This window comes from Micromys minutus, assembly GCF_963924665.1.
Source record: "Micromys minutus genome assembly, chromosome: X".
NCBI classification, from domain to species: Eukaryota; Metazoa; Chordata; class Mammalia; order Rodentia; family Muridae; genus Micromys; species Micromys minutus.
In genome coordinates, this window is record NC_137970.1 from 82,759,158 (window position 1) to 82,882,498 (window position 123,341).

The 123,341-nt window shown below is 36.7% G+C and overlaps 1 protein-coding gene across 4 annotated transcripts; it reads left to right on the top strand.

The window, feature by feature from the left end:
• Nucleotides 1-23,936: 23,936 nt before the first annotated feature.
• Nucleotides 23,937-109,425, top strand: PAK3 (p21 (RAC1) activated kinase 3; the record flags this gene model as incomplete). Of its 4 annotated transcripts, XM_080910839.1 has the most annotated exons (16): nucleotides 23,937-24,111; nucleotides 38,468-38,568; nucleotides 41,083-41,145; nucleotides 42,681-42,725; nucleotides 43,895-44,048; nucleotides 44,867-44,904; nucleotides 60,977-61,108; nucleotides 63,095-63,260; nucleotides 71,874-71,937; nucleotides 91,503-91,551; nucleotides 91,809-91,921; nucleotides 93,280-93,397; nucleotides 94,961-95,060; nucleotides 95,499-95,695; nucleotides 107,597-107,734; nucleotides 109,336-109,425. In XM_080910839.1, the coding sequence occupies 16 exons, from the start codon at nucleotides 23,937-23,939 to the stop codon at nucleotides 109,423-109,425; spliced, it is 1,743 nt and encodes a 580-aa protein (XP_080766965.1). The 4 variants fall into 4 exon arrangements, with proteins under 4 accessions (XP_080766965.1, XP_080766966.1, XP_080766967.1 ...); XM_080910840.1 differs by lacking the exon at nucleotides 42,681-42,725; XM_080910841.1 differs by lacking the exon at nucleotides 41,083-41,145.
• Nucleotides 109,426-123,341: the final 13,916 nt, after the last annotated feature.

Sequence of the window (123,341 nt, forward strand, 5' to 3'; positions counted from 1 at the left end):
CAGCTTAAGCTTTAGCCAAGCTCCCCCAATCCCCACCCCACACCCAGACCTACACCTGTCAGGAGCTAGGTGGTTCCATTGGCAGGGCCAGGGGAAGAGTTCCAGGCCAAATCCGCACTAAATAGCTTTGCCAGCAGGGGGCGGTAAAGTAACCATCGCAAAGTAGAGGACCCAAGTCCTCCATTTCAGGTGTGAAGCCAGAGCCTGAGATCAACTAATAGCCATACATTTACAGTCTGATTTAGCCGTGCCAGTGAACTAAATGAACCTCCAGGTCAGTGTGTTCTCATTTCTTCCCAGAAATGTGGCGCTTCCTGCCGCGCTCTGCACTGAAGGAAGGCACATGCTTTTACTTGTGATTACTTGAGTCACTAATACACAGGCTAACCGGGAGTTTAATTGGAAATGTTAATCAATGCAATAGATCCGTGTCTGTTTTGCACATTCGGTCAATTATCTGCATGTTGGGACAATCTGTGCTGCACCCAGGGGATGCACCCAGGGGGTAAAACGGTACAGCTACAGCTGGGACTGAGGTTGGGAAGCCAAATAGGGGAAGTGGACCTTGAAGATTGAGACGAAATGAACAATTTACTGATGGAGAATGGCCCAGAAGCTCACAGAGCTGAGGGGAAGACAAAGTTTTCTGTGGGGTAGAAGAGGGGTGGGTACAGAGAAATGATTTATTTATTTATTGGTGGGGTGAGCAGGGCAGAAGCTAGGATACCCTGAAACTTGGAAATACAGAAATGAGGTGTTCTTGGTCCTTCTTCCTTGACCTTCAAATGATGGAAGTTAGATGAGAAACATCCTGGCAGGAACATTTAGGAAGTGGACCCTTTTATATTTAGTAGTTAAGATAAGATAGCAGCTAAAGCACAGACTTCCTGCAACAAAACAAAATAGCCCTTAGAATCACTTTGCATTTTGTATACTCTCCAGTTTAGGGAAAGCCAATACAAAACAGGTAACCACACATTTCATCTTTTAGCTGCAAGACATCACTTTTATTTCAGGTGAATGCGGAACATGTGGAAAAGGCAAAGCCCCGTTCTGTATTTGCTGGGCAATCTCTAACTAAGCCCCAGAAAAGCTGTTTGTTACTTTTTATAGACAGATCATAGAGATCATCTGCACTACTGTTTTAACTCCCTAATGCAGTCTCAAAACAGAAGTTCATAATGAAGATAAAGATAAATAAAAAATTGGTCTTCCTAGGGGAATCCTTTTCTCTTATCTCTACCTGAGTCTCGTGAATTCTTTGGAATTATGTACCCTAAATGGACCACTATCTCCGACAGTTAACACAATATCGCCCCCTAGTGACCATACTGGAGACATTGTCTTAGTTCATGATTGCTTGCCCATGATCTCTATCCAGGATGCCAGTATACAGCTCTTACTACTGGCAGCAAAAAAAAAAAAAAAAAAGAAAAAGCATATTCCTTCTATCAAGACTGAAGGAGTAAGTCAGGGATATCCATGCAGCCTCCTTTAGAGTGTTGTTCTCCAGTATGAGCAAGTTTAAAGAGAAGGGTCCTACTCTCTTCTCCCTTGTGGTTTCTTCTTCTCCTTCTCCTCCTCCTCCCCCTCCTCCCCCTCTTCCCCCTCCTCTGTCTTCTGGCCTGAAAAAAGAACCAGGAGCTCTCGCCAGAAATATTTAGTGATATGACACTTTCCAATGGTTCTGGGGAAGAGAGTATAACTGTCATAACTTCCTTTGATTTGTGTCCCGTGGTGATAGTTTTAGTACTCAGACAGAAATTCTGACCAAAAGAAAGAAGAAAAGAAACGTAAAATGCAGCAATGGAAGGGAAGTTAGATATGTATAAGATGTGTGCATCCATACCTCCCAGCTTCCAAGAAGAGGTCTGAGCTACAGGTAGAAAGCAAGGCAGCAGAATTGAATAGCATAATGCAGCTACACAATACTAACCACTCTGCAGAGACATACAGAATGACTATATGTGCTGCACACTACAAATTAAACACATGACATATACACATGCATATACCATGCATGGTAAAAATCCAAACACATTTATCACATTACAGAAATATGGTGCATACCGACAGATAAACATACACGATATAAACATGATATAAATGCAGCATTGTATATATAATGCAATTCAGGTTCAGGATAAACACAACAGAGTGTAGGAATGACACAGCATATACACAGATACATTTAACAGTGCAAAGAATAGCACAAATATATATGACCCAGCTTTTGCTAATATACAAAATACGCTATACTCAAAATATACTCTCAGTAAGCAAGGAGTATAGAAACCTGGTGACCTGCCAATTGCTTCTGCACTGGTTCAAGCTATAAAACTGGTGGGTTCAAAGCAAACTACCCTGAAGTTACTGTTTGGTTCTCCAAATGGGGATATGTGGGAAAAGTGAGGTCTACTCAAGGAAAACTTTGGTTAGTGCACACTGTTGTACTCACCCTCTTCCCAGTGTCTCTAGCATTTCTTTCTCTTCCTCCACAATTAGTTGTTGCTTCCCCAGTAATTGGCTTCAATATCAGGAATAGGCCACATATGACTGTCCTCATGTCCTCTCACTTGTGGCAGTTCTGACAGTACTTACCTCCCCACCTCACCTCACCTTCTTGCAAAGTGAACTCCTGCACAGAAGGGAGGAGGTGGCTCATTGCTGTAATGAGGTGGGAGGGATTTGGAAAGCTACCAGGGAAGCCTATGCTAAATACACAGGGGTGCCACAGATGCTAGGGACAGTTGTGATCTAGGTTGTGTAGCAGAGAAAGAAATAGACCCAGGGTCTGACATTATCCTTGTATCTTAAGAGGTGAAATTGGAGGTCATGGGACTTTTCTTGGCTCTCCAAAAGTTCAATTTTACGTTCCCTTTAGATATACATCAATCTATTTCTTTGGGTTAGAACTCTGTATTTTGTTGTCCTCTAATAACTGGGTGTTAGCCTGGGACACGTTCTGTTTGAATTAGCATGTATTTGCTGCTTTCCTTGCAGGGTAAATATGGTTGTGTGTATATGGTCAGGAATGTTGTAGAGAAGTAGGTAGGGGTTGTAGAGTTTAGAGTTCTACAAAGGGGAAGATTTTCCCCTCTGGGGGAAAATCAAGTGATTGTGGGAAAAGCAGAAACTAGAGGGGTTAAAAAAAGACCCTGTCTTTAGCAGAAGGCTTAGCTGCATGGTAAGAATGACAGCGTAGTATACAAGACACCATGGTTCTAGATTCCAGCTCCAGCATGAAATGGGGATGAGGAAAGGGAAGGGGAAAGAGAGAGAGCCTATTTCCATCACAATTACACATAAACCTCTGTGAGGCAAACGAGGTAAATTATCACCAAAATAACTACAAATATTGTGTATTAGGCAAAATTGTGGCACAAGTTGTGGAAAGCATTTCTTTTTTTTTCTTTTTTTTAAAACTTTTTTTAATTGAAAAACTTTATTTTAAAAACAGATAAATATACAGATTTTAAAAGCATTAAAGTATATGATTTTTTGCATAAAAGTATATGAATACATTTTTGTCAGTACTTGAGTTTTTTAAAGGTGTGATAGTGTGCCTTAAAATTTTACTAGTTACAATGAGCATAAAGTACGTGTAAAACAAGATGTAACTTGGAAATAGTCAAAGTTTTCTTGGTGTGTAAAGGTTAAACATAATGATTTTTCATTTTTTTGGCCTTTGTTTTCCTTGAACTTCATATAGTCTGTGACTTTTTTCTGGGGTGTTCAGAGCTTTCTGGGGTTAGTATCCAATTATCAGTGACTGCATATTATGTCTGTTCTTTTGTGACTGAGTTACCTCACTCAGGATTATATTCTCTAGATGCATCTATTTTCTTAAGAATTTTATAAAGTCATTGTTTCTGGTAGCTGAGTAGTACTCCATTGTGTAAATGTACCACAATTTTTGTATCCATTCATCTACTTAAGGATATCTGGGTTCTTTCCAGCTTCTGGCTATTATAAATAGAACTGCTATGAACATTGTGGTGCATGTATCTTTGTTGTATGTTGGAGTGTCTCTGGGGTATATGCCCAGAAGTGGAATAACTGGATCTTCAGGTAGTACTATGTTCAATTTTCTGAGGAACTGCCAGACTGATTTCCAGAGTGGTTGTACCAGTTTACAACCCCACCAACAGTGGATAAGTGTTCCTCTTTTTCCACATGCCCGCAGCATCTGTTGTCATCTGAGTTTTGGATCTTAGCCATTCTGACTGGTGTGAGGTAGAATCTCAGGGTTGTTTTGATTTGCATTGCCTGGAAAGCATTTCTTTGAAGATAGAAGAGAAGTTGCAACTATGGTCAGAGGTTTAGAACTTTCACAGCAGTGAGGCAAGGGGAAACTTGAGGTATTGTTGCCTGAGAGACTCTTTTCTCCAAATACCTACCCAAAGAAAGAAGTTGGTGGATGAAGGAGTTGAAATGAAGGTGGGGACTCAGAATTTAGGGATGAAATATCTGTATAGTAGGGGTAGGTTGCTAGATGGATGAGTCATTCTCAGTGAGCTTTACCTCTATTGACAACTTCTAAACTGGACTGTGCCATCTCTGGGAAGTACAAGTTTACCCTTGGTTTTGAAAGCTGTGTACATTTTCACATGCATCTAATTTGATTTAGCCCTCTTAATATGTAACCTAAAAGTGACCAGGGAAGCAGGTCTTTCATAGATGATAAGAAGTATGCCCTGAGTGGTAAGGTGCCATGCATCGATTATTAATCTGTGCTCTTATCTCCTAATTTCTAGTCCAGGACTCTTTCCAAAATCCTACATAGCAATGTGGTTTTACATTTTACACTAACTTCCTGCTTCACTTGTCTTTTTAAAAATGATTTTTCTGAAATACCCCACTCCTCCCTCCCTTCCCCTCCTCTGTATGTATGTGTGTGTGTGTGTGTGTGTGTGTGTGTGTGTCTGTGTGTGTGTGTGTAACATATATGTGGGTAGGATGAGGGAGTAGTGGCAGTTGTAGAAAGGATCCCGTGTCCCCCACAATGCTTTTCTCAGCAAACTCCTCCAAGAAAGAGCAGCCGAGTCCTTGGATCTTGTGGTAGCTGGTGTGCAAAGCACTGAGTCAGTCAGAGCTGAAGGCAGCCCAGCCCCCTCTCACTGTCAGCATTCACCTCTGCTGAGGTCCTTCAGTGGTGGCTGTGTGAGGTGTTCAATGGATTTCAGGGTATGGAGATAGGGATATTTAAAATCCAAATAAATCTTGCCTACTTATCTGAGCTCAGGCACCATGTTAGGCCTCAGTATGGCCCGACTTTCTGGGGTATTCAGTCTGATATAACTATCCTTCCTTTGTCTCTTGGCTCCTCCATCTCTAATATCTGAATGACAGCCTTGACCTACATTTTTAGGTGAGGAGGAGAAACAATATAACAGTCATTGCCAAGTCCTTTGCAAATGTCAAGCATCATCTAAGAGCATCATTGTAACACAGAAAATGCTACCTATCAAACTGTCATTTCTTTTTTTCTTGATACCTAAGTGGCATTTCAGCCACATGTCCAAAATCCTCCAATCAGATCCTGCAGTTTCCACTGCCCCATAATCTTAATTTGGTTGCCATAGTCAAATGTATTCCCAGCCCACTCTTCCTTGCTTCTGGGTCGAAAATTTGGCGGAACCCCCCCCCACCCACACACACACACAAACCTTCCTACCTAAGCAGGCAGCAAAGACAGACACCCTCCCCCAGCTCTCCAGCATGGATCTGTAGCATGTATTGCTTTCCTCTCACCATAAATCATCCCTTAAAAAGTTCCTGCCGCATTTCTCTGAGCATGGAAACTAGGGCAGGTCTTTAGTCTTACAGGTCTCTACTGTCCCTTACAAGCAGATTTTCACATGGGGCCTGTCTTTCCTCCTCTGTGCATGTCTGTCACCTGTCCTTCTCTCTCTCTCTCTCTGCCCCTAAGCAGTCACAGTAGCTTCCTCTGTTACCTTCATCACCTCCCCTTCTATACCATACCCCACAGCCTAGATGTCTATTTGGGATTTGATGTTCCTGAGTCTCTCTGTCTGTTCCAATGTGTGTCTCTTTGTCAGCTGCGTAGGCGTCTATCCTGTTGCCCAAGTCAACATTCCCACCCCCAAAGAATTTCAAGTAGACAAACAAGCAAAGAATATGCAAGCCATTTCTCTTTGACTCTGAGCACACCTTGGGCCAAGAAGGTGGTGGAGCTGCATCTCAGCAGCAGGTGTTTGTGTGATGTGCTCTCATGAAAGGGAAGCACCTGACTTTCAGCCATTGGAATTGAAGGTATGAAATTACAGCCTTGCTGATACTGATGCATTCAACTTTCTAGAAATGGTCTGGCCCAGGAACCTCCATGGACTTTGACTGACAGAAGGTAACTAGAACTGGTGATAATAAGCTGTGTGCCTGGGGCTCTCTTGTGGCTTTTCTATGATAGCTACAGTAAGAATTTTTATTTATTATCTACAGTTACCAACACTGAGCTAGAAGGGTTTGAAAATGAGGGTTTTTTTTTTCTCTTCTCAAACTGGTTTATACTTCCCTTTCTGAATCTATGAGCATTTTTTTTTGTCATTTCCATTATAGAGGTTGAGAGGGGTTCAGTAACTCTAGAACTAGAACACTTCTGTCCAGAGAGGAAAAACATTTTCTGGAGAGGTTCCTAACCCTCAGTGTTATTCAGTACTCACCCAGTCACATCCCTTCCCAGATTCACCCTCACTTACCATTTTTAACCCCCACACATATAATCATATTTACAAACCCATTACATACACTGGAGAGATATATCCACAAATTTACATTTTCATTATCATACACATTACCCCCACTGGAAGGTAGGTTCTCACCTACTCATATCTTTCTATTCTTCCTTAATATATTCACACTTTTATATTTACTCACATTATACAGGTAAATAATACAATAATACATACCCTTACTTACTAACCTATATAAATCAAATATATGCCCAGACATAACTGACCTTTCTCCTTGTGCAACTCAAACTTCTTTTCAAAGTCACAGCTATATACGACCCATCAGTTTGATATACTCTGGCATGTTTGTACTGATGTGATTATTTTTCTCCTAGTCACACACAACTGAGGGACACACAGGTGCACACACATCCTTACCCTATTTGTATATAAAGATGATAACAATAGAGACAGTATCTCACCCACTCATTTTTGTGTACTTTTGAACTATTACACTCTCCTGCTCTATCCTGCTGACAGGTCTATCTTCACTCACATGCACAGCACTGAGAGCACCTTCCTTCCCTCATCATATTCCCAGAAACTCACACTCAGACACGGAGGCAGATATTTTGACCCATATTCACACTCAAGAACTTTCTTTTCACACTGACATCTAATCATCACGTTCAATACTTTGCCTTCAGACACACAACCTGAAATACAGTTACACATATATTTATCTTCCTTAATACAGCCATTTTTGCCTGCCATCATCATTTCTCCATTTACACGATCAGTACAGATATGTACACAGACATGCTCATTGGCATGTACATATTCTCATTCATTACTCATATAAAATTTACAAATACAGCCACCCTTAATGCATAGCCATGTATTTACACTCATGCATTTTCAAAAATGTAGTCTCACTTTTAGAACTACATATTACAAATCACACATTTCCACTCATTCTTATGAACACATAACAACTCTCCCGTACACTCTTAAATGAACACCCTCTTACATAACAATCCCTATTCACACACTTTCACACAACCACCGTTAAACTTACCACATGCTAGTACTTGTACACATTTCCACTCTCCTAATCTCATATGGATACACCCTTACACTGTTGCATATATCATACAAGGGTGCATATGTGTGTGACATGTGCAGTGTTCATAGTCACTAATATGCATTTTACTGGTGTGTTCCACAATGCATGGACAATAGTTCACATAGATGCATACATGTACTCATACAGGTGGTCTCTAACATACATGTCAGTTATTAATATTTACTCTCATTAATGTTACTCACCACCACATTCTCACTAACACTGATGGATACATACACTTACTCATTTTGATCTATATGCCTGAGCAGTCACATACTCTCCTATAACCATCTCCACACTTTCAGCTTCTTCCATGGGTACATTGACAATATGCGTCTTCACATTAGTGCTGATCTACACTCCCTTTCCACTAGAAGCACAGTAACCCCCATCTATCTACATTTGATTCACAAGTACTAATAGCAACCCACCCTCACATTCCCCTTCAGACATAGTGTTCTGAAAGTCTTATATATGTTCACAGACTGACATTTTTGTCATTACACACTTTCTCAATGGTGTATATTCTAAGAGAACATTAACCAATCCCACATAACAGTAGTGAGCTTTGCATGGTGGGATTATTTGTAGAAAGTCATGCCTTAACTTGTTGTCTCTTTTTCTCAGAAGAGAGTAAGGGAAAAATCTATTTCCTTAATGCTGTGCCATGAATAAGAGCACATTTATGGTTTCATGTTTATGATATAAAATTGCTGTTATACACATGAAAAGGGCAGGCCTGCTCCACTCAGGCACCTCACATCCACCCACATATATTAACACTTTGTTAGCCTGGAGCACATCATTATACAGAAGGTGATTCTCCCTTTGAGAAACCTGTACCACACTCAAGTGTATGGGTCCCCTGTTCCCCCCTCTTCCAATTAACCCCTATGCTTAGAGTGCATGCTAAAAATACATTTTAATAACGTCAACCTCTGCTTTATTAAAGAGAGGAAGAAAGGGAAAGAAAAGGTTAATGTGACAGTTGGATGATAAATACATTTCCACTGTGAATGTGCCCACACATATGTAGACCCCACTGAAATTTCAACAGCTGTTACTAACGAGTCCCCAGAGGAGGTTTCTCTGTAGGCGTAGGTAAGAATAAGCTGATGGAAGTTCCTTACACTCCAGACAGATTGAAGATCTTCCTATTAAGAGAGTCAAAAGAAACACAGGCCCAGAAATGAGCCAGGGAAACATGAACTTGGATCTAGAGATTTACAAATATGAAAGCACTTCATGGTAATCTTGTTTGTGCATGGCTTTCCCCACTGGAGTCTTTCTGGCACACAATGAACACAATAATGTTCGTGTGGCATGTCTTCATTCAAGAGCATCATTCAACCCCCCCGCCCCGACTCCATCATTAAGTTGAAAATGTCTGGGACAGCAATAAGCCCATCACATTACCTTTAAAAAGATTCCTACTGGCAGAAGGCAAGAAGAACTACTTCTGTGATCCAATTAAAGAACTAAGAGGAAAATGTGGGCAGTGGCATGTTGTCAGTACAGATCCAGTCTCTCCCTCTTCCTCATGGCAAAATTCTAATGGCTTTCCAGATCAGAGGGTCCTTCTATAGGCTCTACATAGTGTCAGAGCCAGAGAACAATTCAAATGGGTGAAAGACACATATCTGTGCCTTTGAGTTACATTTTTTTTATTTGCACCTGAAACAGTCATAAAAGGCAACAATCTTGAAGCTTGACATCAGAAGTCTATTTATTTATTGTGTTATCTAGTGGTCTTCAAGTTGTAAAGGACTTAAAGGCCCAGAAATGGTTTAAGGAAGCCACTTGCCAAAGTAAACTTTCTCATAGACATCTTTCTCAACACTGGGCTATGCCATCTTTCCAGACGATTGTGTAATATAGTTCTCTGTCACTGGGCATAAGGTAGAGAAAGAGCTACAAACCTTAATGAGATCATTGTACTTAATCAAGATTAAGTTGCCACCTCCTTTTCAGAGACAGCATTTGAGAAGCAGCCTGGAAATTTTACATTTGATAGTTCATTGTTGATACCTGAAACTCACCATAGGCAATTTGTACAGTGTATGGAAAGAACTGAAGTTTTAAACTTGGGATTTGCATCACTTTAACAATTGCTTAGTGACAATATCAACTCTCCAGAAAGTATGTGTTATTTTATACCTTTGGAAATCCTCATAATCTTTTCTTATAATGAAAAAGCCATTAGGAGGATAAACACAGGAGTCAGTAAGACCAGCATTTGAATCCTTCTTGTTCAGCCACTTTGTAGCTGTGTATCCTAGTTTGAGTACTAAGCCCTCCTAATGGTCAGTGTCTTTATCTGTAAAATGGATTTCTCATGAGGGTGAAGTGAGATACTTTAAGAAAACAGTTCAGTGTCTGCCAATAGTAAACATACAAGTGATAGATCCTATCATTATCTTTCCATGGCCTTTGAAAGGTGCCATCAAACAGGGAGAGCGCCCAGACACCAGAGCAATGGTGTGGAGCCAAAGCCTTTGTAGCCAAAGCCTGAGGTTCACTGGACTTACTTGACTCAAGTTAAATCTTTTATTTTAGCTTAGCCAAAAGCCAGCTGTCAGTGTTATGCCTCCTCAAGGAGACAATTGAAAAACATGACTACCCTTTAGTTTCCTCAATCCCTGCTTCACCAGGGCATGTGGAGCTTGTCATCTTGTTCAGTGCTTTTTGTTTATGTGCATGGGATATAATGATCTATGTGCTTCCTGGAAATCTGTCAATCCCTCAATGTTGATACCTCCATTTGCTGTGAAAGTAAGGGAGGAGGGAACTCCTAATACTAACTCCTAATGCCAACAGTCAGCACACTCCTGCCCCCTCTAATATTGAATGTCTCCTTTGTGGATAGGGCATTTGTTTTTTTCAAAGGTTTGTTCTCAAAGACCACAGTGGAAGCACAGTTCACTTACTTTGAAACTGTAAGAACATTGATGAGCAAGCAAAAGGAGTGATTAGCTGAGACTAACCTTTGAACCTTTGTGTGGCTGAAGAGGTATATAAAGAACATATGAACTTGAGACATAGATCAGTGGTAGGGTGCTTGCCTAGTATCTATGAATCCCTGGGCTGATTCCCAAGTCTGTTTAAGAGAGAACACAAACCAAAAACCAGAACATAGGCTTCAGAGGTTACTAGCTCTATGGCTTTGGACAAGTGACTTAATGTTTCTGAATGTCAATGGTTTCTTCATTTTTCAGATAGAAACAATGCTAAAACCTCATAGATACAAGTTATATAAACTTATATATGAGGATTTTTTAAGCAGACTACCTAGGTTATGATAGGATCTGCATGAATAATGGCAATTGTATTTATAACTTGTGAGTTATACAGCAGTAATGATAAACATCTTATTAGTAGGGCATCTGATTATTTTGAAGCACATTCCACATGTAGAATATTGTGTTCTCACATTTTTTTCCGATGAGGTAGTTCCATTTTCCATATAAAGATGTGACTACAGAGGAACCAAGCAATGTACAAGCAGTTCCAATGGTGTAAGATAAGGGGTTCTAGGTCAGAGGGAATATTTGCATTTTCACATGAAAAAGTTTTATGATGCTACAGTTACCAAATGGGAACAACTTGTACAGAAAATATTCCTTCCTATGGAAAATAATAACTAATGGTGAGCAATGGTTTATCTATTATCTGAAACAGACTGTGTATATTACACAATGGCCAGTATAATAAAGATTGCAACAATGTTGCATGATTTTAGTATGATTCAGAACAGGACAGAGTATTAATAGCTACAATGGTAGCAGCCACAACCAAGAAGAATGCTATTTGATCAGTAACAATGGACTGTAGGGTGTTAGAATTCTCGAAATATATCTAAGTGTATCCAAAGACTTATAGTAGCAGTTTGACATTTTGTTTCTCATGGGAAAATAGCAAGAAAGCAAGCTAGGTTGACTTTGCAGGCTAGGGGATAGAAAGGAATGTTTTCTGAACTATCTATAACTTTGCATCATGATCAATACATACAGCTTGAAGCATTCTCATCTTAATTTCTTCAACCTCATACCGTTCCCCTCTCTGAACTTTCTCTGTGATCCCCAGCTTCTCTCCTTGTTCCAGATCTGAAGCATTAATGTTCCCTAGAGGTCTTCTATTCTCTATGACTCTATGCTCTTTCTGGGTGGTTTCTTCATACTGATGCCCTCTAAGTTAAAATCTTGAGCTCATATGATTATCTGTTCTTGTAATAATTTACACGCCAAATCAATATGTCATAAATATGCTTCTATTGTGGTTATTGTTCAAATGTTATCTCTACTGAGAAGATATGCAACCAAAGATATATATTTTCTACCACATATATACTGCAGTCCTTACAATTTTTGCTTCCATTTTTTTTGTGATTTCAAGAGCAAGATGCTTAAACATTTAAACATTTGTCTTGCTTCCCCAGATATTTCTAGATTCACTTTTACTGAGATTTCCAATGTGTCACTGTTTTTAGTCTCCTATCATTATGCACTTGAGATGTTTGTGTTTTGTCTTTCTAGAATTATTGTCTTTCTCAGAAGAGTCTGCATGCCATTTTAGATGCATTAAAAAAACTCAGTAAAAGAGATGTTCTACTGGTCAAAAATGTGAGGATAATTTCTTATTCTCAAGAGTACACTTATTTCTGATAGCCCAGTGGCTGCTATGCAGAGGAACACTTGTGTAATCGCCCTGTGTTAGCTCATACCAAATTCAGTTCAACTTCTGAAACAGATGCTCCTGAAATCGCTTGCCTCCTGACTTCCTTTTTCTATATTACCTTTGATTCCTATCCCTTGACTTGTGATCACAATGTCATATAATATCATTAATGTGCTTCATTATTCTGTTTTTACTACCTGAAAAAAAAATTTCAAAGTCTTATCTTCAATTGGAAATTGCCATATTGCAAGTATGTATTAGTTCTAAGATACCACCTAACTGTGCCATTCCATTGCTTGAAATGTTTTTGTGTGGGCAGAAAGAGGCCAAACCAAATAGAAGGGCACTTAAGACCTTTCTTAATTTGTTTCTACATACTTTGTTTCCCCTTCTTTCTCTGATCAGCTCTGGACATTAACACATAGTTCTTTGTGCCGGAAACTTGTCTTTCCTATGATCTGGTTATTCTCTGTAATTTAATTCATATATACTTCGTCTGTGAAGCTTCTTTCTTCAGTCCCCTCCCTTAAGATCAACCCGTTTTCATCTTTGAACTCAACTGTCATGATTGTCCTTCCAAGCATCTTCAAGGGGACAGTGCTATTCCTTGTGTATCTAGACAGTATTAGCTAGCCATTTTCTTCTGTCCTTCCCGAGTATCCTCTGTGTAGCTTGGCATAGAACAGATATGGTGGAAATGCCCAATGAATTAATACATTTGTGAATATTTAATGATTTCCTAAGCATTATATAATAATCCAGAACTAGAGATGCAATCAATCTGTTTTCTCTCCTTAGAGAGAATTCGTTCAGGGTTATAAAAATATCTACTAACTGAACAGCTCTCTCCCAATAAAAGCCACATAACAAGACACCATTTGGTTTTCAAAGGTAGCACAAAAGAACAGTTTATTTTTCCAAGTATTATTTTACTAACATTTTCCCAGATGTCCTCTGTTCATATATATGTATCCATTATTGAACTGTTTTGCGGAAGACCCTATTGTTTAATTTTTGTAGCTGAATTGGAAGCAGAGCCCTAACTTTTAGGTTTTCAAATATTGCTCTCTACACAGTTTTGACATCTCTTCTTTTTCATGCAACTCCAGTATCATTCAGTTCAGTAGCAACAAGTACCCAAAGCAGAGAAAAAAGATAAGCTAACATGCTAAGACGACTCATTTGTTAGAATACATTATTAATAATATCTTTTGACAACATGTTGATTTCTAGTTTTCAAAATTTGCTCAGTGCTTACACACTAGTCATACCCTATGCATTATCTTGACTCCTTTGGTGGCATTAACATTTCTAGTTTTTTCTTCCTCCTGAAGAATCTTTGCCTACCTGAATTCCATTATATTGTATACCTACTGTCTATCTTACATGAAGACAGTAACTGGTTTTGATCCATCTCTGCATTCTCCCTATATCCAATGCCATACTATAGACATGGGAAGGTCGATAGTATGACTGGAGATGTAAATGTGAGCTGTGATTTTAAGAATAACAGCTAATATTTATATGCCATTATATGCTTGGTAGTTATACTATTGTCTATACATTCGGTATAGATTTAAGGATAATATGTTGCCACTGATTGAGCCTTCCAACCTTACTCAGAGGTATGTACTTATTTATTTTTGCATATCACCTAGCATGATACCTGTAGAATACAAAACTGATAAAGGTTTGTTAAATAAATGAGAGTGTACATCTATGTGGCACTTAAGGGTTTTTAGAAGTAAAGTCATAATATCATTTCTTCAAAGGGTAGTCAGTCTGGTTTTGTCTCAAGTCTTTTTGAAATGAAGTCAACCTCAGATTAGCAAAGATAAAGCACCAACTGCTGTGCTTTCCTCTCAAAGGCAATGGTTTAAGATTCTTTTCTTTCCCTGTTTACACCCTTATAACTTAAAGACCCTTATTAAGCTATAAAAGGTATGGGATATTCCTAGGTGTTCTACTCAAGGCCATCAGCTTAGCTAATGGTTGTCTGATAAAATTTTGAGTGATATGCCAGTGAGAAGTTGCTAGGCTCACTTTCAATAGAAGTAGAATATTTGAAAGTGAACATAATTTCCTATATCTGTGCATATTTATTATGATGAACCAGATTCCCTCTCTTTATCCCCAGTACATATGTCATGATATATTCTAAGCCATGGTTGATGTTCCACGGGACTAATTTGGAAACTGCTCACTGGTTTATCTTTAGGCCTTACTTTCTTTCTTTATATCAAACTCTGCTTTTGTTTCATCTGCAGTTTCCTCACCACATCCCCCCTTTCTTCCTTTTGAGATGAGTGCTAGAGCATGTTGACCTCAGTTTGGGGGTTTGCCAGGACCATAAAAAAGTACACAGCAGTCTCCTCTTCATATGTATGCGAACACTAGAGTAGCAAAGTTAACTGTGAGTCACAGTAAGGATCTGCTCTTACAGGAACCAATAATAAGTCATGCTTTCTATAAGTGGACAGTGGCTTCTGTAATCAAGTAACAGAATGACGGAGATCAAGGAGATTAAGGAGTTCATTTGATCTGACAATTTGACATTGAAGAGCCTATGTAAGTCACGAGAAGGCTATAGAGAGCCCAGTGTAACTCATTATGAAGTTATTGTTCAGATTAGGCTTTTTGTTTCTAAACAATTACTTCATGTGGTTTATGGTCCTTTTTGAAACCCATAGTTTTTTTTCTTTTACTTGCATTCCTTTTCTATTTTTAACAAGGGTCTCATATAATGTTTGTTGACTGGTCTTGGACTCTTATTACTCCTGGTCTTCAAGTGCTGGGATTACAAGAGTGCACCACTATGCCAAGCTTGGCCAGTTTAGTTTCTTTTTTTTTTCTTCAAAATAAAACACTTGACATTGGTATTGGTAGGTGGAGGGAGCAGTAAGCAGGGAAGGCAACAATGATGGGGAATTTTTAACCAGGACAGTGACCAAGTAGATGTTTATATTTGACTATTTTTGAAGTGGGACAGACAAAAATTAGATCTTGTCACCTCCCATTCTTCCTTCAGGATTAGGAAAACTACTTTTTTATGTCTCAGTTTAGATTTATTTTATTTGTATCCATGTTTTTTCTGCTGGATCCCATTGAACTGGACTTGTGGCTAGTTGTGAAATACCATGTATGTACTGGGCAGTGAACCACAGTCCTCTACAAGAACAGCAAATGTGCTTAACGACTGAGCCATCTCTCCAGCCACAGCTCTTTTTTTAATAGATATTATTTCATATTTCCAAATTTCTCTCAAATAAGATTCTGAAACACATGCTCATCCTTTTAAAATGTGGATATTTAAACTTTGATTAAAGAGTAAAGCCAGAGGCGTGGGGGAGTTGCTATATTTTATGCTAGCTCAAACAGCTTAACTGCCAGATCTGATAGGAAATCACTTTTTGCTGAAATACAAATTGTGCCAAGTTGATCTAAGTTCTTGGTTTAGAAAGAAGACCAGGTCTCAACTGCCTTCTTCAGATATGCATGGACATCTACCATACAGAGAGTCATTGTGGGTGCAGGGAAAGCAGGGCCACAACAAGGAGCTAAGATAATAAGCTATTAGTCACAGGTTGAAAAGCAGCATTCAGGCATCTCAATGCTAATGCAAAAAGCCCTAGGAAATTCAGCAATTGAAATTCTGAGCTTAAATTCATGAAAATGTGTTGATGTTTCACTGTGGTGGATAATTATAATCTATGTATAGTAAGAGGGAGCAGCTAGAACTCTAGAGACCCAAGACATTGGCTCACCACACCCTGCTCCCTAGGGCTATTAGTCTGCATCTAATTTGTTCCATTTGAATGTTTCCAAGGATATTACATTTTCTATTTCAGAACCTGGAAATGTTTTATTACTGGATTCTGCTTTCCTTTTTTATTTTCCCCACCTATTCCTTGGAGGTATCTTTTAATGTTAATTATTTCTGTTCTTTCATGCTTAAAAATATCTCTGCCTTTGTACTTTATGCCTCTTACTTTATCTTAGGTATGCTGGTACTGGCAACAAAAAGCTGAAGCCTGTAATGATCCACTAGTCTTTAAATATAAATACACTTCAGACAATCATTAGCAATTTCTTGGCATAGCTCATGCAGCATATACAATAAATAATAAAGTATCGTGCCACATATACTTAGAGCCTTAAGAAGTCATTTGAAAGAGAACTACAATATGTATTTATCCCTTGTAATACTTGCAGAATATGAGGTCCAGATGCTGGGCTTATATCTATTGACTTCCTCTTTTTTTAGAGCCTGACACTGAAATCTGTAACTATAATCTGCTGATTTCTTGGACTCAATGCCAGGTTCATGCTGGAAACAATGGAAGCCTCTCAAGAACGTTAGCAGAGGACAGGACTACTGTACAACTGACCTCATTTGTGTGTGTGAATGACAGAGAACATGACTGTTTTCTGTGTGAGTGTGGTTGTATGTGTGTCATCAGTGAGTTATCTCTTGCATAATCTAAGATTGAAACTAGACGGCTGTAGAAAGGCTAGCGCCTCCCTTGCTTGTCTGGCTGCTTTTGCAAACCTCCTGCCTAACAAGTAGGTCAGCTCCTCCTGATCAAATGATATTACAAATGGCTTCCCTCCATTATCCACTGTAATGGTATCTCCCTGGCGAGGCTCTCTGAAACAGCACACCCCTGTCTCCGATAGCAGAGTTCTCTTGGTGAGTGCTCCCAGAAGAGGCAAGCTCCAAAACAAGGCCGTCTAAGAACTGGTACAATTGGTCAACAAAAACTTTTGGAGTCCTATCAATCAACCGAATAGCCTTGGGTCTTTGGATGGGAAAAGCAAATGAGTTCAGTAAGTACCAGCCTGGAGTGAGTTGATACGAAAAGGCTACCCTTATTCTGTTACTATTTCAAGAGGTGAAAATTGTGTATATGAAAAGCATGTGCATCTTTCTGTTTACTTGGATATATATTGTGCTGTGGTGTATTGCTGAAAGGGAGTTGGCAAGAGTTGAGAAATTTAAAGTATCCTAGACTTGGTGACTTTGTCATTTAACCTATACACTTCATGGAGGACAAAGAGATGGTACTGACTTTTTTACTGTGTTGATGTGAGAGCCGAACCAGAGTAGAGCATTGAAGTTATTTTTAGAAATTAGAATCATATATGTGCATATATATATATATATAATGAGAAATTGTTAACCAGATACTATCTACCTTTGAAATGATGCACATCTGCTTTGCAGTCAAACTACTGCTAGTATTTGCCAGCATGCCTTTCTTGGCTCAGACTTGCTCCAAGTAGCAATGTAGGCTTATGTAACATTCAGAACTGAAACTAATGCCTAGAATATATAGTGCTCCATTCAATTTTCTCAATGCATGTTGGGAACAATGCACTGTACTAGCTAATATGAAAGTATGCACTTATAATGTTAACTCCATGGAGCTTATGATCTACTGGGAGGGAATGGCATCCGTAATGGCTCCATGCAGTTTGAGACAAGACAGAACTCCTAAATGGGGCCCACACAGCTGCCTGTGGTTAATGGATGGCTTCTCCCTTGCTCACCCAGTCTGAGAGTAGCAGTGTGGATCTAGAATATCTTAGATTTCAGATCTAGCTCATTATCTTTTTTCATAAAATACCTCCATTGACGTAACATATTATAGGAGTTAATGTCTGGAACATGTCTAGAAACATTCAGATAAAAGTTTTTAGAGAAATGGAAAGTAATATGTAATGTTTTTCATACTATATTGTAGCCTTATGAAAGATGGCATAACTTTTTCTTTCCCTTTCTTTCTGTGTCTCTGTCTTTCTGTCTCTCTGGCTCCCTCCCCCACCCCGTGTCTTTCTTTCTTTCTTTGATGGTTGGGAGGAAGGAAATATTTACAAATTATCAACTATGTTTTCTCATGTTATCAGTCATGAATTTTTGAGTTGAGCAAGTTTATCTGCTGATAATACATGCAAACCAGAATGAAATTGATGATGGCCGAGACTAATTTTCAAAACACGGCTTGTTCCCCACTGCGGTCTATGCCTGATACTTATATAGGTATTTTGAAATTGTGTGTTTAGGGTATCAGAGAATGGAGGAAAAGGCAAACAGGTATTATCCTTGAATCCTCTTTCCTACCACAAACGTTTAATTCAGTGTATACATCATTCCATTAAGATAGCAATCTCATCTTTATACACAAAAAAACATTGATTTCATATTGATGTAATTCTCTAAGGAGACATATAATGACTTTAAATCTATACTTATTCAATATTTTGAAGTCTTAAGGCTGTCATTAAGCTTTAATTCTTCATCTATAGCACTAATTCTATTTATGCAGAACCTTCTTCAAAGAATTTCTAGAAAACACACTCAAACATTAACAGAATTTTGTTACAAGCCCACTATGCTTCTGCAATCCTAAAATCCATCTTTTTTCACATGTCCTTGTGTTAAATGATTATTATGTCACTACAGATTCTTGAACATTCTATTCCATTCCAGTCCATTCCAGTCCAGCCTAGTGTATTCTATATCTATATACCAGAAACATTACAGTTTACCCTGGACATTTCCTTTAGGTTCTATGACATTTCTATCCTAGCCTTACATATCATCTAATTTCATATCCAAAGGATATTAAACAATGTTGGTGGGATCACCAATGTCCAGTAATAGGCTTATGTTGTTGCTTTATTGTTGTTGTTCTTGGTGGTGGTGGTTTTTTTGGAAAGGGATTTCATTTGATTATGGCTGTGTATTTGCCAGGTTCAGATTTTGGTAGAAAGTCAGACAACATATTTGTCGTACTGCAAAATGTATGCAAGTAAATAATTGCATAAAATTTGAAAGTACACAGATGTTTACTTCTATGTGTGCCTCTTGGGGTATTTGTTTAAAATACTTATTTCATTTGCTTATGCCTTAGCAAATTGTCCAGTATGTGGTGGTAAAACAAGAATTTCTGGCTTCTTATCCATCCTTCATGTACCTGGTGTATAGTACCTGTAATAAATGGGCATAGTTGGCATTTTGGCTGCATCCAATCCGATATATACATATATATATATATATATATATATATATATATATATATATATATATATATATATATATATATCATAGTGTGGCCTTTGATCATATTAGCTAGTCTATAGTTGATTACTTATTGTTCCCCTGGACTTTTAGATTCATGTAGATTGGTGAATTTCTTTTTTAACCTCCTGAGAGTTTTGTCTGGTACTGTGAAGCAGGAGAGTGTATATTGGAAAAGTGAGAGAATAGTAATAGTAGTTGAACATTTCTAATAATTGCATCTATAGATGCCCAGCATCATAACAGCTGTTTTTCTCTACAGATGTTTTTCAGCACCATTCTATGTCAAGAGGTGAATCAGGGGGCTTTATGCATTCATACAGTCACCACGTACACATGTTCTCATACACATGTATGAGACTGAGAAGAGAGAGAGAAAGACATAATGTATCTTAGTAGTTTAAAAAAAATAGACTGTTTAGGATCATTGGTCATAGTGAAATTAAAATCCCTTAAAAAACAGTAGATTCATTTTTATTGCAATTACAGAGAATATATCAACACTAACTTCCCAAGGATGGTTCAACAATACATACCATCCACAAATATCGTAGTTTTGCAATCAGGTTACAAAAATATATAACTTGTGGTTGCTTGTACCCTAGTGTCAAATGTTTTTTCCACAATGCTAAGGGCCAGTATCTGAAAGGGAAACACATGTCCTGTGGCTAGATCTAAAGTGCCACTTGAAAGTTTCTGTTGTATAAGTGAAAACAACAGTTGTTTTAATTGGGCTCCTAGAGAATAATAGTGCTTTTGTATAATACTTGAAATGGAGCCTACAGCCATCCCAAACAAAATAGTCTCTTTTAAGATCTTGGAAATAGTGACATCATAGACAGATTGAAGCAGTGATCCATTAATAGTGTCCTTTGTAAAAAGCTGTCTGAGAAGAGGATGTGACATAGTAAATTGGTATTCTTTACAAACATAATGTAATAGGATTCTCTCCTTCTATGTTTATAGAAGAGTACAAGACACCTCCCACTTGGGAAAAAGTACATTAACACCAAGGCTTCCTTGTGAGTACATTCCCTTTCTCCACTGTTTTCAAAAGCATGCTTTGAACCACTTGCTTTAAAGGTGGGTTAACCACGTCAAAAAGATAATTTTTGTTTGTACTTTAAAGAACCTTGGCAAGGAACTGAAGGAGTATCAAGATAATTTGAACAAAGTCAAATCTGTAATATGAATGCCAATGGAGAGTATGTAGGTCATGCTTCACATTCCCACTTTGGAAGTGGATATACATTCTTCAGTCTAATATTCATCTCTGTAAATGTTGATTTCAAGTCTTCTAATGACCCCTAATGAGACAAATGACGCTAAAACAATTGAACTTGTTGAGATGTAGAAAGTCTTCCATATAAGTTCGGTTCTCTGCAAAGTTCGTGGGATGTCAGACAATAAATGTGGTTCTATCTATCTATCTATCTATCTATCTATCTATCTATCTATCTATCTATCTATCTACTTATCCATCCATCCATCCATCCATCCATCCATCCATCCGTCTGTCTGTCTGTCTGTCTATCTATCTATCATCTATTCATTGTATATGTGTTTTTGAAATTTGAGGAGTAGGGTGTTAGTACAGCCTAGAAGACTTTAGTTTCAGTTTTCTATTCCAAGTAATCCTTAAATCATCAAACTAAAACATACATGGTCAGATAGCATCAGGGTCATCAGGTAGCCAGAAAAGAAGCTACACATAAGCATGCTACCTTTTTATAGAGTATAATTAGGAATGTGTAACTAGGTGTGGAAGCCACACCTATTGATGAAGAACAAAGGAGTATACTATGTTAAATTACGTAGTTTCCCTAGAACCCTTGTTGTTTTGCCTTGTTATGCAAGATCAGATCTGTTCTAAAGAGGGCATGATTGTCTCTTTGGCTTCTGTCATATCAAGTTGAGTAATACATCATCAGAAAATATGGATCATCGGCAACATGGTAGCTTTTCATCTATGTAGGACACAACCTTCCAGAAATTCATCTCTTGGTATCTCTACTTAAATGCTCAGGTCCTGACCAGTAACTTTCACACTTAGTTTTTATAAAGCTAGATATTGCATAGCTGAGATTTTAGTAATAATAATATTTGGGCAGTATTATCAAGCCCAAAACCATCAGTCTCAAACCAAATTATTCCTAGTGGCTAATTAAAAACTGTGAGCTGGGCCAGTAAAATATAGTGACACAGATGAAGTCAGTCTGCAGAATAGGAGATTTATAAAAATCAAAAGTCATAATGAGGAAGACTGTAGTTCATTAGCACTGCTTTCTTATGTGTATTATAATAATTACTAGTACCATTAGCATGTGGTACTTGCTGTATTAGTGCATAATTCACCTTGTCATTTTCCATTATACCTTATGCTCTAATGCTACTTTCCTTTCCATTTTCTACCCCCAGCCCCACCCACACTTTCCCTCTCACCTTCCCACATCCATTCTTCCTCCCATTCTCTTCAGAAAAGGGCAGGCCTTCCAGGGTTATCAAACTGCCACACCCAACAACCTTTAATTGCCAGTAGTTCCTTCAGAAGGGAGTGAGGCATCATGAACTATATATATTGTTTAAATTTAGAACATAGGGAAGTAATTTAAAGTTTTATTGCCATATATTAATTATACAAGATAATGAGATTCATCATGTTATATGATATATGCACATAATATATTTGAATCATATTTACCTCTTTCTTATCTTCCTTCATCCGCTTTTCTGGTCCTCTTTCATGTCTTAAAATCTTCTTTCTACTTTAATATCTTTTATATACTTTAGTATTTTTTATATAACCTGTATTCTGTATGTGAGAGTAAACATAATACTTGCCTTTTAGAGTTTGGCTAATGTAATTTATTTTGTTACTTTCCAGTTTTATTCATTTTTCTATAAACATGATTTCATAAAATATAGTAATAATTTAAATTCTCTTCATATGGTAGAACTTATATGTAATTATTAAATATAATAAAAATACTGTAACCACTAAAGCTAAAAGGAATTGTGGCAGACTCTCTCTCCCTCTCTCTCTCTCTCTCTTTCTTTCTTTCTTTCTTTCTTTCTTTCTTTCTTTCTTTCTTTCTCTCTCTCTTTTCTTTCTTTGTGACAGAGTTCCTCTGAATACCATTGGCCCTCCTGGAACTCACTTTGGAGGCCAGGCTGGCCTTGAACTCACTTGCCTCTGCCTCTTCAGTTCTGGGATTAAAGTCATGCACTACCACCACCTAGCAGCAGACCATCTGTTATTCCATCAGTTATTAATGCTGTCCTTATGTTCACTTAAGTCAATGTCCTTTTAATAAAGTGACATGGCAACTTGTATTTGGATAGTTAACACACTCCTGAGTTGGCACTAACTACCACTTGATAAATCTACTGAGGTTTGGTTTTGCTTTTATTTAAACCAGGAATTCATTCAAAAGATACTTTTGGAACCTTCCTTGTGCCCGTGAAGGTCAACTCTCATAAAGGGAGGGCTGGAACTAGAGTACAGAGGACACTTGGACATAAATGTTTCCTTTTGGATAACATACTTTTTCAGGTCACCCTATGAGTTGGATGAAACAGGAATATCCCAAGAGTATGACACGAGAGCCTGAAGAACAGTGACATTCAGAATAAATGATACATTCCTAAAACGTAGGATCAACTGTGCAATCAATGTACCTTTTTGGAACATGAAATATGACAGAGAGTAAAATTATGACATTCAACCCACGTTTTAGTTGCTTGCTTATAAAAAGACAGACGTTGTCTGCCAAGACAGTATACCCCAACAATCCTAAAACTGGCATGTATGTAAAAAGTTTTCTTGATTTTTGTAATGTAACAACAGCAGAATCACTTTGCAAATCAGGTACACGGAAGTAAGAAGCAGACTTCAAGGCATGCGGATATTAAAGCATTTAAGAAATTGTGGCTTAGGGCCACTGACAGTCAACATCTAAGCTTGTATCAAGGTAAAAGTGTAAAAAGTTGATGCCACTTGAACATTATGAGCATCAGCATAGGATTTTAAGGGACTGCAAATTGCTCATTCTGAGATTGTATATGGACAGCAGAAAGTAGTGTTTCACTGTGAAGACCAAGGGAGCTTACACATTCGCACATGTATATTGAAAGTTGTTAATGTCTGTATTTACTTGAACTTTGCTAAATTGTCTTGTTAGCCTTTGGAGAGGCAAATGTCTTCTTTTTGCTTGGTAAATTTGGGGGAAGACATGAAAGAGCAGGCTGTGTCTGAAATGATAGACTTCCCGTGTATACCAGACTTTCATTAGACACGTCTTTTTTTACCTCCTGTTTGCCACTGCTTTTTCCTTAGGAGCTGTGAAATCAGCTGCAACTGAAAATGTCTGACAGCTTGGATAATGAAGAAAAACCTCCAGCTCCACCACTGAGGATGAACAGTAACAACCGAGATTCTTCAGCACTCAACCACAGCTCCAAACCACTGCCCATGGCCCCGGAAGAGAAGAATAAGAAAGCCAGGCTTCGCTCTATCTTCCCAGGCGGAGGGGATAAAAGTAAAGTATCAGTGGCCGGGTGTTCAAAAGGGGCCAGTTTATTCTTTAATTGGCACTTTCTTGCTTGGGTAGTCTGTTCTGGAGCGCTGGATGCTCCAGGCCTCCTTGACCTTTCATCTTGAGATGTTGCCTTTTGTCAGAGAATCATGTGTGACTGACTTCCTATGTGGTAACAGAAAATACATGTGCTGGTTTTGCCTCTCATATAAATTGAGCTCGTAGATTTACATTAAGCAAACACAGGAGGACTATGTTGAGTGTATAGACAACACCTTATTCCGAACTCTAAGTTGTCTATCTGTGATAGTTGAGTGTTTAAGTATATTGACTTCTGCATATCTTCTTGGTAACTGAAGATTCTGAGTTAAGTATATGGGAGTAAGTACAAGTTACCCACAATGTTGTCTGTATGAACCACAAGGTAGGAAGGAAAACTTTGTTTCCTCCTTTCCTCTACATCAGTGGTCACCTAGATAATCAGTTCCATGTCCATGAAAGACAATATATTATCATTTACCCATGTGGTACCCATAATACACTTGTTACTTAACTAGTGAATGCTACCACTTTATGAAACTTGATTCTGTGAATTTTTTAGTAAGTAACTTATAAGGTTACATTAGCTGTCATAAAGCTGAAACATGGCTTCTGTAGATCTAACCATTGAATGGGATGTGAGTACAGTAAGGTTGCTTTCATCACTGAAATTGGCCAAAAGAGAAAGAAAGGTAATGTCTTTGGGGGGGGGGAGTCATTATTGATTGGTGTCTGCAAGGTAAAATAAGTATTTGGTAGTGTTTATACAGTGTTAATGAATTTATAATTTGTATCATAGGAAGACATGAAATTCTTGTTAGTAACTTGCTACTTGTATGTTTATGTTTTCCCGTCATGGCCTAATGATTGAAGAGAAGTAAGAAAATAACTTACCTCCCACACAAGGGATCTGGGACCTTATATGGGGGCCACATTTGCCAATACTTAAGTAGACCTTAAAAACTATTTTCTGGATGAAATGGGTGATTTGAAAATTGAAGGTCACTATATAGAGACCAAGTTATTTATAATAATTATGTCAAAGAAAAGGTCACTATAATACATCTGATATATGTTGAAGACAATGGATGAAAAATGAAAGACTCTACATAAATCTTTAATGTGATTGAAAGTACATACTTTTGGTGTCTTTGAAAAATCTCACTTGTGGTTTTGAAGAACAGTTTAGGGAAGGGAAAGAAGTTGACATTTCTGTTTTGTGTCAATAGTTCAAGTGACCCCATAGTGAAATTATTGCTGTTCTCCAGAATAGTATCCCCAAATCTTCTTGGGAAAAAATATCTGAGCCAGTATTTTTTTGAACTCTTATGCCTGGATGACTTCACCTCTCATTCTGAAATGGCTTAAATAGTGCTTTCTTAGAAGAATTCAAGACTACTTCAAGAAAAAGAACCTTGAATTCAAAAGTCTTGTTGATTCCTACTGTCGATTTGGTACTACATGCATTTGCCAATATGTTCATGTTCTAGTAAAAACTCCATATTTAATACCAGCCAAACTTTGACTTTTAGTTCCTATAGCAATGTATAATCAAGCCATTCAGGAAGACATAGTGATCATATGTTGTTTAGTAGTTGAAAAGCTCGCAAAGGGAACCCCACATTATTACTAATGTTGTATCCTTAATATAAAAAGAGGCTTTAGCTAGTTTAGCAAAGCTTAGTATTAGTGCAACCCAGAAGATTTGGCAAGAGATAGTGAAACATCTTTCAAGATCTCTGCCTCAAGGCAGTGGAATTTTGCATCAAGTGGAACCTATAAATGATGAAATTGTTGTGTAACGAAATTGACTATGAACTTGTTCACACTAATACAGGATAGGGTATTTTATAGGATAATCTTCAGAGAGGTTCTTCTATGCAGAGGTGATTGTCCTAAGAGACAATAAAGATTATTAGGAGGTTTTGAGACTGGAAGACAAAGTTTGAAGAAAGGGGAGCTATTTATGATGATGATGATGATGATGATGATGATGATGATGATGATGATGATGATGATGGTGGTGGTGGTGGTGGTGGTGGTGGTGGTGGTGGTGGTGGTGGTGGTGATGATGATGGAAATAGGAAAATATTCTAAAAAAACTAATGAACGTTGTGATCTTTTCAAATCATATGTTACCTGTTCAATACAATGATTTTGAAGACTTCTATAAAGAGGTACTATGAAGAATCACAGCATCTTAAGTAAAACCTTTAAGTCATCAAATACTTTTTACTGTATTACTGGGCAGCTGATAGCTACCTTCAGTGAAAGCTTGCATGATTTAACTGCACTTGCAAAGAAGTGCTATGGTAGTGTTTTTTAAAAACTGTAATGAGAAGAAGTTAAAGTTAGAAAGATCACTAAAGTAGTGGACTTTAAAGGCCTTTACTGGATAGCTGCTAAGTTGCCTTCACAACATGAATAAGTTCACTGAACTTAATATAAAAGTGGTTACATTTCTTCCAAAAAGACATAAGTCACGTGTCTTCTTCACAAAGGGGTAAAGTCATTAAATAATGCTGCTTATATTCAGCTTCTTGACACAGCTTCATGATGGGATGTTCATGACTTTGAGTACATTTCTGTACCTGTTTTAAATCAACAGTTCACCACTGTACATTACTTCGCAGTCACCTTCATTCTCAGTCCCATAAAGAGTAATCTCTAGGTTCTTATCATCCCTGGAAATCATCTTAGGATCTAAACAAAATAACAGTGAGCCTTTCATTATTACTATTTTAGATGATGAAAACCCTTCCTGTTCTTTTTTATTTAATGTTGTATTGTTGTAATTATTATAGCATATAAAATATTGATAAGGTATTTGAACAGTTCACTTGTGACCTCATTTCTAATGTCCATGCTGTTCTCTCCTATCTCCAAAATTTCTTCAGTTAAACTTTAATAGCTTCGAGTATTTTGAGAAACCTGATGACCTCATGGGCAAAGACAAAGCATTGTTTCTCTGTCCGTGCTTTTGGATGGCAGTTTCAATAACATCACAATCAGTTTTGAATTAATAATAATTTTAGAAAGCATTAAACCTGGGTTCTGGAAGCACGGCTATGGCAAGAACGATTGTGACCATGGCTCAGTCACGTAGCTTCTCTGAGCCTGAATGTTTTAGCACCTGTTAAATGAGGATGGTAGGGTTTACCACATCTTTCCAAATCTTTGTGATGATCTAAGGTAGCTGTAATTACCTGAGTAAAACAAAATTAACCACTGCTAGGCACTTGTGAGGCATTATTATTATGTTTGTGGTACTTTAACAGCTTCCACAACCAATAAACTAGGTTATTGAACTTAGACCCATTTAAAGTGCCCTTTGCCATGACTGGAATCTATATGTCAATTACAGAATGCTTTAAAAGAAAAAGAAAATTTTCTTACACTTGTATAAGCCAATAGTAACTGAAATCAATTTTTCCCTCATAGACCCCCGTTTGCTCATCATATCATCAAAATTATTCATCACTGTCAACTTGAAAAATAAAGAAGCATTCAGAAATTAAAAAAAAATCACTCATAATCATAAATTGCAGAAATTGTACTAACATGTTGGTGGATTTCTTCCTAGATTCTTCGTGTGTTATGTTATGGATTTATTCCTATGCATATTAATATAATGTATATATTACAGCTTTGAATTCTGCTCTTCTGTTCACTGTGTTCTCAAGAATATTTGCCTCCATTTGAAAGTCCATAAGTGTAGTTTTAATGGTGCATAATATGTAAACATATGGTGGCATCATGCTTATTTTAGCCATTTTCCTTTTTTCTTTTTAGATAACTAGGGACTTTTCCTAATATTTTCCCATTATGTATAGTACATACTTTATCACTTAATTGAGAATAGTTCATTTGATCGCCTCACAGGGAAATCTGAAAATTTTCTGTATGTATTAGAGAATATCTATAGGTTGGTTGATTTCTGAGATCTCTTTAATAGCTTTATTTCATTGGCCAAATGGAACAATAGAAAGGTAAAAGAAAAAAATGTGGAGTAGATTTCATTTCAAGATTGAGGATCTGTCATTGTTGAAGACTGTTCTACTAGCTGGGTCTTAAAACAATGAAGGAGGCAGAGTTTGGCACTGTTTTATTGATACTGTACTATGCACAAATTGGAGGATTTAAACTAAGAAATGAATATTGTAAATAAGCGGTTTGCTTTTACTCTCTAGACAGTATGAACTGTGGGGAAGTTTATATTTCTCTTTTGTGGATTACTACAAAGCTTGGAGACAAATATGTGGGTCATGCAAAGCAGTTCCAATGACACTTTTTGATTTGTATGCACTTTGTCCCACCTGTGTTCCAGCTTCCTTTTATGTTCTTAACTTCATTTTTGCTTTTTTTCCCCTTTATATCCTTATCTATTTTGACTATATGGCTTCCTGTTGCATTTTGTGTATTCTTGTGTCAGCTGCCATCTAGTTTGGAGTCGGGTGGTGAATAAGTACATAGATGAATAAATAGGCTCATTAATAAATATATGGCTATAAATCAACCAGTAAGGCAAAAGCAATGAGGAAAATAAATGCAGCAAGGACCCTGAAAATGAAATGGTGCACCCAAGGTAATCAATGTTAGGGGGTTAAAACTGGAAAAACACACAATAAAGAGGTTATACTCTGAAGTGGCCTCTTCGTGACATCTGTTTCTCAGGTACTTGTTTTTTTATATCTCCTACTGCTCTTGAGTCTCAGGTGTGTTTTGGAGGAGGCACAATGTGTGGAGGGCTGCATCTTTAGAGAAGCCATTTAATATGTTTGTGGGGATGGGATCTGGGGAGATCTGTGCCTTAGTGACTTGGGGAGTGATATGATAGCCCCTTTGCTTAGAGGAGTAGGAGGAAAAAAGGTCAAGTTATAGTGTATAGAAAATGATCATTCATTGCTGACTACTACCTAGGTGCTACTGTGTGCTTCAGAGACCAGGCATGAACAGGCTCTAGTCCCCTATTTTGCAGGCCAGAGAGAATAATCTTAAAAAATTTAAATATATAGTCCAAGACCACATAGGAAGGAAGCATTTATGAACGTCTACATGTGTCAAAGGGGCCTCAACATGGGCCTGTCATTATCTTGTGCTCATCTGATCATGTCCATGAAACATCCAGCTCATAAATTAATCGTGTTACTACTCCTACAGAATCAGGTACTACTTTGAGGTTTCATCTGGACATACTATCTTTATAGTCATTGAAGACCAGGCAGAAGGAAATTAGCTAAATATTTTCCCCGAGGAAATACGTAAAGAAAATTCAAAGAGGCTAATTAGACCCTATGGATTTCTTCAGCAACTTCCCGAAGCGAGGAGAATAGGCTTTACATACAGTACTTTCCCAACTGCATACTGACATTTAAAGTCAGGTTCCTCCATCCTCCTATGAGGTAAGGATTTCCTTGAAGCCACTTTATACAAGAAGGATTTCAGAAACATTAAATGACTCCCTCAAAGCTGACCCACTATTTAAAACTTGACAGACCTAGTAAAGTCTGTTTAGTGATATCTTGTCCAAACAAACAAAAGTAAGCGAACTTTCTTTAAAAATATGTCTTCACCAGTGAAATATGCAAATGTGAAAATTTTCAATGGAAGAAAAGGAGAAACGGGCTTATTAGCAACAATGACCTTGGTCATTTTTTTTTTCTTACAGGCCTTTCTTGCTCTGAGACCACCTTACTAGCAGCACACAACTAGATTTTTTAATTCACAGGTTTTTTTTCCATTACTGGGTTCTTTTGAAGACTTTTAAATGGCTTCCTATAACAATTGTAATGTTTGATGCTTATAAAATTAAAACATTGGATAAGCACATTAAGACAGAAGGAAATGCCCATTGTTTCTTCTCTTATACTCTTTCCTAAGCCAGCCGTGTTCCTTGCTTGACAAGGAGAGTCTTGCTTTTCTATTCATATTCGGTGTGCCTTTTGTCCAAGATGCTAGGTTTAAGCAAGAAATAGTTATATAAAAACATTTTAATTAAAAAAAATTTTTTTTACCTGAACTTCACTGTCAATTTTTCTAAGCATTTGGAGCCAACAGTAAAAAGTGGCATTTTGGGGCTGGGCTTAAGCCTCCCTGCTCCTATGTAGCAGATGTGCAGTTTGACCTTCATATGGTCCTGAACAACTGGAATGGGGGCTGTCCCCAGAGCTATTGCTTGTATGTAGGATAGGTTCTGCTACCTGGCCTGCCTTGACTAGCCTCAGTGGGAGAGGAAGCACCTAGCCCTAGAGAGACTTGACGAACCAGGGTGGAGAGGATACCCAAGGGGACCCCACCCTCTCCAAAGGGAAGAATTATGAGAGGGGGTGACCGGGAGGGGGCTGTGAGTGACGTGTAAAGTGAATAAGTTAAAAAAATTAAATTAAAACAAAGAACTTAATGGATGAGATGTATAAACAAGTAAAAGGCACTTGCTCCCAAGCCCAGTGACCTGAAGTCCATTTGAAGAGATCCTGAGGTCCGGTAAAAGGAAAGACCCTGTTCTTGCAGGTTGTCCTCTTATCACTACATGCCAATTAAGATATATATCTACCAAACCCATAGTGACACACATCACACAGAGATACACAGACACACAGAGACATAGATGAATGTGCTTGCACACACACATGTGAGCACATGCACACACAAATTTAGAAACATCGAAAATGTCATTTGTTAAAAAAAAAAAACCAGCAGATTTCAAACGTTTGCTATTTGTAATATTTTGTGTTTTGACTCATCACCACAACTAACCTCTGTGGTTAAAACCATTTCTTCTTCCCACCTGAAACAAAGTCGGCTGGCCCATTAGTAAGATCCTGTGTAATTTTGCAATTATCTATTGGATTTATATCTGAGGAAAAGTGCAGACTAAAATGTATATATTGCAGTAAATGCTGCTTTTTTCAAAATAATATTTTTGCTTTAATTAGTTTGTGAAATCAATGCCGATGAAATGAAAAAAAAAATCAATGATTAAATGTTACCTCAGAAGAAAAAAGTGGTGTTTTATGCCTGATTTTCCACTGCCATTACCACATAGTATTTCAAATAGTCTCAACTGTAAAATAATAAATTTCAAAGCTCCCAAATGTAAAACTAGACATTGCTTTTCCTGCTGTGTAAGTAAAGATTTACATGTCAGCAGGAAAGATTTTCATGTCATAAATTCAAGACGTAAGAAATTCCTGTGGGTCTCCACCAAACAAAGTATTTGTATGTACAGCAGAGCATTAGGGACTAGAAACTTGGCAGAAATCAGTCCCCCTGGGATCATTGCTGTCACAAAGAGCACCTGCGTCTTTGACATCACCTGTAGGCTTCTTGTTGCCCTAGGAAGAACTATTCCGAGATACTTAGACTTAATCAAGTGGAAAAAGAGCCTCAGAAGAGTGACAACATAGGGCACACCGTGCCCCGTGACTGTGAATCAGAGGATGAAACAAAATGGTAGCAGCAATTCCAGATTTAATGCACTGTCCTAGTACCTAATTATATAGTAAAGTACTTTAAAAGTTACAAACCACAAAGGCAATATTTTATAGACAGTCTGTGAATCACAGAAAGCATCTCTCACCTAGATAAAGAAGGAGCAACTGTAAGGAAAAAATGAATGTTATCATCCAGAGACCATGGATAACACTTTAAAAACTGCTCTTCCGGAGGATCCAGGTTTGATTCCCAACATCCACATGACAGCTCAAAACTCTCTGGAACTTCAAGATCTAACACTCTCACATAGACATACATGCAGGCAAAACATCAATGTACATAAAATAAAAATAGATAACATTTTAAAGTAGTTTTTATGTTTTCCATCATAGCTTTCCCAGAAAAAAAAGTATGTCTATTGAGTTATAAACTAGGCTTGTGAGTGTGGAGGATCTCTAACCCAGTCATGGCCACTTCCCTTGCCAAAGGCGACTTCTCCTGCTTGCACAGGGCATTAGTGGTTCAGTTCTATACACCAGAATTGAAAGGGGGAATTCTTTTGTGCCAGGCCAGTGGTTCTTGTATAAAGCCATTTCCCAGGGAAGTTGAAATCTGCAGGAACTCCCACTGAAGTGGCCTATTAAATTGCTTTATTAGATTTCCATCATCTTAAAGGACTTCGTGGAATACCATGAGATAGAGACATGGGAGCGAGTGGCCAATCCATAGATCTGTGTTATATTCTGACTTTAAACACATATGTAATTTATTGATGTGTCGATTCAGAAGTAAGACAATCTGGAGCCTGTCTAAACGGATTGGATATTTCACCCAGACAGTAGTTGTGGTGGCTTTTTATGTACCTAGTGCAGTGATGAACATTGTAAGAAAGCAAGCTCCTTATCCTCAAAAAAATTTTCAACTGCAAAAATAATACATGCATGTGTGCACATACATGCCCAAGCAAACATGTGTACACAAAGGATGAGAGGGACAGAGGAGAGCAGAGAATCAGAGACATTACAGGAAATATCCAGTAATTGATGCTAGAAGTGAAAGATATAGTAATAGGTAGGCCCTTTCTTTTCTCCCTTGCATACTCACCTTTCATTCCCAGCCTGAGTGAAGCCTGATACTAGCAGGTACCTTAACAACACAGCACTAACTTGTTTTCAGAAAAGCTCCATTATCTCATCCACCTGCTCACAAACCTTTCCCACACATTCTTTACCATTATCTCTAGTTTTATCTTTCTGTCTTTGATTTTAAAGACCATTCTCCATGTTCTTACTGCTATCTTCTCATTTGTTATGTTTGCTATATGCATTCTTCTGACCTTTTGCTTCTAACCATCTTTCCTACTTCCTTGTAGACTGTTTATGTCTCTGGTACTCGTGGCTCATTTCTTGGTCCTACCTCTAGGTCATTCAGACTGTCCACTAAAGATACATTTATTCTAGAAAATCTATTCTCAATTTACTCCCTAGGTTTCTCTAGTCTGGTATTATTGTTCCCCTTTATTAAGCTCATTCTCCCATTTAATTTGCAATTTTCAAGTATTGCCTAAGTTCCTAATGAATCACCTAGAATAATATGTCACTACAGTGAACCTTAATTAAATACTTAACTTCCTAACTGAGCCATTGACTGATTCAAAGAAAATGAAATACAGCCATATAGCCAGGGTAAAAGAATGTTCACATCAGAGAACTATCAAATCTGTGTGTTTACTATTCTCTGGAAAAATATTTTTGTATTTTAAAATATGTTTAATATTATCTTTTGGTTTTTCTGCATTAATGCAGCTTTAAGTGTTGTCTTTTAAATTTTTGCTACATATACTGGAACATACTGCATTGTTTTAAAAATTACTTGTGTGTTTGTGCTTTTAGGGAAAATTTCTGTAGACATGGTTTTCCATGTCTCTCTTCCGCCATTCCTATTGCTTACCTGCACACCCAATTTTCAAGGAGCTAGAAAGTACTCTGAAAAGTAATTCTGGAAATAACTTTATGACAGATAATGAAAAGGTAAAGCACAAACAAAACTCTAGAATTTTAGGGGAAGATAGAAATTAGACTTCCTAGGACAAGTAAGACTTGCCTGGCAGTTTTCTAAAACAAATTACAGAATGTAAACAGCATTAGTGACAAATTTCACCTGGGGGAAACTGGTTGTTTCTCTGTCCCTTGAATTATACCCAACTGTGTTGCCAATATATATTTTGGCACAAGTGACATCTCACAAGAAATGTGACTAGATGAATATAGAGTCATTCCCTCCAATTGGTTTATATCAATGACACTATCAACAAATTTCTTTACAAAAATAATATAATGTAACCTTCACTTTCTCAGCCTTCTTGGTGGACCTGGGTCATTATTTCCTCATTAATCATACGTATCAAATAATCATGGACTGCCTCATAGGGTCATTTCATGCAACCAAGGCCATCTGTCCATTCAATCATTTGTTCATTCATTTGAGCTGTTATGAAACATTGAGTTGTGTACTGTGCAGGGGAAAAGAAGGTTTAAAATATAATACTTACTTTTAGAAACTGATGGCTTGTTCAGAGGCATGTTGGTTAATGATTAAAATTTACTATGTGGTGGATAGAAGTAGAAGAGTAGGTGAAAGGGAAATTGGTTGAAGATTGAAGGTTAAAGCAGTTAGAGAAGGCTTCCTGAATGAGATGACCACTAAACTGAGGTTAACCTTAAGACAAAACATATTTAAAAGTATACAAAAAGTAAAGCTATCCATCCATATAAGGAGTAAGTGAATTTTCTAGTACAAAGAGCAGCATTGCAACGGCAGTAGGCATGAAACACTACTTTTTGACATTTCATGGATATAACTACCAGAAGTTCAGACTAACTAGTATGAGGGATGGGAGGGGGAGGTGGCATGATGAAGCTTTGGAGGAACAATGCAGATCAGAAATGACTAGCTTAGGGACCAGTGACACTTAGAAATAGCCTAGGAAATAAGGATGCAGTATTTACAAAGGGGGATTGATAAAGGTTGGTAATGGATCAGGGAACAGGAAGAGGAGCTGGAAAAGGGTGAGGTAGGAAAGCAAGGAAATGTAGTCTCACATTGTTTCAGAAATATTTGCCATAAAGAGCCAGAATGGCAGCTAAGTATAGATGGCTCAGGGCATGTTAGCTACAGTGGGGTTGGGATTGTGCTGAGGCCAAGCCGAAAATACCTTTAGCATGTTGATAGTGTAGATTCCAAAATAAAGGAGGCATGTTGAAGACATGACTCAAGGGAGGGTGGATTGATGGGGAGAGGTGATCTGAGGCAGCTTGTAGTGGATGCAATCTAAACAACCAACAGGAAAAACCTTTTATAATAAGTCCTAAAAGTAGAAACCTGAAATACAGAACTGGATTCTAAGAAAGAACTGTGTTGAAGAGTTTCAAGACATTTATGATCAATGATATTGGTTCTTATTGAGAAGACAGTGGTTATAAGGCAAAAAGCGACACTTGGGAAAGGAAGAGATTAATGTGTATCTTAGGGGAGATATTACAGTTATTGGAGAAGTGAGAGAGAACGTATAAATTGATTTCTGTAGACCATAAAAAAGTGCTGAGTGATTACAAGAGAAAACCACAGGAATGAGGAGGTTGAAGGATTTATTTATTTTTGGAATGGAGAAATCTCAACATGTCTTTTAAGCCTAAAGGAAAGTTTCAGAGGAAAGGGGAAGACTGAAGAAGAAATAATCTTCCAAGAATCAGTGGCCTAACTAGGGTTATTTTTATCTTAATAAGAATATAATTTACATTGCCATGAAATTCCTCCAGCTCGAAATCCTCAGAAACTTTAGCACAGAAATGAAGGGTGTTTCAGGTTGCATTATGTCAGGGTAGAACTTTACCAGACAATTGCTAGAACTCATGGTGTGAGACTTCCTAAGACTGTAGCATAGAAACCAGCTTTTCTCTCTGTTCTGACAGAATATGGAAGATACACATAGAAATTGATGTTCACTTGTATTTCTGTTCCCTACAAATCCCAACTTTGAGCTAATCAGGTTGAATCTTAACTCACCAACTAAGTTAGCATGAGTTTTAGTATATACTTGACCATGGTTCCAAGAATTCTTAGGGGAGAGAAACTCATTGTTGAATTCCCAAGAAATGGAGTAAAATAAAAATCATATATCTAAACTCCATTAAATCTCTACATATTTGCTGAGAGTTAAAGCGAAAGTTGCTTTTTTTTTTCTCTTTGAAAACAATGAAGTCATTAGTTATGTGGATTACAAGCTTAGGTTCTTGGACTATAGTAAGAATTAGGTTCAAATACTAGTTATGACTTGTCATCTGCGTAAAACTGGGTATATAATTTAAATGAGATGACCCTGGAATTTGTTTCTACTGAGTCTTCCATAAAAGATGGTCATTGTATATTCAGGCACAATACAGGTGCTAGAGAATGTAAGAGTTAAGGTGAAGCTTGTTGCCAGGTGTTTTGAATTTTAGCTAGAGAGACAGATCATATAATAATCCAGTACTGGTAAGTACTAAGCTTACTAATAAGCTTAGAATATAGACTGGGTGGTACTGTGCAACCATAAAACAAGGAACATTTAAATTTCTCTGCACAGGGAGAATAGAATAGAATTTGCCATGATGGAAGAAGTCCAAGAGTGAGTCTTCAAGAAGAAAGGGACTGGTAAAGTGCTCTGTCCATTTTTTTTGAAGCCTTGATATGATCTCCAAAACTATAAACAAAAATAAAATAAAAAGTAACAATCAAATTGGAGTAATCTATACAGAGCTGACAGGAGATGGAGACGGTAAGAAATTCAGTATTCAAAGGCATAGCCCAGAACAAATAAAAGCTTGGAGGTAAGAGAAAACCGAGCTACCCAGGAAGCATAAAGTGAATGTGGATAGTGGGTTCCATAGCAACAGTAAAGGGCTGGATATGTAAACTGTGATCAGGTCAGGAAATCTCTTAGATACCAAATGAACTTTAACACATGAGGAGTTGAACACATAATGAATATAGGGATGTTAAATGTAAGAATAGAATCTTGTCACAGAATAAATAAATGAGCCAGAGGGGGCAAAATTGGAGGAAGTGGGCCTGGAGGGAAATACCAATGCCTTGGACAAAAAGAGTGACTTCTAAAACTATTTCAGGAGATAGAATAAAAAGAAATATCGTGATCATAGTAAAACCTTAAGATGGCTCTCAAAGTAATGATTTTGTTGTCTTGGTTGATGTAAGATTACTTAGTGGTTATGTGGAAACATTATGATTTGGATATCCAACTCTTCATTTTAATTTTTTTCTTTTATTGAAAATAGTTTTTTTTCCTACAATATATCATGATTAAGGTTTCTTCTAGTACTGTTCTTTACAGTTCCTCCCTACCCCTCCCCTTCTGGATCCACCAGTTTTCTGTCTCTTAGAAAAAAAAACAGGTTATCTAAGGAATAATAAAAAAATAAAATAAGACTAAAACAAATTATAGTATGACAATACAAACAAAGTGGCCAAAGGAAAAATACACTTTTAAAGACTCAAACATACCATCCTATGAATGTCAGAATGCTTTGTATTTCATCATTTTTGTATACTTTAACAATTTCTTCTAATCATCTATTGGGAAGGGATAATCTCTTCTTTGCTTCATTCCTCTCCAAAGAGGAGTCTAAGACTATTCTAATCCTCCAGTATGATTGGATAGCAGCACTATTTTCCTGAGTTAAAAAAAAGTTTGGCCTTATTGGTTTTTGCACTTGGCCTCAAAAGAAGGCAAAAACTCCTACCTATCAAGCAACTTTCTAGGAAAACAGTTTGAGTCAAATCTATATAGAGATTTGCTCATGTGGAGTATGCATATCTAAGACAGTATGCCATAAATGTTCAGCCAGTAGAAAAGAGGGGAGAGCTTATTTACTCGCAAAGACAAGGATGAAGGTTGATATAAAGACATGTTCATATAACAAGGACTCTCCAACTGGAATCCAGATGAATTATGAATTTCTGAAAGAAAATGCAAAAATCATGTATATATCTTTACTACTCTTTGATGGGCATAGGTTTTATAAATTTCTTGAAATTCCTCCAGGAGAATTTGTCTCCACAGATGATATCCAGATCTGGCTTATCTGACATGAATAAAGTGACTTCAACAGGCTTCTGCATCCAACTGGATTACTTCCAAAGCTCCGAGGAACCTAGTTCTTTACTTAAATAATAAAAGTCTTTTTCTTAAATTTCTTGAAGTATTTTACACTATTTTGATCTATCTCTGTCAGCCAGATTAGCAAGTTTGTGTCTAAGAGAAAAGAATATGTGTAGAGAAAAACTGCAGAAGAACAAAATCATCATCGCTAGCAAAGGTAAAACAAGCAGAGTGATACTCAAAGAAATACTGGTTACTCACGAGGAAGAAAAGCAGAGCATACTGACAAGGAAATAGAGAGGCGTGTGGTTAGCCATGTCTGGTAAGGATGGGAGATCAGAAATAAGGGAAACTAAGGTAAAGTGCACAGGAGTTACTTCAGTGGAACAAGAACAGGGGAAGGGTGCTCCATTTGCCCCTCTCAACAGCTGAAATGGTCACTTAGGTATATAAACCTATAGAACAATTTAGACTACCAAGAAGTCTCCACTCACTGTTCAGTAAGGATAATATCAATTATTAAAGTTGAATTACTATAAACAATGGAGTCTTCGCTGAGATTAAAATATACAGTACATATATACCTGAAATAAAGAGTCTTGAATTTTAAACTTAAGATTTAAATCAGTCAGTTGTCTCTCTTATAATCATTTTGATGAGCCTTCTTATGCAGTTTGTGGAAGCCAAAACTATACCTCAAATAAATACATGTTAACATTTTGTCTTTAGCCAATAAGAAGAAAGAGAAAGAACGCCCTGAGATCTCTCTTCCTTCAGACTTTGAGCATACGATTCATGTGGGTTTTGATGCAGTCACCGGGGAATTCACTGTAAGTAAGCTCCTTATTTTGTTTTGTAAGCCATGAAAAAAAACCCATTTTCTTTATGAAATGGGTTTCAAGTAAGGATTGCTGTATTCCAAAATGTCAGTCTGAAGATGGACTTTTCCTGAAAAATCATACATAGAAATAGGAAGCAGGCAACAACACTAACACAATTTCTCTGTCTATCCTAACACAAGTATCTTATTACCATATAATTTTCAGTTTACTTCAACACATTTATTTGCCAAGACACAGGAAATGTAGCTATGGTAAAGAGACCCTGCCTCAACCTGTTTATTAATCATGTGAAGTGAATCAAAGAATGATTTATTTAACTTGGCTAGTGAAGGCAGTTCATCTGAATAATTCAAGCTTTCCAGTGGGTCCTGCATTATACAGATTGGGTGACTACAGTACCAAAACTCTCTGTAAAATGTGCCTAGTCCCTCCTTTGATTGTAAAAACATAGATTATTTTTTAAGATTCTTGGTAGGTATATTTTATAAGCATTCAAAGCCACAATCTCCATGTTTCAGGAAAAACGATGTTGTTAATTGTACATCACATATGTATTAGTAGTTATGTGATTATTTTACATATATTATGTATATATCATCTATAATAATTACATGAATTACATGAGTTTTCTGAATATGACAGGTCTAGATCTGTTTCTTCTTTAAATAATTTCAGTGCTCAAATAGCAAAATGCCTCAGATAGTTGCCATTTTATTCCTTTATATGAGTGAGGAGAGAGATTTTGCTAGAAATATGACCCCATATTTCAGCTAATTGTTTTATACTAGTAAGCAACTCATTCAACATGTACATTCTGAAACAATAAAGAGCTTCAAATGAATTTAGAAAACCAAAACTTTGATAAAATCACCACAATAATTCCTAGTTTTGCTAAGCTGGAAAAAGGATTATAGATATTGCAGAATTTCTTGTCTGGTTAGCATAATGGTTAGTAACTGGACTGTGTCATGTGTTTAAGGGCAAAAGAAGCAAGGCAATTTGATCTGAAGAACTATGCCACATTGCTGAGTTGACAGCTGAATTATTTTATTTGTTCAATTCTGGAATTAAGCAGTGCAAGAATGAAATAGAAACAGTAAATGTCTTGGCCTCATAAATTAGTGTAGGCTGATTGTTTCTATGTTCTCAGTAGCAAGCGAAAATCCAAAATGCTCAAAAATAATGAGACTGATGAAATTGAGATAGATACAATTTAATGGATGTTGTTATTTGAGTCAAAAGCATTATTTAAATGCCATTTAGTTTGAGCCCATCCTTTATTTTACTGCTAGAACATTGTTTTGGCCACATTTAGAAACCACAAACTGACTATCAACCCTACCTCCCCCTCACTGTCTTTCTCACTGGATTTTTTAAAAATTATTTTGATGATATAACTATTGTACATTTAAAAATATCCAAATAAAAATCTAGCTAATTTTCTGATATTTGAAACAGGAAAAGCCCTCAAACTTTATAGTTTTGTCTAATACCTTGTCTCTTTTATTTTAAGAGCTTCATTTTATGTTTCAGTCCCTCTATGCTTTTCTTCTGTTTAAACCTCTCATGGTTTTGTTTGCTGTTTTTCCTGATTTTTTTTCTTGTTCTTTTCTCTTGGAGGTTTTGCTGTGAATGTTCTCTCATTTAGTATTATGGTTAACTTACACTTTATTTCTTCTGCCTTATTTGACATCTTTTGCCATGTTTCCCCCATCTTTAGCCCTTTCTTTATTCTTTCTGGGTTCTGAATGGAAATAAAGGGAAACTAAATCACCACCATTTTGCTGACTTCAGCACTAAGCCTTGTCCACTGTGGTCTGAATTAGAACCCAATGGACCAATCCGAGAGGAGTGAGGTAGAAGAGGTGGTAGATGGCCATTCTAATCCTGATGCAACCAAACCAAACATAATCCTCTTCTAAAGTTCATTTGAAATGAAATAACATCTTACAGTCCACTAATAGGAACTTATTGACTTTGCAGAGAGACAGACAACAGATTCAGAAATTTGAACTACTTTGTTTTTATCTTGATTCTCTTTAGCAGTTACTTCTACATACGTTTTTAAATGACCACAAATTCTTTCTTCTTTATTATCTTAACCTACAATTGACAATTAATATTCTAGTATGTTTAACTTTTAAACTAGGAAAAGTAATCAGCTTTTAACACTTCTATTGGGAGAATTGAAAATTGTGTCTTAATTGTAATAGGTACCATTAGGTTATTGTCTGCTTGGAGAAATCATGTTGTGAAATTTGATTATTGTTGAAATTTGCTAAACTGTAGACAAGTTGTTTTACAAAAGCCTGCTCTTTTGAATAATTGAACACTAGTTTGCTATGTTGCTTGGTGATTACCCTAATGGCTAATTGGCTTATATAACCTTGGGCATACACTTGGACCCTAAAGCTAAAATTAGGATGGGAGGTGAGATTTGGAGTATTACATTATTACAAGTCCTTACCCATTATATTGCCATTTTTGTCCCAAATACTTCAGAACTCCCCTTTCCAGACCTCTAGACCTGTGACGGTCGCTTCAAGTCAATCAGAGGGAAAAATGGTATGAGTGATATAAATTATCATTTCTTATGATAAGATAAATGCTTGGCCTGTTATATCATGCTGCCATTCTCCTGGGCTACACTGGACACTCCCCAGCTCGATATATACCCACTTGTGATTGTATATTATACACAGGCATCTATATGTGCTCCTGCTTCTGATGCTCAGATTCTTAGGTCTTCATTAGCTGTCTAACATTTTAGATTATTTCCTCAATTTGGAGTAATGAGATGACTCTCCAATTATGTGCCATTGTGGCATATGCTCAAATTACAGTAATCAGGTCTCATTGAGAAACTAGTTTGTCTCACCTTAGAAAAGAGAAATTATGTCAGCATTGTAGTCATGTGGTAAGTAGCATTATCTAGAGGAACTTCAACTGACAGCAGTTTTTGCTGTCTAGTGATTATCACACAACTTTCCCAAAAGTTTTGAAGTGCCATGGGAATGTATGATACCTATAAATATTCTAATGATTATGGAAATGATCATGCCAGTGAAGTCTGCTTTAGTGGTTATGTGCAATGCATACCTGGATTTGTAACATTCAATAACTCCTTTGGCCATTACAGTATTAACCAAATGCTATTAATTGCACTTAGAATCAGAACTGGGATCATGCATGGGCTCCTGAGTTCCAATTTTTGGCTTAAGGCTTTAGCATCAAATTGTGTGATGAATGCATGTAAAAGTGTTGTTTCACTGTGCTTGGAATAATCATAAATGCCAGGAATCAAGGACATGTATCCCAAATCAAAGCAGTTGGGTCAAAGCATGTTTCTTTAGCATTTGAGATATCTTAAATTAGACAAATATGTTAATTTATATCTGATCTTATTTGTGGGAAGTGGGGTTTGGAATTATATCATTAAATGGAAATTATTCATGCAAGATTTGAAATGAAATGTTTTCCCTTTCCCTGATTTAAGTGCATACTAAACCTAAGCATAGCATCTGCCTTTGTACGGATGGCTTTAGTATAATTTCCTCTAAGCCACCCATAACTTCAGCTACAAAATATAGAAAAATAAACTCTCAATATTGTTACATAGGCATCCTTTGAATTTTAGCCAAATAGATAAGTCCAATATGAAATGGAAAATTAGATAACCAGAATTGGGAACAGAAATTTGTAAGTTTATTCCATTGGCTATTCATAATGACCGAGTTATAAAGACAATTTACAAGTGATTACTGAAGCTTTACATAATGCCATCCTTTATCCCTCCAAATTCTTGTTGCTGCATTTTAGTAATTTCCTCAATCAATTAATGGTAACTCTTACTATTGCCTATTTATTGAGGAACCATCTGGTCCAGAGTAGAATTATATATGCAAACTTTGGAACACCATTCTCTTAAATCTGTATCCTGTCCTGTCCCTGGTCTAGTAAATACCCCCAATTTCCATAACTGCCCCCACTTTAAAAGGGAACCCCCATTCAGACCCATTGGTTTCATCTTTTCCCACCTTCTAAGTTGTCCCACATTCTGTTTTAACTTTCTTTTCTTTCTTTATTTACGTCCATTACAGCCAGATCTCTATGGCTCACAGATGTGCCCAGGGAAGCTCCCAGAGGTGCGTCACAGGCCCAAAAGAAGCTTGCATCAAAGTGCTTCTTTGAGATGTCATAGCACTGCAGTAGCAGGTTCATGTGTGTGCAGTAGAGTCGTTGCTTGGCTTATCTCACTTTTTTTGTTGTCATTCCCAAACTCTGGAGGCCCACGTCACACATTGTTTTGCCGAGACTTCATGGGACAAAGCCATCTAAATTGTGTCTCAATGCACTTCAGCAATAGTGTATCTGTTTTTCTCTCCAAGATGTTCTTGGAGGTTGGATAATTACAACTGGGGACATCTGCAGATTGAAAGTGCAGGAAAGACTACTGGATGCTTGGTGTAAAGCTAATCTCTCTAGAATTTTGAATAATTTTCCTTGGTTATTTTTCTCAATATTCCCCCCTCTCTGCTCTAAGTGCTCCATATTATTCACTACAAATTCTCACAAGGCTTTGATATGGTTTTATAGTCCCCAACTTCTATGTGGCCAATTGAAGTAGGGAGGGAGAGGGGGGGGAAAGGAGGAAGGCATGCCCTGGAGAAAGCTGCAAGAAAAATACCCAAAGCAGCATAAATGTTATTGTTGAATGATTCAGTGGTCGTTGCTCCTCCACAATTCTAGCTTTTCTCCCCCCAATTTGACCTCATTATAAAGCCCTAGAGCCCCCAAATTAAATTTTGTAAACAAAACGTTGAAACAGACCAAGGGTGTAAGGCTTTCCTTTTATTTGAATGTTCTGTTTAAAAGATACCTAAAAAGAGCTTATGATACTCCAGTCATGAAAGAAAACCATTGATCTGCACTATACTATACCGTGCGCAAATTTAGAGAAGTCTTGCTATGTCTGCCCTGAGTCGCCAGAAAAGTATAAGCTAAGCCGTAAACATCATTTCATGGATGAGCAGAGTCAATATGGAGGTGATTTTCATGCGCTTTTTGTTTTTATCACAATCATATTATCACCCACCCTTTTTAAGTTGGATCCTAGTTTTACCTATGTGTTTTGATTAGAGAAGAGAATGATTGCATTATTAAGTTACTAACGTTAAATCTAGAATGTAACTTCAGTTTCCCAAGTGTAATCCAACAGGTAGCATGGGCTTCTTGGTGAAGAACTTTACTGGAACATGCACATGCTCCTGATGAATGTTCTGAGCAGCCATTCTTTCTCTTTGGTTGTCTACAGGGAATTCCTGAGCAATGGGCACGGTTACTCCAAACCTCCAACATAACAAAACTGGAACAGAAGAAGAACCCACAAGCTGTTCTTGATGTTCTCAAATTCTATGACTCCAAAGAAACAGTCAACAACCAGAAATACATGAGCTTTACATCAGGAGGTAAGGGAGGTTCTATGGTATCAAAGGAGCAGGTGCCAGTTCTCAGAGCCTCATGATGAGGCCAAACTATCTAGAGCATATTAAGTCAGCTTCAGTAGTTTCTGCAAATGGCTTCAGTGTAAGTAAACTTACGGATAGAGTGGGAATCTGACATCAGTGATTGAAGCTTTGCTTTTAGCTGGGAATTGTTCATTGAAACAGTGATCAGCAATCACATTTCTATGTATTCATGAGTATGAGTCTAGTCAGTCGTTTACCATTAGGTCATGTAGTAAGAATATAAGGAATGATCTCTAGAAATATATTAATTCATCTGTGTCATGACAATGTAGGACAACTTTTGTGCTTATCAGGTTATTTTCACCAGGGGGAAAAAAAGAAACCATCAATGTCTCACTATTAGTAAAGACTATACTGGTATTGTGAATCCCAAATTGCTACTGTATTTGATGGTGTGTCTGTATCTAAGTTGATCTCAAATTGTGTCTTCATTCACTTTTATGTACATAGTTCATTTAGTTGATCAGTTTTATTTTTCGAGAAAAGTCATCTGGGTTGGCTCTATAGAGCAAATCATTTAGCATATAGAGAAAGGAGGAAATATAACGTCTTTATTCCAGATGAAAGTGAGGACTTCATTAAGATTTGTAAAGGGACTTGTTGAAATATGGTTAGAACCTAATATAAGGTATTTAAAAGAACACAAACATGCCATTTGTCATAGATTTACTGCTGACATTCCCTTCTAATTGATGATGAGCATTTTCTTAGGTAGGATTTATGAAACAAAGGTGACTTCCTTTCTTCTGACTTTTCAGATAAAAGTGCCCATGGATATATAGCAGCACATCAGTCGGTAAGTCAAAAATTAAAAATTGTTTCTCACAATCATTGTAACCTAAGATCTAACTATATAATTGCTTTTATTTGGTTTCATATGTCCAGTTTTCAAACAGGAATTTTTAAAAGCAGATTTAAAAAGTATAACTGAGAAACATAAATGTCAATTCTATATATTTTAATATATATCTAGTTAATATATACCTACAAATATCTTTTATCCATTATGAAAAGTGCTTATAGTTTTATAAATTTATACACTGCAGTTACTATCTCTACAATCAGTTTTAAAGTCTAAAAATATAACATTTGTGCTGGGTGTGGTAGTACATGCCTTTAATCCTAGCACTCTGGAGGCAGAAGCAGGCAGATTTCTGTGAGTTCAAGGCCAGCCTGGTCTTCAAAGTGAGTTCCAGCACTGTCAGGACTGATATAAAATCCCTGTCTCAAAAACAATATGTGTGTACATATATATGCATACATACACACATGCACATATGTATATAACATGTAGTGACATTTATATTATAACAAGTTGCATGAATTTATAGATTTAACAAAATTTTTATGGGACAATATTTGACTATATTGTGATATTTGTAGAAATACTACACTATTGTACTTCCAGCTAAAAATTCAAAGGCACTATAATTTTCGTATTCAAAGTATCCACTATTGACCACAAGTCATTTTTTAAAAAAATAGCCTAAGCATATATTATTCTCAGGATTTTCCCGTATTGGGTAGCTGTGTAAACACATCATAATAATGACAGGATTCTGGTGTTAGGAGGGACCTTGCCAACCCCTTAGTTTAACACTCCCCTGTTTCAGAAAGAGAAATAAAGATGAGCAGTATTCTCTGGAGCTCCTTCAGCAGTGCCTTAGGAAAATCATCACCAATGTCTACATGAGATTTGTCCGTAATGAAAACATTGTTTCTGGTTTACTCAAATTGACAACAAAATAGTAAATAAATGCTCCTGAAATGGTATGAAAACTTACAACCATTAATGGGTCAGACATTAGGAAATCAAGGTTTATAAGACATCTAATACTGCTGGAGCATGCTTCCCACCATAATCAATTCTCAACAGAGCCCCTATTAGTCACTAATCTGATGTTTATGTTTGTTTTGATTTTTACTTTTCATTAATTTATTTATTTACTGTAATCCTGATCTAAACCTTGCTTCCCCCTGTCCTCCAGCCCCACCCTCACAAACCCTTTTCCCCATTATGCCCTTGCCTTCTCCTCAGAGGGGAAGTAGATCCAAGGACAGGAAACAGAGTCAGAGACAGCCCCCACTCCAATAGTTAGGGGACCCACATGAAGTCCAAGCTGCACATGTGCTACAAATGTGTAGGGTGCCTAGGTCCAATCTCTGAATGCTTTTTGGTTGGTGGCTTGTTCTCTGTGACCCTTCTTGGGCCCAGGTTAGTTGACTCTATAGGTCTTCTTGTGGTATCCTGCACCCTTCTAACCCCCTCAGTTCTTTCCCCAACCTTTTCACAAGATGCAACAAACTCCTCTTGATGTTTGGTCATAGGTCTCTGCATCTGTTTCCATCAGCTGCTGAGTGAAGCCTCTCAGGAGGCAGTTATACTAGGCTCCTGTTTGCAAGCATGGCAGAGTATCATTAATAGTGTCAGGAGTTTGCTCTCTTCTATGGGGTGAGTCTCAAGTTGGGCCAGTGATTGGTTTACAATCCTAAATCCTGTTAATCTTGTAGGCAGGACAAATTTTGGGTTTGAAGGTTTTGTGGGTAGTTTTGTATCCCCTTTCTTCCACTGAAGTATTACATGGCTACAAAGGGTGGCCACTTCAGTCTCTGTATCCTCAGCTGCTAGGAGTCTCAGCTTGGGTCACCCCAATAGTTTCCTGGGAGCCTCTCTTGTCCTAGGTGTCAATCATTTGCAACTAAGACAGGAATGTACCAGTGTTTGACCATTAACTCATTCAAGGCTTTCCAGACTATGTCTAGTTCTTACATATTACAAATAGTGTTCCTATTAAAACCCATGATGAGATATCACAGTAGTTAAGAGCACTAGGTGCTCTTTCTGAGGACTTTGGTTTGATTCCCAGTACCATGGCAGCTCACAACCATCTGTAACTCCAATGCCAAATAGTCTGATACCTTCTTCTGGCCTCTGCAGGTATGACTTTGGAATTAACTTGACTGTGTTAATTGAAGAAATGAGTAAATTTCTTTTACATTGTAATTTCAGTTACAATGAAGAATGAAGAAATGAGAACCATATTGACAAAAGCTTGGTTTGCTTTATTGAATACTTACAAAATATATTTTCATTGTGAGCTTGCAATATTTGTATATTCATGGCAAGACTTACCATTGTTCCCAGTTTGCAGATAAGCACATTGAAGTTCAGTGACATGAACGTATTTGATTAGGGCTACAATGCTATACTTATTTGTATTTTTTATTTTTCAAAACTGAGCCACATGAGGAGAGATGATTTTCCTTAAAAAAATCACAGAGTTTTGTAGAAGACAAACTAGAAAATGTCACCTAGTCCTTGGAGAAACTGTAGCATGTACAACAATAATCATAAACATCAAAAAGAAAATGGTCACAACTTATTTTGATGGTCTGATAGAAATTATTCTCTGCCTTACTTGATTCCATGAATGTGGAAGTCATCTAACCATTTACTCAGAGCTGTAGATAGCCACAGTTATTATTTTAATAAAGATTAAATGCTAGCTTGGTGTCACCTTAGGCAGCCAGTGTAACATCAACAAATAATTCATGGTAAAGGGTAAAGCTTTGATAGAGTGTGACAACTTCTCAAAGACGCAAATTAAAATTGCCATATAATTAAGCTATTTTTCCTTCTGTGTATAAATTTAAGGGTAGAAGGCTAGGTATTTGGGAGACTCTGTTTGCCTTTGTTTGTAGCAGCCATTTCCATGGTAGCCAAAAGAGAGAAACCACACAAATATCCATAAACAGATGAAGGGAAAATGTATGAAAAACAAGTGTATGATTGCTGTTCAGCATTATTATGGAAGAAAACTTTGAACAAGATATATTGTGGGGACTCGGGAGGACCTAAAAGCAGTAACAAGAAGACAAATATTCAATGATTCCAATAACAGGAATTACATAGAGGGGTTACATTTGTATTGAAAGAAAGGTGATTGCCAGGATCTAAATCCAAAGAGAATGTAAAGTTGTTTAATGTGCACAGAGTTTTAATTTTGGAAGATGAAAGAGTGCTGATGAGTATACAATTATGTGGCTCTTCTTACCACTACTCAAATATACACCAGGAACTGCTTGAGACAGTAATTTTATATTATATACCTCATGATAATTAAAACTAAAATGGAGGGGGTAGAGATGTAGATCAGTAGGTGAATGTGTGCTTAGCATGTATAGGTGCTTGGCTCAATCTCCAGCATACACATGCACGCACACAAACCAAACAAACAAGGAACAGAGAATAAAAAGAAAGAAATAAAATAATAGGTAAAAATTTGAGCATACTCTTTAATCTTATTCCTATACTTATTAACTGTAGTTGTGAAAGTGGTTTAGCTATTCTGCAACTCTTTCCTCTGAGCTCTTTATTCAAGATTAAGTGGGAATGATAACAGTATCTACTTCTATGACTTATATGAATATTAAATATGAGAAGAAATATAATATACTGCATTATCTACCATATGCTCTACATTAAATAAAAGTTGTTACTATTGCAGATGGCAGCAATAATAAACAATCAAGTCTTTCTCACATAAGAGACTTGTGTGTGACCATATTTGTGCCTTGCTCATACTCCCTTAAACAGAACAAAATGTGGCTTTAAAATTCGATCAGTCATTTCCATCGTTGACATGATAACTGCAATTAAAATAACAGAAGCAGAAAGGAAACAAGCAGCTAGGAAATAATGGCAACAACCTACAACCAATAGCCACTTTACCTCAACTAATTTAATTGTATGTTTGTGCTATCATGAATACCCTGGTACAGATATAGATCTCTTAACATATTTATATTACTTCCTTAAGAATTTCATGTAATACATTTTGATCATATTCACCTGCAATTCCTCTGTATAACTCTTCCCAGATCTACTCCCAAACTTCATACACCGTGAGTTTCATGTCCTCTTCTTTTTTTAACTTAATAACCCTTTCATTGACTAATCTGTATAACCCATATACTTCTAGTTATGGGGCAATCTACTGAAGCATAGCAGTTCCTACTAGGAGCTACACCCTTAAAGAAAACTGACTTTCCCCCTCAACAAAGCCATAAATTCTATCTCTTCAGTTGAAGGTGGGATTTAATAAATTCCTTCCCATCCATGATAGAATATTTTGATTGGCTTGATCTTGTACAGGTCTTAAGCCAACAAACCTGAGTTGAGTTCAGTGAGTGAGTTCATAAGTACCCTGGTACTGTCATATACAGATGATACTGTTGTGATCTGGTCCACCCTGACCTCTGGCTCTTACAGCCTTTCTACCATCTCTTCTATATAGGTATTTTCTGCAACAGAAAGGCCCCTGAGCCTTGACAGAGGGTGTTAATAAGATGCCTTAATTGGAACTGAGCATACACTGATACTTATTCCCAGCACTTTTGGCCAGTTATGAGTGAAAATAGTTTTATGTTTTAGGCATGCCTGTTATTTTAATTGACAACTCGCTAGGATGGTGTATATATTGCATTTTATTTTCTCTTGAGATGTAAACATTTTTGAGATTCTTTATATTTGTTTTTGTAAAATGGTAAATTAAGTCTGTGCAAATGTAAAATTCTGTTAAATAAGAAAAATATGATCTTGGTCTATGGAAATGAAAATAACTACATATTCACTTATTTAGCATGTAGTTTTCAAATGCCTCCTTACATAAGCCTTAAAAGGTTTAAAGTTCACTCTTGTAGGGAAAGATGAGTAAAACAAAAAAAAAAAAATATTTATACTACCATGTAGATGGTATTTTGTACTATTAAGTGTATCCTTTTGCTATGTAAATTCATAGAAAAGACAGTGCACTGATGTGTCAAGGGTAAATGAAGCAAGTCTTTGTCTTCAAATGTTTAAATGTAGTGCTTGGCACAAGATAGATATGTGACACACATTTGATGGATGTTGAGTTAGAAAATACATCATATAAAAAGTGACATCTAGGCAAGATCTTGAAGAACAAATGAGAATTGGGACTATGGAAATGGTGATGGGTATTCTAAACAAAAAGAAAGGCAGTAGAAAGATCATATTGATGAAGAGAGCAAGGTAGCAAGAAATATCTGTTTGAATAATGACTATGCAAGGGAATGAATCACAGAGTTTAACCTCGAAAGTAAAATTGGGGCCAACATTCAATGGTTCTAATATGGAATTCCAAGTATTCTAGCCCTTTCTATATGCAGTGGAAAGTCCATGTTTTGGGGTGGGACAGTGCAGTTAGATGATTAGTGCTCATGCTTTAGTGAGGGGTACTTAAACAGAAAGTGTCCAAACTTAATTAAGAATAGAAGGTAAGGGTAGATAAAGGCTGGCTAGTTAGAAAAGCAATGTGTGCTTCCAGACTAGCAACAATGAGGGCCAAAGTGAGTTATGGCACTGGGAATGAAGACTGGTTTTGAATTCTAGACATCGGTATTATTTGAACATAGAAGGAAATGATGAGGAACAAAAAGCAAGCATCACATACTCTTCTCATATGCAAAATCTATAGTTAAAAGATATAAATGTAGACAGTAGATTATTTGGGAAGAAAAAGAAGCCTGGAGGAAGAAGAAGAAGACAATAAGGTATTGATGTGAATATGTATAGTTACATGACATGCATTGTGAAAATGTCAAAATGAAACCTATTTTCTTGTATAATTGATATATGCTAATATAAGATTTAAGGTTAATTATATGCTTAATGATATATGGGTACTTACAGAGACAAAGTAGGATGCTATTTTGAGAGAGAAGCAGATTTCCTTTGAAAGCTGTTGGGTTTCCTATTGGACAATTTGACTTTGAAAGACTGATAAGTCAAGTAGCAGTAATTGATTTAAAAAGCTCTGTGCTTAAGACAAGGTTTCTGTTGATTAAATGAACTGAATTGGGTCTTCAAGTTCAGTAAGAGTCACTTCAGTGACAGTCTCTTAATATAAAAAGTATACTTCACTGTGTATGTGCATTCTCTAAGCACTTGCATGTAAAATGAATTTAAGTTATTAAACTGGAACTGAACACTCTATATAAAGACTCAATTGATCAAAAGGTTTGGCATCTTTTAGTATTCTCTATGCTTTAAATCGCTAACTGAGTATTGAGTATAGAATCCAGTAACATATCCTATATTCTCATACTCTTTACTACTCTCCTTTGTTTATGTGAGTGTATGTGGTATATGGTTGTAAGTATGTTCACTATACATGGTGATATAGGGTAAGAAGTCCACGCCAGGCAAATATAATGACCCAAAGTCCACCTCACTTTTTGAGGCAGAGTATTTAACTAAATATATAGCTGTTCATTTCATCTAGACTGGCTGCATAGTGACTTTTAGAGACCTACATTTTTCTGATTCCCTAGTTCTGGATTTAGAGGCTTGTACTATCATGTCAGACATTTTTATGGTGCCAGGAATCAGGCCTCGGATCTTCATGCTTTCATAGCAAGCATTTTGCCAAAGGAAGGTATCTCTCTAACACTAAATAGCACCCTTTTATACATAGATGTATTTCAAATATTGCTCAGGAACATCACCTATAATTTCTAGCCAATTTTTGACATTAATATTTTGTTTCGATCATGCTGTTCATCACAAAATTACATATTTATAATTTGAAGCTTTTATTCCAAATAGAAGGTAAAAAGCAACACTAACAATATGCCACACTCAAGAGCCTGGGTATGCAATTTACAGATGTCTCCATTTGTATTTGTAATAATGGTTCCTTTTGTTTGTCTAAATCAGCAGCTCTTGTGCTTGAGTGTGCATCAGAGTTGCCCAAAAATTCTGATACCTTGGAATTAATGAGGCTGTACTTCCAATAGGAGTCTAGAATAGAACTCTCAAATCTGTAACATTTTTAGTCTTTTTTGCTTTTGTTGAAAATAATTTTTCATACAAAATATTCTGATTATCATTTCTTCTCTCCCAGGTCCTCCTTACCTCCCCTCCCATCCAAAATCTACATCCTTTTCTCTTTCTCTCACTAGAAAGCAAAAATGCATCTAACAATAGAAATAAGACAAAAAGCAAACAAAGAAGAATAGAAAAGAAAAAACAATCAAGCAAACAAAAACAGAAGAGAAAAAGGAAAAGCACTAGAAATATATGTGCAGATACATACATGATTGCACACAAAGAAAATTCTTACAAACACAAAATGAAACTATAATATATATGACAAAGACCTATCAGGTTAAAAAAAAAATCCATGGAAAGCTGCCTTATACAAGGAACCTCCAAAAATACCATTTGAGTTTGTTTTGTGTTTGCCATATGCTACTGGACATGGGACCTGCCTTCCAGAGTGCTGTCTATACCCAGTGAGACTCTGATGAGAAAAATAATTTTTCCTTCACAAGTGGTTGTCAATTGGAGATAGCGTCTGGGTTAAGGATGGGAGTTCATCTATACTTCCTCTCGGCACTGGAACACATCCGAGTTGAATCTGCAGACTCTGTACATGTTGCCATGAACTCTTGTGTCCTGCTGTTTTTAGAAGGCCTTCTTTTCATGGTGTCTACCATCCACATCGGCTCTTACAATCTTTCTGCCTCCTCTTTGGCAGAGTTCTTTGAGCCCTAGGAGGTGGGGGTTGAATTTAACTGAGGCATCTCATTTAGGACAGAGTGTTCCAGGCCTCTCACTCTGTGTATTGTCTAACTGTGAGTCTCTGTATTTGTTCCCATCTACTTCCGGAGGTATCTTCTGATGATGGCCAAGCAAGATACTGATCAATGAGTGTAGCAGAATGTGATTAGGAGTCATTCCATCACTCCATTCCTTTAGCAGAATACTCAAATTTTGTTTTCATTTAAGTGTGTGGAATATTCAGTCCCATGTTACTGGTACTCAAGCAGTATCGTGATGCGTTCCATTTCATGGAGTAGACATTAAATACAATCAGAGATTGGTTGATTGCTCCTATGGGGTTTGTGCTACTATTGCACCAGCACACCTTGCATCCAGGTCACCATTATATAGTGAATGGTTTGTAGCCGGATTAGTGTTTACCGATCTCCTTTGGTAGTTTATAGAGTACTTCCGAGTAACATAAACACATGTCAGTATGGATAAAGGTTCTGGGTAGGCAGCAGCATGGCTTCTCTGTGTTCAATGAATTGTGCAGGTGTTATTTTTAGCCATCAATTTGTGGAGAGCAACCAACAACCTTGTCATTACCCTGTGTTATTTGGGGGTTTCCATGTGACTCTTTTGGACAACAACTTGGTTAGATGTAATCCATTTCTAGAACCGGAGGTGTCATTAGGTGACTAAAGTTAAATTAGAGCTCATCTTTTCCCTTATTTAGTAAATACATTTAGATACCCTTTATATATGGATATATTTTAGGAAGCATCTACTATACTAGGTTTCCATACAATTCCTCAAATGACTTTTAGTTTGATCTGCCCCTCAAATATTGTCTTCTTTACTTTCTCACCCCCCTACCCTCTTTGACAATATCACTACACACACACACACATACACACACAGTCCACCTATGTCTATATATTCTATTGGCCCTTCCTAGGGAGATCCTACCTCATAGTCCCTTACCTTCTGTCTACCGAATCTCATAGTTTTAGAGATTGTACCTTGCTCATCAATGGCCAAAAAACTACATATACATCCAAATATAAGCAAAATCATACCATTGTAATTTTTCTGAATCTAAATTACCCCTCTTAGGATGATTTTCCTTCTAGTTTCATCAATTTCCCTGTGAATTTCGTGTCTTTATTTTTTAAACAGCACGAGAGAGAGAGAGAGAGAGAGAGAGAGAGAGAGAGAGAGAGTAATTGTGTGTGAAGATCATAATACAGTTTCAGATGTGTTCATTGGAGCATACTTCACTTTTTGAGACAGTGTCTCTATTTGGGACCTAGAAGCTATAGATTAGACTAGGCTGGCTAGCTACTGAGCTGAACAACAGGTCTATAAGACTCTTTATCCCTAGTGTTGGAATTACAAATGTATGCTGTCATGTCTAGCATTTGATATGGTTACGGGGGGGGGTGTTAAAATTATGTCCCTGTGCTAATATGGCAAGAACTTTACCAACTGAATGGTCACTCCAACTTCAAGATTTGGTGTGTTATTTATAAGCAGGCATGAAACAGGAGAACTTTCTGTACCGTAATATCAAACAAATGACAATAATCCAACAGCAATTTCTCTCTGTACAGATCAGTTCCCTGAAAAGTTAGTGTTTCAGTAGGATTCTATTGAGCTACAAAGAAAATGATACTATGAAACTTTCATGACAGTGGAAATAGAAAATGTTCTGTTAAGAGAGGTAACCCAGGTGCAGAAAGACAAGACTATGTTCTTTCTCATATGTGGATCCTAGCTTCTAATTATTAAATGTGTGTATTTAAGAGGAGTTAATTTTGAGCTTAGCCCAAGAAACTTGAAAGGGGTACATAAAATAGAAAAGGGGAATTATGTAAGGAACCTGGAGAGAGAAATAGAACACATATGTTATGAAAATGAAAGGAAGCAATACAGACATTGGGGGTACAGTGAAAACAAGGGTATCAGACTAATGGAGAGCCAACCAAAGTGAAGTATGGATAAAAATGCCATAGGGAACCCCACTGATTTGTAAGCTAGTTTGTATACAATTAAATTTTATTTTGAAAGGAATAAATATGTATACATAAATAAGAAACTAAACAACAAGTAAACTCATATTTCATGTTTTTTTAAACTGTAGATATATGTTTGTATCAGGACAGTCAAATATTCTTTCAAATACATAAAAATTTTACAGTATTTTCCTTGTAATAGATCATTTGTGTTGGCTCATATCCAATACATAATGTCACCATATTACTATACTATAAATATTAACAAGATTATAAAATTTCCATATTCACATTCCAGAACAGATGTAAGTTCTTCGGTGTAATATTTTTGTTTATAGGATATCTCAATACGACTGACCTCAAGAAATGAAAATTCATGTTAGGATCACCTTGGGGAGCAAAAACAGTGACTGGCATAAACAGGAAAAAACAATTATGCAAAAAGAAAGCAAAATTAAAAATACCCACAGTAACATTATTCAACAGAATTACAATGTAAACATGTATAATTGATATATTTTAGTAACCACATTTTAAAATTAAAATATACATGCTAAAATTAATTCAATGATATATTTTATACAAGCCATATAAAATTTCAGCAAGGAGGAAAAGAAATAGGCACAAAGCCCAATCCCTAGCAGAGAAGCTATTTGCAAATGATAGCTGCTAGGACAGGGAAAATTTCTTTTCTTCTACAAGTGACGCTGGTTGTATCAACCACATTCCAAGGCAGGTCCCATACACAGTAGTGGCAACAAAAATTGAAATCCATGGCAGAGTTTCTGTAGCTTTTTTTTCTTTTAAGAGATATAAAGAGCATGAAGTTTGATGAGTAAGGAACAAGGAAAAGAGCTGGAAGGAATAGAGGGAGAAAAAAGAAATATGATCAAAATATATCATATGTCTCTGCTCTTTCCCCCGTGCCTGCATTTCTTGTAGACAGGATAAATTTGGGGTTGATAGTTTTGTGGGTGGCTTGATGTCTCTATCCCTGTTGGCTCCAGGAGGTGGCCTCTTCATGTTTCATGACCCCAATGTGGTAAGTTGTAGCTAAGAATCACCCCCATTGATTCTTGGGCACCTCGCTTACTCCAGGTCTCTGCCTTTTCCAGGAGATGGCTCCCCACCTCCTCACCCCTTTCAGTTACAGATTTTCATTCATTTTCATGGGTACCTGGCCATCTTTCCTGTCCTCCCCAACACCTGATTCTGAACCCCCAATTCTCCCATTCATATCCCTCCCCCCATGTTTTAGGACTATTTTATTCCCCCTTCTAAGTAAGATTTAAACTTCCTTTCTTTGGCCATCCTTGTTTAGCTTTTTGGGTCTGTGAAGTGTAGCATAGTCCCTGTATTTTATGCTAATATCCACTTATAAATGAACACATCCTATGCATGCTCTTTTGGGACTTTTTACCTCACTCACTTGATATTCTCAAGTTCCATCTATTTGCCTGAAAAATCTCATGTCTTGTTTTTTTTTCCTCCTTTGCTCCCCTTCCAACCTTGGCTACCTTTTTTTTTTTTTTTCTATTATTCTATATCTACAAAGCAAAGTAAGATGAAATGAAGTAATACTGAGAACATCAAAGCCTAAAGTATTATTGGTAGCCTACAGATGTGTGAATCATCCATGAGTTCCATTACCTGATAAAATCTGGACGTGTTATACATGAGTACATTGAATTTTTCTTAGACTCCAAATTTTAAGAATTAAAAGCCTGTCTTTGTGCTAATTTTGTATCTTCTATTGTCATCTGTTTGAAAATAATTCATTAACACTAGCTAATGGTGATGTAAGTTATTTTAGTGTTATAAAATATCGTTGATGTCTTGGTTTTTAATGGCTGAATAGTATTACATTGTGAAGATTAACCACATGGTTTTTATACTTTATTCATTTGAGGAAAATCTAGGTTGTTTCCAATTTCTGGCTATTATGAATAAAGCTGCTATGAACATAATTAAAAAAGGATCTTTGTGGAATGTTTGAGCATCTGTTGGGTATATACCCAGGAATGATATAGCTTGTTCTTGTAGAACTTTTCCCCGTTTTATGAGAACATGCCAAATAGATTTCCAAAGTAGTTGTACAAATTTGTATTCCCACCAAAAGTGAAGAAGTATCCCTCTTATTCCACACTCTTACCAGCATGTGTTATCTCTTGAGTTTTTGATCTTAGCCATTTTGATAGGTATAAGATAGGAACACAGAGTTGTTTTGATTTCCATTTCTCTGATTAAGGACTTTAAACGTTTGTTTAAGTGCTTCCAAACCATTAAAGATTCCTGCGTTGAGAATTCTATTTAGCTCTCTACCCCATATTTTAATTGGGCTATTTGAATTTTTGGTATTCAGCTTCTTGAGTTCTTTTAAATTTTGGATATTAGTCCTCTATAAGATGTAGGGTTGATAATGATACAGATGAGGATGCTTGCAGCTCACCATCTGACTGAGAACAGGGTCCCCAATAAAGGAGCTCAAGAAAGGACTAAAGGAGCTTAAAGGGTTTGCAACCCCATGGGAAGAGCAATAATATAAACCAATGAAACCCTCCCAATCTTGCAGAGACTAAAACACAAACCATTGAGCACACATGAAGAAACCCATGGCTCCAGGTGTATATGTAGCAGAGGATAGCATTGCCTGTAATAAATAGGAGGAGAGGCCTTTGGTCCATTGAAGGCTCACTTTCCCAGTGTAAAAGAATGCCAAGGTGCTGAGTTGGGAGTGGGTGGTTGGGAGTGGGAGCATCTTCATGGAAACAAAGAAAGGGGGGATGGGAGAGGGAAAGAGGAATAACATTTGAAATGTAAACACAAAGAATATCCAATAAAAATCATAAAAAATAAAAAGAATGTAGGGTTGGTGAGGATCCTTGCTCAATCTGTAGGCTGTCAATTTATTTTATTGACAGTGTCCTTTGCTTATAGAAACTTTGAAGTTTCATTTTGTTACATTTATCAATTGTTGATCTTAGAACCTGAGCCACTGGTGTTCTGTTCAGGAAGTTGTTTACTGTACCAATGTATTGAAGCCATATCCTACTTTCTCTTCTATGAAATTTAGTGTATCTGGTTTTATGTTGATATCCTTGATCCACTTGGACTTGCGTTTTGCACAGGGTTATAAATATGGATCCATTTTCACTATTCTACATGTAGACATCCACTTAGTCCAGCACCATTTGTCGAAGATGCTTTCATTTCTTCATTTTATGGTTTTGACTTCTTTATCAAGAATCAAGTGTCCATAGGTGTGTGTGTTTGTTTATGAGTGTTTGATTTGATTTCATTGATCAATATGTCTTTTACTCTATGAATAGTATGCACTTTTTATCACAATTGCTCTGTAGTCCAGCTTGAGGTCAGGGATGGTGATTCCTCCTGAACTTCTTTTATTGTTGTTTGGCTATCCTGTTTTTTTTTTTTTCAATATGAAGTTGTGAATTGTTCTTTCAATGTCTATAAAAATTGTGTTGGAATTTTGATGGCTATGTAGCACCTGTGCAGCTTGGTCTTCATGTAGGTCCCAAATAACTGGAAAGGGGGCTATCCCAAAAGCAGTTGCCTGTACATTGGATATGCTCTACTAGCTGGGCTGCCTTGTCTGGCCTCAGTGGGAGAGAAAGCATCTAGCCCTGTAGAGACTTGATGTGCCATGGTGGGGGATACTTAGAGGGCCCCACCCACTTAGAGGAGAAGGAGATGGGGGAAGGATTGTGGGAGGAGGTTACTGAGAAGGGGTCAGTGAGTAGAACGTAAAGTGAATAAGTAAAAAAAAAAACTTAAAAATATATCTTATGAAACTCTCAAAAATAAATATGATGCTTTTTTAAGGAAAAGAGAAAATGAAACTAGGACAGTGTGGGCTCAGCTACACTTAGCAAGATACGTTCTGATTGATTAGAGATGGCAGAAATTTACTCTGACCTCCCTAGTTAATGTGTAAAACCAAGCAGAAAAACATTCTTGATAAGAGCTGTGCTTTCTATAAAATGAAAATAGACTTAGCTATGTATATTTTCTATGTGGTTACCAAAGGGGAGAATTCTAACCATGTTCCTCATTAATGTTCAGAAGCAAAATAATTAACCTAAAATTTAGCTAGAATATATGCTGACTATGTGAAAAGTAGGAGTTACTGGGAACAGAAAATGTAACTGTCTAGTCTAGCAAGGGGCCTAAGGTGAGGAGAAGCGTCCCAAGGAGAGACAGAGAGAGATACAATCAAAATACATAACATGCCTATATCAAAGTGTCATTATGAAAGCCAATGCTATGTATAATGAATATCTGTTAATTAAAGGTGTTTATTACAAAAGATCCTCAATATTAAAAATATCACCAAGGCTTAGCTGACTATGTAATGTGTTTCCGTGCAAGCATAAAGACCTGAATTCTGTTTCCCAACACCCATGTAAACTTAAGGAGAAGTGTGCACATGTCTATTGTTATAAAAGTAGTACTGAGAGGTGGAGGCAGTTAGATACTGGGGTCTGTATAGCTGGCAAGCTCTCTCTGGGTTCAGTTAAAAGACTAGAGAGTATGATGTGTGACACCATCCCTAAGAAAATAAATGTTTGCTTACCACCAAATAGGGAAGAAATGAGAGAACAATGTATAGATACACCAAAGTTTACCTTTCTGAACCAATAGATTTTATCAGGGCTACTTACAGGAGCATGGGTGAAGGATTTCTTACAGGGGTAGAATGACTCAAAGACAGCTGCATCACCAAAGCCCGTCCTGACATTGATGGCAGCTCACAAGAGCTGGAAACCTAGAGCACACTGTGAAGCCTTCAGGCAGCTCAACAAACTTAGAGCGTCCACTTCATGTGGCTTAGTTGGCCGGAGTCTGCACAGGCAGCTTGGATGATTTTGTTGCTTCTAGATAGTTTGAGTGATCTCTGCTACTTCCAGGTAGCTCACCTTCTTTGAGAGTGTCTCTCAGCAGTTCTGTTTATATACACTTGAGGACAAAGGAGCCTAGATCTGCTTAGTTTCAGGGATTTCCTAAACCCTTTACTTCCTGAGCTTAAGGAGTTTTTCAGAAACAAGGAATGCTTCTCCCATTAGAACTTGCCATGTCTTAACAAAACTTTAAAATACAGACATTTATCTCAAAGGATATTGATATACAACAGAGGAATATAGGAAGGTATCTGTCTTGGACCTCCGGTGTACACACATACACAGAGGCATACCCACTGGCACACAAATATACATATACCCAGACATCATACAACACCCATACATTATACAAAAATATTAAATGCTGGCATTTATCATATCAAAATAAAATCATTAATGAGGTAGTAAAATAATTTACATTTTCATATCAAGTTTACAGAATCTGAGATGTACTATACTATTAAAACACAAATAAATTCAGCTATAGTTTTTGCATATGTGTTATTCAGTATTCACGTGTCTAATATCTGTCTGTAGCAAACCTATAAAATAGTTTATGAGCCTGTGTCAGGATTGCCTATAAGACTTGTTATAATACACTTCCAAGTGCCTGAGTGGACCGTAGAAATCTGCATTTTAAGTAAGCCTTTGGATGCTGCTGATGCTAAAGAGCTAGTGACAGCACTTTGAGAACCACAGCCTTATTTCATTCAAAATTCACAAACTTGCAACCATTTCTCCATTATGTTAACATGAAATAAAAAAATAGACACTAGGTACTGTGATTTAATATATATATATATATATATATATACACATATAAATACATATATATAATTAGCTCTTATTACTATGTATTGACAATCACCCAATATCCTCTTTATTGATTATATTGCACAATTACTGATATGAGAACATGTTCCTTGGATCTTAGTGCCTATTACTAAGTGATGCTTTCTAGGAGGCCTAACAAGAAAGAAACATTTCTTAGCTTCTTAGCTCTTAGTATCATGATCATGCTCCTTATTATATCAGAAAGTAGGCCTTTAAAACATGACAAACTATCATTCTGGAAATTATTAATGTACTCAATATATATTCAAAGTTTTAATGTCAGTTAATTTGGTTTTAATATAGTCATTGATTTAAAAAAAATAAAAACAAACCTAGTAATGTAGACTTTGTGGTCCATTTTATCATGAAATTAACTGTCTTTGAATGTGACCTGGCCTTGGCTACTAAATGTAGATTATTGTGTTCATTTGTGAAAAGATGTGGGTTTTTTTCCCTATTTCTACACATTTAAGTATTTTATCCGATTTCTAAGTTAATACCTTGTCTTTAAACATTTGTTCTTCTAAGAATACCAAAACAGCTTCAGAACCTCCTTTGGCTCCTCCTGTATCTGAAGAAGAGGATGAAGAAGAGGAAGAGGAAGAAGATGACAATGAACCCCCACCTGTCATTGCACCAAGACCAGAGCATACAAAATCAGTAAGTCACAAAGGGAAATATGGTATGTTTTCTGAATTATAGTTTTCTGATTTTATGTATATATGATATATAAATATATAATCATAAATATATATAAATATATAATCATAGATGCACACATAACAATTCTTAAAGCAAAAGTGAAACTGTCCATGACAGTGGTTTTTAACCTGTGGGTTGCTATCCCAACAGATGTCATATAGCAAATATCGTGCATATCAGATATTTACATTATAAATTGTAACAGTAACAAAATTGAAGTTATGAAGTAACAATGAAACTAACCTTATGGTTGGAAGGGTCATTAGAACATGAAAAACTGTATTAAAGTGTTGCAGCATTAGGAATGTTGAGAACCACTGCTCTAGGGGAACAAACTAGAATAATGGGAGGGAGAAGAGTTGCAAAAGGGAAGAGCAGATGTGGGAGTATGGGAGTATATATGTTCTATATAAAAAGTATACTTGTGTTAAAACCCCCTTATGTAACATGGTACCAGTGGCAATGAATATGTACAATGAGATTTTATCAACATTTTGGATAGATAGATAGATAGATAGATAGATAGATAGATAGATAGATAGATAGATAGATGATAGATAGACAGACAGACAGATAGACAGACTTATCAGGTTAGAAAATGAATATAACATGTTGAATAGATCATGACTCAAAAGATGACATTTTGAGCAGATTTTGTAGCACATGACTTTAATCCCATTATTTAAGAGGCTGAGGGGATAGGAGTCAAAGTCCCAGGCCAGCCTGTGTTACATAGTAAGACTATGGCTCAAAACAAGGCTAAAAAATATCAAACAATGTGGCATTTTGTGGTTGAGGGATGTCTGGGTTGTTAAAATGTTTGTTGTACAAACATGAGGACATGAGTTTCTTCTTTCAGTCCAGTACTACATGCTTAAAATTTCAGTGCTTGATAAGTAGAGACAAAAGGATCCCTACGGCTTGCTTGCAAGTCAGTCTAGCCATCTTCAGATTAATGAGAAATCCTGCCTCTGAAAAATAAGAAGAGAGCAATTGAGTGACATCATATAGCTTCACATGCACATGCTACACATGTACATCCATGCACACAAACATGCACACACATACATACACAAAAAGTCCCATTTGGAAGGTAATTTTAGAATAATATTGAGTAACTAATACCTACCTATTGGGCATCTCTCCTGTTCCCAGAGCTAGAGTATCGAATACAAGCCTGGAAGCTGTAGAAATGGCTCGGCAGTCACAAGTACTCCTAAACTTCTAGGGAACCCTAGTTCACAGAAGATGTGTTGGCAGCTCATAACCACCTGTAACTCCAGTGCTAGGGGATCCTACTCATGTTTTGGTTCCACTGACACCTGTTCATGACAGACACATAAACATATGTACATACATACACACACAAATTAAAGTTAAAATTAATCATTTTAACAGTAATATGAGGCTAAAATCAGTATATCAATATAAAATTTTTGTTATTTTGGTTTCATAAATGAGTACATTTACATCATTTCCACCCTTTCCTCTTGCCCCTCCAACCCCTCCCATGCCCACCAAACTATCTCTCTGAAATTCATGATTTCTTCTATAATTGTTGTTTTATATGTGTTTTCTGAACAATCAAAAGACAAAACACTAAATGAGCCTGGTTTGGTTTTGAAGTCATGATTTGAAGGTATAAGATTATCAAATCCAATGACTTGCTAATAATGCAGAAAAAATTTCACATGTAGCTTCAAATTTGTAAAATTACAGAGGTGGAAATAAGGGAAGGCGTCCATGAGACCCTGACTGAAAGAATTCCTAAGGGAGGAGCAACAAGATCAGAATTAGCAAGGCCATGGATAGGGACTTCTTTTTAGCATAAGTGATGCTCCTTAACGTTCTTTAACAACAGTGAAGTGACAGTCCCTTCCTGTTATACTCTTCCTTATCTATTGTATTAATTGTGGAATTGCAGCCAGTATGTTTGTCTTTCAGATCTATACTCGTTCTGTGGTTGAATCAATTGCTTCACCAGCAGCACCAAATAAAGAAGCCACCCCACCTTCTGCTGAGAATGCCAATTCCAGTACTTTGTACAGGAATACAGATCGACAAAGAAAAAAATCCAAGATGACAGATGAGGAGATCCTAGAGAAGCTACGTGAGTATTTTTTCCATTAGAAAGTAGCTCTCATGCACTGAATAGAAGGAGAATTGATCCTTTGGGTGTTTTGATCTTCTTGTTGGACTCTAGGATCCCTTAAGTCATGAAATGTTTTAGGAGTTTCTGTTCCTGAGAGAGTTTCCTCTCTCCCTCATAGTCCTAATCTGACTGAACGTAAACTTTTTCACTTAGAATGGTCAAAATGGTCAATGAAAATGTAAAGGAAAAATATATTAAGGTAGTAAGTTTTAAGATTACAATACTAAAAAATAATTAAAATGCTCTGATTTAAGGATGTCATGACTATACCAGAAGGTCCCCATTAATAGACATTGGTTTAAAAAAAAATCAATAGAATACAATAGGAAACGTGCAGCCACAGGTAAAAATAGCTTCCCCTTATCTATGGGGAGGGAGACAGGAGCAGTAGTCACTTCCAAGGTGTCACTGGTTCACACATACTGCTGCCATTTCTAATTTGACAAAATACTCAAGATTCAAGATTATGAAACAGGTTCTCCCCTGTAAAAAATGTATTTATTAAATTCACACAGAATGGCTAGATATTAGCAATCAGTGCTCCCAGTTTGACTCTTACTAGTGCTTTATTCTGTTTTTTTCTCTTTGAATGGTAAGTTTTATTAGCATAATACAATAAAACAATAAAAGGACTGCCACTTTTTACCTTTTTTTTTTTTCAGCTAAGAGAGCAAAGGAAACGAGAAAATTCATTTTCTGGCCACAGGGAGGCACTGTAAACATGGCAATGGGGCCATTTTTGCCACTAAGGAGCTAGCTGAAGATAGTTTTTAGTTTCCCCATTGTTATTAGGCTACTGTCATCTAGAAGATGGAGGTTAGAGATGCTGGTAGGACTCATAGCCTGTGATACCACCTCCCTTCCCTTTGACAGTAAAATTGTGATTTGGATTGAATAATTACTTTGTGTCTATTTCATTTAAAACACTTCGAATGTAGCACTGTCAGCACTGGGAGCAGAGATGTTTGGGGCAGCCAAGGTCGAAGTTCAGCTGTCAGCACTCAGAACTGGAATTGCTACAATTTAGCAAACTGAATTTTCTATACTCGATTAAATATGCTTCTAGCCTCAGTGCCCGTGATTTGTTGTAATAGCCATAATAATTCTTCCATGAGGAACACTTTGTGAGTGACCACTTTCCATATATTATTTTCTCTACAATCAGTTATGGTAGATTTGAATGTCTACATTTTACAGGACACTGAATATAAATTTTAAAAAGCTTAAGCGACCAAGTCACCAGAATAATGAGTAGTAGAGCCAGACTTTGGCCTTACATTTGTATGCCTTTAAAGCTTGCATTTTTCTCCATTAGCCACTTTGGTGTTGCATAATGCAACTACTCACGTATCAGACAGCTGGGAGCGATGCAAGAATCACCAGGAAAATGAAGTTCAGTGGTTCAGATAATCACTATACATTTCTTCTTTCCTTTTGTACATATGACATGAACTGTGAGAGAGATTACATTAGGCTTTTAAAGTCTGACAGTCATGCAATAGTCAATGACTGTAATCTGGTGTCTCTTTTGAACCTCGGTACATTCATTGTCGTGAACATTGAGTTATACATTTCATAAGAAAGCTGAGAAATTGGCATTACATTTCTGAGCCCCAGTTTTCCTTATAGCCTGTGACAGTCCTATGGCTGGGACCTTTCTGGCTCTTTATTTTGTTCTGCATCAAGGAACAGCAGGGCAAACAGGAGAAAGTGCTGACCTAGCAGTTTTATTGAGAACTACGTTTTAATGAGAATAATTGCAGAGAAAAAAAAGAATTAAGTGACTTTTTCTCTATTGGACATTATACTTTATCAGAGGCCAGCACCAGTCATTTTCCCACCAACAATCAGTATATTTATGGCTGCCAGCCTTTCTTTATGCTTGTAAATCTTGCCAAGGAAACCCTACAGAGAAATGGAAAAAGCTTTCTTAAGAAGTACACATCTCAAGTTCAGACCTCCCAGCCCCTCTATCCTCCACCCTCTCTATGCCCTCTCAGTTTGCACACTGGCTACCAGTAAGAAGTCATTTAACATTGCCTGGTCTCAGTCTCTTACCTATGAAATGGGTATAAGAATCATAAGTACATTTTAAAACTTTCTCTATAAAGGACAGATACTAGAGACAGAAGCACCTAGATTTAAAGCAGTGACCTACCTATGCTATTTCTGTTTCTGACACAAAAGTTGGGATAATAATAATAATAATAATAATAATAATAATAATAATAATAACATCAACAACAATACCTTCATAACATTATGACAATGAAAACCTCAGCAAATATATCTGACTCACAGTGGGGGGGGACTCAACAAATGCTCATTGTTTCCTTAGGAGTACAAACCCTTATTGTGAGCGTCCAATAGGATGAGCTTTGAAATGATAATGAGGTCCAAGTCATATCATAAACTCTGCATCCCTTTGAACATCTCTTACCTTCTCTGAACTTCGAAGAAATAGTAATAGTCCCTATACAACGAGAGACTTTTTTGAAGGTTAAATAAATGCATTCAAATAGGCTAGATATCCAGTGTGATAATTAGTTTAAAGTTATTGGTTTATTTCCATTGTCCCATTGTTGCAGAATGGGAGTGATCTTCCACTAGGATAGGATGTTTAGAACTGTGGACAAACTCGTCAGTGTGGTACTACACAGAAGTCATTGATGTCATTGGACTCAAAGGTGCAAATTAATCCTGAGAACGTAGTAGAGGAGCCTATGCTAAGAGACAAAGGAATGGAGGTGGGGGGAGGAGGCAGAGAAGTACAGGGATGCCCTGCCACCTACACAAGAGTGAACCCCATGAGAATGAGAAAGAAATGGCAGCTCCTACTTAATCATTCTCATCTTCCACCCCAAGAATGTGATTGCTAGGAACCAGGCAAGCCAAACCACAGAGCTCCCAAGCAATTCATCTTCCATTCAGATACTGATGGCGGGAGCCAGACCAAGGAATCATTAATGCACACAGATCACCTTTCAGTTTTACACAGACAGATAGCTTGGGTCTGGCTTGTTCGTTGTGGTCTGTCTGTATCTGTTGGGAATTAAAGGAGACGTTTGCATGCTTGTTTGCCTCTGAGAAGGCATGGATAGTCAGCACAATTGTGAACTGCAGAAAATTCTGTTTTTCCTCCCTCCTCTAAGCCCCACGAACACTTACTCCTCTTTGTTCTCCCCTTGCCTAGCATTCTAAGTTTCAAACTCTTTTTCCCAATTCACTATCAGAGATAATAAAAATTAATTTAGAGAATTATTGAGATCTTCCTTACTACTACTACTACTACTACTACTACTACTACTACTACTAATAATAATAATAATAATAATAATAATAATACATAGCTGAGTGATGGTGGCACACACCTTTCACTCCAGCACTAGGGAGGCAGAGGCAGACATATCTCTGAATTTGAGGTCAGCCTGGTCTGCAGAGTGAGGACCAGGCCACTCAGAGAAACCCTAAGTGAAAAGCAAAACAAAACAACCACCTTAATGCTCAAGGGATAAACTCTTAGTGACGATAATCAGCCCAGCCTAATATGACAGAAAATATATTCTTGGGCAATATTTTTTCTTTTGGAATGACAACAGGAAACCCATCTTTGAATACTAGACCTTTGTGATTTAAAAAAGAAAAAAGAAACTTTATACTTTAAGACAAGTCATTTGCTTCTTAAATGGTTGGAAATGGTTCTGCTATTTTTATATTGTTTTCTTCAGTGAATTTTATTGGTTGGCCTATTTTTGCTTTCCTCTGTCCCCATACTTTACCTTCTCTTTGCTGTAATTTATAAAAGTGATTGTAATGGACCAAGGAGAGAGGTCATTTTTAAAATCTTGTTTTGTTACCAGAATTGTAAAGGAAAGCCTCTTGTATATTTGCCTGGCATCAGTAGGTGGCAGCACAGACTATCTGGTAAAGGATAGAGGGTGTGGGGACGCCATTTTAATTGAACAGCAGTTAAATTCTAAAGCACAGTCTTATCAAAATGGTTGCCTCCTAGTAATCCTTATGAAAAGATCCATTTCCAGATTTTTTTAACACCACATATCATGGAAATAACAGTTGAACAATTTACTACCATAAAGCCTCATTAACTGAGCCTTGCCAATTGAAATTGGTTGCATTTCAGAAAGTGGTTTGAGCTAAAGCTTATTTGCTTTTTGATCAGTCTATGGAAAAGAGTTCACTCAGCAACTTCATAGCAAAACTTTCTCCGAAAATATAAGCCATTTAATAACACTCTGGTTTCATGTGACTTTAAAATCATCGTTTCATCAAAAGAAGAAAAAAGATCCAGGCACTTACCCATTAATAACGGACTTGACGAAAGATGGGTTTAGTGATGTGGAAATCCATTAGACAATTTGAAAAATAGAATAGCAACTCACATATCACTAGGTTGGTGGTACTCTAGAGACATAACTCAAATAAAATAAATATATTCTTCAACCTTTCTTGAACCATGGACTTTTTTTTTTGCAAAAGGAAATGCCTAGTTTTATTTGTTTAATTCCACAAGCATCTACTGAGTACTTGATATATTTTATGACTTGTGCTTTATGAGGACACAAAGGATATGCTGGTTAATAAGACTAGGTTCCTGTCATTGAAGCACCCCAAAGGGTGATGCCAAAGTGTGATAGAAGACACATTAAGAACTGTGGAAGAACAATAGTGCTAGAGAGAGAAAAGGGAAGTTATTAACCTTATTCAAAGGGATTATGGAGGCTTCCTAGAAAAAGTGACCTCTAAGATAGCCTTTAAAGCAGGGAGCTTCCTACTGGGGAAAACATGAGAAGTATGTCCCGGGATGAATACAGCATGCACAGACTTCACTTGATCTTAGCCAAAACACCAAGGAGCAATGTGTGCAAAGACTTGAAGGTACATAGCTAGTCACTGTGACGATTCTCTGTTATTTGAATAAAGACTCAGAGTTAGAAGAAATAGTTCATCAGTTTAAGAAAGGTTGTCGCTCTTTCAGAGGTCCAGAGTTTGATTCCTGGCATGTATATTAGGTGGTTTATAATGCCTGAAACCCCAACTCCACAAAATCCAATGCTCTCTTCTGGCCTCTGTGGTGGGTACACATCCTCTTTGCACATGTGAGACATTCTATGTCTCTCTGTCTCTGTCTCCTTCTCTCCCTCCTTCCCTCCCCCCTCTTGTGTTCTTCCTCCCTCTCTCCCTCCCTCTCTCTCTCTCTCTCTCTCTCTCTCTCTCTCTCTCTCTCTCTCTCTTTCACACAGAGACACACACACACACACACAAACATACACATCACCATGCACTTTCTCAGTCTCCCATACTCACTCACTCATAAAAGTGAAAATAAGGATACTCTTGAACGGCGGCTCGTAGAGGCTGAGCATCTGGTGGGTGGGAGACCTGGGCTGCCAGGGAGCAGAGAGATCTCTTCGGAGTGCACACGGAAAGTGCACCCAAGCCTTGCCCTGCCCCGCCCTGTCTGATCCAGCGACCAGGAATAGAACTTTGGAACTTCTGTTCCTACCCGGCGACTCTGAGGCATAGAACAGGGCTCGACCCATCTGCCACCTGGACCAGTGGAGATCCAGGGAAACAGACCAGATACAAGGGAAAGGCAAGAACATATCACTGACAACAAAATGGCAAGAGGAAAGAGAAAGAGTATATCCCAAGGAAACCAAGACAATCTAGCAACACCAGAGCCCAGCTCTCCCATAACAGCAAACATCGGAATTCCAAACACTCCAGAAAAAGAAGACACAGACCTGAAATCATACCTCAAGATGCTGATAGAGATACTTAAACAAGAAAGGGAGGAAAAGCAAAAAGATTCAGAAGCTTTTAAAGAGGAAACAAGAAAAACACTCAAAGAACTCAAAGAACTAGAGGAAAACAGAATCAAAGAGATGAAAGAATGGAAGAGGGAATTTAAAACGGAAATTGACACAATAAAGAAAACACAAAAAGAGATAACCCTAGAGGTAGAACACCTAAAAAAGAAATCAGGAATCACAGAAGCAAGCATTTCCAATAGATTACAAGAGATGGAAGAGAGAATCTCGGGGGCAGAAGACAACATTGTAAACATAGACAAAACAGCCAGAGAAGATGCAAAAAACAAAAAGCTCCTAACCCAAAATGTCCAGGAAATCCAGGACACAATGAGAAGACCGAACCTAAGGATAATAGGAATAGAAGAGGGAGAAGAGTATCAACTAAGAGGCACAGTAAATATCTTCAACAAAATCATAGAAGAATACTCTTAAAAGAATTACTCTTAAAGTTGTTTACTGGCTATGTAGAAGAGGCACCTTAAATGTTTCCACTAAACAAGGCATTCTCAGGAATTACACTTAATACTATTTTGTCAGAGTATAAGTTTCTAGCTGTTAAAGGTGCAATTTTAATTTATGGTGATCCTTGAACTTGGTGCCAAGGACTTTGACCCTTGATTATAGGTGTCAGGTGTGTCTGGTATCAAAATCAGAGACTGGTCTGGCAAGGTCTATACTTAAAGCACTCAGAGAGGTGCAGAGCCTGGGGGGGGGGGGACATCACAATGACAGGCAAAAGAAAATCTAATTAGGAGAATGTTGAAACAAAAGATAAGGAGAATCCAACAGAAGCAGTAGAATTAAGGAAGGAATTAATTGAAAATAAAGGAGTCAAGGAAGAAAACAGATACAGACTTAGCACTAAGTAAACCTCATGCAGGGAGTGAATGCAAGTGAAGACTCAAAGACAATTCTCAGATGTCTCACCAGACTGCTTAGAGGATAGACTGACAGCACCACTGCCTGAGACAATGGATTATAGGAGCTCTTACAGTATCTGTCATACTAAACCTAACTGAAACATGAGCATCCATTCCCAAATACAGCGAAGGAAGAGAGAAGGGGGAAGAGGATAAGACAAAGTTTTTTATGAAACTGTCACACAATAAAGAAAATAATAAAATAAAGAAAAAAATAAAAATAAATCCCAGTAGGTCAGTTGGTAGAGTGCTAACCTGGCATTCAAAATGCTCTGGGTTCTATTCCCAACACCACACTCACAGGGTCTAGTGGTGCACACTTATTCCAGCATCCAGTAGATGTGCATAAGAGGGTCAGAAGTTCAATGTTAACCTTGGTCAACCAAACAATCCGATTATAAATAAACCCAGCAATAATAAATTCCAAACCTGATATATAATCCATAATTGAAACATTTAGCTAAATTTTTCTTGAATGTATATTGTTGATTATTAGTTTTTAATTAGGTTCCCCACTAGGCCAGGGCACAAATAGTCATTTAAATTAGTATGGCATCTCTAGGTAATATACATTGTGCACTATTTGAATGCATGTTTTCTTATATTGATTCACTTACTTGTTCAGTGTATCCACTGTACTGGGCACCAAAATTAAAGAGATAAAAACACAGATTTTCTGACTTCAAATAAAAGTTTGTCTGTTTTGTTAGAGTGACCATAGACGACTTTGGACAAGCTGATGCTCTGAGGTTACTTTTAGGTTATAATTAGGAAGTCATACCTTAGATAGAAAAGGAAATAGAGAAGCATGTGTGAATAGCTGCTGGATGGTGAGAACACTCCTAAAATCTAAAGCACAGGGGACAAAGACAGGAGAGGAACAATTCCATACCCTGGTTAGGTAAAAGCCAGATGGGGCAGTGGCCTGCAGTGTTCAGCTAAGGAATCCTGGATTCACCCTGTAGCAAGGAGGAACTTCTGCAAGATTATTTAGAAAGAGATCAGTGACATGTAATATATTGAAGTTCTCTTACCTTCCTGTAATGGATCTATATGACATTCTGGCCTGCTAGTCTTGCCAAGTCAGAGTGCTCTAGGATAAATGAGAAATCCTATATAGAAAATAAAGTGGAAAGCCATAGAGGAATTCACTGTCATTATATGTAATTTCTATACATGCATACACATGTGTAGTAACACACATACATACATATACCCAAGTACATACATGTGTGGACTAAACACACACAAAAAACATTGAATAGTATACTTCAAATGGGTAAGTTTTATGATGTTTAAATTATATGTCAATAATGCCAATCAAATGTTTTGAGCTCCAGTAGACTCCTAAATTATTTCTTTTTGGAAAGTATGAGTCTTCTTACTTTATGGCCAGACATAGTCATTAGACCCATCTCTACCGTCCTCCTAGCATGGAACTAGTGAACATTAATTACTTAATAGGAATTCAGAGAATTCTTGTATTTATACAAATTTGGAAAATGTATGTTATAGAATCATGGGTAGAATTTTTGGTATTTGAATTTCCTAATCTATAATATTGATTTTATGATAACTTATTTTTGATAAATGCTGAGTTTCGGTCAGTCCATTTCTTGTTTCCCAGACATCAGCAGTTTTAATATAAGCAGTATGGATTAGCCCTGCTTTAATTGATATATTTCAATGTATTTTAAACATTAAGTTTATTTTTCATATAAATTGTGAAGGTTATTGACTTTGATATCATAATTTTTACTGTTAAAAGGAAATGTCTTTCTTTCCCCCCCCCCCCCATCTCTCTCTCTCTCTTTCAGGAAGCATTGTGAGTGTTGGGGACCCAAAGAAGAAATATACAAGATTTGAAAAAATTGGCCAAGGGTGAGTAATTTTTATTTGAAATACCAAAATGAACACCAACAAGTGCACACATTCAAATTTACTGATATCTCAGATATACCAGCAATTCATGGCTCCTGTTCTCTGTATTATATACTGTGTTTTGTATAATCACTATTAGCTTTCTTTTTGCTGGTGGGTTGCTTGGTAACTAATATCTAAACACATGCTACTGGAGTCTTTCTTCACTGTCTTTGAGATGATGGTTTGTAGGGACATTTTGATACCTACATCATGTGCACACTCAGAGTGATTTATCCTGAAAATCGATAGAGTTAGAGGAAGAAGTAGCTTGTCTGAATGGGCTCATTACATTGTGCCCTCACATCCAAATGCCTGTGGGGATTAGATCCTACTTCTTTGTCAAAGTGAACATTAGCAAAATAAAAAGGAGAAGCTTCTTACTAAATGATCCAGGGTTGGGTAGGCTTGACACTCTGAATGCTGATAAGAAATAAGTAGCCCTACTGTACTTGTTAAAGACTCAGATTTTCAGACCCACATCACCAGTTATTTAAATTAGACTCCAGAAATGATGATCTTAGTTTTAAAAAGTCCTCATATGATTTTTATCATCAGCTGGACATGTGAACCAACGTTAAATCATTCATTAGAGCTGGATGTAGGAGTCATCTCTTCTGCAGCTCAGTTGAAAGTATACATGTATCTCAAGCTTCAGTGTGCAACTAAACCACAGGCCCCGAGGATGCAATAATATTTAATGAGAGAAGTGCTTTCTTGTCTTTATAGTAAATTTAATTAACTTTCTTCATGCCCAAGTAGAAAATATCACAAGACGAGTTGCAAAAAGGCAGTATTATATAGTAAAGCAACACAGAAAAATTGGCTTTTAAATTTTACTCTGTGTTTGGTTAAAAGCAAGAAATGATGAGGGCAGCACAGATGGTTCTGTGGTAGAATGTGTACACAGAAGGCAGAGTTCACTTCTCAGTATCTATGCCAGCAAATGGAGCTCAAGGGGATCCAAGGCTTGTTCTGGCTTCCATAAGTACCCGTACTCATGTGTACACACCTATATACCCACATATAATTCATTTTTAATGGACAGATATGCACTGTTTGAGGGAACGATACCACAGATTGTCATTGGTCCTCATAGTAGCTACATTTGGCTTAGTTTCATTTGGCTGTTGGGTACTTGCACTGTTGCTGGTCCAAATTGGAATGTGCTGCAAGTATAAAATACACATGTAATTTCAAGTCTGTCATGTCAAAACACTATAAAACATCTCATAGACAATTTGTATATTAATTGCCTATTTGGGATAATATTTTGCTTGCCTTCAAGTAAACCAGCAGTTCTCAACATGTGGGTCATGATTCCTTTAAGGATTGAATGACTCCCAGAATAGTAATGGGATGTTTTGATATCACACCTGGGTGGTATAGCAAGCTAGGTATAACAAGCTATCTGGCACAGCAGGTAAATAACTTGCCATGAAAATCTCGACCACAGCTCAACTGCCAGAATCTATGGTAGAAAGAAAGAACTTACCCCAAAACATTATTCTCAAAACACACACACACACACACATTATAATAATAAAATAAAATTAAAAAATATATGATGTTCAAATCAGAGTAAACATAATGATCATCTTGATAAAAACATTCAAAAGACACTGTTCAGCTTTAAAACATATATTTGTATATAATTATTGTAGGTATCCTACTTTTTAATAGAACACAGAAACTTTGCTCCTATCTGGTAGCCTGCCTTCCTTCATTCTTCCCTCTTTCTTACTATACCAGGGTTCTTTTTTCTCCACATTATCACCAGTATTTGCTACCCTTTGTCTTTTTTATCTTAACCTTTCTTCTTTTGGTGGGATATCTTCTTGTAGATTTGATTTGCTTTAAATTTCCCTGGTGATATTGAATTTCCCTGGTGATATTGTCCCATTGGCCATGCGTGTCAGCTTTTGAAAAAATTCTATTTAGCTATATTTATCATTTGTATGTAGTCGAATTTGGGGCTTTTTTTTTTTTTTTTTGCTATTGAGGGTTTAATTTCCTTATATGTTCTAGATCCTAAGCTTGATGTATCCCATGCACCGCATTGTGTATATTTTTTAAGTTTTTACTTCATTCTATTCTTTTTTGCAGTGTAGGAGCTTTTAGTTTTATAGAATTATATTTGACTTTATTTACACTTCACAATCTATCTCTATTGAAAAATCACTTTCTAAATTAGATTTCATTAAAGTGCTTTATTGTGGAGCTATGTTCTCAGAGGTGAGAAAGGGAGATATGGTTTTATTTTGATTATAGCCACTAAGATATAGCTGAACAAAAATAGAATTAAATTTAAAAAGTAAAACAAATGAAAACAAATACAAAAATATTTAAGAGATGATTTTATATCTCTGAGAAAATGGAGCCAAATTAAAAGCATCAAAAACAAAGATTAGGCCACCACTGAGTGACTTTGATCACCAAAAAGATTTATTTCCTCCTGAGTGCTAATCACACCTGGATTTGTGAAGGTGCAACAGAAAGTTATATGTGAATACCTTTATAAAGTATTTATCATCTAAAACTAAGAGGTGGGCAGACATGCTGGCACACCCCTAGCCTCGGTGCTCAGGAAGTGCAGACAGGAGGAATAGGTGTTCAAAGTCATCCTCAGTTACATAGGAAGCATGACACTGGCATGGGCGACCCTATCAGGAAAGAAGATGAAGAGGAGGAGGTAATGCAAATCAAAAACCTCATATGCAATTGAAAATAAGTGGCCTATGTCCTATTTGGTGTAGCAGAAACATCTGTTTTACATTCCCAAAGATTGCATAACTTTTGAAACTGATGAAACCAGTTGACATTTCAGTCATAATAAGTTCTTAGAGATTAGGAAGTCTACTGTATTTCTTCTTTTGTCTCTCTTAGTGTCCAACACGAGACTAAGCTTGGCTCAGTGGCACATATTTTGTACTTAGTGGGCCTTCAGATTTTTTGTACAGTTATGAACAACAGCCAGGTTGAAATATTCCTTGCAGAGCTTCCCCTGTTTGCTGGTCCCATCTCTCTGGGATTCTTTTCATGAAACAAAGAATGTTTTTCCATCCTAAATGTCCTTTCTATTCAACTATTTTGGCCTCTTTTTAAAAAAGATACTCTCTGTATTTACACTTCAAATGTTATATCCTCTTCCCCCACCCTGCTCCCCCCTCATCTCCAAGAAGGTGCACCGTCTCCCAACCACCCCTCCCTTCTATTTCAGTGCCTTGGCATTCCCCTACATTGGAAAAATGTGCCTTCAGTGGACCAAAGGCCACTTCTACCACTGATTCTAGACACTGATATCTCCTGCTACATATTTAACTGGAACTATGGGTTTCTTCATGTCTGCTCAATGGTTGGTGTTTTAGTCCATGGGAGATCTGGAGGGTTTGGTTGGTTGATGATGTTGTTCTTCCCATGAAATTGCAAACACTTTCAATTCCTTCAGTCTTTTCTTTAGCACCTTCACTGGGGTTCACATGTTCAGTCAGATGGTTAGCTGCAAGCATGATCAGCTGTATCTGTATGACTCTGGCAGAACCTCTGAGGAGGCATCCATATCTAGTTCCTTCCAGTAAGCACTACTTAACATCAGCAATAGTGCTTGGGCTTGGTGGCTGCATATGGGGTGGATCTCCAGGTGAGGCAGCCTCTGAATAATCTTTTCTTCAATACCTGATCCTCTATTTGACTTTGTATTTCCTCCCATGAGTATTTTGTTCTTCCTTCTAAGAAGGACTGAGGAAGCCACTTTGGCCTTCCTTTTTTTCGAGTTTCATAAGGCCTGTGAATTGTTTCTTGGGTATTCAGAGCTTTTCTGTGGCTAGTTTCTGCTTATCAATGAGCTCATACCATATGTGTTCTTTTCTGACTAGATTACCTCACTTCGGATGATATTTTCTAGTTACATTTATTTGCCTAGGAATTTTATAAAGTCATTGTATTTAATAACCGAGTAGTATTCCTTTGTTTAAATGTACCACACTTTCTTTATCCATTCCTCTGTTGAAGGACATCTGGGTTCTTTCCAACTTCTGGCTATTATAAATAAGGCTGCTATGAACATGGTGGAGCATGTGTTCTTGTTATGTATTGGAGTGTCTTTTGGGTATATGCCCAGGAGTGGAATAGCTGCATCTTAAGGTAGTACTATGTCCTATTATCTGAGGAACTGCCAGACTGATTTCCAGAGTGGTTGTACCAGACTGCAATTTCACCAACAATGAAGGAGTGCTCTTCCTTCTCTACATCCCTGCCAGCATCTGCTGTCATCTGAGTGTTTGCTCTTAGCCATTCTGACTGGTGTGAGGTTGAATCTCAGGGTTGTTTTGATTTGCATTTTTCTAATGACTAGGAATGGTGATCATTTCCTTATGTGCTTCTCAGCCATTCAGTATTTCTCAGTTGAGAATTCTTTGTTTGGCTCTGTATCCCATTTTTAATAGGATTGTTTGAATCTCTAGAGTCTAATTTCTTGAGTTCTTTGTATATATTAGATATTAATTAGCCCTATATCAGATGTAGGATTGGGAAAGATCCTTTCCAAATCTGTTGGCTACCATTTTGTCATCTTGACAGTGTTCTTAGCCTTACAGGAACTTTGCAATTTCATGTGTTCCCATTTGTCTTGATATTAGAGGATAAGTCATTTGTGTTCTGTTTAGGAAAATTTCCCCTGTGTCTATGTATTCTAAAGCTCTTCCCCACTTTCTCTTCTAATAGTTTCAGTGTACCTGGTTTTATTTGGAGGTCTTTGATTCTCTTACTTGAGCTTTATACAAGGAGATAAGAATAGATCAATTTCCATTCTTCTGCATGCTGACTGCCAGTTGAACCAGCACCATTTGTTGAAGAAGCTGTCCTTTTTTCATTAGGTGTGTGGGTACATTTCTGGGTCTTCAATTCTGTTCCATTGATCGACCTGCCTATCCTTGTAACAATACTAGGCAGTTTTTAATCACGATTTATCTGTAATATAGCTTGAAGTCAGGGATGGTGATTTTCTGGGAAGTTCTTCTATTGTTTTGAATAGATTTTGCTATCCTAGGTTTTTCTGTTATTTCAAATGAATTTGCAAATTGCTCTTTCCAACTCCATGAAGAACTGAGTTGGAATTTTGATAGGAATTTCATAGAATCTGTAGATTGATTTTGGCAAGATGGCCATTTTTATAATGTTGATCTTTCCAATCCATGAACATGGGAGGTTTTTTCCATCTTTTGAGATCTTCCTTGATTTCTTTCTTCAGATATTTGAAGTTATTGTTATATAGATCTTTCACTTGCTTAGTTAGGGTCACACCAAGGTATTCCATATTGTTTGTGAATATTGTGAAGGATGTCTTTTCCCTAATTTATTTTTCAGCATGTGTATCCTTTGAGTAGAGTAAGGCTACTGATTTGTTTAAGTTAATTTTATAACCAGCCACTTTGCTAAAGATGTTTATCAATTGTAGGAGTTCTTTGGTGGAATTTTTGGGGTTACTTAACTATACTATCCTATCATGTGCAAATAGTAATATCTTGACTTCTTCCTTTTCATTTTGTATCCCTTTCACTTCCTTTTGTTGTCTAAACGCTTTGTCCAAGGCTTCCAGTACTATAGTGAATAGGTAGGGAGAGAGTGGGCAGCCTTGTATATTACCTGATTTTAGTGGGATTACTTCAAGTTCCTCACTGTTAAGTTTGCTGTTGACTACTGGTTTGCTGTATATTGCTTTTACTATGTTTAGGTATGGGCCTTGGATTCCTGTTCTTTCCAAAACTTTTAACATGAAGGGGTGTTGAATTTTGTCAAATGCTTTTTCACCATCTAAAGAAATGATCATGTTTTTTTTTTTTTTTAATTTTGAGTTTGTTTATATAGTTGATGATGTTGATGTATTTCCATATATTGAACTATCCCTGCATCCCTAGGATGAAGCCTACTTGATCATGGTGAATGGTTGTTTTGATGTGTTGTTGGATTAGGTTTGGAAAAATTTTATTGAGTATTTTTGTATTAATGTTCATGAGGGAAATTAGTCTGAAGTTTTTTTTCTTTGTAGAGTCTTTGTGTGGTTTAATTATGAGTGCAATTGTGGCTTTGAAGAACAAGTTGTGTAGTGTTCCTTCTGTTTATATTTTATAGAATAGTTTGGTGAGTATTGTTATTAGGTCTTCTATGAAAGTTTGATAGAATTTTGTACTGAACCCATTTGGTCCTGGGCTTTTTTTGATTGGGGTGTTTTTGATACCTGATTCTATTTCTTTAGGTGTTATGGGATGGTTTAGATGATTTATCTGGTCCTGGTTTAACTTTGGTACCTGGTGTCTGTCTAGAAATTTGTCCATTTTCTCAATATTTTCCAGTTTTGTTGAGTATAGGCTTTTGTAATAGGATCTGATGATTTCTTAAATTTCCTCAGCTTCTGTTGTTACATCTCCCCTTTCATTTCTGATTTTGTTCATTTGAAATCAGCCTTTTTTACCAGTTTTTTTCTCAATGCATTTTCATCCTTTTTTTCTTTCACAATGACATGGGTTTTCCTGGTCATAGCGCATGGTTGCTCTGGTATGTACTCGTGTCAATCTTTTTTGTGTACATTGGCTCCACCTTTCATTGACACTTTTCAGATGCACACACAAATAATCTTAGTATAAAACCAACAGTTTTTAAAATGAAAATCAACAAAGTTCACTTTAAAAACAGCTATTAAGGTATAATGTAAGAACTGAAGTTTATTTATTGGAATTTTATAATTATATTAATTTTAATTTAATCATTTTTGTTTTTGTTTTCCCAATGGATCATTCCCAACTCTTAAGGTTCTGGGGGAATGAGCAAAATACTTTCTCTAGATTAAAAAAAAAACACTTATATTAACTTTGTTTTTACTTAAATGGCTCGCAACTGATTTTTCCAAGAATTATTGCCCTAAACTAGTGAATCTAGTCTCTGCTTCCAAGACACAGTGGTTTTATTTTCTTTTCATTAAGTCTTGTTTTTTATTGTTTCGCTTTACCTATTGTTATGGTGACTTTCAAAATCCTCTAATCATTTAGTGCAACTGTCCACCTCTGTGTTCCATTTTCAGCTCCAGGGAGCACAGTGCTCAATCTTCTGGCCTGAATTTAAGAAAAACCTCTTCATTAATCACTCTCATTGACTTGGAAAACTGCCTTTTTCCAGTATGGGATTCTGCCATCCCAACATTCAGGCCTGGAGCCATAGAATTAAGTTTCATTGATCGTAAATCAAACTCAGGATTTCATGTCTAATCATTAGAAGCCATGTGAGCTGAAGCTTTAAAAATGATAGAATTTCACCAAGTCTTCTATGAAAAGTGTTGTACGATAGGGACTACCAAATCTAGACATTGAGCAGATGTGTAGAGAAAGGGTGAGGAAGACAGAAAAAAAAAGAGAAGGAGAGAAGGAAGAAGAGTCAGATAGTCTGCCGAATTGTCATTAAGTCTAGAAGATTGTCAAGGTAGAAACTAAAGTATTTTCACTCTATGCGAGTTCTATTAAAAAAAAAAAAACCTAGATGGCCAATGGATTTTGATAAAACAACTGAATCATATATTTTTCTTCAGTCAACAACTATCATCAGAAGTTTGTATACTTCCTAAATAACCCGTAGCAGTGTGACAAATCGAGGGACTTATGAAGGCTGGCAGCTGCCGTGTGGGTGTCTCACTGCTATGTTTGAATTCATTTCAAGGTTTTCCCTCAAATGAAAATGCACTGAAAAAATATATCACCTTTTCTTTCAAACCCATCTCGTTGTTTTTTTTTTTTTTTTTTTTTTTTTCCTGAACAATCTTAGTGGATTGGTTTGTTTTGTAAGGAAGCATCACAGATCTAATCTGGTTTAGATCCAGTTTAGAAAATATTTAAATTTAATGAACAATTATTGAGCACTCACTATGTTTAATGTAGAGCCATAAATAAGAAGCAGGTTGTAGGCTGAGTGTAGTGCCTCTAGAAGTACGCTACGTCAGTATTTGCTTCATATCCTTGAGTTGTATCCACTTTGTCCCTAGCTCTACAACAACACCTGTTATAAATACTCACTATTTGTTGAACCCTCATTAAAAAGATAAGAAGTAGAAAACATAGACAGTGGACTCATAGTTAAAAGAAAAGAATGCCAGAATAATAGATATCGCCATAGATTATGAAACAAAATGAAAGAACAGGTTGCAATGTGTGGGAATCACTATTTCCTTGCTGTGGCAAAATAGCTGACAGAACAAAAACAAACAACAACAACAAAACCAAGGAAAAAAGTTTTTATTTTGGCTCAGTGCTCCACAGGTCTATGATCCTTAATTTTATTGCTCTTAAGTGAGTCAGGAGTCATGATGAAAAGGTGTGGCAAAGGAAACCTGCTCATCTCAAGGCAATCAGAAAGCAAAGGGAGTTATAAGCTGGACCCAGTAACAAGATAAACCCTTCATAGGCAGAATCTTAGAGCAGCACTTCCTCCATCCAGATCCCATCTCTTACCAGTTCCATCAGCTATTTACTTATCAATGGATCAAGCTAGTCGTGGAACCAGCATTTTCATGAGCCATTAATTTCTTTATACCTCCATCTGCTGGAGACCAAGCTCCCAACATTGGGGCCTCTCAGAGATAGAATTCATATCCAAAATATGATGCTTTGTTTTGATTGTGAAAACTTAGGGTTTTTAGTAGATACCAGTTGGTTAAAGTAGTCTAATATCAAGAATTTGTGGAATAATAAACAAAACAATGAAATGTGTGTCATTTTAGCATGTGTCCCCAGATTTCCAGTTAGTCTGCATAAAAGAAACTTTCAGAAAGAAATTACTATTGGTTTCATTTAAAATATTCTTTCTGTTTTTGAATTCACTGTTTAAAAAGACACTCAAGCACATGCTCACACAGATTTCATACACACTTGAATATAAGCTGAACTAATTTTCAAAATAGTTTTTGTGTTTGACTTTCCTGAATACATGTGCTGTCAGGTTTATAGCTGCTTATGTATTTAAAATCAACTTACATATTTGAAGCTATATGTTATATAGAATTATATATTGGTTCAGTAGATTTTTCTGCTTTCTCGTTTCCCTTCAATATCTTCCTAGGTTTCTTTAACACCATTGCATTTATAATTTGCTAGAGCTCCTTTGGGAGTCCCCTGACAGTTACATAAATATATCATCTGACTTCCATCTAAGATATTTGAAATGTGAAATCCATACGTGGCTCTCTCTGGGGATTTGTTAACTTTTACACAGTTACATAGTCATGCAGCATTAAGTTGATTGCTTTCTGAATCTGTACTTTCACCATGTATTTATATGCATAGCTACACTATAACTTATATACAAGTCTTTAGATCTACTACACCACTTTTTACATTTTATCACAGATTTACAAATGTACATTTTATGTACAGATTTACAAAAATTACAAATTTTGCACTTACATTTTTGTACTGTAAAATCACCTTTGTCTTCTAAGTTTTAGCTTCCCAACACAACTGGTTTATAATGAAACTGGTTGTCGTCTGATAGAAAGCACCATTTCTATATTTCCTACAAATAGAAATTAGAAATTAGCTCTAAGAGGTTTAAGTTCAGGTCAAGATTTTGGCAATATTTGTTATAGTTGGTGCTCTTTCATGTTACACTAATTCAGGATGAAGGGTTTGATTGTCCCCTATTTTGGTGGGGAGTGGATTATTAGGAAGATTCAAAGTATGATTATCCCCTCCCACTTTAAATTTGCACCAGCCCTTCATATTATAGAATCCTGATTGCTGAGTATTCCTAAAATCAATCCTTCCATTAAGGATAACAAAATAATGATTTCATAAATCTATCATTACTTCTGTACTTACTGACTTACATACTTTTGTTGAAAATAACTACATTCAATCACCTAGAACTTTGATTACATGGAAATATACAAATAAAGATAAATACTTCCTTTCTTAATTATCAAATTTTGATATAATGAGTCAGTACCCAAAATTACTTCCATCAAGGAGGCTTTCTTTCATATTTAAAATATTTTTATAAATCTATGAAATATTAGAGTTTCAGTCTGCTTCATTTCTTTAAATTCATTATTGGTTTTAATGGTCAGATTACGTCTTTGGCTAATGATAGTTCCTTTCTCTGTATCGGTTTTGAGGGAGTTCTAGAAAAAGCATATTTATAATAACACTTGATTTTCAAGGGCACAAACTCTAAAATTGCTCCTTTATGTTCTTTCTGATTCTGCCACTCTATATAAGCTTCTAAATCTCATATGAACCAAATATACTTTAACCAAGTATGTATTTCTTATATAATATTAAATGTCTAAAAATGCTTAAGAACATTATTACATGGTATATTTTAGGAGATTTAAATATAAGACAACTCTTTTTGGATTGAGAAACATTTATCTGTTTGTTATGGATATATTTTAGCTTAAATGGTGGCATACTATGTAGCTCCTTGTCTGTTATGTGCCTATATTTAACAGTTAGTTACATATAGGTAACTTGCTTTTTTAAATATGTGCTTGGTGTTTGCATTTGTATATAGCACAATTTAGTTAACCAAGCCTTCATTGGTGGACATTTAAGATTGTTTCTGATATAATAAAGGCTTCAGTAATGATCTTTGCAAATAAATCATTTCACATTTATGCAAACTTATAGGATAACTTCATGAGTAGAATTTTTGCATCAAATAACATAGGCATTTGAAATTTCTAAGTTGTTCTCCATAAAAATAGCTAAGTGTCATAGTCCAACAATAAGTCATACGTGTGTCTGTAAGTACAGTTGTTTTAAGTTTTACAGTACAACTATAAAAATTCATGTCCACTGTGAGTTATAAAATTCAATATATAAGTGTAGGATACATGTGTCTATGCTGAAGAATTTGTTTGCCAATATCCAATATGTATTTAATGCCAATGTCATGCCATATCTCTCCAGGGATTAACTTAGCTGTACATCCAGCTGATAATGAAAAGTGACAATGAGACCAATTTTTAGATCATTTTACTTCTAGACATTAAGACATACATATAGCCAAAGAAGCTTTATGCAACTTCTGGACATTTGTCAATTGTACCATCAAACCTAATGACAATATAATTAATTCATTACAATGACAAGTAAGCTGTCTTACCATTTCACATGTAATCAAGCATCCAGTACTGACCTCTTTATATTGGTTTTAAAGTTTTAAAAATTATACATTATGTAATGTATTTTTCAGATTTTCCCCTAATATTCCACAAGGAATCCTCTTTACACACTCAGATGAAGTTACCATGTTGAAGATGAGTAGCTCTAAATCTTATTTCTTTGAGGGGAATTTATTTAATTTTAGGTTAACATATCAAAGAATACATTTAATTATGGCATGTTTATATATACATTCATATACTTTGCTGTAATTTGAGTCCACCCCAGTGCCCTTCTTTCTCAAAGGGGACCATGAGTTCAGATAACCTACAAAACAGTGTGCTACTTAGAAGTCATGGGTAAATGCTGAGAATAAGCCTCTTAAGTTTTTGTTGTTGTTGTTGTCCTCATTCAGAAGAGACGTGGTGTCTAGTGTGTTATTCTTTGGGTTGGACCACCCACCCAAAAAGTATTTGCTTCCTCATCGAATCTACTTTGGACCACACAAGACAGAAGACATCTATGGGTCACTAAATAGACATAGGCTAAGCTCTATAATAGGCTTTGTGATGGAGGAGATTGGAAATACATTAACACTTGTGAAAAAAAAAAACAATGTTTAGAGGCCAATGGAAGATGCCCTTTGTTCTACTTAATGCTCTTAAATGCCTTGTGTTGTATGCTGTCCCTTGTAAAGAAAGATGATGCCACACATTCAAACGCTATTAGCAGAGTTTACACATTACGTTGTGTGTGTGTGTGTGTGTGTGTTTTTTTCAGTCATAGTAATGAGTCTGTATTAAGGCACCTTCCCCCTTTCCCATCCAGGCCCTCTTGAAACCAGTGGCACAAACTTTGTAACAGCTGCTTAGACATAATGTTGAAGTAAGTTTCAGTCTGCTTTTGGCAGAGTTATCTGGCATTTCCATGGATTAAACTCTGTAACTGTGGACTCACTATCACTGGACTATAACCACTGAGGTTTCTGGCCTCACATCCATAGTGTGTTCCAGCTCTATTTAGAAACAGATGACGATGAATGATCTGAAAAAAGCTATGTCCTAGAAAACAACAGAAAAGTCTCTCACTGAATTTTATAATCTTAATAATTAAATGTCGTACCATCTGTCTGTAATTGCATTCTATATACTTAGGTCATCAGGCGATGTGACTTACATAATTTTATTCCATTTTACTTTTTATCTTAGTGACATATTTTTGAGAAAGAAATTTTCTGAAAAAAACTGAGCCATCATTCTTACCATCTTTACATTCAGTATTCTTTACAGTTCTTAATGGATATCTAAGTCTTATTCTGGAATTTTATATTTATTCAGGGTGGTTATATTTTATATTTACTATCATATTTCATTCAGCACAATGAGGACATGTGTAAGAATATCAAACACACATTTGTGAAACGTTGTGTCAAGTGCATTTATATAGTAAAATAATTTCTATATAAGGACTTATTAAGTGGTACCTTTCTTAAATATTCAGGATAGTTCCTTATCAATCTCAGCCACATAGAATATCTTACTTGAGTGAGAAAATCAGAAGAACCACTATGCATGTTTATGTCAAAAGAAAAGAAGATATCATGTCCCGGGACAAACTGAATGGGCTAACAAAGACATGGGGAAGACATAAGCAGAAAACATAGACGTAAGGAGAGTATGTGGGAATAGCAGTTTAATATAACAGATACAAATATAAATTTGACAAAGAACCACAGTTGCACTCAGCATTAACAAAAATGCTTAAGATCTAGTTTGAAAGTGGAACAGTTAGCCTTACAGAAAAATAAAATCATATTTTATGGAATGGATGCAACTGGAAATCATTATGTTGAACAAAAAAAAAAGCAGACTCAAAAACAAATACCGCATATTTTCTCTCATGTGTAAAACCTATATTTAAGGGTGTTTGTGTATGCGTGGGGAGTATTTTCTAATTAAATTCTCTTTATGTATTTACTATTTTAGTGTATTCACTTTATATCCTGCACGCTGCCCCCTCCTTCTGGATCACTCCCTTCCCACAATCTTTTCCCCATCTGCCATCTCCTGAGAAAAATGGAGATCTTAAGGAAAAGGAAAGAGAAGGGAAAAAGGTGTAATGGAATATATGTAACATGACAATAGAAAAGATATGGTTGTTGAAAGACAAAATCAAGAGTGAAGCAGAGTCACAGTGAAGGGGGAGGAATGACACATTATATACGGACATGCAAAACAAAACTTCTTAGTGTTACTGTTAACTTATAAGATATGATAAAATGTAAATAAAATACAGCATGCAAAAGATGTAGCTGAAAAATTAAGCAATGACATCACACTGGTACATTTTGAAACTCAGCTATTAGCTGTATAACCCCCAGCAAACGACTCAGCACTTACCTGGTTACAATTTACTCATTTGTAAACAGGGGCAACTAGAGTTGAACCCAGCGGCACTAAGAGTCTCAGTAAATGATAAAGGGATTTCTAACAGCAGTAGCAAGAAAAGAAAGAGTAGATAGAAAAAGATAACCATACTAAATGATGCTTATGTTCCTGACTGTGACTTCATAAGCACCATGTTTAAACTTGTAAACCATTAAAAGGGAATGGCACCTATCCCTCCTGTGACCACACTCATTCCCACCAAGCTCACTGTGCCCTACATTGCTTCCTACTGCATTTTTCTCTTTATGCGCTCGGCAAAATTGCTCTTAGCCTAGCTTTCTTGCTCCCCTATCCTCTAATTCATGCACATGTTGACATCAAAGTGATTTACCTAAACTATTAGTTTTTTTCTGAGTTGCTGCCCTAGCAACTATTTAGCATCGTTTAACATTGGTTCTTAGGAAAGAGATTGGTAGAGAATGATGATAAAGTGACTTGGTAGGAACAGGGAGAAATTGTGAATTCTTTGTTCCTTTCTAGATCCTTCAGACTAGATGGTAATGTTTCCATTTGATGGTTATGCATTTGGCCACATCAAGGACAGCCTACTGATAAAACCTCTGGTGCCAAACTGAGGGTAGTAATTGATGAGGGTCCATAGTGGAGCATTCTGTTAGTTTAATATTCTTTAACTATGCTGGATGTTTAAAAGAGTACTGCTTCATAGTTAGGACAGCAGTGTTACATAGTTCTTTCATATCAGGCATATCCTTCCCACTTTTGAGGCTTCAGAGTTCCTATCTGTAATGAGAAGGTTAAACTTGGATGATCTAGTTTTCCATTCAGCTCTACTAATATATGATTTGTACCATATGAGGAACTGAGATTTGTAATAAATAAAATTTCTATAAAAATAAATATTCTCCTTACAGCATTGTATCTATAAAACAAAAATAGAGGGATAAAAGAATCAATTGAATTAAGTGGCTGGTAAAATATATATATATATATAAAACAATCAAATTGACAAACAATATGTCTGAGAATAAGGAGCTTTTTTCTTTGAATAAGGAGTTTTATTCCCATCTCTATCAGTTTGATTTCTCTCATTTTTATGTTCTAAGATGCCTACAGATGTTAATTTTAAAATTAAGATGAAGTAAAAATTTATTGTGTAAGCATATTATTAACACACACACGTATTCCATCATGTTGTGGTGTAAGCATATTATTGAGATATTTCAATATATTCTAACATACTGCAAGGCTCAGAATTTGGAAAAGTGATTGGCTAGAGGTTGTCTCCTTTTTTTACTGGAGATTCTCTGTATTTACATTTCAAATGTTATCCCCTTTTCTTCCCACTACCATCCCCCTTCCCCCTCCTCTGCCTCCATGAAGGTGCTCCTTCTCCCAACCACCTTCTCCTACCTCAGAGTCTTGGCATTCCCCTACACTGGGAAAATGCACCTTCACTGGACCTCCTACTGATGCCAGACACTGCTATCCTCTGCTACATATACAACTGGAGCAATGGGTCTCTCCATGTGTGCTCAATGGTTGGTGTTTTAGTTCCTGGGAGCTGTGGAAGGTTTGGTTAGATGATAATGTTCTTCCCATGGGGTTGCAAACCTTTCAGCTCCTTAAATCCTTTCTCTAGCTCCTTCATAGGGGTACCTGTGTTCAGTCCAATGGTTAGCTGCAAGTATTTCTGTAGCCGTATGGATTTGGAAGAGCCTCTGAAAAGCCATCCATGTCTGGTTCCTGCCAGTAAGCACCTCTTGGCATCAGCAATAGAACTAGGGTTTGGTGGCTACATATGGGGTGGATCCTCAGATGAAGCAGTCTCTGAATGATCTTTTCTTCGATCTCTGCTCCTCTGTTTGTCCCTATATTTCCTCCCATGATTGTTTTGTTCTCTGTTCTAAGAAGAACTGGGGCATCTGCATTCTGGCCTTCCCTCTTTTTGAGCTTCATAATGTCTGTGAATTGTTTTGTGGGTATTCCAAGCATTTTGGGCTAGTATCCACTTATCAGTGAGTGCATACCATGAGTGCTGTCTCCTTTTCACCACTGTGCTATAAATATTATGAAGAGAGGACTCTTCAGCTTTACCACCTGCTAATCACCTACAAACAAATAACTTATTACTTGTAAATTAGGCTATGAAATCTTGACCACAAACTGTATTTATTAATAGTTGAATTTTTCTACTTTATCAAGCAAAACTAATTATGCATTACTAACTGATAGAAAGTTTAGAGACTATCAGAATGTGATATTCAACAGTCACATTTTGATAAATCCTACTCATAAAGGATATAAATGTGATATTTGAATTATCAGTATTTTAGGTAAATATTGGATTTCTATTATTAATTTTGAAATATTATGTATCTTGAAAACCCCAGGTATGTAAAGAGCTTCCTAGTCACCTATAAACTACAATTGGGAAGTTACTTGCTATATTAGAAAACAACCAACAAAATAATAATTATTAAAACTTCTTTGACACTTAGTATGTGCCAGAACTATGCGACTTTTAAGGCCTTACATACATTTAATCCACCATCGAAGGTAAGATGTATGCTGAGAGTCATACAACTAGAAAATGATAGGATTTTAACTAGCAATGATTTGAATAAATAGGTATGAGGAATGCTATCCTCAGCCCAGCAGCAGGCAACGGAAATGATTAAGGATAAACTTGAAGATCATAAGATCTCTCAGAGGAAAAACAACAACAACAACAACAACAATAATTTTAAAAACCCTCTCATGAAACTAAGTCAGAAATCAATCTTCAATTCTTGAAGTGTAAATATTAGGTATAGTAGCTATAATGGAAAGAAGATACTAAATTTCTCTACAGTATCTGAACTTAGTCATTTTTAGTTGAAAGTCCCATGGAGAAGTTGGTCTGATTAGTAATATAATAATATGTTAGGTTTCTGGATGTTCACATGAACCCATTTTAAGATAGAACAAAAATGTGGAGGAGGAAGGGAAAAATGACACCTACTGAACAGTTGCATCTATCCTTTAAGGTCAGGGAAGGACAAATGAAGGTGAGCTGTTTAGTTCTAGTTAGTAACCCATGCTCTAGGATGTCAGGGCCATTAAATCAACAAGTCTATACAAATGTATTGTTATTCCTGGGATACTGGGCTTTCAGGATTGAGGCTCTAGCAACCTTAAGATAATAAAATGCTGAAGGAAATTGGGAGACAAAGCAGAAAAGCAAAGGCAGAAAACAATGGATTTCAAGGTAATTCTCCAAAGATGATAAACACTAATGCCTCTTGATTTACCAATCATGGTTTTATTCCCTTGGGCAGCAGAAATGAGCTTCAATGGTTGAAGGAATACCCATGGGTAAAGACACCATTCAGGCTGGCCTTTTGTCACTCTAGCTTTAACTAGACTAGTTCCCATCTTACTTCTTTTATAAAACCCTATATATGATTTTTATTTAATATGTTCCAAACTTAAAGAGAGGGGAAAAAAAAAGAAAGATGCAAAACCATTTCTCAAGGGAGAGGCTAAAGCATCACTATAAAGTGTTCCTACAGGTCATCCTTTAAAAAAAAAACCTGCTTTTGAAAAGGAAAGACATGCTAGCAAGATTGTTAGGGTTAGGGCACTGGGAGGTTCTAGCCCACAGTCAGTAAATCTATTCTCTTCGGCTTTGAAATGAATTCCTGCAGCAACAATAATAAATAACAACAGCAGTGGCCATATTAAGCTTCAGGGATGATCTGGGCTCCGGGCCAAATGCTTTCTTAGATTGTGTCATTTGATACTCTGAAGTCATACAGGAGGTATTTCTAGTATCTTATTTTACAGATACTGTCATCCTTCTGCATCTGAAGGTATGCATGTGTTTTAGATATATGGAAATAAACCAAATAAATATTTTTTTAAAAAACATAGTTTGCAATTAGGTTTGGAGAGGTCCTCGGGGCTTACTTCTGCTGAAGTAAGCACCAAGTTGATTGAGACAATCTATTCCTCTGAATTCATCCTAATTCTGAGTTCAAAAGGACAAATCACATAACATACTGGCTCCAAACTCAGGAATGTCTGATATCTTATTACAAGAAAGAATTGTATCATAAAGATTCAGTTGGCAGTTGAGTTTTTGCTTAAGAATGTTTTTATTAAATTGCTCATTTATATTTATTGGGCATCAACTGTATGTTCTGAATATAGAATCTATAATGTAAAATATTGAAAATAGATTTGTTTGATATAGGCATACATGTTGAGAATCACCAAGTGCTCATTAGGTACTACCTAGAGATTAAATCTGATGTTTATCCTAGTCAAAACCTAATTGTAAAGCTAAGCAGAATGTAGTTTGTACATTGTGTATTCTGGGAAGGTTACTCAATCTTTCTAACTTTCAGCTTCCTGATTTATGAGATGAGAATAATAGAACTGCCTTATATATAAAAATAGGGGAGAAACTCATAAAATCAAGTCTATAAACTTCTCAACACTGTGTCTGACACACAGAACACATTCAATACACACTTCCTGCTATTGTGATCACTTCTTTCTGAAAGGACTGAAATTCAGTGACGGGAAATTACCTGCCAGAGTTTGCACAGCTTGTGATGGTGAGGCAGTCTCAAATCTCTGCTATTAGTGAAAGAAGTCTTAAACTACACTACCCACTTCCTTTTCATTGGGTAGGTGACATAAGCATCCCAGGCTTTTGAGAAATATTGTGGATCATCAAGGGGAAAGAGTCATAAAGAAATGCTTGACATAGAGTTATGGATCATGGATCATGACAGTAATTCCACTATTAGGGAGGCTGAAGTAGAAAGATAACAGCAAGGACATTCTTAATTACATAAGGGCAAGATATAGATAGATAGATAGATAGATAGATAGACAGACAGACAGACAGACAGACAGACAGACAGACAGAGAGACAGATAGACAGACAGATAAACAGATAGATAGATAGATAGATAGATAGATAGACAGACAGACAGACAGACACAGAGAGAGATAGAATATCTTTCTAAATGTAACCTAAATCTCGGAGCATTATAATTCCTAGGAAATGAATCATTGGACAGATTGTTTTTCAAGCTGTTTTGCTTGCCACCACAAAATGGATACTTCCTCAACTGAAGATAAGGATAAGGAGACTTTTAGAAAACAAGTATGATTCACAGAAAGATACTGGATTCTGAGATGGACAATACATTGTCTCTTTTCAAAGCAAGGGGAAAAAAATCTAAGTAAAGTTAAAATAGAAGCATAAATACTTCAAAGAGTTAAAAGAATGAGATGTTAAGAAGATAGGTGTTTCACAGGAGTAAAAACTCACAGAAATTGATGAGAAATTTAGCAAAAATAAAAATAAAGACAAAAATCTCTATAACTGAGCCACAGTGTTATTCTTTTGTGTAGCCACAGCACTGACACACTGAAACTGACCGATTCAGTAAATGACTGGCTAGAGATGCAAAAAATAGCTACTCCGTCCATATGCTAAAAATAATGGCTTAAGCAAAAGATGAGCTATTCTTTTCCTAAATTTGCTGTATATTAGTCAGAGGCATGCAGTGTTGGTTGTTTAAATGCATAAACGATATGAAAAATAGTACAGGGTTTCCTTAGGAAGAACAAGGCCAGTATGCTAATTTCATGAATGCTTAGTGCAGGACCCAGGAACTGGTGCCAGAAAGTCTAGTGAGAGGTCCCAGTCCACTACAAAGAATTCATTGTGTTAGTCTCTGATGTAATTACTGTGTAAGGCACTTGTTTCAATACTGTGCACTTACAATTTGCTAAGACACCAGATCTAGTATTAAGTGTTTTTTCCACAATTAAGAAACTGCCACAATGTTACCTCAACACTGAATCGTGATCTTGCTAACTTAACTTACCTGAAAATGACGCACATTTTTCATACATGGGAAAATAACAGTAGTCTGTGAATTGTTTATGTATTGGGTAATTTTCACTTTTGCAGGGCATCAGGAACTGTTTATACAGCACTAGACATTGCAACCGGACAAGAGGTATGTGCTACTGATGGGTCTGTGTTACTTTATCTTGTATTTATCACATTTTCCTGTTCATAACTTATGTCTGGTGGGTAGCACTAGGTTACGACAGGAGATTAATTTGGTGATATGCAAAACATTTAAAATAGATAATGACAGACCAAGAAAAGGTTCAAGTTATAGAACAGATACAAAATAGTAGATGAAGAATTCGAACATTTATATTCATGCATATTTTAATAGTCGTGTTTTGTGTGGTATTCATCTTCCAGGTGGCCATAAAGCAAATGAACCTTCAACAGCAACCCAAAAAGGAATTAATTATTAATGAAATTCTTGTCATGAGGGAAAATAAGAACCCCAATATTGTCAATTATTTAGATAGGTAAGTGGGTGGGTTTTTTTTTTTTTACGTGTTTTCTTCCTGAGATGTTATTTTCCTGTCTATTTATTTAAAAATATTTCTGAAATGATACAAAGTAAAAAAGTAAATCTTTGTAAACCATCAAACACCTAATAATCTGTTTGATGGACCTGATTCTAAACCTAAGTAGTTTGTATGGTTGCCTTTAGAGGGTGGTGGCTCCATATTGTCAGGAAATACACTACTACGTATAGGAAAAAGAAATGGTGTCCGAAACATTTCATCGAGTGTCTATTTGGAGCCATATGGCCCCTGAGAGGCTGAGTAAAGAAGGCAGACAACAATAACCTGCTTTAATGGGTGCTTTATGATTAACTGTCAGTGAGGTTGGGGAAGTGAGACTTTAATCTTAACCCTTTTTCCTAAAGCAGGTAATTAATGTCTCTTTCATCAGTTGTCTTAAGAGTGTGTTACAAATAGGCACTTAAAGACGGAGCTAACTCTTCTCCCCTGGTTAACATCTGTTTCTTCTGAGTTTCAGTCCTTGGATGTTCATACCACTCTGCTGACTTTTCTGATAAGATGCAAAGGAAATACAATAATACAATAAGGTCTCAACCTCCATGAGCTTAAGGGCTTGCTGTCAGTGTTAGGTCACACTGATGTGGTAGAGATAGAAGGACTACTGAATTTGAAAGTTTGAATCAGTGTTTTTCGAAGTGCTCTTTATGGCCCATCTGCAACAGTATGGCATCAATTCGATTTCTGCATTTATAGCTCTGTAAAAACTCGCATTCGTGCATTTTTCAAAAAGGGGCTGATTTCTAGGTTTTTCTCCATAATTAACGATAATGGAACCTATGAATATTGAATTTTAAGAGATTTGCCTTGTGGATCCCAAAAGTACTATAATTTGAGCAGCACAGAATCGAAAGTCTTATTTCATAGTGAGATAAGCTTTTGCTTTGTCTGCTTTGTTCTTTAAATATCCCTGTAACTTAGGCTGGCCTGGAAATTATCATATACCTGAGGTTCTCCTTAAACTCAGAATCAACATGCTTGCTTTATCCTCCCAAGGTGGTGGGACCACAGCAGGCTTAGAAACATGTGTATTAAACAGAGTGGAGTCACTGGGGTTATTCTTCTCTATTAGAAGATTGTGCTAGTTGATTTTAATAACCTCCTAGTGTTTTCATGAATGTTGATGTTATCCAGTGACCTTAGTTCCTATATTTAAACATTGAAGTTGGATCTTCAATAATCATTTAAAGATTGGTGTGGCCCTCTTCACGATCGGCTTTCATCACAAATAAGGCCTGAGAATATTAGAGTCTCTACTTCTTTAGTCTAAAGTCAGTGTTTTTCCCCCTTTTTTATAGCTACTTAGTGGGTGATGAACTGTGGGTAGTCATGGAATACTTGGCTGGTGGCTCTTTGACAGATGTGGTCACAGAAACCTGTATGGATGAAGGACAGATAGCAGCTGTCTGTAGAGAGGTAAGAGAAGAAAATGTCTTTTTCTGGGGACAAATGATGTTTGCCAGTGTTTTCTTACTGCTTATTTGGAATGGTTCTAGAATCAAAATAAAAGCAGGGTATTTTTGTACTGAAAAATGGAAAATGTATTAAAACTATAACTTAATGTCATGCCCTTGTATCATCTTTTTGTCAGACCCTTCAGTTATCTTTCTGTGACTCTCATAAGCTCTAACATGCCATTCAGAGGACACTGTATCTAAGCTCACATGAAGGAGTGTCAGAGAAACATGGTCAATTGTTATGTTCTCGTGGAATGCCTTTCTGATCTGAGGAAAATTTATACAAAATAACTGCTGTGTTCTGCTTGTTCCATATAAGTCCCATAAAATAAAGACTACATTATACTCTTATTATTTTCTAGAAGGCTATTTTTAAATGTTTAATGTGGTGTGTGTGTGTGTGTGTGTGTGTGTGTGTGTGTGTGTGTGTGTGTGTGTGTAGTATGTGTACATATGGAAATCAAATAAGAACCTTTGGGACTTCCATCTTGTGGGTTCTGGGAATTGAGCTCAGGCTGTAAAGCGAGGCAACAAGTGTTGTGACCTATCTTGAAGGTCCTAGAAAGCAGTTAAAACACTTTCCCCAAACCACAGAAAGTAATTGTTTTTGCAGTATTCGGGGAATATTCCTCATAACCCTCTAGTGGGCCTGAGGATCTGTCAGTTATAGAGAAATTATTTTAAAAAAATTCTAGACAATTCAGTGGTGCTTTGTTTTATTATTTTCATCATTCTTTTTACAACATACACTTTTCAGTGAAGTTTCACTATGAAATTTTATACAGAATGAAATGGAAACTTGAAAAGCTTTGAAAGTGCAACTAGGCTAAATAATATTAGGTAATATTTCTCCTAACATGGTTTTCTTTAGTTTCTTCGTTCTTTGCCCCCACTTGCTCCCATTTCTCCTACTCTATACATACACATATAGCAACAAGTCATGTTTTCTCCTATGCCAAAAATGAAGTTGAGATTCACTTTGTAGGTTATTCTATCTGAGCCTGTATTTTTTTTTTCTTTAGTATTGCAAGACAAAGACATTTCCAAACAAGTACCTTTAGTTACTTGAGAACTGGAAGCCGTCCTCAAATCTATCAGAAATAGCCCAAGTAAATCATTTTGCTGGCACGTTCTCGTTTCCCACACTAGATCTACTGAATTAAACCTTAGCATGTACACTGAGGATTACAACGTCTCTATGAGACCAAGCTGAATCCATATCACCTAGAAAACTAGAGCAAAGTATAATTATGTTAACTGGTCAATAGGACTGTAGTGATGACTAGTACTGTTCCTTGATTTCTCCTCCTCATGGTTGGGTCTATATATGGCATGGGAGCCCTTACATACATGAGATTTACTATCCTCCCTGGTGTAAATGCTAATGTGGCTTGAAAGTACTCAATTTCACTTAGCAATATGTAATCACAAACTTTCCCAAATTTTGCCTGGATATGAAATATAGAACTTAAAAAAAACCTTCTTTGTGATATAATTAGAACTTTTTTCTCTCATCCATTAGTGCCTCCAAGCTTTGGATTTCTTGCACTCAAACCAAGTGATCCACAGAGACATAAAGAGTGACAATATTCTCCTCGGGATGGATGGTTCTGTTAAACTGAGTAGGTATTTTCATTCCAAAATTTAAGAAAATATTGGGTAATTTCTGCTCTTTGAACGTTTATGTTGAGAAGTTAATGGCTAGCAAAAGTAATTTGTCTGAAAACAATTAGAACTTAATTGTAACAAGATTTAGATTTAAGATTTTAGATTCTAGTGGCATCTAAAATTAACAGATGATAAATAACTAACTGGCGGAAAGGACTGGGTGGTACCTCTATGGATGTGTACAGAAAATGGCAGAACTTCTGTCAATTGTTTCAGACCCCTTTAAACTCAGGAGCAGCTGAGCGATCAGGAAACGATTAGGATATAAATTAGGCACTTTCCAGATGTTGATTTAATGTTAAAGGAGGGCTTAGCAACAGGAGAAAAGAAGCGATTGCAAAAAAAAAAATTTATCTGGGCTTATTTTAATAGATGTTTTTTCTTCTCTGCAGCTGATTTTGGGTTCTGCGCCCAAATCACTCCTGAGCAAAGTAAACGAAGCACTATGGTGGGAACTCCCTACTGGATGGCGCCTGAGGTGGTAACTCGAAAAGCTTATGGCCCGAAAGTTGATATCTGGTCTCTGGGAATCATGGCCATTGAAATGGTGGAAGGTGAACCCCCTTACCTTAATGAAAATCCACTCAGGGTAAGTCAGGAACATGTAAGCACTTCCTACCCCGACCCCCAAAAATGGGAGATAGAATAAAAATGATGTTTTATAATTCCCCAAACTGGTCAGAACTGACACTTCTTTTGGAACAAGTAACACGAAGCAAACATCGCTCTGAACAGGAAGTGCCTTGATCTCAGTCCCTCTAACAAGAGCCTTTTTTAAAAAAATATTCTTTCATGTATGGCTTTCTACTGTAAAACTCTAGAAATTGGTGAGAAAAAAAATGTGGGAAGAACGGGCATTTTTATCATCCACTATGGTTAAATGATTTGCCTACAAAACCTTGGTTTCCTAATTACTTTAACAAAGCAAAACAATGCACTTCCACAACACTTATCATTTTGACATTGGATTTTTCTTTGTAATCAGTAACAAGTCATTGAGCAAGAACAGCTTAGATGGCAGTGAATAAAACAGACATAGACAGGGCAGCAACATGGTGTAATCACAAACGTAATTAGAAGACAGTCAGGTAGAAGAGAAATGAAAATGATTTGAGTTAGATAACTCAGTTTCTTACTACATAATTGGAAGTTTGTTCCTCAAATTGTTCAGTTACCCCCTGCAAAGAAAAATAAAATAAAACAAGAACCCCATCTTGTGTCTTTATTCAGAGATGTGAAGTTGGTCATGAGGGTAAAAGTCAAAGAAATGCAAAAAGAAGCAGTTGCTTAATGGAGATGGAAGTCAGAAGCTATTGGGTTGGATGTAGCTTCACAGTACACCAGAAGCAGTATTTCCTGTGCATAAAGGGCTGGAGATTGTTCTTAAGAGGAAATAGCCACAGATTCAAATCTACTCTTAAAACTCATATACAGCATCAGTGCCAAAGGCCGTGTCTGTGTCATTATCTTAGAGTCTAATACTGTGTTTTATCCTTTATCTACAAACTTATTACCCTTAGTAATCAGTCAAGTGCATTCTTATTATGTTGGAAAAATTTCTACTCAAGCCAAATATATGTGACTTTCTCTTTTTTTCCTTTTTAAATTGGATATTCTCTGTATTTACATTTTAAATGCTATCCTCTTTCCTCCTACTACCATCCTCCTTCCCCCTCCCCTTGCCTCTATGAAGGTGTTCTCTCTCCCAACCTCCCTCTCCTACCTCAGCACCTTGGCATTCCCCTACACTGGGAAAATGAGCCTTCATAGGACCAAAGGCCTCTCCTCCCATTGATGCCAGACAATGCCATCCTCTGCTGCATATGCACCTGGAGCCATGGGTCTCTCCATATGTGCTCACTGGTTGTTGGTTTAGTCCCTGGAAGCTGTAGATGGTTTGGTTGGTTAATAATGTTGTTCTTCCCATGAGATTGCAAACTTTTCAGGTCCTTCAGTTTTTTTCTCTAGCTCCTTCATGGGGGTCCCCATGTTCAGTCTGATAGTTAGCTGTAAGCATCTATATATGCAAAGAAATCTATGAACTAAATGTCTAGTTGTTCTGCAGTTGAAAATTGTATACTTCAGAGCCATGTTTCTAATACAGAGAGAGAAGTCTTTAATTCTTTCTCCTTTGATTCTACTCTGGCATTTGACTGCTGGTCCTAGTCTTTACACCAGTTAGAAAACAACAATTATGAAAGCCCTAATGAATTCTATGACTGTTACCCTTGTCTTACAAAACAATCTGGAAGTGAGATGTGTTCATTGATTAGCTGCATGCAGGACTGAGTATGAAAGAAGGAGCATTTTCCCACCATTTGTGGGTCAGCCCTCGGTGAGTTTAATCAAGTCCACCTCTGACCTGTGGAAGAGCGCATCAGGATAATTAGGAGGGTTTTTCTGTATTGTCTTAGTACCTTTGCCCACTAGGAAACCTCACTGAAAGAACACACCAGGTCTGTTGTTTCTATGGATTTCCTCCTTTAAGTCTTCAAAGTGTAGCACTAAATGGATCACAGCTAGTTTTACTTTCTGCTTTCTGCTGAGTAATTTACAACCTGGAGAATTTAAGGATTAAATAAATGGCTCGGTAAGGCAACTAACTGGTCTCAGGAATGCATTTCTTGCTCTCTTCTGTTTTTCCAGTCATAACTGATCTCCCCTTAGCTAGACTGCTAATTACTAGGGGGGAGAAAAGGAAATGGGTTTTAATCTCCATGGTCATCTTCTAGCCTGAGATCAGAACTCATAATTACTAGCTTGTCTCTTAGAATCCATAGCCTTCTATCAAAACAAGTACTTGCAAACTAATAAACCACAAAGTTTAGGGAGCCTACATTAAGACTATGAACAAAAAAGAGCTGTCAGAAAGACTGCCTTTTTGAATTCCACTGATAAAGATGGACTTACTTGGTGTCTTACTCTCATCGTCAGAGATCTTGACCAGCCTCTGGGAGAATAATCAGCAAGTCCATGTTGAGCCAACCTGATTCTGAAGCTCTTCCCTTCTAGACACCAGAAATACTCTTAAGCTTTCTTTGTAAATGTGCTGTCCTGCTGTATTCTTAGAGAAAACACATTGGCCTAGATGCCCTTATCTGGGATTTGAAAAAAAACAATGTATTCATTGAACCCTCGAGAAAATCAGAGACAAAAAGATACAGTTGACACTGTAGGGAGCCTACTTTTTCTTGAATTTTGGTGACTGTACACTGAGTTGGGAACTAGAAAAATCATGCAACTTTAGGAAGGTGTGAAAGAGCACTCAAGTCTTCCATTAAAACTACCCCAATCTACCACAAGTCTACTATTTGTAGGCTTTGAAACAGATGGAAGTAGAAGGAAGTGAGGAGAAGAAGATAAAATGGTACTGTAGAGGGTGGCATGCATTTGTGGGGGAAAAAATAAATTTCTGTTAAGTAGTTAGACAGATCCAAGTATGTCCTGACCATGAAACTTAAAAGCTCTGGACCAATTTGTAAGTTGCTTCAAACCTTCCTGACCCCATTTCCTTTCTGGAAATAGGGATAATATCCATCTTGCCGAATCCACATGAAAGTCATAAATAATTTATATAAATCACAGATCTTATGCTTACTTCACTGTAGAAAATATATGTATAAATACATGAACATGAGGAGAAAATATATTTTTAACGTTTTCACTCACTCGTTTACTGGATTCAGCATTTCTCCAATGGAAATATCTAATATCCCATGGCCCAGTGACTCCCATGGAGGAGAGAATTCTGTAGAGTTCAAAATAATTACCATAATTAGGTAGCATTAAACAGAACAGGTTCAAGGTAAAGAAAGTCTCAGGCTATGCTTTACAAAGTTTCCTGCATGTCTCTGTGACTTGCATTTTTTTGTTGTGCTGGATTCATCTGAGCAAACTGCCAAAACTGATTGCAGATATACATGTGATACAACAAAATTAACTATTGATAAAAAAAAAAAAAAAACGGAATACTTTTTCTGCCTAGTAATGAAAGGGTTGGAATTTTAAAATGTAAATGTATGACCTAATATGCTCATTATATGCTTTTAAAAGCTCAGCGGGTATTAATTGTATTAATGATACAATGTTGGTAACCCTTCCATTGTAGCCCCAAGACCCTGACGTCTTTGCACTCAGTGTAATTGGCCTTGGACCCAGAAATGTTGTTCTGTGACCCATGGGAATTTTTATGTAGCCACCAGTAATTAAGTGCCTTATATCTTGTCTCTGTCAAAGGAAATGGGGTTTAAAGCAATCCAGCTTTCTCTGTGAATATGCAAATCAAAGGTTTGTCTTTTGTTGATACCACCTTTTCTGATAATGAATGATTAATTTTTGCTAAAAATTGTTATTATAAAGACTGATTCTAAATAAAAGAAAGTTATTTCTGTCAAACTAAACTTTGTTCTGTTTACCAGCACAAAGAAATTACCTTTCTTTTTTTAAAGTAAGTCTACTCTCTCACATAATAGGTTTGTTCTTATCAAGTTGTAATCACTTTAGATATTGAAAAATTTTGCAGTGAGGTCCACTTGAGGTCTATACAGAATCTTTTATAGTCCTAATTTATGCGTAATTTTCTAGCCCATTTTATATGTTTGCTTTATGCCTTTGTTTTAACTATTCACAGGGGGTTATTAAACACTGAGGTAATGGAAGACACTGGTACCAGTCCCAGAAGCAGTCAGTGGTATAGGATGTGAATCACACACCCTCCTTGGACTCCTCTATGCAGTTTAAGACCCAATGCCACTGGACTCTATCCTCTAGGAAAAGGTGAAAACTAGGACTAGGATGAGTCCAAATGCAAACTTATATGGCAGGACCTTAATCGAGTACTGTCTGCAATGAAATGTAGTTCTTCATACCTCTTTGAACAGAGTTGTTTAGCCAGGAATGGGCATACTTATACTTACTCTACTTATACTTACACATTTCCTTTAAGGAATCATAACTAACAGCATGTGATGGTTTGTATATGCTTTACCTAGGAAATGGCACTATTAGGAGGTATAGCCCTGTGGGCATGGGCTTAAGATCCTCACCCTAGCTTCCTGGAAGTCAGTCTTCCACTTGCATCCTTCAAATGAAGATGTTGAACTCTCAGCTCTGCATGCACCATACCAGCCTGGATAATAATGGACTAAATGTCTGAACCTGTAGGCCAGCCCCAGTTAAATGTTATCTTTATAAAACTTGCATTAGTCATGGTATCTGTTCACAGCAGTAAAATCCTAAGACAGAACATCAAAACCTAGTTGAAATCTTGCTCTTCACTTTTTCATTTTCGACCTAGAAACCCAGAAGCACTATATGTCATAGGTTTTTTTTTCTGTTGCTAAGATTAAAATATCTTGACAAAAGCAACCTAAGGGATAAAATATTTATTTACACTCATAATTTCAGGATACAGCCTATTGTTTTGGGAAAGTCAAGGCAGTGGAAACTTGAAGCAGCCAGCCACAATATGTCCACAGTCAAGATGAGAGAACAGGGAATTAATAATTATATGCCAGTGCTTAGTCAGCAGTTTTTCTTCTACAATACTTATTAGAGGGTAGGTCTTTACAAGTCAATTAATATAATAAAGAAAAATCCCTGCAAACATGCCTATAGGTCAGCCAAATCTAGGCAGTCACTCATTGAGACTCTCTTCTAATGATTCTAGATTATTTCAAATGAGCAGCTGAAACTATCACATTTTCAACAAGGAATGATATTAATTCAGCATAATTAAAAATATCTTTAAAAAAGATAACATTTTTTTAAAAAATTGTCTCTTCTGAAAATGGTGTTCATTTTAAATAAGCTAGCAACTGAGTGCCTGACATATACTATAGCATAAAGTAGCCCTGAGTGTGGCTATATGGGAGGAAGTACATTACCTCAATGACTATGAAGAAAAAAATGATAGAATCCAAATGAAGGTCTGTTGTCAAATATATGGGAGGAAGTACATTACCTCAATGACTATGAAGAAAAAAATGATAGAATCCAAATGAAGGCCTGTTGTCGAATTTAAAGACTTCCTACCTCTTTACTGACACTTAAAGTGCTATAGAAAGGTCAGTTTTCTTGCTTTTTGTTCTTCTTCTTATGACCAGGGAAATTCTAGAGAGCCTGTATGTCTCAAGAGCATCATGCATAATGAGAGAAGCCCTACTGAAAAACAGCAACTAAAGGCCAAACTGCATCTCGTTCCCTCCAACCACTGGAACCTGTGTTGTGGCTTGGAATGTCTGGGTTTGATGGCGCGTGCTCATTTGGAATTAAAGTCAGACATAAACTTCCTGAACACCAGAGAAGCAAGCATACTTTACTAGTGCTCTGTCAATATTGTTTTGAACATATTTCAGGGAGAGCTGGGAACATTCCCTTCTTTTTTCCATAAGCCACTGTGGAACAGCAAGCTTTATTGATGGGTTGTTGACACTCCTCTTCCTTTGAAGGCTTAACCTATGCCTAAAAGGAGGAAAGAGTTGGGATAAATGCAAGTAAAATAATTATAGAATAGTAACAGTGCTTCTTTTTAATAAGAAAAAATATTGCCTGTCAGAAGATAGGAAGCCCTTAGGAATCATTGGTTGTTAAGAATTCATCATTGGAAAATGGGACTTGGCCATATGAAAGCTGCAAGTTTCATTAAGATTATACAGAAGTAGACAGTTCAAACTGGTAAATTATGACCCAAAAGAAAGCCAAGGGGGAAATTGATTCCATAGCAAAGTAAAATCCAAGAGACTAACCAGGCAAAGAAAAGGAAAGTTTAAAACTGTGGTGATCAGGGAACGATTGTTGGCCCAGAGAGATTCATGAATCCTGTGATTTTTCTTATCATTCCTCAGAGAACTTACAGGCTCCGATGGTTTGGGTATAACCCAGGGATGCATACGCCTTTTCCTCTAATAAGTACCATACTTTTGGCTAAGGAATTAAGTCCATCAAAGTCAAAGATCACTGTAAAGAAACGAATCATGGGTTGAGGTTGTACGTTTGCCCACTGAAATGTTTTATTTTATGGCTTTTGAAATATGAATTCACCAAGAAAATCAGCGTTTTCCTGAAATTGAAGATTACTTCTGACTTTTGTTTTTTTGTTTTGATTTATGTCCTCCCTAACTTGGTCACAATATCATTTTAGAAAACCATTTGCACTCTGATACAAAGATCCTCAAGACATTTTTTGCTGAGTTGAGCAATACTCCGTTATTTTCATCAAGACAGTGTATACCAAGGGAAACCAAGAGTTTAAACCAGTGGTTTTCAACCTCTCTAATGCTGCAACCCATTAATACAGTTCCTCTTGTTGTGGTGACCTCAAGCATAAAAACATTCAAATTGGTACTTCATAACTGTGATTTTGCTCCTGTTATGAATTATAATGTAAATATCTAATATGCGGGATATCTGATATGCAATTCCATAGGGGTAGTGACCAATAGGTTGAGACCCATTGGTTTAACCCTTATTTCAAAAAACGAAGCTGTCCTCTAGAATGTAAAGACCACCCCACTCCCTGCCTTCCCAAACAAAAAAAAAGTTGGATCATGGTGTAAAATATGCTGCAGGTAGGACTTGGTAATCTCACACTGATATGATTTATGAGAAGCACTGCAGTGATAAAACCTTCATGGGGAAGAAATGATATGCAAATAAATGCATACTATTTAAATAATATTTTAGGTCAAAAGTTGAGTGTGAGGTAATGAAATGAGCAGTATAGAAGGTGATTATTAAATATAGTCACTTTTCAGTGATAGTTATTTTTATTTTAATTTAATTTTAACTTTTAAATTTCTTGGCTGACAAATGATAATTATATATACATAGTACTGGAGTAGAGTGGGGTATTTCAATGCACTGGTCAAAACAAAGCAATTAGCATTTTTATCTCCATGTCATTTCAGGACCAGAAAAATGGAGCAAGAGCAGAAGACAGATTCCTTTGATATCACCTATTTTCTGACCTTTATCTTTATTTCTGTCTCCTCTTTTCACCAATTGCCTTACCCCTGTTGGCCCTTGGCTCCTGAACTTGCCTTTCTTTCTTCTGCTTCTTCTCTCACAGATTCTTACCTTTCCCTGACATCCTGGATCATTCTCTTTGCCTGCCTTTAAAAAAAATCTATGTGGTTATCCTGACTTCTACTTTCAAATGCTCTGTAGTTCCAAACCTTGAGTACTGCAAAGATCACACAGGGTCATGTCATGAATGCAAGTAGCCTGCTATGTATTTCTTAACAAGACATTTGACAGAGTCATCTGGTGTTTATTTTATGGCAGTGGCCAAAGCTTTCTGCTTGGGGGAAAAAATATTCCAAAGCTGGCTTGGCTCCCAATCAGTCAATATTACCTAGTTACCTTTTATTATCATCTTGTAAGCAAATGGAGCCCTAAGTTCATTTAAAATGACTCTTTAAGAGTTAAGCTCCTCACACTTTGGCGACAGATGAGAATTTGTAAGACAATATAAATGTAAATTAGACCACAATGCTATATTACACTGCTGCAGTGTGAAGTTGAAACAAAGTATAGCATACAGAAGTGTATATGTCTAGTGGTTTCTTTTTGCAGACTGGATTTTATTAACTCTCCTGGAAAAACAAGGAATGTCAGAGCCTTTCACAAAATCCATTAACATACTGAAAGCAGCAATACGCTTTGGTATTTAACCTCTTAAATCCCAGGTCATGAGTAAACTAGATAAGGTGTCAATTTGCCAGTTGCCAAATTTTGGTCATTAAAGATTTCGTAAAAGAAAATCTGAAATGAAAAAGGAATCCCAACAACAGGAGATTGCAGGAACCATCGAGAATAAACACCAGAATACAGAATGCATGAATTCAATTATTCCTCCAATTAGATACACTGGTTTTATCTTAGTATTTGGGTAAATTCAGTTGCACATAAATATTGACAATATAAACCAGGAGTATACACACACACACACACACACACACACACACACACAAACACAAACACATGCACACACACACTCCTCCCTCTTCCCCACTTCCAGCTCTGTATATACCTTTTGATCTCCATTTTCAAACTAGTAGAAAATGACCAAAGAACAGCCCATTTCCTCTTTACAGGCAGAAACTGAATCAAGTATGCCAGGTGTTCACAGATAGTATGCCTCATTTCTTGACTTCCCTTGTCTGCCTTTGCCTAAAGACTAAAAAGCAAGAGAGGGTGTCAAACAGCAGTTAAGAATATGGAGTCTAAACTCATACTCCCTGAATTCAAATAGTGATTACTCCTAATCAAAAACGGATTAGAAGAATGACACTGAACAAGTTATTATTCCTAACTGCACAGGGCAGTTTCTTTCTTAACAGTTAAGAGTCAAAATAACTTACCTCAGGGAGTAGTTGTATGAATTATATGAGATAATACTTATAAAATCAATTTTATATAGTTATAGTATACTGATGTTGACATATGGATGAATAAACCTTCTTACTCCTATTGTTCAATTGTATTGTATATTCAGTAGATTCTGTGTGGACTAGGCTGGGAGTCCACTCACCATGTATAAAATAATTTCCACGAGAAAATGGTCTTTGAGTCCCAAATATTCAGCTCACAAAGAAATTTCTCAATCATACCCTATTCTCTTTGTAAAGTGTTTCATTATATTGGTGCTGAGACTTCATGTGCTTGCAAGCATATTCCACTGAGAGTCTCCCAGTTTGTTTTTCAATGACTTAATGTAAACTTTATAAACTGCTATAATGAAAGCCTTTTAATTAAATAGTCCTATTGCAACACTGTCTTAATGAAAATTTATGGTTTACATATGGACTGTCTTGAGACTCCTTTTGAGAAATGTGGTAACTTCTACGGTGAAGACTTTGATCTCTTTCAGCTACGGAAATTGCCAATAAGGTCAATTCAATTATTTCTCTAATTAGATACACTGGTTTTTTCTTAGTGTTTGAGTAAATTCAGTTGCACATTAAAGCTAGTGAAAAGTTTAATGACTGTATGGAATTGTCAAAATATTTACAGTTATCATGGTGATTTCTGCAATACTAGAAAACTTTAGCTAATGTTTATTTAGTAGAAACAGTTGCTATTTTATTTTTGCTAATCATATTTCTATTATAAATACAGTCTATGTTATGGTCCTATATTGCCTCACCTTAGGAAAAATACAACCTACTTAACATTCTACAGTGTTCTATTATAAGCACCTTCCCTGTTCAGTGTCAGCTGGAAAAGATAAATTTTTGAAACTGTGATGTTTCTTGACACAGTTTTCTCAAGTTCTCTTTCATCTCTGGTTTGGTTTTGTTGTTGTTGCTATTGTTTTGCTTTGCTTTGTTTTTGTTTCAATCAAATGTGTGCTTAGCTTGATCCTGATATCTCCCCCATTTGATAGCACATCCTTATATATACTACACGTAAAGCATTCTTGCTTCTCCCTTAGTGAGCAGTGGTACTCGGTGTGACTGATACATGAGCTTTGGCTATAGTGAATGTGTGGGAGTGGGAAGAGAAAGTCCCTAGGGTGAAACTCAAACAGAGAAAAGCTGACAAAGGAAGCAGGAACCAAACCATGCTATATGCCATGCCAATCTTTACTGCGTCTTGTGGACCAATAAAGCATTGTTAGGAATGATAAATAGGAAGATAAGCAAAGCTCCTCTGACTGAATCATCTTTTATGTAAGCATAGGATTCTCAAATCTCTACTCTTTCTCTTTCTGTCCTCCACCCCAAATGTTCATGGAGAGGAATTTGGGGCAAAACCATCTGAATCCCATATCTTTGGACAATGGGAGGCCACTAAGAACTTCTAAGTGATAAGTGAGTGACAAACACCACGTGTTTGAGATACAATTGTTAAAGGGAGTGTGCTTACGAACAAAGGGTTCTAAATACGGAAAGTCTGAGACAAGTCCTGCTCGTAAGCAAAGATAATAGTACTATGAAGAAGTGGATGACTATGAAGGCCATGTAAATGCTGCATTGGGAGAACCTCATAGAATAACTGTAGAAAGTTGGGAGGCCAATGGCATGGAGAACATACGGACGGTCCCGTGCTTTCGTGCTTACATTAGAAGCAGCTACACAAAGTCTCTAGTTCAGTTTCTAATAGCCAGCTCATTTTCCTGGAGTTTTCAGTTACTCTTTAAAAGTATCACATGATCGTTAATCTTCCCCAGTCTTCTTCATCTCAGACTTGGCTTTGCTGGTTAAAAAAAAAAAAAAGAAAAAGGAAAGGAAAGAAAAGAAGAGAAACAAAAAGAGAAAACCCTTTTGGTTGTCGTGTTTGTGTTAGCTACAGCTGTATTTGTGTCTCATTAGCAAGGCAGTGGGTAACAATTTTCTTTTTTATAAAGACAGTCCTGAGATCACACACAGGATGTATTCTAAAAGTTCATTTTAAAGTTAATTATTTGGAACCTAGAGTGTGTTTTCCCATAGAAACAGCTTTATACTTGGTAATTAGGTTCCCATGCCAGTGGACAAAGGCCAGTTTAGTACATAGTGCAAGTGAATGGGTGTATTTTTGCTGTTGAAATTGAGTAGAAATAATACTGTTGCAATTAAAATGGAAAAAAAAAACTATTGAAAAAGAAATAGTCTGCAGTTTTTGTTCTCCTCAAAGGACAATGTTTAATGAAAAACATGTTTAATCTTAGGAAAACTAAGTAAAAGACATGGGGATTGGATGGCATAGTTTTAAAAATGTATTTTAAGTACTGTTTCTGGGGGGGGTTAAAATAATGAGATCAGTATTGCATTTATCATAGAAAAATTGAAATCTGCAAAATATATTTTATCAAGTCCCAGTAATTGGGATGCCAGAGAAAGCTACTTTTAACAAGTTGATTTGTCTTAACCTTTTCCTTAAAACATGCAATTGTATAGTGCATGTTTGTTGTTCAAAGTGATTGCTTTCAGAAAGGCATTTTGGTTCCTGTGTTAGTACTTGGATAATTCTGACGCCCATTTATCTATTCTGTCAGCCTGTCTCCTTCCTTTTCCTCAGTGGCTCCTCTTCTACTTTAATGTCATATGTACACACACAAATAGATACATATATGTGTGTGTATGAAATCTAGATTTCATTTATGAAAGAAAATATCATGTTTGTCTTTATGGCTCTGACTTCTTTTAACTTCTCGATTTCTATCCATTTTCCTAGGAATCACGTTACTTTCATCTTTTACACTTCCTTCCATCAGTCTAACAATAGTAGTTAAGGTGTATCCACAAAAAGAACTTTTACTATAACAGTAATAAGTATTATTATTAATGAAGGATAATTAGATCAATAACCACCCAGGTTAGGAGTCAGCCATTAAACTATCCGTTAATACAACCTATTCTCAGTCTCACATTCTAATAGATAACATGTCCATGTAATTCTCTAAAATGGACTTTAATTACACTCTGAAATATAAATAAGAAGAAAATTGACTTGTATGCATAATTTTACTATGTATGTGCTGACCAGAGTTGTATACTCTTTGTAGGCCTTATATTTGATAGCCACTAATGGAACCCCAGAGCTCCAGAATCCCGAGAGACTGTCAGCTGTATTCCGTGACTTCCTAAATCGCTGTCTTGAGATGGACGTGGATAGACGAGGATCTGCCAAGGAGCTTTTGCAGGTGAAAAATAAAATAAGGCAATCTACAAAGGGAGGATTATGCTGAGCTTTTTCCATGTTAATGTGTGACAGGAAGAGAACTCTGTTGAAAGACATGTCGTTAGAGTTGGGCTATTGCCATTCAATTTTAGACCTGGGCATGTTAAGTATAGGCATTCCTCTATTACATCCTTGATTGATCATGCTGCCTTGATTTTTAAAGAAGAATTTGCATTTTAATCTATAATTCACTTTTGTTCTTTCTGAAATCTGATTTTGCAAAGAAAGGCTAACTTAGGGATCACTCTCTCATATTGCTAGGGGTTTTTGTTCTAAACTTACCTTGCACCTCTGGATGTTATATGCAGGTGCTCTTGGCCAGAGGTTATTTTCTACAGAACTTCTACACCTTTCCATGCTTGTTACCACATTTATAACCTTCTCACACCCCTTTTCCAAAGATGCCAAAGATGCAGTATCATTAATGTAACTGCACAGATAAATACAACATAAAATCAAGTATGTAATTCTAATATTGGAGGAAATAAACTTCACAGTTCTGACTCCAAAGTCCCTGTAACTTATGTCACACAAAAGAACTCTGTTGTGGCAATTTTAACATACCTTTCAAAATGTTGAATTTAAAAGCAAACATTCTAGAAGAAATATCCAGAAAACAACTGACAAGTAAGACAGAAGGGTGATAGGGGTTGGCGGTGGGGCCATCAGGTTGTACACACACACACACACACACACACACATACACACTTTGAGCTTGTGAATTATCCCCATAAAGCAGATGATAGGTTGAAACTTTGAAGGAAATGAGAGATCTATTAGAAATTAATTAGTAAAACAAGATTATGAGAGATATTTTGCAGTGAGCAAGAGGTAGGAAAGGAAGTAAAGATGAAAAAAGGAGGAAAAGCCCTGAGGTAGTAGAATGTCACAGATCTGCAGAGAAGCAACCATTTAAAAGACATACAGGAGATTTGCTTGCATCAACTCTTGCAGATGAGCCAATAATAAGTGGTGGAGACACAGCTATTGGCTTTGGCAGCCAGGAAGCCAATGGTTTCAGAATAAAATTGGCTTTAATGCTCAGTTAGAGATACTTTTTCAAGCCTGAGAGAGATCCAGCACCATTCTTCAGTTTAAGAAATGTAGAGTGTCTGCCTATTACCAAGTGAAACATTCTGTACTGAAGAGTTTCTAGTTGTGCCAAGTGAATTTCCATAGGATTTCATGATATTGAAAGGCCAAAACCAAAAAGGAAATCTGAAGGACAAAAGCTGGCAGGGGTTTTTTAATTAAGTAGTGTTCCAATGAGGACTCGAAACACAATCAAATGCAAAGGAGCATATTTGAAAATTCACACTAACACAAGAGTTCTTCAACTGTGGGCCATGACTGTTTGGGGATCACATATTAGATATCTTGCATATTAAATATTTACAGATTTACAGATATTTACAGTTCATAAGAGTTGCAAAAATTACAGTTATGAGGTAGCAGCAAAATAATTGTATGTTTGGGAGTCACCACATTAGGATGATTGACAACCACTGTACTAATGGGAAGGGAGAATTCTAGTAATTCTTTTTCTTTCCCTCCCTTTTACAGCATCCGTTTTTAAAATTAGCCAAGCCTCTCTCCAGCCTCACTCCTCTGATCATCGCTGCAAAGGAAGCAATTAAGACCAGTAGCCGTTAGAACCGCCTTACCCCTCACGGGCTCCCGATGAGTAAGACTGAAATAGAACCTGCTTCAGAATCCACAGAAGAAAAGACAGTCTAATGGAGTGGGGCTTCTTTAACTTTCAAGTGAAGAGAAACTTCTTATAAACCTTTTTCCTACTCCCTCAGATTATGTAATTTATTTGTAAGCCTGAACCGCAGCCCTCACAGGGCAATGTTGAAGTCGCCATGAAGTGGCAACTTCCACCGTGAAGCGAAAGAGCCAGTAGTGAATCCCTTCATTTTGTGCATTTCCTTTGAAGAAAAAAAGATTTCTCAAAGATGCACACTCCCTCTTCATAGTGCTGTTTGTTTTTAAGTTTAGAGAGTAGTCCCTCTTCCATTCGAACCTCTTTCAACACCCCTTACCCAACGTGATGTTTTTTCACTTGCATTGTCATTAGATGTCCAGAAAAATAAAAGATGTCAAAATGTTTTTTTAAAAAAAATTCAAAAAAGCAAAGCAAAAAAAAAAAAAAAAAAAAAAAAACCAAATCAAACAAAAATGAAAAAAAAAAAAAAATAGAACAAGTGCTGTGTGAAGCCGTGGATGTCCATGACCTAATAGAGTCGCAAGTTTTTATTCTTCTTCTGTAGTGGTGGCTTGGTTTGTGTACCTATTTTTCTGCATTTGTATTGGAAAAGGTTTCCTTTAAGACATTTTCCAAAAACAGAGAGGAATATGAGTGTTCAGGATGGGCTTTTAAACGTTGTGTCCTAACAAAGTTCCAATTGTGAGATCCTGTCACATTCCGCATGGATGCTAATGTCGTAGTTGAATTATCATATAAAGCAGCTTGTTGGCCTCTGTGATAACAGAAAAAAGACATACTGAAAATGTGGCGGTGCTGCTGGGTCAGTCCAGGTCCTTCAACCTAGGATATCCTAATGGGAGAAACCTTACTCACACAAAGATGGGACTTTCTCTGAGAGCCTTGGGCAGTAAATAAAAAGATGTGAACTTAATCCTCTCTTGTGCTCCTGTAACATAAGCATTGTACAATAGGCACATTCTGAGGAAATCGATCCATTAGCCAATGTTCTTCATGATAAAAATATTCATTTTGGCAATTTATAACACATAAGACTTTTTTAAAGATCTAGAGATCAGTGATATAGTAATGTGTTCATCTCTTTAAGAATTGAAAAGTCAGTGACAGTTACATCCCAGTCAACACTTGGCTCTAAATACTCGAAACTGATTTTTCTATGTATCTCCAATCTCTTCTTTTGGTATTTGATTATGGTATGTTCTTATTTAGTTACTTGGGCTTTTGTTCTTTAAAAGTTTGTTCATAAAGATGTTGGAAGTTCACCAAAAATAATTTTGATCTATACTCATATTTCCCAAGAAATAGTCCAGTGGAATTTCTTTGTGGCTTGAAAAAAATCCAAAGGTTGACTATTATTTCACTATTTGTCTTTATTAAAAGTTTATTAGTTAATCTTCTGAGTATAAAAAAACATCTGGAAGGCATCTGCATAGAAAAGGATATGTCTCTGTTGAGTGAGTGTTATAGTCAGATGTATGGATTCTAGAAAGTTGTTTCTCTAAGCCTCTGAAAAGCCAACAATCAATGTTCTCCAGCATTCCTTAATTTGTACATAGAGAAACTGAATAGTATTTACCTACATTCAGTGGGAGGGGAACAAGAAGAGTGGCATATGCCTCACTCCTCTGTGAGGGCTATCTGTCCATTTAAGCACCCATCCATTCCTTCAAATGAAAGCACTTTTAGTAGAGTTTCTGATGATCATATAGTACATATGTTTATGTTGAGAGATGGTACCACTGGTGGATTTCCTATTTTCCTACATTATAAAGTTAGGGAATGGTTTACCCCTTCCCTTAGAATATCCACCATGGAATAAAAGACAAATGTGAAAAGAAAGTCAAATAATTATATTAATTTCAAGTTTATTTTGCAAAGAGATATCTGGACCTAAAATTTTAGATGTCATACCTCTAGTGAGAGAGGAAGAACCTTAATTTTTTATTCTATTTTATTTAAATTAAGGATATTTCCCACTTGTAGTGCCAGGGAATTCCGCAAAATACCTGGGATGTAAATAGAATTCAATTGGTTGGTGGCTATGCTTGGCTAATAGAGAGAACCGAAACCCTGGTTGGGAAATCCAAGACATCAATTAACATCCTTTGCATGTTGTAAAGGCCTTTGTTGTTGTTGTTGCTGCTGCTGTTGTTGTTATTGTTGTTGTTGCTGTTGTTGTTGTTATCCTTATTTAGAAGACCCTGGAGCTGTGGTCCTTCAGGTCACTGTTGGCAGAGAAATGGCTGCTCCTGATGCTCTTCACTCAGCATATTAACAGTGAAGGGCCAGGTACTTACTTATCATCACTTTTTACCAAGATTTACTAGTCTGTTCCAGTAGGCAGTACTTGTACAAAATTATACCTGTGTACATGTTCAAATGAGAACAGCTTCTAAAGTCTTTTACTTGTGTTGAAAATTTACATATATTTCTAATAAGTATTAAAGAGAAACTATTTCTCATGCCAAAATGATGCTGAAGGGTCCATACTTGCTGTACTTGAACAACTTCGCCTCCAGATGGTTAATAGTTTATTCCCTTTCCTTGATTTTGTTTTGAGCTCATCTTAATCCAGGTGAGGCTCTCCAGATCTTTAACATTGCTAGTGTGCCCTGAGACATTTGTGGGCACATTTTTGAATGTCGATTCAAAAATGTCCTGAGGTAGAAATAGGGCAGTGGGAAAGTCAGGGAAAGGTGAGAAGCACAGTAAAGATTATTTATTTAAGAAAGAATAGAACATTGATATTGTAGCAAGGATCCAGTTTGTCGTCATAATCCCATGTGGATTTGGAAATGATTCAATCCTTCTAAATCAATCAACATGTTGGGTAATGACGTCATTCTTGATCTTGTCTGTGTGTCATTGTAAATATTTGTGCGTCCATGCTCCATTTTGGCTACTGGATGGCCAAGTCACATAAAAAGATTTAACTCAAGTATTTATTCTTTGTGTTCTTCAGATTTCTTTCAGGCATATGAATTGCACCTCCAATGTTTTAGTTGAACCACCTAATCCTCGCATCTATTTCTCCCCTGTGAAGCACATTCCATTGATAAAAGAAAAAAAAAAAGAAATATAAATTGCTTCCTGTTTTCTGTATAACTGTTTTGATAGTTTAAGATGTTTGTCTATAATGGATATTTCTCACCACAAAGATTGTGTAAATAATTATATCCATTTTCTCAATGGGTCGTTTATTTCTAATGAGGCTGCCAGTTCTCAAAGAGAGTCTATGAAGTTGCTTTTAAATAACACAAACAGGAATTACATCTATGTAAAAAGAAGTGTGCATATGGATAAAGACTGGGAACATGGATAATTGAAATCAGTTGTGTTAGGGTGGTGGGGTTCTGTGAAATGTTTTTCTTTCAGAATTTTTCTTTCATTGATATTGATATATTAATATTTTAAATTAATAAACAACAGAAGGGGAACTATAGAAACATAGAAGAGATGCCAGAAGCAGAAGCCTTCTGGCTAGAGCCCAGAGCATGCAGGGCACAGATATTTCCTAGTTATAATTATTCTGTACACTTTATACTTGCCTGGGTACTGAGGTTGGCACACACTCAGGTATGGCACATGCTTTCTTATGAGACTATTATCTAAGTCAAGCTAAGGAGACATCACTGCTAGAACTCCAAATGCATTCTTCTACTATTAAGCAGGCTGCCCTCAGCTTTAGTATGGTATCCAGGTGTCTATTTTGTTTGCCTTAGATTGAAGGGCTGACAACTTAATTAGCCCCATTGATAATACTTGTTTTAGATGCCAATACTTGTTTTAGATGCCACCTTTCTAGCTTGTTTTAAAATATTTTCAAGGTCAATTTTGGAAGGATGGAAGGGTAAAATAGCTAGCTCCCATTAGTTCCTTGCATAACAGCACCTATCATTCTGATATGAATCTTCTTTAAATGACCGTAGTTAATCCCATTGGTTTCAGTGGACATTACCATATACAATTAAGTTGAACTCCAAAATTATTAAGAGAATTATTTAGGATTGTCTCTTAACATTCAGTTCCAATCCTATTAGTTTTGGCTTGGGGATGGTCTCTTTAGGCTCCTGTGCTCTATGATTATAGCATAAAGGCAGCAATTTAAGTTATCTAAGAGAAAGGGAGACCAGCCATCAAAGGAGAACAATTTTCTTCTAACTCACCAAAAATATTTTAGGTGAGGACTTCACTAATGTACGCTACACAGTGTCATCAAAAGCAGACCATATCCCCAGAAAACTCACAGGCATGTATTTAGCTAGCCATAATACATATGGAAGTCTTAACCCTGCCATCCTGATTGAATTTTGTCCTTTTCTGAGTGCTTTGAAGTTAATATTCACTCAAACAATGAGTGGTATGTGGTATAAACATCTCCCAGTCATGGAAGAAGAAGCCTGAAATTCAACATTTGCAAACTGACAGTCTAATGGGCCTGGGATTTGGAGTAACCTTAACACACAATAGTGAACATATATTTGCATGTGGATTGGAAAGGAAATAAATAGGGCCTTGGGAGTAAGGGAAATGTTTCTCCTATGAAAGAGTTTTTCACAAAAGACTTATTTCTGCTATCATTTCAGGTTGTTTGACTTTTAGTTTTATCTCTTCTTTTCTGTTTCACACTCCTTCAGTGATCAAATGTATCTAACCAACTTCACATTCATGGAAATGCCTGTTATCATCAAACAGTATCTCACTGAATCTGCAAATGTGGGACTTTAGATATCACCGTGTGCACACCTCTGACTATACAAACAATATCAACTTGTAGCATTGACTGCCACTTAAATCCATTGAACTTGCAAGGTGAACTTAGAAAATCTAATTAATACCACAGGACTTTCCAAAGAAGCTGCTGTCGGGTGAATGCTGTCCCATTATACAAATAGTAAGGCAATTACCATGTTCACCTGACTCAATACCCAGGAAAAAACTGACCATAACACTCGAGAATAAGTCAGATGTAGTAGAACACATACCCAAGAAGGAGACCTAGATGTTAACATGGGTATTTTACCTAATTTTCTGTGTGACCTTGAGCAATTCACTTAACCCTTCTATTTTATTCCTCTACAAAATAAAAGCATTGAATTGCTGCTCTTCAAGGTCTTTCAAATCGCTCTGACATTGTGTGAGGTAGCAGTTTGCCTTGCAAGTTCAACTTTCCAAAGTGATAACAAATATCACACACTTTAGCCTGGATCTCTTATGTTGCAGCTCCATAGAACCATGTACAATGGAAAAACTAGAGTAAATGAAGTTAACAGCAGCAGGGAATGTTGATCAAACTCATGGAAACCTTCCAACTTCCTCACAACTGTTTTGTTTTTATTTTAATGTCTTTTTTCCACTGAATGTTCCCAGTTTTCATTTTCTATACACTGTACACAAAGTCTGGTTTTCATTAAGCTGTGGCTAGCATTTTGCTACTAGAACAGAAATCCACTGTCACATTTCATAGAATAAAGCCGTAATTGGACCTCTCTATTCCTATGAAGCAGTTATGGGGCTCAGAGCATTAAAGTACAAATGGCACAGGATGGCAGAACCCAAGCATTTTAATGGCTAAGACCACAGAGTGGACCTATGTAGGGGCAAGTTGCAAAAAGAGCAACAGAAAGGCAATCGCATGCTTTTAGCTGGCAAATTAACTGTTGGGATCAAAGAAAACATTTCTCATGAAAATTCCCACAGCAATTGGCTAGGAGTGTGCCACTAAAAAAAAAAAAAAAGAGAGAGAGAGAGAGAGAAACTAGACGTTAGTTTGGTAGATGGTCCCTACTGCCTGCCTACAGCAGAGTGCCAACCAGCCCGGAGTGTGAAATTCAAGTTCAATGTGTGTGTTTGTGTGTGGTGTGCTTTTTGGACCCGCATATACTCTATTAATTAGTGACAGTAAGATCTTTCACCATTAATGGGTTGAGTTTTAAAATCTCAGTACATCTGACAGTAGCTGTCAGTTTACATGGATACTGATGTCTACTGGGATTGAACTCATAACATTCAGCTAAAATAGATTGAGGAGGATCTTCATTTTCACAGTTTATCGGAGTTGTATCTCATCTGGCTGTGCATTACTTTTGTCAAAATGTGTTGTTATTTGTTAACCCATGTGTAGTGAAATTCTTCTGTAATTTTGGATTAATGGTATTTATAGTCTTATGTTTGTTTGATTTTGAAGTAAGTTATTTCTTTTGTAGACTTGCTGATGGTATGATACCATCCCTCTGCCCTCAGCAGCTGATCTTTTTGAGGATTTTCATTTCCAATATTGTTATTTTAAATTGTGGTTGAAGCAATAGAAATTTGAAATATGGATTGTGCATGACTGTGTCTTGAGTGTAAAAATATTGCAGTTCGAAACTTGGACCTAAAGTATTGCAAATAAAATGACAAACATCAGTGCTCTCTTGTTTCTCTCTTCTGTCACTCTCCCTGCCCAATCTGGATCGCATCAGTTATTTTGCTCATTTCGCATTTTGGATGGTATTATTCCTAAAGCTATAGAGGTGATAAAATGGCCAGCATTCTACAAATACAAGTTTTGCCTCAAATAATTTTCCACTGCATAACTCAGTTTCTCTATCTGACCTTTACATAGACTAGCTCAAAAAAGTAAGTGTGTATATTCAATACAAAGGAAAACTTGATAGATTTCAAAGGGAGATGAAGGAAAATCATGGAAGAACTTACAGGTAACCAAGTGGATTTTGATCATCTTTCTGCTTGGAAATTTCAGAACATGCAATTCCATATTCATGATGATCTGATTTGCCTTACTTCTTTTTAAAAAGATTTTATCTATGTGAATGTGTGTTTGCATTGTATAAAGATGTGTGTGGGTGCCCATTAATGCCAATAAGTGCATGAGATCTCCTGGAAGCAGACTTAAAGACAGTTGAGAGCCTCCTGATGGGGGTGCTGGAAACTGAAGTCCTCTGCAAGTGCAGAAATCACCTGTAATTGCTCAGCCACCGTTCTAGCTCCTCCCCATACCTTATATCAAAGTCCTTAGCGGATCAAAGAAATTCTAAAACAGCCTCACTGAGAGTCTTTATTCATTTACTTACACATTCCTTTGCATTTACTGCTCCTGATGGAGTGTGTATAGAAAGTATTACACCCTTTGTATAAGTGGATAACAATACCATCCATCTTCCCCATAAATGCTAACAGAAGTACCTTTGAGATAACTCATAAGATAAAGGCACCTATCTCAAAGCCATTAGTATAATCTCAGGAATTCATGTAGTGGAAGGAGTCAATTAACTCCCTAAAATTGTTTCCCTGACCTCTACTACCATGCTATGACATCTGTGCCCCAACATACCCACACAAATGCACACAGATAGATAAATGTAATTTTAAAATGCCACTTGGTTGATATTTAATGAACTGTTACTTATATACAGGCTTCAATTTTTTTTCGTTTTTATGTGGAATGTTGGAGGCATTTGCTGTAGATATGAGTAAATAAGAATTTTATCCAAGCTCTTTCCACCTCATAGGTATGAATCATTGTGTTGTTTCTTTCACTATTAGCTTCTTTGTTTTCCTCATAAAGCTTTAATTACTTTTTATATAATACATAAAATATAACTTATTATTTAATTATATATAAAAATAAAAAAGCATGTCGAAAGAATGACTTTACTACTTTTTTGCAGCTGTTGAGATAATAATAAATTTCTCTTAGTTTATTAGTATGACAAAGATTTTAAGTGTCTGTTGTTTAACTAAAATTGCAATTATATCACATTTATAGAGTAGTTTAAAATTTTGAATTATAAACTTGATACAAAGTACATAAACTAAGTGATAGCTGTCTATTTTTCATAATTTCAATTACCATATAATATTGTGACAAAAAAACAAAAAATACTGTTGTCACAAATGTTATGCAAGCCATTGTATTTTCAACATGTATCAACATAGCATGCACGAATCAAATCATAGTAATACTTTTTCCTCCTATAATTTCTTTTTAAAATATTTTATTGGATACTTTATATATTTACATTTCAAATGTTATCCACTTCCCCCCTCTCCTACCCTCTCCCCTTGCTTCCATGAAGATTCTCCCACTCCTACCCACTCACTCCCACCTCATCACCCTGGAATTCCCCTTCACTGGACCAATAACTTTGCCTTCTATTGATGCCAGTCAATGCCATCCTCTGCTACATATGGGGAAGGAGCCCTGGATCCCTTTGTCTGTACTCTTTGGTTGGTGGTTTAGTCCCTGGGAGCTCTGGGGGGGTCTGGTTGGTTGATATTGTTGTTCTTCCTATGGAGTTGCAAACCCCTTCAGCTCCTTCAGTTCTTTCTCTAACTCCTCCATTGGGTTCCCCATACTCAGTCCAATGGTTATCTGCAAGTATTCTCATCTGTATCAATATGGCTCATTTGTATCTGTATGACTCTGGCAGAGCCTCTCAGGAGGCATCCATATCAGCCTCCTGTCAGCAAAAACTTCTTGGCATCAGCAAAAGTGACTGGGTTTGGTGGCTGGATATAAGATGAATTCCCAGGTGAGGGAATCTCTGGATGACCTTTTCTTCATTACCTGCTCTACTCTTTGTCCTTGTATTTCCTCCTGTGAGTGTTTTTGTCCTCCCTTCTTTTTTTTATGCAAATTCTAGAATTTATTGTCACACTATCAAATAACCATAACATCACAAGTATGTCAAAAAAAAAAACCCAAAACAAAACAAAAAACTCATTTACGATTGACACCAAGAGTAGAAATAAGCTAAAATCCAGACTATAGCACTTGACAACAATCTCTCAAGTACATCAGAAGACGGTACTGAAACAGGTGTAGATCTGAGTTTCAGAAGTTGATAACATTTTCAGGCTTTTATGAATCATGTTTGTCCTCCCTTCTAAGAAGGACTAAAGCATCCACATTTTAATCTTCCTTCTTTTTGAACTTCATATGGTCTGTGAATTGTATCTTGGGGTTTCTGAGCCTTTGGACTAGTATCCACTTATCACTGAGTATATACCATGTGTGTTCTTTTGTTATTGGGTGACCTCACTTAGGATGATAGTGTCTAGTTCCATCCATTTGTCTAAGAATTTCATGATGTCATTGTTTTTAGTAGTTAAGTAGTACTCTGTTGTGTAAATTTACCACATTTTTTGTATGTGTTCCTTTGTTGAAGGACATCTGGGTTCTTTCCAACTTCTGGCTATTATAAATAAGGCTGCTATGAACATGGTGGAGCATGTGTCCTTGTTATATGTTAGAGCTACTTTTGGGTATATGCCCAGGAGTGGAATAGCTGGGTCTTCAGGTAGTACTATGTCCAATTTTCTGAGGAACTGCCAGACTGATTTCCAGAGTGATTGTACCATCTTGCAATTTCACCAACAGTGGAGGAGTGTTCCTCTTTCTCCACATCCTCGCCAGCATCTGCTGTCACATGAGTTTTTGATCTTAGCCATTCTGACTGGTGTGAGGTTGAATCTCAGGGTTGTTTTGATTTTCATCTCCCTGATAATTAAGGATGAACATTTCTTTAGATGTTTCTCAACCATTTGGTATTCCTCAGCTGAGAATTCTCTTTTTTAGTTCTGTACCCCATTTTTAATAGAATTATTTGATTCTCTGAAGTCTTATTGAGTTCTTTGTATATATTGGATATCAGTCCTCCATCAGATGTAGGATTCCCAATCTGTTGGTTGCTGTTTTTTCCTATTGACAATGTTCTTTCCCTTACAGAAGTTTTGCAATTTTTTGAGGTCCCATTTGTCACTATCAGCTTCTTATCCCTGTAAACTTCTTTTTAATGAAGGTTGTCTCCACTTAGTTTTCTGTGCCCATTTAATGAAATAAAATAATATTAAATAGTGTTTTTGTTATTTGTGAGTCTCATATATTTATACAATGTATTTTGATCATATCTATTCACCAATACCTTCCCCTAGCTCCAACTAGTATACCTTACTTTGTCTTCCTTCCAAGCTTATCTTCTTTTTAGTCATTGTCTTTGTTGTTATTCGTACATCCAATTAGCACTGACCACATGTTCATGGGTGTGTAACTATCCACTAAGGAATGAGCCAAGAAGAGTTTCTCTCCATCCCTCCATCAGCTGTTGGTATCTCTTTCAATACGGGTGTAGCCTTGAGTTCTCATCCCAGTCCATAGTGGGATTTTGACTGCTTAGTTTTGTTTAGGTCTTACACAGGTCACCACATCTTGCCATGTCATCTGGTCAGCATTTCCTGGCTCTACTCTGTATCTGCCTCTGCTTCTGAGAAGTTCAGTGGGCCTTTGTTAGAGGGAAGTTGTTATAATTTATCTATCTACAACTGAGAACTCATCGTTACTTTGCTCAGCACTTTGATTAGTTATGAGTCTCTGCATTTACCTCTGTTCACTGTCAAAAAACAATCAAAATCAAAAACAAAACAAAAATACAAAGAACTTTCTCTAGCAATAGTTGAGGGGATCACACATCTATGGCTATAAACATAAATGTTTAGCATTGCAGCCTGACAGCATAAACAGGAAGAGTAGGTTCCTTCTAGAGGCTATGATCTCTTTAATAATGATCTTAAAATGACCACAGTCCAAGACATGAAATCCCTCTAGTGGAAAAACCGTATAATCAATCAAAAGCAGTTGATCACCCCTATAACCTGCATTATAGCTATGGAATCAGGGGAGCCGCTACCTGCAGGTCAGTATTGTAGCATTTTCTGTCCAGCACTGAATAAAACCATTGATGCCCTTTTCTCTCAGCGCTTGCACACAGGAAGTAGACTTTCTGACACTGTGTAAGCTAGCCAAATTTTAGAGATTTTTTGGTAAGTTTGAGGTTGATTTCTCTATTCTTTGCATACAAAGTGTTATCATAAGAAATAGAGTCTTATCTGTTTATGGCAGGAAACTAAGAACAATAATATCCAGTGCTTTTTTTGTGGAGAAGGGGGTATGCTGGTGCTATTCTGACCAACAACTCACAAAGACGTAGCCTGTACCGGACACTGATGTTTTCATTTAAAATTCCATATATTCTGGGACCAGTATATATGTGTGGAAATTTAATATGCATGTATATATATATATATATATATATATATATATATATATATATATATATATATACATGTATATATATATATATATATATATACATGTATATATATATTTGTGTGTGTGTATATATATATGCTTACAAACTAGTGAATTTCCATAAGGCTTTGTCCATTCTTGATTTTGGGTAACACCCCCTACATTCCCCTCTCCCCAAACCCCCTAGCCCCACTTAAATATTTAACCTTCAGATTAAAGTCCCTCTTTTTTCATGTTATTTTTGTTCTGCTATTTCTTATAGTTGAATTTTTCTTGGGTTGGAATGAAGATAAAACCCTTTTAAGATTCCATCTCACTAAATACATTATGGCCCAGGTCATGACTCTGACAACAAATGCTGGCATACCCGTGGACAAAAGAGAACCATTCCTAAGACTGTTGGTAAGAATGTAAACAAGTGAGGCCACTCAATAAATCAGCTGAGAAACATGAAAAAGTATAAACAGAACTACCATGTGACCCATCTATATCACTCCTAAGTGTATGCTCAAGGGATTTTCTATCATACTACACAAATACCTGCACATCAGTGGTTCATTCACAATAGCAAGGAAACAGAATCAATGAAGATGATGACAGACAGCTGATAAATGGATAAGGTAAATGTGGAACATATTCACAGTGGAATATGAAGGTAAATGTGGAACGTATTCACAAAATGGAATATGAATGAATCACAAACAAAAATCAGATGATAAAGTTTGCAATATGTGAATAGAACTGGAAAAAGTATATGCCTTGTAAAGTTACCCTTGCTCAGAAAGAAAAGTGTCACCTTATTCTCTTTCATCTGCATGTTAGCTCTGATTCCTTTGTATGTTCAACCTAAGAAAGTCAGGACCTAGAAACTGGCCAGGTTAGGGCCATAATAAAATGCAGGTGTAGTAGAAGTTGAGAGGGAGGGTTACTGTGGACACAAGTATTCTGGTATGGAGGAAGAAGAATAGGGAAATGAGGTGTTAGCAGAAGGCTTGGCCAAAATCAAAGCAGCATGAAAAAATATTTAGAAATTATTTTATAAGCTAAAAATTACCCATTTTTATCAAAATCAATGGCATGTTTTATCACAGCAACTTGGAAGAATAGAGCATAAATAATGATAAATCGGTTTATTTACAGATTAGTACTGCTAGTTTGTATACTGGCACTAGTGTCTTGTTCATGTCTTTCAAATCCTACAGGAGTAGAGTTCGTCTAAGATATGAAGAGCTAACTACAAATTGTGTTTGTGCTGTATATTCTTGGAGGCATCAGCTGTGAGGTGCTTGATTGACATATATTTGTTTGCAACATACATATGTTAAATATCACCACTACTACTGCCATTTGAGAATCCTGAACCAGCATCCCTGGGCAATTACATCTTCATCCTCAAGTATGAGACAGAGAAAGCTAACTGGGTTATTGTATGGGCCTTGAAAACATAAAAGACTGCCTGCTTCCCTTGAAACACATTTCCTAAAAAGAGAAATCCAAACAAATAAGCCTATGGGGATCATTCTCATTCAAACCACCACATCTGAATGTCTACAAACACACATTCCCACATAAAACAACAAGACTGCATTGACATTAAAGAGAAACAGCGAGGGGGAGAGAGAGAGAGAGAGAGAGAGAGAGAGAGAGAGAGAGAGAGAGAGAGAGAGAGAGAGAGAGAGAGAGAGAGAGTGTGAGAGAGAGAGATCCTCTTTCAGTCTTACAATTACCTGAAGATCTACAATTATCACAACAGGGTGTGTAACAATTAAAGCAATAAAGTATATAGCATTCTCTTTAGACATAGGCTGGATATTGTGTCCAGGCCCAGCACCCAAACTACTGCTTCTCCTGATCACCTTTCTGTCAGAGTCTTCCTCATTAATTGCACATGTCATCATTCCCAACTATATTGATAAGATTTTTTTTCCCAATTTGTCTTTCTGTGCTTCTGAGGTCTCGCTGAGAGAACAAAGAGCATTCAATTAACTTGAGTTTTTCCCTGTAAGCATGGATGGACTACAGTGTCATTCAAGTATAAAACTTATAACAAGAAACAGCTTTTAAGTTTACAACCTTTAAAACTGAATGTTGTGTTGAACAATGCTATAGTATAGAATGAGGTCATTAACAACTAAATTCCATGATAAGCATTAGTGAGTCTCTCTCTCTCTCTCTCTCTCTCTCTCTCTCTCTCTCTCTCTCTCTCTCTCTCTCTCAAATCTCCTGGACAAATATTAGCCAACAAACTTAAAGACTCTTTCAAGTGTAAATAATTTTAACTAATAGGATTATTATGCTTCAAGTTATTTAAATAAAATACAGGTACCCTCCGCCTTCAGAAAGAGAGTAAAAATTGTTGAAGGATGGTTTTCCTATAATTTTAGTACCTTTTGAAACCTCAAAGCCCGTCACCAGTGACACATCTTTTCCAAAAATACCCACACCTCCTAATGTTTTCCAAACAGTTTTACCAAATTCAAACATTCAACTATAGGGGCCATTCTCATTCAAACCATCACAGGAAGTGTCTGTTGTGGTGGGGGGGGGTGTCGGGGGAGGGGGTCCTGTGGAAGACAGAAAAGAACATCACTTTCAGTGGAACTGTAGTTACAGACAGTTGTGAGCCTCTTGAATCAGTGCTGAGAACCCTATCATGTTCTCTGGAAAAGCAGAAAGTGTTCTTTTCTTATTTTCAATAGATTTTTTTTTCACACAATATCTTTTGATCGTGGATTTTCCTCACCTAAC